The sequence below is a fragment of the Lynx canadensis genome, chromosome A1 (assembly GCF_007474595.2).
Source record: "Lynx canadensis isolate LIC74 chromosome A1, mLynCan4.pri.v2, whole genome shotgun sequence".
NCBI lineage: Eukaryota > Metazoa > Chordata > Mammalia > Carnivora > Felidae > Lynx > Lynx canadensis.
The window spans coordinates 79808087-79952265 of record NC_044303.2 but is presented as its reverse complement, the minus strand read 5'-3'; positions in this window follow the sequence as shown (position 1 = coordinate 79952265).

The window sequence follows — 144179 nt, the reverse complement described above, 5'->3', positions numbered from 1 at the left end:
ACCGTCTCCCTCCAGGCTGTATTTATTGAATGGAAAACCGAAGAAAGAAAATACGGAGGCAGAGGGTCCATGTGGCCGACCTAAAGAAGCGAGCTGTGGTCTCTGGTCTCTGAAGCAGCCAATGGCTCATGCATAGCCGGCTCTCCGGCACGGCCCCGGTGTTGGGTGGCTTCTTGCCTGGTGTCACGTTAGGCGCCCTAGCCTTCTTCAGGCAGAGGAAGTGCTTTTCCGCAGGAAATGCTTGTTTCTGGGAACCTTTCTGGGGTTTAGCGCACTATGAACGTTACCTCAAATACCCCCATTTCTTTGAGATGTACACTCCAAATATACGTGGATTTCTTAGGAGTCAGTAGAACATTCGAGCATCTCTGGAAACAATCCCAGAGAGCAAGCATTTGAGAAGCACGGGGTTGGGGACGTTTTGTCTCTGATGCTTCCTGACATTAACCAGCCATGTGGCCTTGACTGGTCACTTTGTGTCTCAGGCACTCAGGTGTCCTTCTCTACCTGCAACCGAAGGCATCAGACGGCGATTCCCAGGACGCCTGCCGGCTCAGCAATTCAGTGGCTCCACTATAAGGCAGAGATCGGTAACGAGTCCCTGGAGGAAAACATATAAAGCTGGAGACTGGTCCAGAGGACGGGTATTTGTGTTAGAAACAGGGAAGGAGGAAAGAACGGAGCTCCGATGGTCCTCATAGTAGGGGCCAGGGTGTCACAAGAGCTGCTCTGTCAGGAGCACCCCACGACAAACAGACGGTATTTGAAATCTGATGCTTTATCCTATAACAGGAACGACATAACATACCTAGCTTTGTGAAATGTAAAATAAAGTTTCCCCTAAGGGCATTTCAGAAAGCTGCCCCATGCTGATCTTTATGGCATCAAGTATCATCTGTCCCGTTACCTTAAAATTTTTTTTGTTAATGTTTATTTGTTTTTGAGAGAGAGAGAAAGACAGAGCTTGAGTGGGGGAGGGACAGAAAGAGAGGGAGACACAGAATCCAAAGCAGGCTCCAGGCTGTCAGCACAGAGCCTGATGCAGGGCTTGAACTCACAAAGTGAGCCAAAGTCAGATGCTCAACCGACTGAGCCACCCAGGCACCCTTGTCCCATTACCTTCTACTATGGTTCAACATTTTGTAGTTTCCTGCTGAAGAGAAGTAAGTTGTGAAGTGAGATAATGTGCTCCCATTCCCCCTCCTCTGGGATAGACCAATGGCTGGTTTTTGGAGTTAGTGTCCCATTTGAAAACATTATTGTAAATTGTTCATCAAGGCCGAATATTTGGGCAACCGTCACCAAGCGAATGCTTTGTGGATTTTTGTCCGTGAGTTCTCTTGTAATGAGATTCTTGGAAGATGTATAATCACAAGGAAATCTATTGATTCCTGATCTCTCAGCATTGCCAGTGGCCTCAGGGTATCTTATTCAATTGGCTTTTTTTTTTTTTTTAATGCCATCAGACGTGCTGTTTTTGCACACAGAGCTTGGAAGTGTCTTTTACTGGACAGCATTATCAGAAGCCGGGATTCTCTGGGTCTCCTTCTATCTTCTTTGCAATCCCCAGTCACCTGTGCTCCCACACGTTACCTGGACCAGGACATGGGTTCCCCCCTTTGCTGGAGGACCCAGGGCCCTGGGGTGCGGCCAGTGGGCTCCTCTCAGGAAAGTCACCTTCGGTCAGGTAGTGCAGACATAGAAGTGACAAGGAGCCACGTCGTCTTCGTCATGGGCTGCGTGTCGGAGGCGAGGGAGCTTCTTGCCTCCCGAGCGTGCTGCAGGAAAAATCAATTAGAGCTTGTAATAAAAAGCTACTTCCTTTTGTTTGCTTTTTGCAAAGCAAATTGAGTGTGCTAGCCATCATAAGTTTTAATTTAAACTTAAAATTAAGAATAGGGAACAAAGACCAAGCTAAAACTAATAAAAATACACCGTGGTCCTATAATATGGTCAGATAGCAGCAAAGGGGAAGTATAAAATATGAGAAAGGAAGGCAGGCAAAAACACAGGTGCACACATAGAGCAACGAGCAGAGGCATCCGAGCAGATGGACAAGCAGATACTTACCTGGACTCAGACACTCGGTCAGTGGAGTCCGTGATGGCATGTTACCCCACCTCCTGTCTTCTGGGATGCTGGCAGCAGGGACATTTAAAGTCAGGCTGCCTTTTCATGGTGGGAGAGACAGAGTCCCTGTTGGCATCTGCTCCTGGAAGACAGGTGCGGTGCTCACACAGAGGCCATGCCTGGCGTTAGTGGCCGGCTCTGCAGTCCCACCCCCTCGGGGGTGCTGGGTCAAGGCCAGCCTTCAGACCTTCCTGCAGCTCACCCTCAGGTTGGAGACCCAGTACCGAGTCACGTCAGAGACCCTCAGACCTGGCATCAGTGCCCACCGCTTCTGCGGCTGCCGTGGATGTTCTTTGGGAAGGAACGCCAACAACGTCTTTTCTGCAGGCTCAGATTCTTCCCTTTATGGCCCTTGTGGCAAACGGCTTTCCCCACGCACACCCCAGCCCCATTCGCCCTGAAATCCTGCGGCCATCTGTCTCACCTCCAGACAGCGACCCCCACCAGTCCCTCCTCGAGAGGGGCACATTCCTGGGGGCCAAGGAGCACCTGCTTGTGAGAGCCCGGGAGCACGGGGCTTGAATCTCCGCTGACATTTGTAAGCTGTTGGCCCTGGGCTGACTGCATGTGCTCCCGGCTTTACCATCTACGGAGCAGGATTATGCCGCCTGCCTTTGAGACAGTGACTGGGTGCCTGGCCTGGCGACCTTCTTCCTCAGCTCCACCCCTGCTGGCACCTCTTCCCTGCTCGACCCTGGTTGTGTGCATTTCTGGGGATCTAGCTGCAGCTCTTATCTAACCAGGGTGCATCTTTGGAAAGGGTCTCAAGGGGAATGAGACAGTGCCAGGGAAGAGCTGGAAAGCAGGCAATGCTCCCAGAAGGGGCCTCTCGTCCACTCAGGATCTGTCTTTGGCCAAACTCCAGGCTTGAACTGAATGGGGAAAGGGGTCTTAGGAAGGTAGACCTGGCTCTTTCTCACAGGTGTGGAGGGGGTGTGGTGAGGTCCAGAGGCAGCCATCTGGCCCAGCGATGATGCAGCTTGTGAGACTATGACAGGTCCTGAAGTCCTTTGGTTATAACCTACCCAAGACCCAGGCTCCTCACCTGTGTGGGTGGATGAGAATCCCACCCTTAAGGCTTTTGTAGGCAGTGAATGCATCACTGTGTGTCAAGTCTTTAGCATACTCTGTGTATGCACACACACACACACATACACACACACACACACACACACACACATGGTCATACACACAGAGTGTCATTTTCTATCCAAGTTGTACTTGTTAACAAAAATACAAAAGGAGAAAGTCCCGAAAATCAGATCTGCACCTCTGTGCCACAGGATGTTTAAAAAAGACAACATTCTTTAGGACGTGCACAATGAAACCATAATGTATTATCACAAAAACCCTATTTTATTAGGAAAATAAAACAGAAAATACTAGACTCCCTGAGCCTGGGCTAAATTGAATCAACGTTTTGCCCATTTCTCTGCGAGTGTGGGGAGTAGATTCCACAGCCTTCTGATTTCTGATTTGCGCTTCTTTCTTTGTGTTAGGAGGCGGGGACAGTCAGAGCTCGGGGCACAGAGCACTACCTGGTTTGTGGGCAGAACAGGAAATGACTGACACAAGTGGCTGGCAGGTCCCCAGACTCCATTCAGGGGATATTTGCCGGAGTGGGCGGGGCTTAATTCTTCTGAAGTTTCAATTCAGCTTCTGCCGTGGAAGCCTTATGAGCTATCAGAGCTATGTTTTTTGATTTTTATAAATAAAGTAATAGAAGCACTATGGTTCATTTTTCTAGCGTTCCGCTCATACCCACTGGCGACTGGAGTGGAGCGCGGCGGCTGTTGCAAAAGTGCAGGGCGCCAAGCAACAATGTGCCCTGGCTCCGCGTCTCCGGGAGCACTCGGTCATGTGCTCCATGAGTTCTCGGTCTCGGGGCTTGTGGTCACCTAGCCCGCTCTGCCTCTGCACTGGTGTTCTCGCTCCACCCGTGCGTCCGCGGTGTCTCTTAGCTGGCTGCTTTATGTGCAAAGCATGCCAAGTTCCCAGGCCAGGCTTCTCTAAGATGAATTACTGTTTCTTAAAGAGTCTACCATTCAGATGTGCGCCTATCTCCTTTGCAGCAGGAGAGGCAGGACCCCTGCCTGCTGGAGGTCCCCCTCTTCACTGGGCAGGGGCGAAGGTCCCAGGGAAGGGTCTGCAGATGGGGTTTTATGGAGGACCAGGGCTGAAGAGCAAGCCCAGAAGGTGGGGAGGGCCCCCAGGGAGGCTCCTCTCCCCATGACCTGGACAGCATCTGGGCATTTGGGGCTGCAACCCCGGACCCTGGATGTGGAGATGACTGGCATTTTCCAAAGGTTTGCTTGAATCCCTAGGGTGTATAGACAGCCAGGCCTATGGGATTCATTTCCTACCATCTTCGGAAACAAAAACAGTTCTGTGAGCTCATGCGAGAGACCAGGAGCCACGGAAGGAAGAATGGTGGATGGTCCCTGAACTAAATTGCTCTGTCAGATGGATGTGAATCCTACCTGAGTCCATGTAAAGATCAGGCACTGATCTCGAGGCTTTTTGGCACGGAGGGCTGTGACGTGCTTGGGTTGTTCTGCACCGTTTATTTTTCCCTGCGGTAGTTTCAGGGTTGGACTTGGCGTTTGGAATTGAGTTGTCAAGGGTGAGGACAAAGGCGGGTGCCATCATAATTGGCATGTGGGGTGAGAGGCAGGACAGAGGCTGGACTGGGTTTTCTGTTGGTATTTTAAGCAGTTTGCAGGGCCCCGTTATTACCTTTTCTCTTCATGCCCTTTTCATCTCTGAACGAGGATCTCTTAAAATTTAGTTCCTACTCAAGACTGAAGTCCAGAATGTTTTCAGACAATGTTTTTATCTGAGGATTCTAAAGATCCTAGAACTTTTGTACTTATCTTTAAGTGATCTGAGATTTATACTCCAATATAATAGGAAGCTTCAGATACCTTAAATTTCTGTTTATTTTCACAAAACTCTTTTTAATATTGGGTTTCTAAAAAACAACTAAATATGAACAATCAGGAAAAACGATGAATTTTATTTGAAATATCTGTTAGAAGTTTCCTTCTCCTCCACACCACTCTGTACAGTGTCCCCTTCTTGGGCACAATTCCTTGGGCTTTTCCTTCTTCTTTGTTGTAACTACCTTTATGGACTTTGAGTCTCATCCCATTTTTGGAAGCAAGGAGGGTACAGGGATGGTTCATCTTACTGGGCTAATATGGATCCTCAGAAGGTTAACTAACTTCTTGGGAGATGAGAGGGAGGTGGTTTACTTTCGGTGTCTTGTGCTTAGAATGGGCAAGCTTAGAATGTAAAGGACAGATCATTGATTTGAGCGGGAAGACCCCACCTGAGATTTCTAAAACTTGCTCTCAAGCTATGAACACCTCATGATGTTGTTAGTGCAGTAAAAGGGGAGTCTGTGTGTTTCTAAATATTACTTTAAATTTTTTAAATGTTTTTTTTTTAATTTATTTTTGAGACAGAGAGAGACAGAGCAAGAGCAGGGAGGGAGACACAGAATCCAAAGCAGGCTCTGGGCGCTGAGCTGTCAGCACAGAGCCCGACGCGGGGCTTGAACTCACCGACTATGAGATAATGACCTGAGCCGAAGTCGGATGCCTAACCAACTGAGCCACCCAGGCGCCCCTCTAAATAGGACTTTAATCGAAAGAGGCATCCAAAGTAGATTACAGGAAAGATTTTTAAACTAGTGATCTAAAAGACAACTACTGTGATTTGCAATTTCTTAGTCCAATTGACAAATATCAAATCAAATACAAGAATGCATTAGGGTAGCAGAAAGATTGTTAGCTGTCTTTATAGCATGAAGTGAAGCAAATAATTAGCAATGTGGGGTTGAGGAAGGGTTTGGAGAGAGGAGGCAACTTGGTAGAACAATAAAAATCACTCTTGTAAACACGCTTTACCTGTCAAAAGGTATGAAATCAAATATTTGAGAAATAGAAATCATGTTTCCATTCTTTTAAAGAATTTTTTTAATGTTTATTTATTTTTGAGAGACAGACAGAGAATGAGCAAAAGCAGGGGAGGGGCAGACAGAGAGGGAGACACAGAATCTGAAGCAGGCTCCAGGCTCCGAGCTGTCAGCACAGAGCCTGATGTGGGGCTCGAACTCACGAACCGCGAGATCATGACCTGAGCCGAAGTCAGACGCTCAACCCACTGAGCCCCCCAGGTGCCCCATGTTTCCATTCTTTTAAAATCCAGAAGAAACAAAGACAAGATCTTCAGGAAGCAGGGAATGTCGAGGGATTCCTGCAAGAGGGAAACCATTTGGGGCCAGGGGTGGGGATCTAGAGTAAAGGGACTCACTCACAGCAATGGGGGAGAATGTCACGGGCCTTCCCAGGAGATCCCAGAGAAGTTTCAAGGCAGGCATTGAATATCCAATAGCAGGAATGATTAGTTGAGAAATGCTTAGAGCAGCGGTCCTTGGGCGCCCTTCTCAGAACCTTCAGCTGGTGCTGGCACACTGCTCTCTGGAGGAAGCAGCCCCCGAGCCTGGAAAGGCCTGGAGACAGAGGCTGGTCCTTATAGTCAGCCCAGTCCCTGTGGAAGACAGAGAAGAGAGGAAAGTTTAAAAAGACAGCAGCTCCTTCCAAGACAGAAATACAGGGAACCATCATACTCCAGAGTCACCTGGGGCTCAGGACAGTGACTGAGGATTCCCTGGTAGCTCCCTCCCCACAGTCCATCAGCAGAGCTCATCTTCAGTGATGCACAGCGAGCCAGGCGCCCTGGGGGAGCCCTGTGAGAGGCAGAAACAATATAGCCACAAAAGCAACACACTCTGACTGCCTGCAGTAGATGGAACAGATCTTCCCACAACACAAGAAAACACCCCCAGGATGACCAGATATCCGAAGCGTTCAAGAGCTTGATGAAGGGGCGCCTGGGTGGCGCAGTCGGTTAAGCGTCCGACTTCAGCCAGGTCACGATCTCGCGGTCCGTGAGTTCGAGCCCCGCGTCGGGCTCTGGGCTGATGGCTCGGAGCCTGGAGCCTGTTTCCGATTCTGTGTCTCCCTCTCTCTCTGCCCCTCCCCCGTTCATGCTCTGTCTCTCTCTGTCCCAAAAATAAATAAACGTTGAAAAAAAATTAAAAAAAAAAAGAGCTTGATGAAAAGCAATTGTGACCCTCAAGCAAAACAGCCAACCCTTGAGGAAGCATGAACACTTCACGGAACAGAAAAGAATGTGACACTTTCTAATGTTTAGCGAGCAATGAGAGGATAATTCCTCCATAAAACATGAAGAGTTTGCTTTGAAAGAGGAGCTATAGGAGAGTAAAAAAGAGTTCTTATCAATTAGGATTGTTGAAATTAAAGGTGTCTGGATGGGCTAAATGGCAGAATGGATTTGGCTGAAGAGCCAGTGGTGATCTGGAAAAGAACGTTAAGAAGATTTCAGCTCATCAGACAGACCTGGGAAGCTAAGAGCCACGTTTTGAGGTGTGGGAAATAGATTCAGGACTTTCAGAGTGGAGAGTGGAGTTCATGGAAGGAAAGAGTAGATCAAGGAGAGAAAAGGGGAAAGGTGTCCTTGAGCTGAAAGAGATTTCAGTTTTCAGCTGGGAATAGCTAAGAAGAGTAACTTACAAACAATGAGCTGTCCTGGAAACACGACCTGTGGCTTGGACGAGCGAGCGTGAAGACACAAGCCCAGATGCTTACAGAGTGAGCCAAGCACACACACCAGTCACCTAGGGCATGACAAGGGTGATGTCAACACCAGAGGACTTGCTTCGAGGGGACACAGGAAGACAGCAGGACAGTGGCTTCCCAGTTTCCTCATTCATCCAACAATGATATTTATGATATTTATTTTTATTTACTCAGTGTTTTCTATGTGCCAAGTGCAGCTCTGGACACATAGCTCAGACGGGTAATGCACAGATGGACGAGTAAGATACATCGATTAGTAGATGACGTTAAAGCCTTCAGAGAGAGAAGAAGCAGGGACAGGGGCTGTGAGGTGTTGCCTGGGGAAAGAGCGCAGGTGAGGTGTACGGGCAAGGCCTCCCTCAGAAGCTGCTTTCGAGTGCAGATCCCAAAGACGTAAGAAGGTAGGCACGCACCTCCTGGAGTAAGAATCTTCATGGCGGAGACAACAGTTAGCATTGAGTCTGCCCATGGGGGACTGGTCTATCCAGCTTGGTGGCAAATGGTTTGAGCTGAGCATTCCATGCTGAGCTAATACCCAGCAAAGTGCTGGGCAACATAACACTATTTGGCACCTGCCAGCACTGGGGGAGCTTTTCGTCTTCACACGTGCAGGCAAACACTTACCCAGATGCACTTGAGCAGCACGGAACAGGAGTGCAGGAAAGAATGGGACCCGGGATTTAGGAGTAGTGACAACTGAAGCTGGCTCAGGAGGAGCGCAAGACAAACCCAGAAACAAAAACAAGAAACCAGCCAAACAAATAGGGACATAAATGAATTTAATGTCACTCCCCCAAATGTTCGATGGGTGGGCCATTCCCTGGCAATGATATACGATGTATGATGTTATACATGATGTCTGCAAGATGTCTGATGCGATGCAGGATATATGTATGATGAATGATGCGAGGTGTGGTGCATGTATGATGTGTGCATGGTGTGATGTATGATGTATCACACATGCATGCAACGTATGGTGTATGTATGATGTACAATGTGATGCAGGATGCATGCATGATGGATGCATACAATGCATGATGTATGTTGTGATGCATGATGTATGCATGATGTGATACATGACGTATGATGTGGTACATGTGTATTTATGTTATATATGATGCGTGCATGGTGTATGGTGTGATGTATGATGTGCCCATGTGATGTATGATGTATGTACACTGTATGCATGTGATACAAGATATGATGTATGATGTAGATGTCTGTGTGATATATGCATGGTGTATGATGTATGCATGAGATATATGATATATGTATGACGTGATGTATGATGTGTAGTCTGATGCATGAATTATACATGATGGATGATGCAATGCATGATTATGTCTGATGTGTGATGAATGATATCTGTGAGATTTATGCAAGGTGTGATGTATGACGTGTATTTGTGATGTATGATGTATGTATGACGTATGGTGTGATGCATGATGTATGCGTGATGTCTACATATGATGTATTCATCATGTATGGTGTGACGTGTTATGATTACACGTGATGTATGATGTGTGTATGATGTACGATGTGATGTATGATGACGTTTCTTGCTCAAGAGTCGGACTGCACATTCATTTCTGCGGTGGCGATGTTTCCATAATCCTAATGTTGTAAATGTGATTATAGCATTTTAGTTTAAGACAGTCCTTTAGATAAAGTATGGATGATTTGCCAAGGCTTACAGAGTAGAATATAGTTGTTGTACAGTAATATAAACCTAATTTAACATTAAAAGTGTGATTCAATAGACATTGCCTAAAGTGATATGGTTAAATGTGTAGTTTAAAAAATTGTAATAGAGAACACCAGAGGAATGAAAGATAAAAATGTACGCTTTTTAAATCATATTAATGCATTATTTTTATGATTAAATAAAAATGAATTAATATTTGAATGTTCTGTAGTGGGGCAGTAGAATTTTAAAAACCAGGCATTTCTAATTGTAAAAAGCCCTGATTAAAAAAGAAAACGAAATAAAATGCATTCAAAACCACTTCAACTTTGCAGTGTTTTGTGGAAGAGGGTTGCTGATGAATCTCAAAAGAGGTAAAAGAAAACAGAAAAAAATGAAATGTATAGTGGGACATTTTTTTACTTATTGGAAAAATATCATTAGGAAGCCCGGACTAATCTATTGCATCAGGAGATAATCATACCTTTTAAAGTTCTTTGGAATTACATTGTAAGTTACTTCAAAGTAATTTCTACAAAAACATGCCAATTCAAAATGAAATAAATGTGATGTTAAGAACAAAATATCACAAGACTTCAGAATGAAATTAGCATTTTATCGGATTGGTCCACATGCTGAAATGAGGACAATAAGGTAACTAATAGTTCTGATGAAACAGTAACTGCCAATCTGTGTGCGATACGCACAGAGAATATAAAATCTGTCTTAATTAGTGAGACATTCTTGGGTTTGTCAATGTTGAAGAGACCCCTGTGGCTGATTTACATCAGGTTATGAAGACCTGTTTGTTGCACATCCTGGTTGATATCAGTGAATCCTAGTTGATATCAATGCAATGTTGCACATCCTAGTTGACATCAATACAGGATCAACGCAGGGCGATGCACCGCTGGACCCCGGACCAAGGGTGGTGCCAGGGACACAAACGGAGATTCTGGCAGGGTTGTAGCACAGTGTGAGGAGGAAGGGCCAAGGCTCGACACACTCAACATCGTGTTCAGGTAGTGCCTGGAGCAAAACACGATTCAGGGATCAAAATGCTAAGTGCCTGGTGACATTTAATTGTGGGTGGCCGTGAAAATGCATGGTGGTTTGTAAAAGCAGAGTTATGACCTCTGAGGTTTCAAAATAAGGATATTTTTGCAATATCGCCACCCCTTCCCCCCAGACCCCAAGTCATCAGCTGGTTTGATGGCAGGAAATTCATGGCGACACCACTTAGGACACTATGGTTGTGCTTACGCTGCATTTACAACTGAGTTTTTCCAAAGTTTCCACTTGAAAACATTCTGTGCTCTAATAATTATTCCGGTCAACACAGAAGCACCATAGCAGTGGAAATGACATTCTTTTTTTAAGATTTTTTTTAACGTTTATTTATTTTTGAGACAGAGAGAGACAGAGCACGAGCAGGGGAGGGGCAGAGAGAGAGGGAGACAGAATCCGAAGCAGGCTCCAGGCTCTGAGCTGTCAGCACAGAGCCCGACGCGGGGCTCGAACTCATGGACCGCGAGATCACGACCTGAGCTGAAGTTGAATGTCCAACTGACTGAGCCACCCAGGTGCCCCTGGAAATGACATTCTAATAGCATGTTCCCATAGATGTATCTTGGAAACTTATTTTGTGGAACTTTAGGAATATGGCAGGTCATTGCATGATAATACCTTAAGAAACTTCTACCCTTGAACCTTGGGACAGGTAGTGTCCTTGACTGTTATCTGGGAGACAAAGAGTACTTTGCTTCTCTATGTGTCTATTTTTTACGTCTTCTGTCTTTTCAAGGAAATGAAAGACTGGACTTGAAAGACACTTCTCAGATAGAATAAGCAGATTTCAAAAACTTATTAAAAAGTGTTTATTTTAGGATAGGCAAGAATCTGGGTTGATGGCAAGACTCTCATATTTGCTATCTTGAGTGCATGATGATGATGATATTACTAGCCAGGATTGAGAATACAAAAATTAAAATGAATTTTTGAGCAAGGAGTAGCGAGGAAGTCCCATTTGGATATAAAAAGTTAAGCCCTGAAGGACATCAGGGCACATCTGTTGCTAAATGACCTGTTCAGGTTCAGCGTGGAGACCCAGGGAGAACAAGAGTTGAGCACCAAAACAGCAGTGCTGTACCAGCAGCTGAATCATGGTAGATGGAAGCATCTAGGGAAATAAATGCCCAGGAATGCGAGGGACTGCGTGCCATCCTCCAGAAACCATGAGGCCAGCATTGGCAAAAGGGCCCAAATAGAGAGGACAAGGAGTATAGTATGAAAGAGACTGAGGAGGAGGTAAGTAGGAGGCCTAGGAGTCAAGAAGTGGGGACGTGCTTGGAGAGGGGCGGCTGGTGTGAAAATACCACAGTAGGAGCAGGTGCATGAACGCAGGCTTTGGACCTCTGTATTGTGGGGGCCACGGGATTCCTCCCTGGCTTTTGTCAACTCTGAGGTTCTCTGGATAAACACTACTCCTAATCTGTCCTGTTAAAGATAGAGCGATAGTGGAATTAGATGTATGGGGTTTCCTCCCAAAGCCTTGATCACAGACAACTTGACGATTGCCTTAATATGAAGGAAAAGCACATGCTAATTTTAGAATGGGGATGGGGGAAGTTAGTAGAAATGTTATGGTGGCTGTAGTAGGCAGGATAATGGCCCCCCAAGATGTCCACACCCTGTCTTGGAACCTGCGCATATGTTACCTTGCTTGGCACATGGACTTTGTGGGTGTGATTAAGGTTAAGGACCTTGAGATGGGAGAACATTCTGCATTATCCAGGTGGGCGCAATGTAATTGCAGGATGCCTTAAGATCCGAGAGCCTTTCCCATTGCCAGAGAGCCAGGGAGATGTCGGGGTGACAAGGGCCTGGTTTGCCTACAGGCACCTGCTGTGAGATGGGGGAGGGGCTGCAAGCCAAGGAAGGGGGTGGTCTTGCAAAACCGGAAAAGGCAAGCAAGCAGATTCTCCACTGGAGCCTCCAGAAGGACCGAGGTCCTGCCTACGTGACTTGAGCCCAGGAAGACCCATTTTGTATGTCTGATCTCCATAATAGTAACATAATAAATTCATATTGTTTAACAAATTACCAACTCAAGGGTAATTTGTTACAACACAGTAGAAAACTACCAAGTGGCTTTTTAAACTCATAGTGCAACATTTGTATCCTTAGTTTATGTTTGAATACATATGTGGAGGAATTGTATATGTTTTTAAGCACACACAACTATTTGTATACAATAAAAAAAAAAGTATGGTCTCAGAGGTGGAAAAAAAAAAGAAATTGAAAATAGGAGGAGTCCTTATTTTTCTTAAACAACCCTAGCGCTTTGCTCCCAAGGAGAAAAACAAAAGCTGCCCTGATTTTGGGCCACCTGTGTCACACTATGATCATGTGACACTGAAGTATTCTGGTTCCTGAGCTAAAAATAAGTTGATGACACTCTGTTCCATTAACAAGTATGTGATCTTATCAGAGGACTGTGGGCTTTGATCTGGAGTTCATCGGCTTAAAATCTTTATAATTAGCGTTCCTTGGGAACTCGGGCCTGCCTTTCTTAGTCTTTATTTTTCTCCCCATCGAATGCTCAGTAAACCCTGCTTGTTATTTTGCACATATGGTTGTTGCTTCCCAAAAGGAAACATTTTTCCCCCCTCTAAAGTCTTAAATGCAGTCTTGTTTGTTCCTGTCTTACTGAAAACACTAACAATGCCCATCACCATCGGAAAGAACTAGCCCAGATTTTTTTCCTCAGTGGGGTCAGGTCGGCACTCTATTTTCCAGACAGCTCCAACTCACAAATGGGCCCTGTCCTATAGTTCACGCTCCAGTCTGTTGTGTGGAATTGGGAACAGATCTCCCCAGACAAAGAGGATTTGCTCCCTAGGCTGCTTTTTTGCGGAGTATCTGAACGGTCCCAACCTAAGTGCTAGGATCTGGGAGCAGAGGTCATTCCGCACAGAAAGGAGAAACAGGGGACCTCAGGCTTCCAGACTCCAGAACTGTGATATGTAAATTTCTCGTGTGTATATGGCACCCAACCTGGCGGGTTTTGTAGTAGAAAGCCAAACAGACTAAGACATCAACATCCCAAGGAGTTTTGTGGGATGGGCCTGTGCGGACTCCTCAAACATTTTGTTTGCAAGCCTGTGTGTTTGATAGGGGACCGTCTGTTCCAGAAGACTGTGCGTTACACTATCACCAGCTAAGTGTCCCCAGACTCCTGATCATGTGCTCACCTAATCACGGGCTGCCATGTTTTACACCATGTGGCTCTGTCAACTTGGCCACAGTGGACCGGACCGAGGATGGACAGCTGTCTCAAAGAGGCCCTCGGTGGACCACCTTATGAGCACGAGAGAGCAGCCTCACAAGGAAGTTCCAGTCTTGCACTGCCCCAGCTTGCTGGTCTTCCTAGGACAGCTCAAATGTGCATCTTCAGTCCCTGAATTAGTTGCTAAGAGGGTCCTTTGCATGCCCAGGAATGATCGGTTCAGACAGTAATCACCCTACACTGCTGGGCATGTGGCCGAATGGTGAGGTTTGTGAGGTGTGAAGGGCAGCACGGGGAGGGAGTCAGGGGGGCCAGTGCTGGAAGCGACACTGGGGCAAGTCGGGAAGGGCCACAGAGCCAAGTCTGGTGGGGCCCCTCAGACGTCCTCTTCTAAGGGATGGCCTCAAGCTAGATGAGTCTGCTCCTTGATTTAACCGGTATTTGTTGAAACCACCATATCTGGTGGACAGTGCCGAGATCAGGGGACCCTGCAAGGAGTGGCGAGTGTGGTCTGATGGCCAAGCGAGTAGCAGACTCAGCAACATGACTGGTGTCCTGGGAGGGGAAGCTGTTCGTTTCCAGCCAACGCGGATGAGCAGACGAGGGGGTCAGGCAAGGCTTTCTGGGAGATGACAGACACACCGAGCCCAGGAAGGGGAGGCGAGAGGAAGTCAAGTGGAAGAGGAGGGGCGGAGCAGGGTGGGGGCAAGTGCGGAGCCGAAGGGGGTGAGCCTGGCAAATGAGAAGGGCCCGAGTGACTCCCTAGTCTGTACCCACTGGTGGCACCCAAGTAGGGTCCGTGGACCAGCAGAGGCAGCACCCTGGGCACTTGCAGGAAGTGCACATTCTTATCCTTACCCGGGACTTCTCAGGCAGAAACTCTGGAGGCGGGGCCTGTGGCCTGCGTTTCAGCAAAGCTCCAAGGGCAAGATGTCTGCTCAGGTGTGAGCACCCCTGCTGCAGCCTCCCAGAGCCCGTGCTGCTCCCGCTGGAGACCCTGCTCTGGGGGAGCCCAGGACCCCCGTGGGGAGGTGCCCTCACGCTACACCCTCTGCACCAGGGTCTCTGCTACCCGGGAATCCAACTCCCAGCCACTCCCGGCACCCTCCCCACCATGGGGCCTCCAGTGCGGGACACTCATGGCTTCAGATTTGAGAACCTACAATTTTCCCACCATGTCTGAGACATCCTCTTGTCTGCACTTGGCTGGAGAACAGTGAAAACTCGTCTGTACGGGCATGTAGCTGTAGCGAAGGAGAAGGAGGGAGGTGTGGGCTATCTTTTCAAAGGTGCTGGCTCCTTGACACTCGGACTTCATACTGGGAAGAGACAATCCACAAGATAGGGCATGCGTGTATCCTGCGGTGAAGGGCACAGATCCTGGAATCAGACTGCCTGGCTTCGAACCCCAACTTCATTACTTATGCGCTGTGCAGTTAAGGGCAGGGCACTCGACCTCCTTGTGCCTCAGTTTCCTTATCTATAAAACGGAGATGATCCTTCCTACATGGGGGGTTATTGTGAGTAATGCACGAGTTAATAGACGTGAAGCCCTCTGAACGGGGCCGGGTGTAGGACACATACTCAAGGAGCATTGTCTCTTGTTTTCGGCTCTGTGGTATCTCTCTGTACATCACAGTGTTGTTATTGCCTCTTCCCCGAGCAGAATATTGGGACCGCACCCTTGCAGACTGCCTCTGTGAGGCTCTGTTACTCACGGACACAGGAACGCTTGTACTTTTCTGCTTTTTCCTGACTTCTCGAGGGAAGACATCCCCAATCACTGAGACTGATCAGTGGCCCTGAGGCAGGTGTCTTGGTGAGCTCATTCGCTCTAACGTACAATAGCTGTCAGTGACTTGGCCCTCCCAGGTAGGTAGTTATTTGGTGCTTATTTATAAAGCGAATGCCTCACTCCCTGGCTGCCATTTGGATCAGTTTTTGACCAATAGTCAAATAGCTTTAGGAGTCGCCGAACAAAGGATTACGGGTTCTTCCCCAGCAGGACCTCTCAGAACTTCTACGTACAGAGTTGGTGGGTGTAATAGGCAATGTTTCCCAAACTTGTCTAATCTCCTAGCACGTTTTGTCCCACGGGGCCACAGCTCAGAAACATGGCTCCTCCCCCACCCCCCCCCCCCCCCCCCCACCCAGGGGCAAGTGCAGGAAGCCCTGTGGGGAGGGGCTGCCCCAGCCATGCCAGTAACTGTTCGTGGTCCTGAACCGTTGCTGTGGGCCAGCGGCGGGCTGGCCCCTAGAAACCCGGGTCCTTGAAAGCCTCTGCAGACTCTTCCACGGATTCGGAACTACTGGAGGGTAAAGGTAGTTCGGGAAGAGAACGGAGAGATGAAGGGTTGAGAAAGAGCCAAGCAGAGTCCTGAGGGGCTGGCAAGAAAAGAGAAATAAAGGGAACCCTTTCACGACGGTTTTAGAATTTCAGTTCCTGGGAAAGCAATCACACACGCGCCACGCCAGAACTTTGAAGGACAAGAGGAGAGTGAGAAACTACTGTGCGAGGTGGTTTAGACACAACCGGTGCTGACGTGGACAGAGAAGCTTGCCCATGTCGGTGCCCCTGAGTTACGGCAAAGTGCTCATGGCTTTCATTAGTATTTGTTTTAATTTTTTAAAATGTTTATTTAGTTTTGAGAGAGAGAGAGAGAGAGAGAGAGAGAGAGAGAATGAGTGAGGAAGGGGCAGAGAGGGAGGGAGACACAGAATCCGAAGCAGGATCCAGGCTTTGAGCTGTCAGCACAGAGCCCGACGCGGGGCTTGAACCCATGAATCATGAAATCATGACTGAGCCAAAGTCAGATGCTTAACCAACTGAGCCACCCAGACACTGCTCACTAGTATTTTTTTAATGTTTAATTATTTTTAAGAGAGAGAAAGAGAGAAAGCACAGCAGGGGAGGGGCAGAGAGAGAGGGAGACACAGAATCTGAGGCAGGCTCCCGGCTCTGAACTGTCAGCACAGAGCCTGATGTGGGGCTCGAACCCACAAACTGTGAGATCATCCCCTGAGCTGAAGTCGGATGCTTAACTGATTGAGCCACCCAGGAGCCCCAGTATTTTTTAACGTTGTGAAAAATTTCTGTTTAATGTAGGTTGAAGCCTCTTTCTTTGCTGTAACATTTAAATAATGTCTTTCATGCTGTGGGGGATTGTGAGAGAATGCGCCCACCTCACCCCTCCTGGCCTTGAGGCCAGTGGATACTCCTGGTGATGCCCCACAGCTGCCCCTGGTGTCAGTGCATGTGTAGCCTTGATCCAGCCTGTTCCCTTGGTGTGGGGCACGTGATCGAGTCTGCTCTCCATCATCTGTGGCTTCCTAAGCAAATCAGTGTCAAATATCACAACGTCTACTCCTTACTTCACACTATGAGTCCTTCTAGGATAACTCTGCCAAAGGGAAACACATATTTTCATTTTTCCAAATCACTGGAGAAAAAATTAAGTCCAAAAATCCTTTGTAAGCCTATAATTAAAAACTAGCTCCTGAGAGATCTGTGGCTTTGAAAATAAATGTTACTTTTAATGTTCTACTGCTTGTGAGAGTGGTTCCTAGCTTGGGGCACGAGTGGGGTGGGCAAGTGGGCCATTTCGAGGCTCCTTTCCAGAACATTTGTTTCTCCCTTGGGACAGGATGGTGGGCATTGGAAGGAGCTCCACACTGAATATTCTCCGGGCTCTTCAACCTTCCGTGTAATGTGGCAAGCCAGATACCTCCAAAATGATCTTTTCTATTTTTAATGGCCTGAAATGTTTCATAATTGATTTCTTGCAAGGGGTGAGTTGGGTCCTGGGTGGACGTATTTCTCCTATATTCTATCCACTCCACTTTAAACTATTTTCTGGTATTGGAGTAGAAGAAATAAAACGGTGAGCAAGTGAGAACAGAAATTAAATAACGAACCCAAGTTTGGCGGTTTTGGATGGATGGCAGATGAAACTCTGGCCACAAGCAGGAGAAGGTAACAATCTGAAAGAGATTTCATGCCTCTTCTACTCCCGCAGAGGACCGCAGCCACTGCTTGAAACTTCTTACATGGTAAGTACAGTGTCATGGACTGGCTAGATTAGGGATGGACCTTTACGTCCAGGAGCAACGAGCTACCTTCTCACCACAGACATTGACACAGGTGCCCAAATTGTCTGAATACCCCCTGCACAAGCAAAATCGACTGCCATCTTACTTTGCTTTGGATTAGAAGGCTTGCATTTGGCAAAACAAAAGAAACGTGAAAAATGTGTTTTTTTTTTAAAGTTAATTTATTTTGAGAGAGAGAGAGAGAATAAGCATGAGAGAGTAAGCAAAGAGAGAGGGAGACAGAGGATCCCAAGCAGGCTCCACACTGTCAGCACAGAGCCTGATTCAGGGCTCGAAACCACGAACCATGAGATCATGATGTGAGCCGAAATCAAGAGTCAGATGCCTAACAAACTGAGCCAGTCAGTGCCCCCACCCCATACCTTTTTCAAGCCAAGTCATCTGTGTATATTCAGAGTGCTAGAATATGTCAGTATATAAAGGCTATCTTCACATTTAATGCAACTTTTCTAATTTTTCAGTCCGTTTCTTATTATACAAGTGATGTGTCCTATGGATAAAATTTCAAATGTTACTAAATGGCCCAAAGTAAAAAGCAAAATCCCCCCTTCCGCAACCCCTATGAACATTTTTTTGGGTGCATTCTTCCAGAAATTTTTACCTAAATGCTTCTTAAAATTTATTTATTTATTTATTTTTAAATTTTTTTTAATGTTTATTTATTTTTGAGACAGAGAGAGACAGAGCATGAACGGGGGAGGGGGAGAGAGAGAGGGAGACACAGAATCCGAAGCAGGATCCAGGCTCCGAGCTGTCAGCACAGAACCCGACAGGGGTCTCAAACCCACGAACCGTGAGATCATGACCTGAGCTGAAGTTGGACGCTCAACCGACTGAGCCACCCAGGCACTCCCCAAATGCTTTTATATTATGCATTCCCTTCTGCAATTTGCTCTCCCTATCTCCCCATTTAATATCACTTAGACTATTCTCATGTTTTTCTCTCTTTTATTTAAAGATTGCATGTCCTTCTTTGGGAGGATATTTTACTATAAATATGATGGACTTAACCTTGTTCCCAGTGGGTTCCCCAGTTCCAAGATGGCAGGAGGGATGCCATAGAACACAGGTCTGCATATGTGTTCAAGCAGGGGATACGTTTTTGCAGGTGGATTTGTGAGGACAATGGGGATGTGCATCTTTGGTTCTTGAATGCAGCTGTGAGATTGCCTTCCAGGGAGGCCACAGCTGGTCCTACTAAAGTATAAGGATGTTTATTCCCAGCCTTACTAAATCCTTAGTCACTGTGATGTTGAATATCTTTACATAATTTATTATCTATCTATATTTTTAGCTTTACCTATTTTTATGTAAGGTGGTTTATATTTCTTTTTGTTGACTTGTGAGGAGTATTTGTGTAGGAAAGAAATTAGGCCTTGATGTATTTTCTATGTTTTAAGTATTTTTCCTAAAATGATATTTTTAAATTTGAGTATGGTATTTTTAAAATGTTTGTTTTAAGAGAGAGAGAGTGCACACATGAGCGACTATGGAAGGGCAGAGAGAGAGAGAGGGAGAGAGAAAGAATCCCAAGCAGGCTCCGCACTGTCAGCGCAGAGCCCGACTCAGGGCTGGAACTCACCAACCATGAGATCATGACCTGAGCTGAAATCAAGAGTCAGACGCTCGACCGACTGAGCCACCCAGGTGCCCTTGTTTATGTTTTTTTTTTAAACATACATTAGTTTTAAGGGTGTGTGTGATCATATGTACTAATCTTTTCTTCATTTTCTTCCTGATTTCTGGCTTCTAGGAGAAAAAAAATACTTTTTAAAGTTTATTTTCAGAGAGAGAAAGAGAGTCAGAGAGAGAGAGAGAGAGTCAGAGAGCAAGCAGGGGAGGGGTGGAGACAGAGACAGAGACACAGAATCCAATGTAGGCTCCAGGCTCTGAGCTGTCAGCACAGAGCCTGATGCAGGGCTCGAACTCAAACCTTGAGATCATATGCTGAGCTGAAGTCAGAGGCTCAACCCACTGGGCCCCCAGATGCCCCAGGTTCTTGATTGCTACTTTAAAACTGCCCTCTCCTGAGGCCTTGGGGCTCCCCTGAAGACAGTCCCTGAAAGGGCCTTTCCAGGCAGTTGTGGGGTCTAAACACACCAGAGGAAGAGTGGCTCAGACTGGGGGAAAAGTGAAGCAGGATCCTGTTTTTACATGCATTTCTTTGACGGCTGGTGAGATGAAGCCTTTTTTACGTGTTAACGGCCTTTTTGTAGTTCTTGCCCCGAAACTTAAAACCAGTGCCTCTAAGGCTTGCGTTAAGGGACTCGTGTTTAGGCAGCTTCCTCTCCTAGGGCCCAGGGCGCACGGGCGAGGGCAGGAGAGGAGATGTGCGCACAGCAGAGCCATCCGGCCCCACCGGTCTGCACGGCAGCAGGAACCTCTTCGTCTGTGGGAGAGCTCTGGTGACACATGGCCCGTGTTCTTGCAGGGTTTTACTGAGGGACAAAAGCGATTGCACCCAAGCGATCGCACCCCTGGACGTGTTGCTGAGCTTGTAAAGCTTGCGTGGATGCGACACGAAAATGAAACGCAGTCAGAAAACACGGTCCATTTCCTCCTGTGGGAATGATGATGCTGTCGAATCGGTGGTGTCTACAGGATGTTTTCTGTTCCCACAGGCTCAAGACCCAGGTTCCTGTCCCTGACCCAAGTCATCATGCGCGTTCTCGGCCCCAGCTGATCTGAAGGAAGGGTCTTAAGACTCTCCTCTGGATTCTAGAGATTTCTCAGGGTGCGGCTGAAGGCCACCCCATGCCCATGAGGAGTCTTCGTAAATGGATTTTCCTCCTTGGATTCTCCTAATTTGCAGGCCTCACAATTTAAGTAAATGCTACTACTGCTTGAAAACTTATTTTGTCTCCTGGTGTTTCTTCGCAACGTGGTTCTAGGATTTATTTTATTAGATGCCACCCCTTTTTGTTACTTCTGTAGATTATAAGACTACTGTGACCGTTAACTGTAGCTGTCAATTGGCTAGGTTATAGAATCTAGAAATCAAACACTACTCCAGATATTGCTGTGAAGACATTTTGTAGATGCACTTAACATCTACAGCCAGTTTACTTTCAGGAAAAGAGAGCATCCTCCATACTGTGGGTGGGCCTCATCCAATCAGTTGAAGGCCTTGAGAGCCAAAACTGAGGTTTCCCCAGAAGAAGAAATTCTTCCATGAGACTGTAGCACTAATCCCTGCCTGAGTTTCCAGCCTGCTTGCCTGCCCTATGAATTTCAGGTTTGCTAGTCCCTACGATCAAGTGAGTAAGTTCCTTAAGATCTGTCTATCAATTACCTATCATCTGGTTATCTATCCGTCAATTATCTATCATCTATCTAGCTATCAATTATCTATCATCTAGCTATCAATTATCTATATCTATATCTATTATATACCTGTTATCTATCATCTATTACCTATCATCTATCAATTATCTATCTATCATCTATCTATCTATCTATCTATCATCTCTCTCTCTCTCTCTATCTGATCATCTCCTATTGCCTTGGTTTCTCTGGAGAACATAGCTAACACAGTTATGGGCAAGGGTCATCAGCTCCAGGGCACCTAAAGTCTTCCCAGTCCCCCAGTGCTTGGGGATGTCTTTCCATACTGACACTAAAACATGTCTCCTATTTCTTGCTCAAATCTTTGCTATCAACTAGCAGACTCCCTGCTCAGAGAAACTACTCTAACTCCACAGTTTCTCCCTATTTTATAGGTTCAGAGAACAAAATGCTGCCAGGACCTTAACCGTTCCTGAATCGAAATGAAAGTTGCCAGTGGAAGAGAAAAATGGCCTGCGTCTGCAGAAGGGGCAAGGTATCATCGTTCATAACCTGAACGGATCCCTTCAGTGGCCAATCCCAGTGACCCAGGGTCTGGACTTCCAGCCCAGAATTTCGGCAAGGAGAGGCAGCTGCAAGAGCCGGGTGTCTACACTGTGGCCTTCATTCTGCCTCCGGTCCCCTGGGGCACACGGTTGGCTGAGGTTCCAGCTTGGAGATCGGGTCACTGACATACACATTGCCACCCTCCAGCAAAGGTGAGTGGCCCTGCCGAAGTTTTGGTGGGACTGTGGTTTTCTCTCTAAGCCAAGGTTTTAATCTGAAGTCAGCCCCGTCACAACAGCGCACTGAGTAGATATTAACTGCCCCCTACTCGGAGGGCACTGGGCCGGGCCCTCAGAAGATGCGACATGAAGAAGGCACACAGGATTCTCGTGTTGGTGGAAACGGGAACAGAGTGCAGCTAGATTTGTTCGGAGTGTAGGCTGAGGAAGATTTGGTCATCGTGGTGAAACCGGTTAAGACAGACAGGAATGTAAAGTAAGATGGTGAGCCATAAGCAACTAAAATGTTGAACAAAATATGTAAAGCAACTGTTTTCAGACATGAGAGAATACTTTTGTATCATTTTAAGCCACCCTGTTTGTCATAATTTTTTATGGCAGCCCCAGGAAATGGATGCAAAGCCATACACATAGATAATTTGGAGGGATCACAGATCTAAATGTAAAAGCTGAACCTATACGGTTTCCATTAAAAAAAGAGAGCATTTTCCTGATGTTGAGGGTAGGCAATTATTTCCTAGATAGGGTACAAAAAGCACTAACCATAAAAGAAAATAATGAATAAATCAGACTCATGAAAATGAAAAACTTCCATTTATCAAAACACACTATTATGGAAATGATTAGGCGAGCCACATGTTAGGGGCAGATATTTGTCACAACACACTTGACAAAAGATTAGTATCCAGAATATATAAAGAATGTCTACAACTCAATAATAAAAAGACAAACAAACAAAAACTAATAAAAATGGGCGACAGGCTTGAACGCACAATTCATGAAGGGTGAATCTAGGAATGGCTGATACGCATAAGAAAAAGTGCTCAATACCATCAGCTAATCAGGTTGGAGACGTGAGAAAGACAAGCACCAGTATGAACTTGCTACAATGGCTAACAAAACAAAATCCCTGGAAACAGGAACTGTTGGTGAGAATGTAGAGCAGCAGGAATGCTAATGTTCCCGTGCCCACCCCTTCCCGGGTGGGATCCTTGTGGGGACTAGGAAGTGACTTGCTCCTAGTGGCAAGCTCAGCGTGTCATGAGGGAGAAGGCACTGGATGTCCGTTGAAGAGGTGATGTTGAAGCTCTGCCTTGCATTGTTGGCTCCCACCTGAGAGTCTTTTAGCCTCTCCTCATTATCATTTTAAGGTAAGTTGTTGTGACACAGCTTCATAGAGGGAGTTGACCCATGGTTCTTTGGGGAAGTCTGCATTGACTAGAGTACGTGTGGATTGGTTGGGACTGGAACTGGAGGGGAGCCAAAGGGAAATTGCACTCAGGCCCCATGAGGGACTGTGAAGGGGCTTTAGTAGGAGCAGATCACAGATTGAGAGGGATCTTGAGGCTACCAGCTCCATCCAAGTCAGGGGGCAGGGGCCAGACTGCACCAGGGGTGTGGAAACAGTTCCTATCTGCACCTGTCTGTTTCTAGGATACCTGTCTGGAGGCCCAATTTTTAATCTCGTAGTTGTGTGTACTTGTGTCTATGTGGTGGTTCGAAAGCTCGTATTTATTGACTCCGTGTGTATGTGAGATCTGGAAATCTCAAGACCACAAGTATAAAGCACTCCAACAATTTTTTTAAATTAAACTAGTTTGCCCAATTGCTGAGGAGAGCATGCAGAGTGGCCCCTCTGATACTGTGTGCACAGAGGTGCCACTGTTTACACATTGGTGATCTGTGTTCATTTATGAAACAGGGATGAGAGTAAGACGCAAATCTTATGTTGAAAGTAGGCTTGAAACGTCATTTGATATCTTGAAAATTACTAATGAGATTGTTTATGACGGATTGTTTATTGTTTATGACGGCCTTGGGAGAGGTAGGAGTGGAGCTGGGTAATTAAAATGTATTTGTCCAATTTGGCCAGCACAAGCACTTCCATCATTCACAAGTTTTTGGAGAGTAGCCACTTGGATAAAGTGTGTGGTTCTGGGTATCAGGCAGAGTCTAGGTTGTTGTCTTCTTATTAGAGGCTCCGGGACCTGCATTGAGCTGTGAACGGGTGCCTCTCAGACTTTCAATCCACATGGTACAAAAACACGTCAGTGTTGGAGCTTGCTCTGTTAGACCATGAGTTCTTGGAAGACTTGTTTGAGTAGCTCCTTTTGTGTGTGTGTGGGGTGGGGGGCGGTGGACAGGGCTCACTTGTTAGGGAGAAGAAGCTGTGCTCTTCCTTTTTTTATTTTGTAGACACCATGATATAAGACATTGCTCAAAAATATTCCTAGGTATATGCACATATTTTGAAAGAAGTTTAGAAATGATGTTTCTACTCAGATGTTTTTCTGCGCGGCGTGTGCTGTATGTTTTGTACAATAGGTCAGTGTGGGGTGACGTGGAGGCAGCTCGCTAAATGAGTGGTGTTTTCCAAGCATGAGTTTCTCTAAGCCAAGATTTTAACCAAATATGTAAAATAAGGTTCATTGTTCTTCCTTCTTTGTGCCTCCTCTTATTGACAAATACTTTCCATTTGGTCTTTGTCTCTATGTACACAGTGCTGTTGGAGAAGTTGGCCAAGTAATGACTAGAATCTGCGTAATCATTTAAAATACAGAGATCTGTTGGTATGTGATTAGTCAAAGTGAAGGGTAGCCCTGAGGAGCTGACACCAGCCTGCCTGTGAGTGAGTGACCAGCAGCAGTGCAGGAGGAAGATGGTCTTGTTCCTGGACGACGTTCCAACTGTGCCCAACCAATCCTGGACCTCCCTCCCCACGGGATGGATGCCGGACATTTCACTTGAAGGTTCAATTCTGGAATCGTACGGCTGTTCCTAGTCGGCAGTAGATGATCGATGAGTGTTCCTCGCATCCGGTAAATCCTGTGAAATCGCAAATGCCCAAGTGAGGGTCATTCTCTGCTTTTTCCTTTGAACGAACCAAAGTAAGTGTCGAACTGAGAAGTCAAAGCTCCCGCCCCTGTGGGTTCAGTGGAACCCCCAGCAGGGTGGGTTTGGGGCTGAGAGGGGATCTGATGCCTCTGGAGGAGGAGAGGCAGCCAAGGAAGGAGGTGTGCTCAACACAAGACGGAGAGATGTGAGGAAAATCCAGAGTGCTCAGTGTCCCCACCATGCTGTCAACCTCATGAGTCTCTAACACACTCCCAGGAAGTTTGCCCTAAATTCCCAGTGACTGTTTCCGAAACACGGCTAGCCTTCCTTTGGCCCCTGGTCTTCTCCTAGGGCACCTCCAGCAGTTCTGGGGCAGCAGGGGCGGGGAGTGAGGTTGGCTCCGTGCTCGAAAGACAGGTCTTCCGGGCTTCCTGCATCCGTGCAGCTGCCAGAGGTACATACTGGTTTCGATTATTTCTTGTGCTTCAATTTATTTACTCTTTAAAGAGTGCCACGAATAAAATGCATCCTACATTGGCGTAGAGTGATTCTGGAGTCATTCGTGGGTTTCTGGAAAGTAGCGGACAACCTGTGCATGTGACAAAGCCAGGTAAAGGTAACATAGTGGGGCTCCCCGTGAATATTGCAGGACAGGCCCTGGGGACAGTGCATAGGGCCACGACAGCTGAGATTCACGGGCCAGCTCTCTGGCTGCGTTGAGCTGGCTCTGCTCACATTCGGAGGACAGAATCTTGTGCAGTGTGCCAGCCCAGTAACGCCGTCCGGGAGGTGTTAGCACAGATGCCTACATCTGACACTCACATTCATGAAGTCACCCTCTCTTCAGGAAGGCTGAGGTCATGAATTCTCCCTGCAACCCTACTTCCGGAGTGGGGGGCAGGCTGTAACCCCGTCCGGACACTGAAGGACTGTCCTTGTGGCACAGGTCAGATATTCCACTTTTGTTTTCACTCTTTCCCTTGGGCCCGAGACCTAGAGAAACCAGGTGTGGTATCTGGTCGGAGTGACAAACAGGTCTCGTCTTTAATTACTGCGTATCACAGGAGCGGTTGAGGCCTGAGTGACAGTTACTCTGCTCAGGAGACAGGCACGCAGTCGCCTGGGCATGATTAGGCGCACGGTTGCCATCCAAATACGGAACTCGGTGCAGGTGTCAAATGTCACCTGCTTCCACCATCACATTAATTTGGCGAGTGATGAAGGATCCTGTCCTTTGTTTTTAGGAGGTACTTTGAATGTCCCGCCAACATGGGAGCGGTCCAGCGGAGACTTTCAAGTGAAACTGTTTTTGGTCAGATTTCATCTGACATGGATGTTCTCTTCGGCTTTTAAAGTAAGTTATTATTTATTCGTTACTGTCTTCACTTCATCGCTGACATGCGATGTTATGTTAGTTTCAGGGGCACAATACAGTGACTCGAGAGTTGTGTCCAGTAAGCTGCAGCTACCACCTGTCACCAGTGTTACAGTGTCATTGACTGTGTTCCCCATGACTTAGTAATTTTATAACTGGAAGCGTGTGGGGGCGCCTGGGTGGCTCAGTCCGTTGAGTGTCTGACTTCAGCTCAGGTCATTTTTGAGAGAGAGAGAGCGAGAGGGAACATGTAAGTGGCGGGGAGGGGCAGAGAGAGAGAGGGAGAGAGAATCCCAAGCAGGATCCACACTCAGCACAGAGCCCAACTCAGGGCTCGATCTCACAACCCTGAGATAATGACCTGAGCCAAAATCAAGAGTCAGATGCTAAACCAACTGAGCCACCCGGGCACCTCTATTCCAGAATGTTTCTGAGGGAGCTGAGCCAGGGGGACAAGAGGCTGGTCTCCTACTGAAGGGTTGGGACCCTTCAGGGGCCAACAGACCCAAGCACAGTGTTTGGGAGGCTCACAGAGCTGCCAACCGCGCCCTCCCGCCCCCTCCCCCCCCCCGCCACCCCATCACAGTGAGGTGGAGAAAAGAGAAAGCCGCTTGTCCTGTAAAAGGAGGACGGCTCACACTGAGGCTGTAGGGTGATCCCACCCTCTGGCCAGCAGCCCAGTGTGGTCTCCCATGGGCCAGTGTGGGGAACAGGGCAGGTCCCCACTCCTGTCTGCATGGAGAGGGGGGCGTCTGTGCAGAGAGTGGGGCTGGCGAGTGGCCCAGACTTCAGGTTCTTGGGGCCGCTACAGGCTCAGGCACACTAGCTCCCCCTTTGAGCTGACCCGCTGAGATCTGTTCCTGATGATCACCCTCCCTTTCTTCATGGGACAGACGTGAAGGACACAAGTACCCCAGAAGCACATTCAGCGAGAGAGTCTGGGGAGCTTCATTGGCCTGGTTGGCGAGGCGGAGGCTCAGGGCAGATGATTGAAAGTTTCTCAGGCCGGGAGGGGTTTAAAATCATGTGTTTCTCCCCCCTGGGACTTGGGAATGATGGCAGACGTCATCATCTCCACCTTGTGGCCCCATTGAGGTGGAAGGGAGCAGCCGTAGGTGCTCTGTGGATCCAGAGCAGGGGCCCCAGTGTTGGGGGCAGGGAGCGGGGGGCTGCTTGGCTCCGTTCTTTTCTCTGGGACTCGGGAAGGGGATAAGCAAGTGCCCAACTTGTGATTCGTCCTGTGGGTTCAGGGAGGTGTTTCAGCAAAAGCCACTCACCACTGTGCGGACACAGCAGCACTGGATGTGGTGGCCCAGACTCTGAGCGCGGAGAGGCCGTGATCGGGGGGCCGCAGCTGAGCCCCTCTCTGCACGGATTTCCGAGTCTTGATGGAGCCACCACCTTGCCTCTGTAAGACCGAACTAGAGGAACACGAATGTCCTGGAAACACTGGCTTTCCGTGTTTCCATAAACAAGAATATGAAGGAATAATCTCGGGCACCGGGGGCGCTCAGTTGGTTAAAACGTCTGACTTCGGCTCATGGTTCGTGAGTTCGAGCCCCGCGTCGGGCTCTGTGCTGACAGCTCGGAGCCCGGAGCCTGCTTCCGATTCTGTGTCTCCCTCTCTCTCGGCCCCTCCCCTGCTCGTGCTCTCTCTCTGTCTCTGCCAAAAATAAACATTAAAAAAAAATATTCTGATTCCCAGCACTGCTCACTGTATCATCCCACTGAGGCTTTCGTATGTTTCCGAAGTTTTTCTAACAGGTGCAGGTCATGGGAGCTGCACACACGCTTGTCTTCACATATATGAGCATTTGTATGTGTGTGTATGAAGTTACTGTTTCTGTAGAGTTAGACATTTTTTTAAAAATCCAACTTCTTGTGAGACTCTAGAATGGAACAAGATTTTGAACACGATTGGCTTTTCTTCTTTCCCCTCAAATTTGGCAATCAGCTGCAAGGCTGCAGAAGCTCTGTGGTTCCCTTAGCTGTACTTATTCTATTTGGGAATCTTACAGTTCTTTTGTGGAACAGAAGGTGGGCCAGCTTATTTTTTAACTCCACTTGAGAATTTAGATGGCACTTGACTCACCCAGTGACTCAAGAAAGGAGCATATTTAGGGGCTGATTATGGAGGTGTTATTTCCCTAATTTAAAATACAGTACAATGTCTTTGCCCACGGAGAGCCTCCACTTACCCTGAGTCATCAGGACTCCTGTGTCTAGACAGGAACGAATGCACTCACTTTTGAGCCAAGATGGTAGCAGAGACTTAACCCCAGGAAGTGTGTATACGTGTGTGCATTTGTGCACGCACGCACACGCATGTGTGCTAGGGAGGGATTTAGAGCTATTTTAGTTGAGAGAGAAATGTTATGTTGATTTCTACTAGGTGACCTATTTGGGTTTCCTGTTCCAATCACACCAGGTTGTTTCCTGCCAAACGGTCCTCCTTATTCAAGGCAAATATGTTTCAGGGAAGCAACTTGATTTTCTCATGGCACTTCAGTAAATTCTCCATTCCATTATTATTTATTTTTTATGTGCTTATTTTATGTATAATTCATAGTCAAATTGGCTAACATACAGTGTGTAAAGTGTGCTCTTGGTTTTGGGGGAGATTCTCGTGGTTCATCGCTTCCATGCAACACCCAGTGCTCATCCCAACAAGTGCCCTCCTCAATGCCCATCACGCATTCTCCCCTCTCCCCTGCCTCCCATCAACCCTCAGTTTGTTCTCTGTATTTAAGAGTCTCTTATGGTTTGCCTCCCTCCCTCCCTCCCTCCCTCCCTCTCTGTTTGAAACTATTGTCCCCCTTCCCTTCCCCCATGGTCTTCTGTTAAGTTTCTCAAGTTCCACATATGAGTGAAAACATGATATCTGTCCTTCTCTGACTTATGCTAATACCTTCCAATTCCATCCACGTTGCTGCAAATGACAGGATTTCATTATTTCTCATTGACAAGTAGTATTCCATTGTATACAGAAACCACTTCTTTATTCATTCATCAGTTGATGGACCTTTGGGCTCTTTTCATACTTTGGCTATTGTTGAAAGCACTGCTATAAACATTGGGGTACATGTGCCCCTATGCATCAGCACTCCTGTGTCTTTTGGGTGAATACCTCGTAGCACTATTGCTGGGTCATAGGGTAGTTCTGTTTTTAAATTTTGGAGGAAACTTCACACTGTTTTCCAGAGTGGCTGCACCAATTTGCATTCCCACCAACAGTGCGTGAGGGTTCCCTTTTCTCCACATCCTCACCAGCATCTGTTGTTTCCTGAGTTGTTAATTTTAGCCACCCTGGCCAGTGTGAGGTGGTATCTCAGTGTGGTTTTGATTTGTATTTCCCTGATGATGAGTGACATTGAGCATCTTTTCATGTGTCTGTTGGCCATCTGGATGTCTTCTTTGGAAAAGTGTCTATTCATGTTTTCTGCCCATTTCTTCACTGAATTATTTGTTTTTCGGGTGTTGAATTTGGTAAGTTCTTTATAGATTTTGGATACTAACCCTTTATCTTATATGTCATTTCCAAATATCTTCTCTCATTCTGTCGGTTGCTTTTAGTTTTGTTGATTGTTTCCTTTGCAATGCAGAAGCTTTTTATCTTGATGAGGTCCCAATAGTTCATTTTTGCTTTTATTTCTCTTGCCTTTGGAGATGTGTTGAACAAGAAATTGCTGTGGCTGAGGTCAAAGAGGTTGTTGCCTGTTTCCTCCCCTAGGATTTTGATGGTTCCCTCTCTCACATTCAGGTCCTTTATCCATTTTGAGTTTATTTTTGTGAATGGTGTAAGAAAGTGGTCTAGTTTCATTCTTCTGCATGTTGCTGTCCTGTTCTCCCAGCACAATTTGTTAAAGAGACTGTCTTTTTTCCATTGGATACTCTTTCTTGCTTTGCCAAAGGGTAGTTGGCCATACATTTTTAAGTCTATTACTATTTCCTGTAAATAAGACTATGGACATTTTTTTATGTCTGTCTGTTTAGGGATTTAGCCTGCTTTAGTTGAGTGTACTCATGATGATAAATGCGATTTATGAGGTCACCTGCCAATTTTATTTACATATTATTAAAAAAATTTTTTTAATGTCTATTTATTTTTGAGACAGAGAGAGAGAGCAAGCAGGGAGTGGCAGAGAGAGAGGGAGACACAGAATCCAAAGCACGCTCCAGGCTCCGAGCTGTGAACACAGAGCCCGATGTGGGGCTCAAACTCATGAACCGTGCGATCATGACCTGAGCTGAAGTCGGATGTCCAACCGACTGAGCCACCCAGGCGCCCCTACATATTATTTAGAAACATCCTTCTAAGTCAATGCTTGAAAAAGCCTCAAAATAGATATTTCAGGTGTCCTTACATAACAATTCTCATGTAATACTGCCCAGATCACTCTGAGCCAGACATTATGATTCCACTCAATTTTCTGAGTGGTCTGTGGGCCTGAACTTCTCTGGAGCTACGCAAGGCCAGGAGATAGCGGCCAAGCACAGAGTGTGTGGTCAGAGCCGTTGGAGGCCCTCACTTTCCAGGGGAGCCATGGAATCTCCTATGTGTGGATCAGTGGGCAGAAGTATCGGAAAGTGGTAGCATCTTGGTTTGGCGTGACCTAAATTCACAGCACTGCTTGGGTCAAAATTAACTGCAAATTCATTTTGTCTACTGCTCAACCTTGTAGAACTAAGCTACATCTCTCGGGTTGTCTGTGCAGAGTTGTGGCCTTCCTCGCTTCTTCTCTCTTCCTGTGCTCTTGGAAACACCTGCTTCGGTGGACGGGCCCTGGGCATTCGTCAAGGATTGCTCTGTGGATGCTGAGCTTTTGCATTTGGTAAACTTCCTGTCCCTCTGTCTTGCCTGTGTCCCACTGAGTGGATGCTGTAGAGTAATGCACATGTTTATCTTTCAAATCAGTACAATTTTGAGTGTGCTAGACCTGATGAAAACAGTTCTTTCTTCCTTCCTTCCTTCCTTCCTTCCTTCCTTCCTTCCTTCCTTTTTCTTTTCTTTCTTTCTTTCTTTCTTTCTTTCTTTCTTTCTTATATTCCTATTATTTTTTAATTTTTTAAAATATAATTTATTGTCTAGTTAGCTAACGTACAGTATATACAGTGTGCTCGTGGCTTCGGGAGTGGATTCCCGTGGTTCATCACTTACATGCAACACCCAGTGTTCATCCCAACAAGTGCCCTCCCCAATGCCCATCACCCATTTTCCCCTCTCCCCCACCAGTAAATTGTACTTTAAATGGAACTTAACAAATGAAGCAGGTAAGTGACCAATATGAATACCCCTTAAATAGAGTCAAAATTTTCTAATGGAACTGAGGTAAACAAAACCATTTATCCAGAGGCTTGGACTATACCAGATCTGTTGAACTTTATAAATCATAGTAAATATTTGTGCTCAATTTCATAAAAATAAACCTTGATGAGAGAAGGGTCTGAAGTGGAATTCTGCCACTTTTTATGCAATATTTGATTTAAATTCAATTCCTGGAAGCCTCAGATGAATGGGGTTCATGTATCAAAGCACTGAGTTTAATTTATTGTGGCCTTAAACACACAGCTAGCTTACATGTGGATGAATATATATATATCAAAAAAAAAATCTGTTCCCTTAAAAGGAGTCAAGGGATACCACATATCAATTTCTTGGCATGTTGTGAATATTAATATCCCCAAAGCAACGACGTCAAATTATTTGACTTGAACTCGCAAAACCAGAGTGTCTCACTGTTATAAACAAGGCTGTCTCATCTTTTAATCTGGAATACCAGCAAGATCTCAGACACTAGTTGTTTATTGTTCCTTTCCTCTCTTTTTCTTTAAGTTCTAAACAAGCCTCCCCCTTTTCTTTGATACAATATGGCACTTAGAAACCTAATTTCTCTTTACCTGTGTATAAAGGATAAAAATAAAGAATAAAGAAAGTCAATAATTGTTAAGAGAATATTTTTGGCTTTAGAATGTCCTTGGAGAGAGCAATAAATTGGCTTTGTATTTGTGTTTTATTTTGTTTAGCATCAAAATTCCTTTGCGATGATGGATGGTAGGTGAATACCCTGGAGATGGGTTGTCTAGGACTTCTCTTTGCTAACAATAGGGAGAATGGAGTCATTTCCAAAAATACTGAACACCGGTGACTTGGTCAAATGGCAGCTTTCTCCGACTAAGCCTGCTGTTGGGGGCGCCCTCTGATGCATCCCATGAGAAGCTGGGGTCTGGCAAAGCTCCTGGCAGGTGGGTTTTGGCTTTGAGGGGCTCACAGTCCTGTGGCCACACTGCTTCGATTTGCCAGAAGATGCTTTAAGTGTCCAACGAGAGAATCGCCATTTATTCCAGCACTGACAGTTGCCTCTTAAAGTGGTGAGTTGTATTCTACTGTTGCCATGGTTCCATTTGGGGTTCACAGAATTGATTATTGAAAGTTTCCACTTCAATTTATTTGTTTTCTGTCTTTTTTCAGGACAAGGGTATGAAATAGGTAGGTTTCTACCACAAGGAGAACTTTCCCTTTTGTCTATGACAACATCTGAGAGCAGACATGCATCTTTTAAAAAAGACGTAAAATGTACATGAAGTAATTAAAATTCTTCCTGACTGTCATTTCATTTTCACTTCTGTGGAAGGTTGTCATCCATAATTTTGAGATCTCGTTTTGGGAGTTGTATCTTTCAAACTCTGAATTTGCATCATCATAGCCATGCATTTTTAGTTTTGATGCAGATTCCCCCAAGGGACACACTTTTGCAATAGAATTTAATGGTCAGCAATGAATGAGCCATAGAGGAAACAGCAGGTTTATGGCTTTTTTTTTTTGGTGAAGGGAAAAAAATTAATGTTCTCCATCAAACCTCGCCTTTCTCCCTTCATTCTTCCCCTCCATCCACCCTGCCTCCCCTTGGGATCTCAACTGTGTGATTGGTTTGGTTTCCACACAAAGGAAGATTTATTACTTTAATGTCTTTGTGATTTAGTTGTGTGTAATCTTACTTGGGACACCAGGGAGTGTATTCCCCCCTCTTTCTGTATATGCTGTAAACCCCTTTGAAGCAAAAAAGAAATGCACACATGTAGGGGGGGAAAGCAGCCCTCACTCTCTTCTTCAGTCTTATCTTTCTGAGTTAAACATTTGGCATCAGCAACTAAATAAGATCAAACATTCAGAACGAGAGACATTGAATACCAAGAACATAGAAAACACAACAGTCGAAGCAACTCACGTCTTCTACATTCTTCTCCATGAACTCCGTGGCTTCCGTGTCTGAAAATGTTTACCAAGTGGAAACATACCTCCATAAAAGGACAATCCCACGTTTTCATTGCTTCCTGCCTTAGATGTCACACTGAAAAATGTAGTTGTAACCTTGAATGATAGTCTTTGATTTATTTGAGATTAAAAAAATACACAGAGAGGGGAAATTGTGGAGGCTGGAGCCGCTCAACCACCTTTCTGAAAGTGGTTTCTTTGGGAGGTCTTGCCCCTGTGTTGAGGAGTGACATATGAACTTGGACTGACAGCCACAGCTTTAGCACACATGGGACGTTTTTCAAAGTTATTGATGATCTGCCAAATATGCCAATAATTTTATGTAAATGGATAAGTTGGCTTTATCTTCCATTATTCCACTTGAGCGAATATTAGCCTGGCTTGGTACCTTGTACCTTGTACTTCATTGAAGCCAACCATCCCCATTGTCGGGTGGAACCCTCCTGTTACACCCCAAGTTTGCAGCTGATGAATCTGAGGCTCAAAATGAATAAACAACTTCTCAAGATTAAGGTTCCCAACATAAGTGCCAGACCATCAAATTCTTCAGATGTCAAGTCCTTCCTATTTGTCACTGGACTGGAACCCTTAAGTGGAGGCTTCTCAACACTGTTGTCCTACAAAAGACTTGGCTTCCAAGGAGATTATATAAAATGGTTTGAATTTCTTGGGACTTTCCTCTGATAAAGCAGATGTCAGTTGGGACTCATTAGGTGTACAAAGAACAGAGAAGCCAAATCCAGCTGGTTAAGCGTTGGAGGTGACTCTTATTCTGACTTCAGGAAGCTGAAAACGGAGAGGAGGGGAAGGTTTGGCACTGGTTGACTGAGAAGCTAGATGATGCCATTGAGATTCTGGACAAACTCGGCCTTTTAAGGTTGTGTTTCATCTGAAAGGTGGTTCCCCTGTTTTCTGGCAAAGACTTAGTACAACCTGCAGACAGAGCGGGGCTTCCATCATGTTGCTCCAAAGGACACTCCTGATAGTCACCCTGAGTGACTGCCTATCAAATGAGCAGACGTTGTGGCCAGAGAAGGAAAGGTGCTGACCTAGTCACTTTCGAACCTGGGGAAAAGTCAGCCTTCCCAGAGGCCCCGTGGGGCTGTGTGGAGCAGGAGTGGCTGATGGGATGAAAATCTGTGTAGTATCCTTAAGGAGAAACAGAAGCATGGGAAGAGGGCACAGGGGAGTAAACTGGTAACGACCCATCAAATGTTAAAATCCTACACACATTAAAGCCCGACTGTCCTAGTTTTCCCATTGAATCTTCAACACTAGAGTTTCAGTGTTTCCCACTTGGAAAAAAGGATGACAAGGGGGAAGTTGATCTGACTTTTGCTAATTCATGTTCCACCTGTTGGCGGACAGTGGCTGGTGGCTGTCATGCATGTTTAGAAGCGTTGGGAGTATTCCATCCAAATACTGATTTTGAAGTTTTCTGTGGAGCACATATTCTCTCTTCTCTTTCTCTTTAAGTGCTTTGGAAACAGGGGTCTTTTCATATTTTTGTGTCTCTCATAGTGTTTAGCAGAATGCCTTGCATACAAGTAGGTGCTAATAACTGCTTACTATACTAACAATACTTTAGGACCTATCCTATAATCCTCTCAAGTTAGGAAAGGGTCTTCCTTGAATGGTGTTTTCTAGTTTTTGACCAACACGATGAAAGGAAAGCTAACATTTCCTCTCTAAGAATTTACTTAATTCCGGGGTGCCTCCATGGCTCAGTCAGTTAAGCATCCAGCTGCGGCTCAGGTCATGATCTCGTGGTTCATGAATCCGAGCCCCGTGTTGGGCTCTGTGCTGACAGCTTGGAGCTTGGAACCTGCTTTGGATTCTGTGTCTCCTTTCCCCTGTTCACATGGTCTGTCTCTCAAAATAAATAAACATTGAAAAATAATTTAAAAAGAATTTACTTAATTCTAATTTGGCAAATTTTTGGTGGTATGCCGACAGTATAGCCTGAAGTATTTTAGGTGGTAGAGACATTTAAGATGCCAAGAAAATAGCCAAGAGCCAACTCTTGCTGTACAGAAGCTCACAGAGTTGTGACGGCCACAGGTAAGGAAAGAAACGTATAAAACAACACAGAAAGTGTCACAGTAGAGCTTTGTTCTTGGTTGTGGGGGCAGTGGTGAGGCAGCAGAGGGGGCCCCTTAAGTTCCAACATTGAAACTTGGCAGATATTTGATCTGATTTTATCTGCTTTTTACCCAAAATAGATTACTTGAGATGCCCCTTAACTCACCCTCCACTCCCTCCTAATTCCCTAAAAGAAGGTCCAAATGGAAGAGACTTGTAGGAACCGGAAGTCATGGGTGAAGCAGGTACATGTGGCTGCAGATCCTGGGTGTCGTATGGAAACAAAACTTAAATAAGCACAAATCTTAGCTGTGTTTTGGGGGGGTGGGGCAAGGGAGAGGTTAAAATCATATTTGCACACTCTGTCAATGGAACACGCACAGGTGTAACAACGCCTTGACACCACCTCTCCAGTGGGTGGGGGGGCGGGGAGGGAGGTGGGGGTGGAGCTTGGAGACAGGCAGGGGGGCTGGAAGTTGACGGGTCTCAGGGACTCACCTTTAAGTTCCCGTTTACCTTCACTGAGTGTGAAAATGTCCCTAGGATTTGCTGTTCTCAACATCCCTCTGGAGACCCAGCTTTTCCTCCAGGAACCAGACGTCCAGGAGTGAGGAACGTGCTGGGTGCTTTAAGATGATACCTGGCAACTGTTCGAATTTAGAAAGTACCTGCAATCTCCCAGCCGTCTCTTATGAGCATCCCCCTGGAATCCAGATGTTGAAGTCCTAATGCCCAATGTGACTGTATTTGGAGCCAGGTCTCTAAGGAGGTAATTAAATGAGGTCATAAGGATACAGCCCTGATCCGATAGGACTGGGGCCCCTGAAAGAGAGGAAGAAAAACCAGAGCTCCCTCTCAAAGCACACACACACAGAGGGAAGGCCACATGAGGAGGTACAGGAGACAGCCACCGTCTGGAGCCAAGAACGGTTCTCCCCACCAGCAACTTGGCCTTAGACTTCCAGCCTCCAGAACTGGGAGAAAGTAAGTTGCTGTTGTTTAAGCCACTGTGGGTGGTATTGTGTTACGACAGCCTAGCTAACTGGCACACCACCGGAACAGACCACCTTTACGCTCTCCAGCACGGAGGGAACAGCATGGAAACTTCCCACACTGGGCATTTTCTAGCAGCTTGGGGCTCTCTGTGGGAGATAATGCCTTCTGGAGCTTTAGTTGTTATACTCGTATTTCTAACAACTATTCTTACCATGTATTTGAGAGTGACAATGAGCCTAATATACGCTAAAGACTGTTAGGCTGCCACATTGTATTTGTGCCACCATTTGTCCACGTTGTCCAATGTTGCACTTAGCTGCAGCCGTGTGTGCTCATTACCATGGTCATGGTCAATGATGGTCAATTAGGTGACTCGCATCTGACCCACGGATGCTGGTTTCTGGATTCACAGATGAGTCAGAAACTCCAGAATTGGTAGGGCTGACAGTCCTTGGATAATGAAGATCACTAATGACATGTGTCTTTCTCCAACTTACTGCACAGGAGGGGTACATGACTGGCCCAGTTCCCAGTTTGACAACTTCTGAGAAAGTTTTGTCCTTTGCCCGTGATTCCCTTGAGCTTTTCACCCAGGGGTGGCACACCTGTCACTTACCGTAGCTCAGGAAGTTCTAGGAGATGTATTCTGTCCAGTTGCTGGCTTTCCTGCCCGTCATGGCTGGCATCCTCCTGGTCAAAGGGGTTGGCAAGTTTACACACAGTTGAGGGTTTACTTCCTCTCCCTTCCTGGAGAACATTTTCCATGTCAGGAAATGCTAGCACTGTGCTGTGGACAAATGGACACCTGGATGAACTCGTTCAGAGTGCTACAGAGGCTATTGATTCTGCTTAGATAATTTTATGAAAGTAGGCCTGGTAAATGGACATTAAAAGAAAATTCTTCTAGTTTCTGGGAGAGGGAGAGTGTCCTGAGCTAAAGCACCATTTTCTGGTTCCTGCATAAGTCCGGGGTCTGTTCCACTGTATGTGGTTACGGCCGTGGTGGGAAGCTGACCTCCTCAGCCCTACCTCCTACTGTTGTTTTTTTTTTTTTTCCTGTAATAGGAATTTCAGTGTTTTAGGATGCCGGAAACCACAGCCTTATTCATCTGGCAAACTCTGACCTTAAGACTCAAATAGTTAATGTAAAACAGGAACCCCAAAGGTGAGCGCCCAAGCTGATAAGTTATGTGATAGGTTATGATAGGCTATGTGATAGTGATAGGTTATGTGACCCACATATGAGAGTTAAAAACACGTTCTCCAGGGGGTAGCAGGAGAGTTACTGGGATCATAGTGATGGGCTCTGTGTCCAGACTGTGGTGATGGAGATGCCAATGTGCACGTGTGATGGAATTGTGTAGAAGTGAGAACACACACACGCACACGTAAAGTTGGGGAAATCTGAGTAATATGGTGGGTTGTACCAACGTTCTGCACAATGGTTTGAAAATATTACCACCGGGAACATTGGGTGAGGGGTATACAGTCGACTCTCTCCTTCTTGTTTCTTACAACTGTGTGTGAATTACAGTTCGTGTAGCTAAACAACCAAGTTAGCCTCACCTCCTGAATCTACTTTCCAAGTCTTTAAATGCTAGCCGGGCAATGGTGGACAATATCATCTGATAAAACAGTGGAAATAGTGCTCTTGACTATTTTAACTGTGGATAATGTTTTCCAGACTGTTCCACCGATAAGCACAGAAATTGATTAACACACTCTGGTGAGGCTCAAACATGGTGTCCCGTGGGAGCCCTGGGACAGGCAAACAAGGAGGTTTGAACATTTAGAGCTATTCCATTGAGACCATTTCATTTTTTCTCTAATCACAAACATCTGCTATTTATAGCAAATTGGGAAAATAGAATAAGGCACAAGGAAGGAAAACATATATAACCTCGAGATTGCGAGATAACCCTCATTGACATCTTGTTATAGTTCTACTGGTCTTTTGGTCTATTCAAATATATATTTACACATAATGAGTATTTCCCCACTTTTGAGGAAAGTCTCACAAACAACATTTCCAAGGCTTTATAAAGCACATTCTAAGTGTGGTTGTGCAAATCGGATATATATGCAACCGTATAGGTTCCCAGTGTTCAGCAATCTGTCTCTCAGCTTTTCTGATGTTACAGATAAAAATTGGTATTTGTCTCATCTTTAAGGTCCAGTGAGGTCATTTTCCTCTTTGTTTGCTAGTCATTTGTATTTCCTGTTTAAAAAAAAAAATTCAAAGTGTTTATTTTTGAGAGAGAGAGAGAGAGAGAGGAGAGAGAGAGAGAGAGAGAGAGAGAGAGAGAGAGAGAAATGACTGGGGGAGGGGCAGAGAGAGGGAGACACAGAATCCAAACAGACTCCAGGCTCTGAGCTGTCAGTGCAGAGCCTGATGCAGGGCTCGAACCCACAAGCCGTGAGATCATGACCTGAGCCAAAGTCGGACGCTTAACCGACTGAGCCCCCTAGGCCTCCCTGTACTTCCTGTTTTGTGACTCACTCGCTTGCACACTATGTGTTGGGACTGGGTCCAAATCATCTAACAGTAACATTACTTGTCAAGAGGATAAAGCCATTAAGGGCTTCCTTTGAGGAGAACTTGAGTCCTTTGTAGCTGCTTAAACATGTGAGGTACTCTGGGGGCACTCGTGAGTGTTTCTTACGCTCAATTCTCATTTGTAATAGATCCTTATACCATAATATTTCCATTTTAGATGAGAATACAGTGCGCAGGAGGGCAAAGTATGATTTGAAGGCCTAAATATTCAAGCGACGGGACCAGAAGGTGAATAATGTTGTTCAAACCCAGACTGGAAGCTCAGCCCACTGAGCCAGGTTAACCCGAGGGAAGATGCTAGAAAGAACAAGAGCCACCTTCTGGACCCTGGCCTCAGCTTCCTGAGTCCTGCTTGGTCCCCACCCTCTAGAGTCAGCCCACTCTACCCTCTCACTTCCTGCTCTGGGACTATGTTCCCTGAAATCGTGTTATCGCGAACACGTGGAGTTCTCGAGCACTATTCTTTTTTGGAGATTTTGCATGTTAATAGAGTGAAGCCCTTCCGACAAATTCTGGAATCACGTTTGGGCTTCCTGGGCTGCAGCCAGGAAACCGGGCAGGATTTGAGGCTGTCCTGCTGCTTTTGAGTCAACTCTTGAGTCCTGTCGCCTCTTAAAGTGATTTTCTAAAAAGAATGATTGGAACGAAGTCAGAAATGAGTCCTTGAGAACAAAAAAGTGATTTGATACCTTGGAGCTTCAGAATACATTCAAATACGTTTAGGATACATTGGTGCTGCTGTTGACCATATTGAATACCAGGAAGAATCATCTTTTTAACCAGATTTATCTATGCCCAAATCATGTCTCTACTTCTTGGACCAAAAAGAAATGAACCAAATGTTTACTTTTTCCATATAAATAGGACATTTGGAAAACTGGGGTTTTAACTCTGGCTTCATACAATTTTATGGTTCACTCATTATTGCCTTTAGACCCCAGCATCGAAAGTGGCCCAGATACTTTCCCCTGGCACACCCAGAGAGTACAACGATGAACTTCTTTCATTGGTTGGAAAGAATAGCAGAAAATATGTTATGTATTATCTCTAGGAAGAGGATGTTTCTATATACTTTGATTTTGCCCATGGAGTGAGTCGATGGGAAGAACCATGTCTTTTGCCTCCTGGTTTCTTCTAAGCGTCCTTCAAATCCACACTGAGGTGTCGCTTTGTCTACAGAGCCTTTCCAGACCCCTGCACGCCAAGGTCATGGCCTCTCTGGAGGCCACACCGCATCTGCACCATTTCCGTCGAATTCTCATGGTTACCTGATGAGGTGGCTGCAGTCCTGGTTCACCAATGAGCAAACGCAGCCTCCCACTTACAGGCTTCCTCCCTGGGGTCACACAGCTAGTCTGTGCTGAAGCCGCCCCTCCATGTGGGAATTTCTGCTATTATATTGTCAGCTAGATTGGCCCGATTGGGGGTGCTAGGCCAGGCCCTTCTTGATGATACTCTGCCAAAGTTCTGTGGGTGCCAAGATTCTGTTCCCTCTGAGAGAGGACCGGGGGCCCATGCAGCCCTTTGCTGTTCAGCGAGGCGGGCGGGACGCAGACCATCTTCCCCACTCCTTCTGGAAACAACTTGGAGCACAATGAGTCTGCCCAGGGCTCTCCCTGCTCTGCCGTATATGGCTGCCAGCTTTCCAGGGCAGCGCCATGATCCCCAGGGTCTTGCATGCAGGGCAGCGATTAGCAGAGGTGTTTACATGGCTGAAAATGTCTTAGGCTATAAATAGAAGCGATTTTCCCAGCATCCTGTGGCCCTGGGCTTGTTCTTTTCCTTTTCGTTTTCTTCCCCATTTGTCAGCTTTAATAAAGAAGAAAAGGAGCAAAGAGGGGAAAAAATAACCTAGCCACCAAACAAGTTCAGATTGACAGAAACAGTATTCACTTAAGATTCTCAGAAACATCTATGGCAAAGCTCCTGGCCCACAAAAGAGGGGACTGCCAAGGAAACACAAACTCTTTGAGAATGAAAGTGAGAAAGGGGTCTGGTAGTGCCAGGAGTGTCCCACATCCCCGAGGGGCCACCTCAGAGACTTCTCAGCTATTTCTGGTAGATTCTGGAACTAGCACTCAGCATACCTTCTTGGCTCCCTAGGTCAGCTTTATTCCTTGGAGTCTTGGGGTGTTAGTTGCAAATGCTGTCTTTGTGCAGCCGGGGATCTGGGGGCAGAAAATACTGTGGGGTTTTGCTCTCTCCCTGCTCATCCGTTTTCCCAGGTAGGGCATGGAGGCCATTCCCTAACTCGTGGTGGAACTCATTCCCGACGGGGAGTGATGCACCAGGGACCCAAGGGGACACGTGTCCTCACTGACGCGGGCAGAGCACTCTCATTATGGACAACTACTTCCTTACTTTTCCTAAATCCATGGGCAGGTATTAGGGTAAGAGCTCGTTGCACAGTCCTGCATGATGTCCTTTTTCCCGACAACAAACCAAAGAAGGAAGAAATAGATAAAATATTATTTTGTATGTGAAGAAATCAAGGCAAAAGGGATTGAGTTACTTACCTGAGGTGATAACACTAGTAAATGGTGTGGCCAGGTTTCAAATGTGGATAGTTTATAGGCCTTGCTTAACTGCCATACAGTGTTGCGTCTTCAGTCCTTGGGGCTGACCTTCTCCACAGGGACACTGGAAAAAGTCAGGAATAAGAAAGCTTCTGGTGAGATGTTGAGAGAAATTATAGAGGTTGGTCCTCAGCAGTTTCCAAAATGTAGAGCAAAATGAAAGCATCATCGCGTAGTAAGGTACCAAGGGCTGAGAATCCAGAAAGAAGAAACCTATACTGAGTACGGAGTCATTGTGGATAAACCTAAATGGCCTTCCATTCAGAGTCCTTCTCTCTACCACACTCAACAGCTAGAGGACTCTTGAGAGGTTAGGAAAACAAAAATAAATAAAAGAGAAAAGATATGAATTTGGTTCGCCAAGTTAACCATGTTGGTTGGGCTGAGGGACCTTTGTGGCTCAAGGTGTCTGGGGACAGGAGAAATGTCTTTATCTCAATTTCTCAAGGTGGGCATTGAGTTGCTCCACACGATGCCGTAGAAGGAGAGGGTTCTGTTTCCTCAGCACCAAATCTGGGCACAGCACTGTCTCCCCCGGTGCTCCCCAGGCCATAGTTCTTCAGTCTCCTTCAATCCCTCCATCCACTTATAGCCAAATCTATACACGATGCTTCATCAGAGGGTCTGTCCTTCCTAGGCTGCTGGGTGGGAGTGGTATGCAGATCACAAGCATTCTGGAATCTTCTACCATTTCTTCCTCCTTCCATTGCTGTGTTGGGGCCAGTGCAGCTTTCCTTAAGTGCCACATACTTCTGAATCCCGTGCCTGAGTGAAGGGTGAGGGTCTTTTGGGTGCGTCCCAACTGACCTTAAAACGCAGTTATTATTGACACTCCTCAGACCAGGAAGGCCCTAGGGGAGGAAGAGTCACCTTAAATTTATACCCATAACAGGGAAAAACAAACATAAGTTAGTTTCTCCTGCAGGTTTTTTTTTTTTTTTTTTTTGCCACAAATGTTTACACTACTTTCAAGTATTCCATCAACTCAGAATATATCAGATTAAGATATGGCCTTAAAACAACACTTGGCTCCAATTATAAATGTTTCTGCCTGTGTTTCTTCTTGCTCTGAGCACACAATGGTCTTCTAGCCTGCAGTCCTGCTTCCTGGAATCATCTTTCATTCTGTGGCTGGGAGAGTTTTCAAGTAATACAAATATATCCCCTTCCTTCCACTTAAAGTATTTCCATGTCTCCTCCTTGTCCATAGGATGAGACCCCAACTCCTTTGGCTGCTCTTTGGACCCTGGCTCTCTGGCCACTGCCTTGATCTGCATCTGACACTCTAGCTAGGGTGCCCACATGTAGTCCCCCACCATAATTTACAAAAGCCCTTCCTTTGTGTCTTTCCCTTGCTACGCAGAGAACAAATGTCTGCTCACCTGCCAAACCCAGCCACACATTCACTACCCCTGGAAGCTCCCTTACTTCCCCAGAGGGAATTTACTGCAGCTATTTTGTGGCCGTGCTGGAATTTGATCTAATTCTCATGGCATTTATTACACTTCATTGCAATAATATGTGTGCATCTCTGCTTCTATTTACTGAAAACTCCTGAGGGCAGAAGCTATTTGTTCATTCATATTTATTTGCCTGGTGCCTGGCCCAAGTCTGGAAACATCTCACTTCTCAATGAACTGTGTGTTGAGTGAACTGTGGGTCCCTGAATGGGAGGGCTGGAGGTAGAGTGACTATCCTTCCCAGAGCTGGACAAACAGAAAGAACAAGAGGGAAGAGACCATCGTCTTTGTTCCAAGACATCCTTTTAAAAGAAAGTTGCCTTTAATGTCTTCAATGAATAAAGTCACCTGGGAAGACCAATGTTTTCACCTCTGACTGTTTCTTAGTGGGAGACTGAAGTGGCAGTCAGAAAAGAAAACTGTCTTAGGCAGGCAGAAAACGAGTTGTTAGACATTGGGCGTGAGCTGTAGAGACATTATCCCACTCAACACTTGTTCCATAAAGATGATGGTCGCTTCTCACTATTATCATTATCATTAATGGGGTCACTGGTCTGAGGTGCTTGCTCACCACAATAGGTGCCACATTTATTAAATTCTATAAAGACAGGAATGAAAATGTGATGCAGGGTAAATCTGCAGATGAAGCTCTCAGAGGAAAGGCTCTCTGTCTATTGTGTGCAAAGTACTTTAGATAAATGCAAAGAAGGAGAGCACCAGGTTGTGTTACCGAGAAACCGAGAGGTGAGCACACTAATTTGCTTGGAACAAAAGATTGGGGTACATATATTAAGCTTGGGCTTAAATTCTACCCCAATTCAATGTCTACTGAAGGTGACATAACCAAAGTCCTAGTTTCAAAGATTTGGTATCGGGGCGCCTGGGTGGCGCAGTTGGTTAAGTGTCCGACTTCAGCCAGGTCACGATCTCGCGGTCTGGGAGTTCGAGCCCCGCGTCAGGCTCTGGGCTGATGGCTCAGAGCCTGGAGCCTGTTTCCGATTCTGTGTCTCCCTCTCTCTCTGCCCCTCCCCCGTTCATGTTCTGTCTCTCTCTGTCCCAAAAATAAATAAACGTTGAAAAAAAAATTAAAAAAAAAAAAAGATTTGGTATCAACCAGGAGGCCACCCTGAGATCAAGGACATTTTGGGGAGAGGGCATGGCGATCGTGTCGGCACCATCTCAGTCAGGAAGCAAAGGGGAAACAATGAGAAGGGCACCAGTCATGGCATCCATGAGCTTCTCTGAGAAGACACAACTCTCTTCTCCTCCAGCAGTGGTGCTGTGGACAAGGTGTTCCATCTTGTCCAGATTCTGCTTTCTGATCTGTAACATTATGGTATTGAGTGACAGTCTCAGCAGTCCCTGTGAATCTTCCAAATTCAGAAGTCTGTACTTTTGTGGTTCCAGAAATAGATGTTGAGGACAAGGTTGAAGGAAGAATCAATGGTGATTTGGAGATATTGAGCTTGAATGAATGAGGAGAGGGACATTGTCTCTGACAGAAGCAGGGAGTTTTGCAAGGGACTGATACATAATTACTCTAAAGCAATGAAGTTTTGGGAAATGCAGTTTTGTGGAAATAAAATTCTGAAATGACAGACACTATGCTGCTTTCCCTTTCCTTCTTAGAGGTGGATCCTTACCTGAATTTGAAAGGAAGGGAGGATTGGTTGGTGAACTGTTCAAGAAATGAAGGAAACCAGATGGCTTTACGTCTCTGCATTAGAAACTCATCTACCTGTGTTTTTCTCACTTTTTTTGTTGCCAGGGACTGCGTCCAGTGATGAGGGTGCTGTAGAAATAAAACTAAAGAAAATATTGATGAAGGGGGTCACTCCTGGGATAGGGGGAGGAGGTACATATTGTGGTAATTCTTATATGACATGGCAAGAGCCTGGTTGAGAAGGGGGAGGGAGAAAGGAGCAGATCCAAGAACCACAGATTATTGCCTCTGGGTCAAAAGCTGCTGGCTCATGTGGGGTCACTCAGTGTGTGGTTAACATTGGGCTTAGAGTAAGTGTTTAGTCCAAGCTGATGATGTTGAGATGTCATAGAACTTTCAGCCCCTTCTGTTGCACACCAGTGTAATGTCTGATGTTGAGAAAGTGCTTAGTGGCTAGTGTGATGAGTGCTGTATAAATAATGGAGTGGCACCAGACCAGGAGCTACCACACATGGAGCCCAATGTAACAACAATCCCCTGGTGTTCCCAGGTCTTGCTGGGCCCCATACATAATTGATGGAATACCTGAGCCCTTGGGTTTCTTTTGTTTGGGATGTTTGCCCAAATCACCTTACTTAGGCACTGTTGATAAAAGTAAGAGAGGGGCGCCTGGGTGGCGCAGTCGGTTAAGCGTCCGACTTCAGCCAGGTCACGATCTCGCGGTCCGTGAGTTCGAGCCCCGCGTCGGGCTCTGGGCTGATGGCTCAGAGCCTGGAGCCTGTTTCCGATGCTGTGTCTCCCTCTCTCTCTGCCCCTCCCCCGTTCATGCTCTGTCTCTCTCTGTCCCAAAAATAAATAAACGTTGAAAAAAAAATTTAAAGTAAGAGAAATAATGTAACTTGACTCTCTGAGTTGAGTTATGCAATAGGCATTTTGTCTCTGTATAATAGAAAGAATGCTTTATGCTTTCCCTAAACTTTGCTGCAAAACTTCCTTGACAATACTAGACTGAAATTCAGGGGAATGATCTCACCTTCTAGTCTGCAAGGATCCAAAAGAACTTTTGCTGACATTGGCTGATTACGCTGCCCTGCGTGTTGAGAAGGCAAGAGGAAAAGCCATACAGCTCTCTCAATTTATCTGAAGAAAGAAAGGTCCCAGTCTCGCTCGATGATGCAAACATTTCAAGATAGGAGTGTGAGGGGAGCAGAAACATTTGGAACCTCAGAAATGAGATACTGGAAAAGTGTGGTGATTCTCCTTATTATCTTTACATCTTCAGAGAAACGTTCCCACTTCCCCAAAGAAGGATCATAAGCATCATGTGACCCCCAGCAGCCCAGGGTTGGCCCAGAGGCATCCTGGGAGCCTTCTCTCTGTAGCAAGCATCTTGTGTTTCCAGCTGAGATGACTCTGGATTTACTTAGGACAAGTCACCAACTTCAGATGCCTACCACCCTGTTTTAGCCTGGTGTGTTCTCACCCAGGACAGAGATTTCCAGAAGCCACATACGTCCAATGGTCTTCATGTTTTCTCCTAATAATTCTTACAATAGAAATCCCAAGATTGATCTTATGTTTAAAAATAATAGAAAAGAGAGTACAAGTGATAAGTTCACAGAAGAAGAACTAAAATTTCAAGAAAACACCTGGAACCAAACCATGCTCGAATTCATCAACACAAAGAAACTGAAATGAAAGTAACAAGGAAGCCCATTGGTTTCTATGGAGTTGGGTTGGAGAAGAAGATATACAGTTGTGATCGTGGCGAATGCACACTCTCATCCATAGCTGGTCAGAGTTAATATTGATTAAAACCTTCTGAGAAGCAAAGTGATGATGAGAATCTAAAGTCTACAAAATTGCACAGCCTGAGATCTTGGTATTCCATTTGGAAGATTTCATACTTAGCAACTCTAAATGGATGGTATTATGAATAATACTATGGATAGCACCCTGTGTTCTGCTTTGAATAATACAAAGTCAAAGAAAGCAATGGCGCCCATCAAATAGAAGCATATATTTGTTGTATAACATGAAATTTGGAGGCAAGGAGCCAGGGCTAGACTGGTGGCCCCATGATGCCATGAAATCCAGTTTCCTCCCTGCTTTCCACCACTCCCTCCTAAGCAGGTGGCTTTCATGGTCCCAGGATGGCTGCCTATCTCCACTCATTGCATCTGCTTCCCAGGCAAGAAAACAGGAGCAGACAAAGCAAGTGCACAGAACCATGCGAATGATGGGAGCCACATGTGTTCTTCCACCAAAGGGCTGCCCCAGAAGTACCACTTAGCATCTTTTGTTCCCGCTGTAAGGACTGGACTTTGTCACAGGGGAGATGAAATAATTAGCTGGGGATATTCCCACATTGAACAAAATCAAAATCATGTTAGCAAGGAAGAAGAGAAAATAGATGTCAGGTAGGCAAGTTAGTCTCTTTGACAATAAGTACGGAAGATTGCACATAAATTTTATATGTACCATTTATCTAATGTATAGAAAATACATGAGATAAGAACCTAGATGATAGATTGATAGATGATAGCTAGCTAGCTAGATAGAGGAAGTAGAAGCAACCCAAAGACTCCAAAATTAAAAGTGTGGCCCAGAGAAATGGTAACAATCCATACAATGGAGCACTATACAATCAATAAACATCGGGCCAGAGAGGAACATTTCAAACTGGGTAAAACTTTACAAGGTATTATTAAGAGAAGACCCCTTGAAAGGTGTACAGACAGACAGTATTAGGACGGAAAACCTGAAGTGTGCATGTGAACACAGAGAAATAACGAAGATGTACCAGTGTTAATGGTGATTATAATGGTGGGGAGTGGAGTCTTAGGAGTATCAGATGATTATAAACATATCTTCATGTTTTTATGAGTTTTCCAAGCTTTGAGCATTGAACAGATACTACTTTTGTAACCTAAAACTAAAAAAAAGCTATGAAAAAAAAAAAGGGTTGAGTTTAACTTTTCCTGATGGAGTCCCAAGGAAATGAGTCGCTTCATGGAATTGGGCCAAAGTAATAGAAAGCTGGTCTCTGGATTTGGACAGTTAATGTCCAATGAGTTCGGGGCTTATTTGTGGAAAGCAATCATGTGGCCTCCTTCCAGATGCTCGCCAACACCCACATTTGCTTTCAGAACAGGTAAACAGATGGAAATGAAAGTGCTCTCGTTTGTTTTTCATTTAGTTTTACTTTCTTATCTCATTGAAGGCTTACCTTTATTAATTTTAAAAACACTTGGTTAAAATTAAAAAAATGTAGAACGCTACTATGCACTAATCCTAAATTTTATTGTTCCTTGCAAAATGAAGTTTTCTTTTTTTAACTTCTCATTTGAGATCTTTTCCTTTGCAAATGTAATCAGAACTTCAAAAAAGGTGCATTTCCTGCGGGGGGCGGGTGGGTAGTGCGGGGAAGGGGGGGCATCCTCTTTACTGAAATGAGTGAGCTCTCTCTCCCCTGTGCAGAGAACACAGCACAGAGTGTGCTGTAAGGGGATCTATATTTATGTCACGTACACATCTATATTTATATGACGCACCTCCTAATAAGGGCGTCCTATAGCTCCATGACCAGCTGGACCCCTTCCGTCTGAATCGTTTAAAGTGCTACTAACATCATGTTGAAAAGGGACTACCTTACACAGGGTCTAACAGGTGCTGCCTAGTCTGTGCTCATTCCTTGTCGAAACCAGCCCTCCCAGTGAGCAAATAGCCCTGAGACCCAAACAAAGAGGTCCCTTCTCTGTCCTGTGTGCCTGGGTTGCTTACCCCAGTAAATAGAACAGCAGAGTAGACCTGCCCTGTTTTCAGTGGGAAACCGTCATCTGTTTCATAGGTGAGGAAGCAAAGGGAAAAAGGTGAAGCTTTTCTACTAAGATGCCCGTAAACCATGTTGGGCTGATTTTCATGTTCACTTCATTTTCAATTACAGCATATATCTCCCCATTTCGTTCTCCATCACACTCGGGGGACACGAGAGGGTAAGTGACCATATGACATTCGGAAGGTGAAAGGTTTGGTTGAGGTGCCCAAATGAGACAACGCTTTGTATCCAGGCTGCCCTTTATTATCTGACAGAGGCATGAAGCAGGCAGAAAAATCTTATTTTAGGGGAGGCAGGGGATAGAACACTGACTTTGCAGTTTAAGATCTATTCATATTGGGGGGAACAATTGTGAGCACTTGTAGGATTTGGGGATATCCAGGCCGATAAAGGCTGCCTCCCCCAGCTTATGGAGCAGGGAGAAGCAGGGACAAATGAGGTGAGTCCACATTCCAGCAAGGGTGACGAAGCAGAGAAGGGGCCGGGGCAGACATGGGAGTGCAGGGAGTGAGTGCTGGCTGGGGCAGGATTGGGCAGAGACGGCGTCTGGCAGACAGTGACATTTAGGCAGAGAAGTTTACAACAGGATGCGGCCAGGCACGGAAAGATCTGGGCAGGAGCACCCCAGGCGGAGGGGAGAGCAAGGCAAAGGGTCTGCAGGGAGAAGGGGACCAACACGCTGGAAGGACTAAATGATGATGAGGTAATTTTTATGGTCCTTTGGCAATACGAGAAGATGAGATTTGGAGAAAATAATACAAAGGGCTCCTAAAACGTTGGCATGGAGGAAAGGATAGAGGAAGGGAAGATGATGAATACTGTTGTCACGGTCTTGCTTAGGGAAGATCCCAGGCCAGTGTTTCCTTGGTAGTGTCCAGAACAAAAGTGCATTGAGTGTTCTACACAATAGCTATTATGGCATAAGCATAATTTACAAGCTAGCTATTCAAATAGTTTATGCAGAACTTTTACACATATTATCTTACTAAATGAATTCAAACCCTCAGTCATTCATTCATCTAGTAAGCCAAAAAATATGAGTCTACTTTGGGTCAGATTCGCTGGGACCATGGGACAAGTTACCGTTTAGGTCTGTAGCATGACCACGCACTGGAGCTGTTTCTCCCCAGGTCATTGTCTCACAGATGAATGTTTATCTCAACTGGTTATGTCTTTCAACATTTACTCCTATTACTTTGCATTTTCCAAGCCTATCCTGCTGACAGTGGATGATCTTTGGTTGTGAATAAAAGCTGCCTTTTAATTTTTCTCAAGCCTTCTAGATTTATCTCGTTAATTTGTTGTGAAGATAAATGACATCATAGGTGGGGCCACCTGGGCTTATTTTGACACTCTTTAATCTTCCATGAGATTATGGTACTGAGTGAATGAAAACAGTGTTACTGTTTCCAAAAAAGTTTCCTATTCTCCATTGGAGAATGGAGGTTCTTATCATCCTGATGGAAAACAACACAGACTTAACTTGTTCTTCACCTAATCTCTTGAACATTGTTAAGTGGAGGCTTCAGATGGGCCCCATGATGGTGTCCTTTGGGGGCTACCCGCAGCCGGCTGTTGCTTCACCGGAAATCCAGAAACGCAACGTTCCTTCAGGCGCTATTCGTGTGTATGCGATTGTCATCTTAATTCAGCTCTCCTACACATCAAAGTAGAAAAGAAGAAATCCTGTTACTTGAATACTGTAATGAAAATGAGGATTAAATTTTATTTTAATCCTTTTCGAAAGGAGGGTGCAAGTACTCTTATCCACTGCCGAGCCCTACAGAGAGTTATTTATGGGACAGAAAAAACTCAAGAAGACACTTGGGAAAAAATGAGACAACGAGTTCTGACCAGGGGAGGGAGAATTGTAATGAGATTGGCTTTCTTCCCCTTTAAAATTCTCGGCTTTACACAGATGGAATGCTTTATGTTGTAAATAAAGCTACATTTAATCCCTTAAAAATGCATCCCTGAGCCATTATGATGGGGTCATATTTGTCACGGATTCTACTGAGATGTGTTCATTTTGCACCAAAAATATGAAACAGAGGATCTCATGGGCTTCAAACGTTGGAATTCATTATCTATACTAGGAAAGGAGGGCTGAGCCAAAGGGTTTCAGGTTGTGACTAACAACTCTGGAAGAGGAGGAGGAGTGGACATATGATAACTTGTCTTTGACTCACCCAATCACTTTACCACAGGAGGGGTTTCTGAGATCTCTTGTACTGTCATTGTTTAGTGGCTCATCTTATGGACCTATCATTCTCTTCAGCCTAGTCCTCCTTAGTTATTTTTTAATATTTATTTATTTTTGAGAGAGTGAGAGATAGACTGAGCATGAGTGGGGGAGGGACAGAGAGAGAGGGAGACACAGATTCCGAAGCAAGCTCCAGGCTGTGAGCTGTCAGCACAGAGCCCAAAGCGGGGCTTGAACTCACGAACTGTGAGATCGTGACCTGAGCTGAAATGAAGAGTCAGACGTTTAACTGACTGAGCCACCGAGGTGCCCTCCTGCTCCTCCTTACTTCTTATGGACCACCCACGACCAGAGACTTGGGACAGCCCAGGTACAGAATGAGTGCTGCTGGTGGCATGGGAGATATTTCACCTGCAGGGACAGTCAGAGCCTCTGGATGTGTTTCTCAGACATGCCTGAGAAAAACGTTGTCTATTGGTAGAGTGGCTTGCCAAGAGAGCGAGAGATGATGGTTCAGCCTGTGGTTTCTTGGAGAAGTCCGATGCCGCTCACTTCCGAGGATGACAACATTTTAACCCTAGTGGCTGTTGGTCCTACAAGACGCATCTTCTTCACCATCTAGATAAACCTGTTTGTTTGTCAACATGAAAACTCAACAGTCCCATGGCATTTTCAGATATTTGATTCTTGTGGCTTGCTTGGTGTTAACTGCCTCCTTATGGTTAGTGTCAGGGGGATGTCAGGGCCATGTCACATTCCTGAGTGTCCAGTCTTGACTGATTGAAGGTGGAAGCAAATCACCTTTATCAGAGGCAAATACATTCCTTCCAAATCACTTCCATCCCATATAGTTTTTTAAGCTGCCATTGCAACACACTTACATGGTTTTATTCCTATTACCAAGTTTTGTGACAATACCAGTGTCTCCTTTTAAAATCAATTAAACATTACCAGACATCTCATGAAGATTACCCTCCACACTACAGCCCCAACAGTCAAAGATTTTTTTCAGCCATATTTTGTTTCATTACCTCCCTCAGTGTATTGATATTTTATTACTTAGGAAAAAACCTGCTCCTTCAAATGACTTGTTTCCTGAACATGAAGAATGAAATCGGGACAGTCTGTCCTCATAATGTTTTCTGGACCAAAGCAATTCAGGATGAAGACAAGCTTTTGAAGAGAACAAACCACTTCAGTCAATTGCATTACCATTGATTTAAGCAAGGGTACTGGTGAGGAGAAAGACTACGGTAATTGAAATCTCAGAGCCCTTTGCAAACAGAGCAGTGTCGAGTGTGTAAAATAGCTTTCACTGAGAGTGGAGAGGGAGGAAGTGTCTATTTCTTCTTACTTCGGAGCTTGGACCAGACTGTCCTGTTCCCTGGTCCTAGTTGGGTTTCCAGTGAATTGGTTCCACAGCGCCCCCTACCGCCCTCCTGCTGCCCCGTTAAGCAATTTGGTTGTTGCTGTTGAAAACGTTCTTGAGTTATTTTAAAGGCACGTGTCCTCCTTTTGTTTTGGGAGTTGAGCACACTTCCTTTCACTCATACACAACCTGCTCCAAAGCTCCTAAAAATGCTTCTGTGAAGAGTGTGGTTGTTTGGATGCAGCGGTATCTTTTAAACGGTGCCTTAGAAGCAGGTGTTCTCCGTATCAGCGGTGAAGCTGGGGTCCCCATCCTTGAACTTGACATCTTCAGCCTCCGAGCAAAAGCTGAAAGGAGTATGTTGTTACTCTTCCGTTGATGGATGGACACAATAAATCAAGGTACTTTCAGCATTCTTAAGGGACAGGAGTAAAAGGGTTAGGAAAAAATGGAAATAAATGAGTGCTTTTCACAGGCAGGAGATTAATAGCTCTGGAAATACCAGAAATCACATCAGGAAACCTTTTCCAAATCCCTTAGTGACCCTGACCCTTTCTAATTGGCACCTCCTTTGGCAGTATGTCCTCTGACTGGTCCTTTGTGGCAGCCTATGCTTCCTGTGGCTTTAATTCCCACAGCTGAAGTAGGTAGTAGTCCCTTCTAGCACATGGGGGTGCGCAGAACCAAATTCCTGTAAGAATATGGGATTTACCGCTTAAAGGATATCCTCTTGCTTCCTAAGTGGTGAGGACTAGTGACTGCCACCAGGAAGGCTCCATCCACCAGCAGCAGGAAATGGTGGTTTCAGATTCTGTGACGTCCATCTCTGTGGGTGGAAAACCTCTTTCCAATATCCCTGCTCCCTAAGAAAGTGAAGATTGCCCTGTGGACCTCTCCTAACGATATGACCTTTACGGCTCAACCCCATTTATGTCCTCACATCATAAAAACTGCCAAATTTATCTTTAAAATGTCCCAAGATCATAAGACGATGTAGCTTCAAGGTTTTAAAATCCAAAAAGAACCTATCAGCTTTCTCTTGAATAATTCATAAGCTGATTTTCACAGCTCTGACTTTGTACTGACTGATACCGTGAGGCCATGTTTGAATTTATATCATCCACATTCTGAATGTGTTTGTTCTTTTCTTTCTTCATTAAGGTGATATGTCCATAGAATGATGACCTCTCATACAAAGTCACCAGGATGTCAGAAGAGTCAAGACCTCTCACAGGGACCGAGGCACATTCTCTTGATCTTAGGACAGTTAGCCACACGGTAGAACTTTAGTCTTACCACTCCCAAGCAACATTCCTAGCCTTCGAAGTCCTCAGAGGCCACTCTGGGACCGAGTTGACATACAAATAACAAAGTGGAGATAAAACACAGTAACTTAACAATGGAAATAACTGGGAAGTAGCTTTTTGATCTATGGCACTTAAGGAGCAAGCAAACTCTCATGAGGCCACGGAGAAATTCCCAATTAGACAATGTTGATGGATGGATTGTATGAGGTAGCATATATACCTTCTTGGGATTTCCAGAGATTTATCTCCTCATCTGAGGGCTGGGGCTAGCTACTTCTTCCTTTGTCAGCGATTATACATGACTAGACCCAGCACTAGATTTTCTGCTAACAAAGATTTCTATCAGTTCTTTATGAAGTTGAGCACAGACAATCCTGAGTGATAATGGGATTTTACTGCGGATCATTAACTGAGTGGCAAAACATCCTGATACAATACCCCCTCTAAGAATGTAGGAATGAAACGCATGTTAAAAATTCAAAATATTACCTGTGTTTCAGGCATAAAGGGAAGCAACAAATCAGTCTGACATTCCATGAGCAATGAGCCCTGGAATGAGAATATGCTTTGAAAACAGACTGCTTAGAAGAACAAAATGTTACAGTCTAATATAACCCCAGTAATTTTTCATTGAAACTTTCCACCCACTACTTCTGAAAGGAAAAAGTGCTCTCGTGTCCTGTGTCACCCCTTCTGTACTTACTCTTTCCTGAATCAGAGCTGGCATATTACCTGTTCAGTAGGATGCTCTGAGACTTCCTACCATACCTTCCTCATCCATTTTCCCTTCTATGAAGTGGTATTCCTTGTTCGTGACGAGGTAGAAAGTGCAGGCATTGTAACTCACCAGACTTGCTCATAAGAAATACAACAATAAAGAAATTAAATTATTTTTTTGTGTCCCTGCAAAGGCATTTTAATCATTAGCTAAAATAGCTCAATTCTCGGGGTGCCTGGGTGGCTCGGTCGGTTGGGCGACCGACTTCGGCTCAGGTCATGATCTCACGGTCCGTGGGTTCGAGCCCCGCGTCGGGCTCTGTGCTGACAGCTCAGAGCCTGGAGCCTGCTTCGGATTCTGTGTCTCCCTCTTTCTCTGCCCCTCCCCTGTTCATGTTCTGTCTCTCTCTGTCTCAAAAATAAAATTAAAAAAAAAAGTTAAAAAAATTAAAAAAAAATAGCTCAATTCTCAATCCCTCTACCACGTCTGACTGGGATGATTTCTTGACTAATTATTAGTATGATGGAATAATTTAAACTAATGTGATAAAAATTGATGTCTTCTGTTTTGAGCTGTTAGAATTTTATTGGAAATTTGGAATATGTCATTGAAAAGATTCCTAACAACCAGGCCACATTCATTGTATTTGGTCTACTATTTGGAAGGGCCCACGTTCCTGTGTCCCTGAACTCTTATAATGCTTCTTGAATAAAATGAGAAGGTATTGGGAGCCATATAGGATGTGACCTCCTTTTTTTCCCTTTAGAGAGAGTGAGCAAGGGAGAGGGGCAGAGGGAGAGAGTACACGGAGAGAGGGAGAGAGAATCCCAAGCAGGCTCCACACTCAGTGAAGGGTCTGACATGGGGCTTGATCTCATGGCCCTGGGATCATAACCTGAGCCAGAACCAAGTGTCAGACTGCTCAACCGACTAAGCCGCCCAGGCACCCCAAGATGTGGCCTCCTTGAATTCATAACGAGGAAACCAGAGAGTGCACCATGGACTCTCTAGAACACTGTCTCTGTGACAGTAGCCCTCCAGGATATTAACTTTGTCAAATTGTGTCTCATAAACTTGGCTAACTCATTCTGTGGGTGATGTGAAGCCCCTCTCTCTTGCCCTACTACCAATTCTCATCTGACTAGTAGAAGAGAAAAAACAACAACAGAAAAGTATCTGCAGCGATATGTGAAATTTGCTTGATTTTTTGTAGGGAATCAAAACTCATGATAAAATCAAATATTTGGATGATTTAAATATTTGGATTACTATTGTTTATTTACTCTTTTTCCTTGTGGACTATACAGGCAGGTCTTACTGAAAATATCAGTGAAGATAATCATCCTATGGAATGCAATCTGGAGAAATAGCAGATTGGCTCTCACTAATCCATCCATCCAGTTATTTTTGAAGCAAAAAATGGCAGAATTACCTTCAAATCAAGGCTCTGCCTCTAACTGACCATACCATAACTGACCAAGCTACTTTGCTTATCAGAATCTTAGTTAATTCATCCCTATGATAGTCTACTTTGTAAGGTAATGTGAAACACTGGGATTACCTAGAATTTAGCAGGTACTCAATAAATTGGACTTAATACAATACAGGTCAACAGAAATGGACCAAATGCTCATGGATACATTCCTCCAAAAATTTTGTTGTCATCTATTCTTCACATATATTTGCCTGATTTTCAAATTTTCTGATATATGACATTTCTTAGCACTATTAAATTCTAGAGTACATTTTAGAAAAGGCACAAACAAAATGAAGAGCTCTTATGAAAACCATCACAACCATTGATCTTACTAAAGACTCTATTCCCATTGGACTTCTTGTTTCTTCTCCCAAACTCTTGTGTAAACCTTGGAAAACTATTCAATGAGCAATCCAATAACTCTACAATTTCCAAATAGTTCTCGCTTTGTAGATTTAACACTTTCCACTCGTGGAAGCCATTTGTTTTCTCATTTGATCTCATTATTATAGATCCAGTTTGTGTGCAATCAGAGCCTTTATGGGTGAGCCTTATGATTATTTGGTCCATGTGTGCTAAAATTTTTAAATTCAAGAGGCATACTAATTATACATGGCTTAAGAGTAAAAATGCTAAAATTTTTAAATTCAAGAGGCATACTAATTATATATGGCTTAAGAGTAAAACGAGTGCCTGAATAAGAAGGCATTTACGACTTCTTGGAGCATAAGGGCACTCAACTCCCTTTTGGAGTGGATAGAGTTGGGCTACTAAGGTTCCTCAATCTACATGTCTTCTAGAGTCACTGATTGAAGTGAGACCTTGTGAGTCTTCAGTGAGTGGAGAAGAGGTTGAATGGGGTATCTATTCTGGCTTGTGAATACGAGGTTACATAATGGAAGCCAGAGATAGGAGCCCGAGGGCTCGGTGGTCAGCATGTAGCAGCGCTTTGGGGAAGGGCACGAGGCTGTGCCCCTCTATGTCAGAGACACAAAGAAATTGGTTTGCTCAAAAACAAGGAAAGGCATGTTATCCCCTTGGCGAGACCAGACATAATACTTAACACACAGTCTTTCTGGCAGAGAGACTACCTCCTTCAGGTGCTTCCAGCATGGAGCTGTTGAGTCATTACATGTTATGGAGCACATCCAGGATGATTACAATGGGAACCATTATGGCCAGGATCGGCTATGCTATTCTCATTTTAGGATCTATTCGTTATTCCATTATACAACCTCACTTACCTCAGATGCCTCACCTCTTTTTTAACTAAAGCTTGGTAAAATTTTCCTGGTAGTAAAAACTTCCTTGTGTTTCAAAGCAATTTAGTGCTATGGAAGTGGGGAAAATTTAGACTGTGGCGTATGGTGCCCCTGTGTAAACCCGAGATTTCTTACTGGCATTGAACGGATGGTAGCTTAAAATAATGTCTACTGTGCGCGCTAGTTGACAGTCTGTTTTGTACTCATTGGCGGATTTTAAGATGTTTTCTCCACGTGAGTATGTCGTGTGTAGGATTTATTTGTGCTAGCAAGTTACCCAATGGACTAGCATGTAATACCCAAATCCCGATCTCAAAGGATGTTCCCATGTTCTGGTTAAGATACCGTGCTTTATTATATCAATAGATCAACTCATAGGTCAAGCCAACCTGTTCGTGTTGTAGCATAAATCTGAATAGTTGGCTGATTTATTAGGGGAGTACAGATAACCACCCAAATGATTAAGCCAAAAATTCTGCTTTGAGGCATGACTGGATTGTTTGACCATATATATCAGCAGAAATCACAGGGAAGTTGTCCAAATCCGTGGACCAGGCCCGGATACTGCTTCCCCACCCCCAGCCCCCATGTTCCTCCCTACAGATGGGTTCCTCCCCCACCCCATCACATGCAGCCTCTCTCTGGCCTGGCCTTGTCCAGGCACCAGGACACAGAAGTCTAGGGAGCGAGCTCCAACTCTCTGGTGCAGACTCCATATTTGCTTGTTGTCCTGGGACGCCTCACCCTCCTAGCCCCAGCCTGGCTCTGAATTCAGGGCCAGCTGGACCCTGGTGCCCTGAGAACTCTTGGTGTGGTTCTGACAGCCAAGAGATGCGCACTGTGTGTCCAGCAGTGACTTTGGGCCACGTGTGTCGTGACCAGGATTGTATTTTGTTCCTGGCACGATTCCAAGTACCCGCTTTCCCTGGGACCACCCTATTTTCACACTTAAACCTCACAGTAGCCCGGTGAAGCGGCCCGTCATCATCCTTAGTATTCAGATGAAGCTCACGGGGATTTTGAAAAGTTGCTCCGGCTCATAGCTAAGAGCACAGGAGCCAGGACTTAAATCCAACGTGAGGTACAGCCTCCTTTGTCCCTGGTTGTGATGGCAGCTCTGGGACAGGGCTTTTTTCTGTTTCTCCATTACCATCCTCATTCCCAGGAGCAGGGTCCCAACTTTTCTTTGGCACGAGAGTTTACCGACAAGTGACTCTGTTGTCAACAACCTGCGTGGGTCTCCAACGTCACCTGCTCCTGGTCTGGGGTTGGAGAGTGGGGTCCCCAGACTTCTGGTGTCACCATTTGTTGCTTGTGGTCTGGAGACGTTACTTCACTGCCCTGTGCCTCAGTTTCTCCATGTGTAAAGTGGAGATGCTGGGTGCCTCAGGGCTGTCGGGAAGATGCAATAAGTATGATGGTGAAGCCTGCAGAATGACACCTGGCCCGTGGGCAGCCTCAGTCAGTGTCAGCACGAATTACGATGCCTCCTAGTGTCTGCGTTAGCCTTTGTCTTAGAAAACCCCACATGCGCTTCTGTGGCCCCAGCTGTGGGAGCCTCCTGCCTGCAGACACCCCTGGGGACCGTGCTTCTCCGAGAACCTAGAGATGGTCTTGGGTCCCGGGCCCTCCTAACTCCTGAAGCCGCCAAGGAGCTGGGTCTGCCTTGACTCAGTGGCAGTCTCCCTCTACGAGAAGTTGGCTGATGTGCCGAAACGCGTAACACAAGAGATGCTGTGATGGAAGGTGGGCCTAAAACGAGCTGGTGTGAAGACTGAGCTGCTCACCTCCTTACAGGGCACGAGCCAGAACTGCAGCAACTGCCCGCCCCCTCCCAGGGGGAGCCTTCAGCATTTTGTCCACCCCTGAGGCTGAGAAGCATGACTGCCATTGGTAAAAGCCACTCGATTGGTCCCAGAGATGATGAGGTCCCATAGATGTTTGGCTTATATATGGAGAGAGAAGGAGGGAGAAAGAGAGCGGGAGAGAGGGAGGGAGAGGGAGAGGGAGAGAGGTTTTGAGGAGTTGGTTCACATGAATGTGGGAGCTGGCAAGTCCAAAAGCTTCAGGGTGGGCCAGCAGCCCAGAAAGCCAGGGAAGAGCCACTGTCACAGCTCAGACCTGAAGGGCATCTGCTGCCAGTAGTCCCTCTTTGTCAAGAAAGGTCAGTATTTTTTTAAAGCCTTCAATTGATTAGATGAGGCCCACCTGCATTATGGAGGATAATCTACTTTACTTGAAGTCTACTGATTCACATGTTAATCTCATATAAAAAATACATTCACAGCAACATCCATCTTTGGTCAAATATCTGGGTACCACAGCCTAGCCAAGTTGACACATAGAATGGCCTTTGGAATGGACTGGATGCCACACACTCTTTCATTCTTCATCTGGGACCTCTGTGCCCTCATATTCCTGAGATGAGTCATTTTGGGCCAAAATCGCTTTGTCCAATCTGAAGTTGTCATGGTAATTAAGAAAGCATCCCCTTTGGGATGACCATGGGGCTTTTCAAATGGTCAGATGGCATGCTCATGAAAATGGCAGACTGATCTTTGTCGAATATTCTCCAGACATGGGATAGGTTCTTCTGTGGCTCTTATTTATTTTCTGTGACTCTGATTGACAGCAGAATCTCCCTCCCTCCCTCCCTCCCTCTCTCTCTCTCTCACACACACATACACATACTCTCTCTCTCTCGCACACACACACACACACACAGCCTTTGTGTTCAGAGAAACAGAAAGTTCTCATTGGAAAACTCTGTCCTGGATGGGAAATGGGTGGAATTTTTAAGTTAGACCCACGAAACCCCTCTTCTCCTTGGCAGATATATGTAAAGAAAGGACAATTTCTTGTTATTGATTCTCTGGTTGAGGAAACTCAGGAGACCGTGTTCTGTAGGGGACTGACATTCTGCGTTGTGCTGCACAGGCTTCTAATGACCTAATGAATTATTATGAGAGCAGAGAACACTTTGGTGGTTATGATATGCTTCTGAGTTTTTATGGATGCTGGAAGGAACAAAAATATGATGCCTTAACACTCCAATTTGTACATGCAGTACAAATTGTAATTGTTTGGGAAACGGCTCTTTTGTACTTTTATAGGAATGATATACATGGACAAACATTTTTTATGTCAAATAGGTAGTAAACTTGTACAGGGGCTGGGAGATCGGAGCGTGCAGGGAACTGGAGAGCCCGGACCTCCTTGTTATCATTGCTGAGCACATAGTTCTTGCCCACATGGGACTTGCGGCTATTTTGAAAGCATGTGGACGTGGGAGTCAGGCGATTTACTGCAAATGCAAACTGTGGCCCTAAAATCAAATGTTCTGTCATGCCTGGGAGAAAGGGGAATGTTAGTGGGTTTAAACTTTGCAGGATGACACCTGGGACTTGGGTGGGGGTGGGGGAGTGGTTCTCATGTGAAGTCTGGGTGTCCTTGTCCTCCAGGCGGGGGCCGGGGGCCATCTTGGTGCCGGTCTCCGGCACAGAACCCGCTGCCCGGTGGTCACCTCTGTGGCCTGCCCCACCCACGCTTTTCTCCAAAAGGGGCCTCTTCTTCCTCCACCTCTGTCTTTCGGTCCATACGCTCCCTGGCTTATAAGCCCTTTGCTTGTAAGACCTAAACAAAGCCCACATTCTCTCATCACTCCAGACCACCTTCTCTACTTTTTCTCTAAAACATACATGGCTTCTCTTCCCCAGAAGCCACCTCTTCCTTTCTGGCAAGCACTGGGGACCTTGCTGGTGAGCAGTATTGTTTTTGCTTGTGGACCCAACGGATCTGAAAGGCCCCAGGTTCCTCCCGTGGATGGCGGCTAAGAGGACATTCGCCACTCTCTTCTATATATATCCAGCAACAACCGCAGAGCCTGGGCCCGAGATCCCTTGAGCGCTTGTGTGATTTAATTTCCATGGAATGTTCTGCACAGGGACATACATCAATGTGTGTTTTCCTTGTCGTAGTTCATGGTACACACAGAGGTGGGCTCCTATGTGGGGAATTTGGAAGTAGACCATTTTACAACAACACTGAAACCCAGGTCATTTTGCTTCTCCCTGTACAGCTATCCTTTAATTATCTGGGTAATTTCAGTGGATGCCATGGGTTCTCTGCGTCCTCTCTTTAGGGGAAACAGACAGCGCTGAGATCTGGGACACTGGAGCCGAGCTTGTGGGGCATGACTGAGCCAGTGAGGGGATGGGGATGCCCCTGCCCAGCCCAGGTAACCCCCTTGCACTGGCCCCCGGAGCTTCCTGCCTCTGGATATGCTTACACTGCACTTTGAGGTTGGGACCCTCCGTCCGTCACCCACCGTGAGTTGGTCCAGCCGTTCTGGACCCCCCTCTTCTCCATCCACTGAGTGTTTACACCAGCTAAGTCATCTCAGGGCAGCCGAGTGTTGGGTCTGTGCTGACCATCTTGCCATTGTCCCTCCCTTCCCCACCATGTGCTAGGGCAGGGATCCTGTGGCAGAAATAAGCACCTGGCGGCTGGGAAGCCTGCCCTTCAGGGGATAACAGCAGAATGCAGTCAGGATCGTGCTTTTCAACAGAGTCCCCATCCATCTGTCTTTCTGATGAAAATGAAGGAACTTCATTGAACCTCGTGCTGGTGCCCCTGCATGGACTGTCCTGTGTCTGGATCCCGCCCCTGCCACCACTATGCCCCCTCCCCCTGCTTGGTGCCCCTCACCTTCTCCCCATGACCTGCCCTGCTGTGGGGTGACTCCCCACAGCCGTGGGGTCCTTCCCCATGCACGTCCCGCATGCAGGGTGCCCTGAGGCTGCACACTGGCCGGCGTGAAGAGGGAGCCACTGGGTGTTGCCCCCAGATGAGGGGTGTCCCAACCTCCCTGTGGTGAGCGGCCAGCTGGGCACCTGCTGGGGCCAGGCCTGGGCTCTCCGCTCTCTGACGTGTCTGTCTGGTTCTTAGAACCCCAGGGTGGCGGTGGGGGGAGCTCTCTTCTGCGAACCCTCTTGTACAACAGCTTTTCCCTGGGGCACCTGGGGGGCTCCGTCACTTAAGCCTGGGACCCTTGGTTCTGGCTCAGGTCATGATCTCATGGTTTGTGAGTTCTAGCCTCACTTTTGGCTCTGCGCTCACAGCATGCAGCTTGCTGGGGATTCTCTCTCTCTCCTCTCTCTCTTGCTCACTTGCACACTCTCCCTCTCTCAAAATAAATAAACTTAAAAATATTTTAAAAAACCCCATAATTCTACATAAGAAATAAAATAAAATAAAACAGCCTTTTCCTTGTGGGCCTTTCCAGCCAGTGGCCCCAGCTGCCTTCCTCCTCCGGGGACGACAGGGAAAGTATGTGCCCGCACCAGCGTGTGTCCCCGCTTCACACCGTTTCCAGACACGGAATGGCCCGGCCACTTGGGATGCCGTCCAATGGCCTCCTGTCAAATGACTCAGCTCCACTCTTTCCAAACCGGCGGGGACGTGCCAGGCCGACTCACCCTGCTCTCCTGTAGCACAGAAGCCGGGACGCTTGGGCGGGGCCGGCACCCCCTCCCTCGGGGGCACCCCTGCACCCGCTGGAGATACCCGAGTGAGGCCACAGCCCTGCGCCCCGGGCGGACTGTGCCTTTCCCATCAGAGCCGCCCTGAAGTCCACGGCCGCGAGGGCAGGGCGTCCTGCTGCATGCCCTCTGTGCTGTGTGTCCTCCGACCTCCGACAGACACCCAGTGATTCGCTCACGGCTTCCGGAGCTCGTGGGCAGGACTGTCCCCGGCTGGCTGACAAAGGGCAGACCAGCCTAACGAGCTGTGGGAAGTGACAGCACCAGTCCAGCCTGAGTCTCTTGTGACATCCTTTTATAGGTGCCATTGATTCCCCCTTCCCTAGTCCCCAGGAATTAGTATAAGGGCGCTCAAATATTTGCAAACTCTGCATCTCTGTTTCCTAGCAGATTTTGTGGGGGCATGCCAGATATTCATTTTCAAATATATTTGGGGGAGAGGAAGTGAACGAACATAATTAAAATTTGGGCTGCACTGAAGAAGTTCAGGACACGTATCAGGCTTTGCTCTAAAAAGTACCTTGAGTGGCGCCTGGGTGGCTCAGTCGGTTAAGCGTCCGACTTCAGCCCGGGTCATGATCTCGCGGTCCGTGAGTTCGAGTCCCGCGTCAGGCTCTGGGCTGATGGTTCAGAGCCTGGAGCCTGCTTCCGATTCTGTGTCTCCCCCTCTCTCTGCCCCTCCCGTGTTCATGCTCTGTCTGTCTCTCTCTGTCTCAAAAATAAATAAAAAATAAATAAATAAAAAGTACCTTGAGTTAGTGCCTGCTTGGTGCAGATCGCAGAGGCCCCCACTGTTTTAAGAAAAAGATCGAAGTTTGTCATTTCCCACAGACATCATGTGAGAAAGGAGGAGCAGGGGAGGGAGCGTATTTGCTTCCTGCCGTCACTTTTGAGTGCACCTGCTGTTTCCCACACAGCCAGGTGGAGCGCTCTCATCTGTAATTAAGCAGAAGCCGTTTTAGGAATTTGTGAGGCCAGACCAGGAGGCTCGGGCGCAAAATCTGTGTTGGCATTACGCGTCGAACGCGACTTCCTGGTAACAGGGTCATCGATAAGAGAAGATGGGGCGGGAGGGAGGTGCACCGGAGGTGATCTAATGGGCGATTTGTCAGGGAAAACCTCTCAGTGGGCCAGTGGACAAAAAGGGGCGCAGGGTCGGGAGGCCACTGAGGTGTGTGATGTGGCCAATTGCGTTACTCGGAGTGATGCCTCCAACAGTATCTTGGAGCCACTCAAGCCGAGTGGGCTGATCTTTGCTTGATAAACCCCGGGGCTAATTCTCCCACTGAGTGGATTTTCCTCCAAGTGAGAAAAGGTTGAGAAAACCTAGCGGGTTTTCCCCCAAGGGTGTTCGGGCACTCAGGAAAAAGGCTGTTGTTTCTAAAGAGGCAAAGTGCAGATTTAAATCTTGTCTCCACCTCCCCCGGCCCCATAAGATTCTCGGAGACCAACATATCTCTATGCTCTGTAAACTTACTCAATATCATGTCTTGGGCCACTAAACACGTTTTGTCTTGGGGATGCTGGACAGGAGCGTTTGTGCATAGAAGAGCATGTTGACGTTTGAGCCTGGTGGGATGAAGCGGGAGAACTTTTTCCAGCATTTTATTATGAAAGTTTTCAGGCATGTGGCAAAATTGACTTTCAGTCAGTATTTGTACGGACTTCTGCCATTGACATTAGACTATGTGGGCTTTGTCAATCCATCTAGCCCCTCCCTCCCTCCCTCTCTTTGCCTCATATCTGTCTATCATTATCTATCATAGTCATTCATTAATTCAACTTAAATTTTAAAAAAAAATTAATGTTTATTTTTGAGAGAGAGAGAGTTGGAGTGCCAGTGGTGGGGAGGGGCAGAGAGAGAGGGAAACACAGAATCCGAAGCAGGCTCCAGGCTCCGAGCTGTCAGCACAGAGCCTGACGCGGGGCTCGGACTCAGGAACCGTGAGATCGTGACCTAAGCTGAAGTCGGATGCTCAAGTGACTGAGCCACTCAGGCACCCCAATTCAACTTAAATTTTATTGTGCTTCCCCCTAAATACTTCTATGTCTTTATCAAGGCATAGAACTTTACCACTATTATTCCAGAAAGCTCCCTCACGCTTCTTTTAAGCTAACCCGAGCTTCGTTCACTCAAGACACAACTGCTACTCTCATTTTCTTTTCAAGCGCCAGAATTTGGTGGACACTAATCTGTCTCCTTGTAAGACTAGATGTCAAAGACCATGTTAAGTGTAGCCTAAAATACCATTCATAAATTGCCGAATCTACTGTCTACGTTTTAGGAAACGAGAGAAAAATAAACTTTGGCAAAGGATAGCAAGATCTCTGCCCACAGTAAAGGGATTTGACCTTCACCCATGCTCACCTGGGGTCCCAGAGTGTAATAGAATCTAAGTTTGCTGTGATTTTTAAAGTATGAACTTTTTAAAATAGCATACGTTATAAAGTTTTAATTTTCCTGCTGGAATCCAACAGACGTATACACTTTGTGAAGCCATTTTGTATTTACAATTAAAGCAACTTTCTCCAAGAGTACAAGGTTTGAGGGAAGGGGCTTTGCAGGAGACAGCGTCCCTTGGCTAATATAACCACCAGCCATCACACCGTTTTGTTTCCCAAATTGCCTGAAAATAGTATGTTTGACTAGCTCTGAGGTTAGTTAATAAAACTCCTTTTGACTTGAATCAAAACAGCCTGAACTCAGTGGCAGGGATCCTGGGGTGTGACCTAGGCAAGTAGGGACCAGCCACGCTGCGGTGACAGGTCGGGGCGGGATGCTGCTGGGTCACTGGGTGGGTTTGAGAAAGAAGAAGAAGGTTCAAGGGTTATTGTACTGTGCAGTACAGCTGTGGAGTGAGTGTATCCTGACACCTGACTCTCCATCCAAGAGAGAATCTGAAATTATTTAGTGCCCCAAGGCCTCCGTCAAGTTCCACTTAAACATCAGAGACCTGGGAGAAGTTGTTTTTCCGCAGCTTGTACATCAAGCATCAGTAACAGGTTCCAACGCTGTGCAACATGCATCTAACCAAGAGCCTCCTGTACCAGGACCTCATATGATGGTCTTTGTAGGAAACAGAACCACTGGCCTCCAGTCTTCGGGGGAATGACGTCCTGTGCTAAAAAGCAGTTAATCCATTTTAATTTTTTTACTTCATTTATTATTTCTGTTTTATAGACAAAGTAATAAACAAGTAAGTTATTGTGAAGAATTTCCAGTGTTTTTTTTTTTTTTTGTTGTTCTTGTTGTCTTCAGATCTGGACTGAGCTTTTCCCCGGTTCCTGTCAAGTTATTGTGTCCTTATTCGTGGACCCGGAACGCCTGCCCAGTCCCAAGGGCCCGGCGACCTGTGCTCACTCCTTCAGGACGACCTTCGCCGCATGGCTGTGCTGTTGGTGCCAGAGCCGGAGCTGGGGAACGCCGCCACGCACTCTCTCCCTGGACGTCCGCCCTTGACTTGGCCAGCCCGCCTGCCCTCTTGCAGGATGGCCATTCTCCCAGCAGATCTGTTTACTCCCATGTCTGTCTCCTTCGGCATCTCGAATTTGTTTTCACTCTCAGATATGCTTGCCTGCCCTGGACCGGAGGAACATCTCTCTGCAGAGCACCTGAAATCCAAAGAAGACCAGACAGTACTCCTCCCAAGCCCTCTCCTGGGAAGCTGCCAATGAGGCAAGGAACTCCCTCCCTCCAGACGCAAATAATGCCTCTCATCCTGTAATGTAGAAAAGCTTCCTTACATCCATGGTGTTCATTACTAATTTTCACCCCAAGTCTCATTTTGGCCTCTGAAGAAGGCAGGTATTTAATTAGGTAGGCTAGTAGAATTGTCAATATTAATGAACACCGAGAAACCCCCCTTTCGCGTGTGTTTACCGCGCGTGTATTCGCAGAGGCAGACAACACGAGAGAAAAGCAAGGTGAGCAACTGTGCCAGCATTGAACTAATCAATTCATCCAACAAATTTCTACTGAGTGTCTTCTACGCACCCAGGCTCAAACGGGCGCTAAAAATGAGTAGGAAATCATCCCACTGCTCACACTCACGGGACATAGGGAACTTTCTTAAGAAGTGGCCAAAGTGAGTGACAAAATAGATTGAAAACCCATACGCTGTGGAGTCGGGAAGGAGGGGCGCTCATTCCGTCTGGGAGGCCGGAGGGACGGCACAAAGGTGTGGGGGCCGATGGAGCCATACCTGGAAGAACAGGTGGAGGGGATGTGTGAGTAGGGAAGGATGTTGTTGAAGGGCAGTCCCTGAGAAGGAAGCAGAGGACGCCAGGAAGGGAAGTGAGGGTTTACAACACATCCTTGGAATCGTGATGGGGATCGTAGGTGGATGGTCTGGAATCAGAGGCCCTACATTCTGTCTGCAGTGTGTCGCTCAGGAGAGGGTTGTCCCCAGCAGCTCTGAGGTCTGCTTCCTGTGAGTGGGAGCCAACACATCACAGGGATGGGAGGGTGAAGGGAATAAGGGGCCAAAAGGTGAACGCACGTGGGCTGGCCCCACCGGGCCGGAGGCATGAGCTCACACGGTCCAGCGGGCTGTGGGGATTTGTGTAGCCTGAGCCCGGAGCCAAGTGCACACCTTCCGTGTTAAGCCCATGGGGAGTGGAGACGGGGGACCACGCAGCAGAGACACTGGCATTTTCTTAATTACTCGGGGGAGCTAACTTATGTTCTCCGTGTTAACTAGTTGACCCCCTCTGTGACATGGAAGCTGGTGAAGGCAGGGAGGAGACAGAGGGCAGGGAGGGCGTTCAGGCATCTCTTGCAATTATTCCTGCAAAGAAAGCCCCAAACCCTAAGTTAAAAATATTTCTGGGGCATCTGGGTGGCTTAGTTGGTTAAGCACCGACTTTGACTCAGATCATGATCTCATGGTTTGTGGGTTTAAGCCCCACGACAGCACAGAGCCTGCTTGGGGTTCTCTCTCTCCTCTCTCTCTGCCCACCCCCACTCGTGCTTTCTCTCTCTCTGAAAATAAATAAACAAATAAACTTAAAAAAATATTTCCATAAAAGTGATACATGTATGTAGTGTAGACATTTGACAATCAGAAAAGAGAAAAATCAGCCACGATTTTCAACCATCGACAGGTAGACAGTCTTAAACACCGTGGTGCGTGTTGTTGAAATCCTTTTGTATGAGTTACATTTTTTTGTTCTCCATAATTCTGCTTTTGCTAAATCCTGCTCACAGAATCCCCTAACACTGTGTCATGTATATGTTTCTACATTAATGTACATTCTCCTAAATCTTTTTTGAAAGATTAAATAGTTACTGTAAATCTGTAATGAACATTTTTGTGCCTTAAATGTTTCCCCATATTTCACAGCTATTCTGTGAATGGTTTCCAAGAGGTGAGGTTAACTGATCAAATTATATTTACCTTTAAGAAGTTTTGAGTAAATCTGTGTGCTGACTATCGATATAAGGGAATATTATATATTGATTGATAATAAGAAAATAATTATTATTATTTTATTTTATTAAAATTTTTTTAAATGTTTATTTATTTTTGAGAGAGAAAGATAGACTGTGAGTGGGGGTGGGGGGCAGAGAAAGAGGGAGACATAGAATCCGAAGCAGGCTCCAGGCTCTGAGCTGTCAGCACAGAGCCCGACACAGGGCTCGAACCCACGAACGGTGAGATCATGACCTGAGCCGAAGTCAGACACTTAACCAACTGAGCCAGACAGGTGCCCCTATTATTATTATTTTTAAATATTATTTTAAGAAAATGACACTACTTTCTGTTTTAAATTTTTTTTTTTTCAACGTTTATTTTTATTTTTGGGACAGCGAGAGACAGAGCATGAACGGGGGAGGGGCAGAGAGAGAGGGAAACACAGAATCGGAAACAGGCTCCAGGCTCTGAGCCATCAGCCCAGAGCCTGACGCGGGGCTCGAACTCACGGACCGCGAGATCATGACCTGGCTGAAGTCGGACGCTTAACCGACTGCGCCACCCAGGCGCCCCTACTTTCTGTTTTAATTTGCATTTCTGTGGGAACATTTTCTCATACCTTCTCTTGTATATTTCTGTCTATATAATTTGAGTAATAGTGAATATTGATGATTTGCCTAACAGCGTGTTATCAAGACAGAGTACTGGGCTCTCCCACTTCATACATTGTGCCTCAGACCTGCCCATTCGTATTTTCTCATTTTTCTCCTTCATTCATCCAGTGGTTTAAAAGCTACTATAAGGCTATCAGCCTTGAGTCCTGCATTAGCTTGCTGTGGCCTCTACTCTGCTGGGAGCACCGCTTTCTGGGACACCGGAGTGTGCGGATGATTTATGCAAGCACATGTGAGTGTGCGCAGGACAAGACGGTCTAGCCCAAATTGCTTTTGCAATGTTCACTCCTGTGTTTTTGTAAAGATTTTTCTTAATGTTTCATTTTATTTTTGAGAGACAGAGAGAGAGAGAGAGAGGGAAAACCCGCGTGTGAGTGGGGGAGGGGCAGAGAGAGAGGGAGACAGAGGATCCAAAGCAGGCTCCGTGCTGACAGCAGAGAGCCCGAGGCAGGGCTCGAACTTACAAACTCGTGTATGCTGAGATCATGACCTGAGTCGAAGTCGGACGCTTAACCGACTGAGCCAACCAGGTGCCCCTCCTGTGCTTTTTTAAAAAAACCCTTCCGGGGCGCCTGGGTGGCTCAGTTGGTTAAGCCTCCGACTTCAGCTCAGGTCACGATCTCGCGGTCCGTGAGTTCGAGCCCTGCGTCTGCTCTGGGCTGATGGCTCAGAGCCTGGAGCCTGCTTCCGATTCTGTGTCTCCCTCTCTCTCTGCCCCTCCCCCGTTCATGCTCTGTCTCTCTCTGTCTCAAAGATAAATAAACGTTAAAAAAAATAAAATAAAAATAAAAAAACCCCTCCCTTCTAAGTTACAGATCGGAAGAATGTGGATGTATTTTAAAACGATGGCTTCAAAAGCTCTGATCTGTAAGTATGGGAGAAAACAAATTCACATCAATTACTTGGCTTTAAGAACCGGCAGCATTGAAAACTAGCCAATGTTATCGCCCTGTGAGTGAGATCTCGGCGGGTGGTGGTGGTGGGGGGAGAAACTGGTGTCCCCTCAGCCCAGATGCTATCTCACCTTTGGTGAAAAAACCCACACAGTTCTGTCGCGCTTCCCTCCTTGGGCACAGTGGCAGCACCTGACGCAGCGAGACAGCGGGTGGCTGCAGGTGCAGCAGGGAAGGCCTCTGGTGGAGAAGGCCAGCCTGCAGGCTGGACGTCAGGTGTCGGCGGGGGTGAAGCCTGGGAGGCGGAGAGGCTGCTGGCGCTCAGGCGTGTCGTGTAATCAGGAATGGTGAAGCATGGGCTGCCAGCCTGAGGGGCCACTCCTGACCCTGACATTTCTCTGCTCTTGAACCGCAGCGCACGTACCTCTGGCACCGTGTAAAGCCCACGGTAGGCTCATGTTCACGGTGGCAAATAATTTCCAAATTAATTAACTTATTTTCTTTTTGTATAAACATCCATGCCCCAAGCTAATTGCTCATTTAATTAAAGCCTTCAGCCTTAGTCGGGAGTGCCTTGTAAGGAATCCACACGTACTCGAGAAGTATCGACAGCTTTCACTGTTCTGTGCCTGAAACCCAGACAAGACTGTCCAGTAAACAACTCAAGAGACAGCATTAGAGACAGCAGCTCAGTCAACAATACCTGTCAGTAGCTTTTTCTGAAGAGTCGGATTGACTCCGGAATGTTCTTTGCAGGGAGATGTCTTTAGGGCTTTTTAAGTCGTTACCATTTTTTTTTTCTTCCATTTTAGTCTTACAACCCCGCTTTCTGGCTTCTGCTTCTTTTCCAGGGAACATTTTCAGGAGTTTAATCTCCAGACAGTCATATAGTCTTTCAGAACTGAACAAGAGACTGGATAATGTGCGTCATGGTCTAATGAAGTCATGGATCCCCGGGGGTATTTAGAACCTCGCAGGGAGTGTGTGGGGACTCTCTGGCAGGACCAGTTTCAGGTGGTTGGGGGCGGGACGGGCTGAGGCGGTGGCTGTGCTGGGTGTGGTGGGCGGGGAGCTGTCACCGTGATCCAGGGATCTGTGGTGGATGAGCGTGACCTTCTCTAATGATTGCTTTTCTTCCTTCCAAGATATCCGTGTCAAAATTTGCAAGTGACTGAATACACAAAACAATCTGCATTAAAGGGAAATAAATCATGGTGTCACATAGTGCAAGAGTTTATGGGCGACGCTAACTTCATACCCGGCTGGATTAGGGGCTTGAATCATGGTGTCAGGATGCAGGTTGTCGCGCTGCCTGGCCCCGCTCTCCCCAGGCTCAGCTTCATTTTCAGAGGTCACGAGGTGGTGAGCAAATGTTGGTGCCAGCTCCACCAACATTCAATGCCACAGAGAAAAGAGGGTGCCCCTTGTCCCAGGAAAAGTCTCATTTGCTCTGTGTGGGTCCCAGCCATTGACAAAACAGGGCTATGGCCAGAGGAAGGCAGTGCACACCCATTGGGCAGGAACGAGTTATAAGCTACTTTACCCCAATGATCTGGGCTTGAGGTCAACTCTACTAGAAATTCCTTGGGTTGAGATCAAGAAAAGTGGGTTGCTATCCAGAAAAAAAATTAAAATATTATTATCAGAAGAAACGTGAGTGATTACAGAAGAGCAAGAGTGACATATTCATCTGGGGATAGGGATTGAGGATGAGACTATGTGTATAATATTCGTATATTGTACAATGTTTGTATGTTTATACAAATATTGTACGAAAGTAGTCAATTCAAACTCTTTTAAATAGTTTCTCCTGGAGTCTCCTTGCACTTAAAATGGCAGTGGGGGTTGGAGGCATATCTTAGAGAGCTGGACCTTCACTTCCTCTTTCCTATACCTGTGCTATATTTGGAACACGGTACCTGAGTTCTGTCTCCTCCTGGTTAGAAGACTGAGAAACTCAGAGACTCGGTCTGGTCTCCAAATTGCAAAATAAGGACTATTGTGTCCATCCTGCCAGCGTTACAGGGAATGTTTCGGCACCAAACAAGAATGCACAGTGCTTTATTAATAGCGCGTATGTTATGATTGAACCAAACAAAACAGAAGATCTTAAACCAAGATGTTCTAGACTCTTGATGGTCTTCTCTCAAGTATTTGCTGTAACATGATTTCTTTCTGTCCATAATTCACCAAACCTTTGTGTTTGGGTAAATTTCACAGAAGCAACACCAGTCAATGTCATGGGACTTAAATCTCATGGGTAGCACCTGAAATAGAACCAGAACATTGTTGACTACATTACAGAAGTCTGGTTCTGTCTTGAAGCTGCACTTTGGAGGGAATTTTATTTATTTTATTTTATTTTATTTTATTTTATTTTATTTTTATTTTTATTTTTAATTTTTTTTTTTAGAGAGAGAGAGTGTGATTGGGGGAGAGGGGCAAAGGGAGAGAGAGAGAGAGAGTGAGCAAATCCTAAATTTCGATGCAGGATCTGATCCCACGACCCTGGGATCATAATCTGAGCTGAAATCAAGAGTCGGACACGCAACTGACGGAGCCACCTAAGCACCCCTAGACAGCCTTTTAAATAGAATCCCATTCTCATCCATGGGATTTCCAGTGAAGCCCATCAGAGAAACCCTCTTGCCTGAGATAAATTTGATAGGTGGCTGGAAAGAGAGGGTGACGGACCAGTGCAACTGGGTCATGGAGCCTCTTGGAAGTTGGGCTTTTCGAAAATGGTGGGAACTCAGGAATACCTCTTAAAGGATAGGGTGAAATGATGAATGTGGTTTCAGGGAGAAAGTTCTGACTGATATTTTCTGTGTACAGGCAGTAGGGAGAGACTGGCCAACCTCATGGCCATGACCAGCTGACTGGATCTAGGAAGACAAGCTATGGGCAGCCTGAAGAAGAGGTGGGGCACTTGAAGGGAAGTCTGATGGTCTGAGTGGTCCTTTCCCCCTGATGCTCTTTGCTCACATTTTCTTTGTAAAAATGGGCATTCCTTTTCTGCCAATGTGGGTGGGGTGTTGGTGGACAGGTTGGGGACTGCTCTAGAGGACAAGAGCTCTCATCTCATGTGGCTTTGGGGCTTCAGCCTGTCCCCAGGCACCATCTTTTTCTTTTTCTTTCTTTCTTTTTTTTTTTTTTTTTTGAGCTGCCTCTTCAGCTCTTTCGGTGGGACAAGCTAAGATACCTGCAACCATCCGTGGGTGAACTCTCTGCATCTTCAAACACATCTCGTTACCAAGGAATAAGATAAAAATGTGCAGTGATGTCACCTACGGCCCCGTGTTTCACAAAGGGATCCTACAGTGTAACCGTCAGCCTCAGGTGGTTTTAAAATCCAGTGTTGGAAGCTGGGGAAAATCCAAGGTTTCTACCTCCACAGAAAAACTGAATAGCAGAGAACAGAGATACCAGCAAGTGGGGTTTTTAGTCATTTGAGTTTGAATTTGGACTGTTGATGGCCTCCCACATGGAGCTGAATTTTACCCATATTATGGGAATTACATTGAAATATGCAGAATGTGTCCTGTCTGGACAACCAAAGTCCCCAGTCATCTTCGAAAGCAATATTTATCTTGATCATTGAAAATGCTGAAACGGTCTAATCATGACTCTAGTCCACACCTAAATGCCTGAAGTGAAGGGATGCTGTAAGCAGCATGGCCGGTGTTGACTGCCAAGAGCAAATCTCAACCAGTGTTGGTTGAATGAGCGAAGAACAAGCGTCTTCACGCCACCGATTGCTGTTTGAGGAAGGACTTGAAATTTCTCTTTAAATGTGTTGAGAGCTTACTGGAGAAGAGGCGAATTAGGGCGCCGTGACTCAGCTTGTGTATGGAGAAAGGGGCGTGCTGTCAACAGTGGGAACTCCAGCACTTGGCAATGAGCCGGGGAATCTCAGGGTCATCTCACAGACCCCCGGCGCCTCGCTTCTTCTCACGCCCTTCCCGCAGACACACGGAAATGAGAACTGTTTGCAGGTGTGAGGCAGCCCAGGGCCACCTCGTGGGACCATGTGGGCTTCTAGTCCAACACCCAGCCCTGGCTCTCGGCGAAGCTCTATCGCTGTTGGCTGCTTGGCTTCTGGAGCCTCAGTTTCCCCATGTGGGAAATGGTGGTGCGGGGTGAAGCGGGAGAATGACAGAAAACACACGTGGCATTTAGGGAAAAATGATCGATTCCCTCCCACTCCGCTTTCAAAACAGTAGCTAGATGTCAAAAGCGGGAGTGCGGAGAGTCAGGAAACGCAAGCGTCTTTGTTCCCTGTGCTTACTTTTGGGTTCCTTTCTCATGGCCGCTGTCCATTGTTCATTCTTTTTGTTCATCCCGGCTGTCTGCGTATGTCTAGGTTGCTCATTATTCCTTTATGTTTGCTTTACTGGAGAGGTGATGGTTGGAAGTGCTCCTGGCAGACGTGGCTGGGGTGTCCTTACGGCCGAGAGATGCACACCTTTTGGGGTCTCTGTCAGACACCTGTGCATTTCAGGCAGCAGAGAAGCCGCCAGAAGGGGCTTGCTGGGGTGGATCTCCTCAGAGGGAACCGGAATTCACTGACTTCCCTTAGCAAGCCATTAGGCTTCTGGATGGTTCTTTATCATTGTGGAGCTCATAGCAAAGCTTCAAACAGGTGCTGGACTGCGAATGGTTGCAGGGAGGGGGAGAGCAAGTTCGTGTTTGTAGTTTTCCCGTTTCAGGGTTTTGGGAGCCCCAGCCGGGCAGGGCCTGGACCTCCAGCTACATTGCCTCAGTGAGTGGGGAACCATCCCCAGTGACTGGAGAGTCCGACCCCGGAGCAGCCAGTATAGCCTTCACCTTGGGAGCCGAGAGGGGGCAGAGGCAGGGAGAGGTCTATGGCTCAGTTCCCTTCCCCTCTGGGAGGGAAAGACCCCCCGCACCGCGTGTCAGATACGTGCAGAGTTCAAAGTTCAGTCCTGCAAAATTAATGTGGGCGTAGGGGGCGCCTTGGTGGGAGGAAGCTGCTCTGTCCGGGATTCGATCCCTCAGTTCCCAGGAGACTGGGACTTGTGTGGAAGCCGCAGCACGGGATCACTGGAGTGTCTCAGGGAAAAGGGGTAAAGAGACGCATAAGGTCGGAGGAATGGGACGAACTGAGAAATTGAATGACGGACATTTCTGGGTTCTCGTTGTTGTTGTGGTTTCATTTTGTTCTTGTTTTGTAAGCGAATTGTTTTCTTTTGGGTGAATTTTTTTTTTCCCAAGCAATACGTGTTTATGGTCTACAGGTTAAGAAATACAGATCAGCAGAAATGCCCACGCCTGGTTTTGATCCCAGTACCTGGAGAAACCACTGAAATGGTTCTTTTTCCCGGCTCTCTCTCCTCATCGACTTGAAGGCATTCACATGCACTGTGACCTGCTCTGCTCTCTGCTTTCCCAGCAAACAATGCACTTTCTTAAACTTTTTTTAATGTTTATTTATTTTTGAGGGAGAGAGAAAGAGGGGGAGAGAGACAGGGAGAGAGAGGGAGAGGGAAAACAAGCAGGGGAGGGGCAGAGAGAGAGAGGGAGACACAGAATAGGAAGCAGGCTCCAGGCTCCGAGCCGTCAGCCCAGAGCCCGACGCAGGGCTCGAACTCATGAACCGTGAGATCGTGACCTGGGCCAAAGTCAGAGACTTAACTGGCTGAGCCCCCCAGGGGCCCCCAAACAATACACTTTCAAAACGTTTTCATGTCTTTATGTGTATCTTACCACGGAATTTTCAATAGCTGTGGAGCAGTCCACGGTACAGGCATCCATAATTTAATTATGCCACAGCAGCTGGGCTTTCAGGCTTGCCCCGTTTTTCTCTATTATAACAGCGTTTGAATAAACATATTTAAAATTCTATGAACGTTAGTCTCTGTTCACCTCTTTAGGTAAAGTTCTGAGAGAAAGAGGAATTGCTGGGGTTGGAGTTTGCCCGTTTTTAAGATTTTAGCATATATTACCAAATCACTCTCTCGGTTGTTAGACCATCAGGCTTAATTTCTTTCAGAAAATTGCCTTTATAACTTTAACGTCTACAGAATAAGATCATTCATATGGGTCACAGAAATGACAGCAGCAGAAACAAATGTAAAAGAAAAAGAAAAAAGAAGAAAACCACCCTGAACTAAGCAGGCAGAGCTTATAGACTGGGTCCGAAGCCAAGGTGGGGGGGGGGGGGCAGGTCCTTATAGATGGGGGGTCTGAGGGTTGAGGGTGGTCTGTATAGACAGGGATCTGAGGGCCTCTGAATGGGTGGGGTCCATATGGAGGGGTGGGGGGGAGGCTGAGGGCTGAGGGGTGGTCCATATAGACGGGGGTCTGAGTGCCATGGGGTGGATGGGGTCTGTATAGACCGGGGTCTGTATAAAGGGGAGAGGGTTTGAGGACTGGGGGGGCGGTTCCAGACCTACCCTCGCCCCTCTCAGCTGGAGCTCTCAGGACCCCTATCTTCCCGTTAGTCTTTATTACACTGCGGGCATAGGATCACGTTGGTCTTTATTACACTGGGGACCCAGAGTCTTCTGGAAGGAGATCACAGGTTCCTGGATGGCACACCACTGCCATCTTTACCTTTCTTTTGCCAAAATAGTAGGGAATGCTTATACATGCTCACTGGACAGACAGACGCTTTGTCCTGGCCTCAGACTGCTCCCCAGAGTGGCGGCACCTGCCCAGGAGACCTGTCAGGTCTCTGAGAACTCCGGCCTCTCCGGGAGCCTTTGCAAGCAGGTGAGAGTTTCCGGCCAAAGGAGCGTGGCTGTTACCCCATCAAAGGAAACCCAAGCCTTTTTGTGTGGAAGCTCGGTTCATCTCAGTTCAGCCGAGGTGTTGAGAAAGCGAGAACAGATATCCTCTTCTCAGCTGAGTTCTGGGTTAATTTGTCATTTGACTGTATTTAGAGAAGCTGTTTTCTTTTTGGAGTCTACTTAGGGTATTTGGAGAACTGTGACAAATATTTCTTCCCATGTGTCCTGCCTGGTTGTCGATGTGCAAATATAAAGTGTGTTTCTTTCTAATGGTTATAAATACTTGAGAAAGAAATATGTGGAAGGAATAAACAGAATCTAGGCTCTTGCTTGCTTCCCTAAATTAGAATGTTTGCCTCTATGAACTGAGTGATATAAGCGATAAAACTCTGGGTAAGCATCAATATTTCTTAAATAACATATTATGGGTGGGCTCTTATAAGAATGTTATCTATGATAATTTGCGATGAAAAAAATATGGTAGTCTGTGCAGAATGAAGTTGATTTTAGACAATTGAATGCATAAAATATATTTTAAATCAGGTCTGTTGTAGACACAGCCCTTATTTAAGGAAATTGTCAGAATTTATTTTAAAAAACGGTGTGGCTACATGATTTTTGTGATTTTTTAAAACCATGTTGAAGTTTTGACAAGCTCTTGGCCTATTCCCACGATTCTCCATCTGGGCACTCGGAATGATTTCTTACCTCATTTAGCATTTGCTCTCAGACATCATTCCCTTACAGAGAGCGCTGTGGGTTAAAAGGGATAAAAAACACTTTGCATTTTTGCTGTCAGAAGCATTGTGAAAAAAAGTTCTCAGTCTCCCTAGGAGTGTAATTAAAGACTTCAATAACCTTAAAACACTTTTCTCCACTTTCTTCACGTATATTTGAGTTCTTTTTATGTGTCCTATATGGGACCCTGGTATATTCGAGCCAATAAAACCTTCTGGTTTATTGAACACCTTTTATTGAATGTTCACTGTGTGTCTGGTACTGTGGGAAGGGCTATGATACATGATTGTATTCAATCTTCATAAAACTCCTCTGAAGTATTTAGTCTTCAAAATTCTTTTTAATCAGAAGGGGCAACTGCGTCTCAAAAAAGTTGAGTATTCGAATAACTCTGTGATTTGGATTAACTTACATAAACTTTCTAAGTCATAGTTTCCTCCACTGAAACAAGGGCGGTGGTAGTATATCCTGAGAAAGACGACGTGACGTATGAGTGAGGTCAGGAGTGAGGAACACAGCCCAAAATAACCTGCAGATGTTCAGCGCAGGTAGATTTTCAGCGATTACTTGATGGAAGAAATTCCTGCCTTTGTTTCAAAGAACAACTCGTATGAATCTCAGCTCCTGCCGAACACATTGAACCCACGGAGAATGACTGGGAGGGAAGCGTCCACACTTGTTGCCTGCCCGTGGCCAGCCTGTGAGACACAGCGACAACAACAAGACCCAGCAGTCGCACAATCTGGTTTTGGGGGGGGGGGTGTGGTCCCAGCACAGGATGTGGTGATGCCACCCATGCTGGAAACACAAAGCACAATAGCATCACATCCAATGTGAATCATTTAGGGGTGACTTCAGCGCGAGGCAGAATAGTATCAAATGATTTTCAGGTCTTCCTCAAGTCTACCCTGATCGTCTTTTGATTAAGGATGATTTTGCATAGATGGCTGATCAGAGATTTCCATTTAGTGTCCTGTGGTCTTTTTCTATTGGATGAAGCATACTTCCTTCTGTGGACTGTCCTACCATTTAGATACACTGTCAAAAATTAGCAATTTGCCAAGCACTTCCTATTTGCGGGAACATGGGCACTAAATGTGGGTTTAGAGCCACCGAGAACTTCCACTACTTTTTAGCAAGGCATGAAGTGTTTTAACGATGTTAATATTTCAGCTCTGCAATTCTGTAGTTTGTGCTAAAAGAGAAAAGTAGTGACATGGTCTGAACATCCTGCCAGAGCTCAAGGCCTCCTCCCACGGATTTCATTCCAAGGTGTGGGAGTCTGAAATACAGTGGGGTGGGCCCCAAACAATGGGAACCTATGGGTGTTAAATATAAAAATGGCATCTGTTGGGAAGGCTGAAACAATAAGTAAGTCCACAATGCTTGGACCCGCAGACAATGGTGACCGAATTTAATCTTGAAATCCCATTAATTGGGGAAGGTGGGCAGAAACTGATTTCAGATTCCTCATGGATGGTCACCACTGGGGACATCTCCATTGTTTCCCACGTGTGAAGACCTCATCGTGCTCTCAGGCAGTGAGGCATCAAATCTGGGATTAACGTAACCAGATCTTCCACTGGGTTGCAGAATGTTTGAGGCTGATGGGTCGTTCTAGGGTTATCCAGCCCCGGAAATCTGCTTCAACTACAGTGGCACCATGAAGTGAACTCTGGAGGTGACATGCCATGAACTACTCTTTTTTTTTTAACATTTATTTATTTTTGAGAGAGAAAGAGGGAGAGAGAGAGTGGGGGAGGGGCAGAGTGAGAGAGGAAGACACAGAATCTGAAGCAGGCTCCAGGCTCCGAGCTGTCAGCTCAGAGCCCGACACAGGGCTCGAACCCACAAACCGTGAGATTGTGACCTGAGCCACAGTTGGACATGTAACTGACTGAACCACCCTGGCTCCCCAGTCATGAACTATTCTTGATGACATTAGAAAACAAGATACTCCTATCCCAGCCAGCTCATTCACTAAAATGTTCAGTAAATGCTTGATACTATTTGGGATAGGGACTGGACATTATTTCTTCACAGTGATGGGCCATACTTTTGTACCTGCTGAAAATCACAGTTCTAGAGGCTGGAGGTCTGAGATCAAGGTGTTGGCATGGTTGGGCCTCTTCCTCCCTTGCAAATGGCTGCCTTGTCACTGTATCCTCACAGGGTAGGAAGAGAGAGCAAGCTCTGTGGTGTCTCTTCTTGGGCACTAACCGCACCAAGAGGACCCACCCTTGGGCCCTCACTAAACCAAATTACCTCCCAAGGGCCCTCATCTCCAAAAGCCATCATGTTGGGCTAAGGGTTTTAGTATATGAATTTGCGGGACGCCATTCGGTCCATAGCAGTGGTTCATATGGGCCCAGCAGCATCTCTGCCCCAGGTAAGCAAATGCTCAGTTCTTACTTCTTCACCCTGATGCCAGTTCTCTCTCTCGAGTCCAGGTTAGTTGTTTGTCCTGTAACCCCAGTTCTCTGAATGTTTCAGGAGAAGTCTTGACTTTTAAGTTTGTTGCACTTTCTCTCCTGGGAGGGTGAAGGCAACACCTATCTCACCACATCTTCGAGTTGAAACCGAACTTCAGCCCCACATTTACCTTAAGCTTTTCTGATTATTTTAGTTTTAGGTATTCTCATTAAAAAAGCATTTTTAAAAATGTTTTATTTATTCTTGAGAGAGAGAGAGCATGAGCAGCGGAGGGGCAGAGAACAAGGGAGACATAATCCGAAGCAGGCTCCAGGCCCCGAGCTGTCAGCACAGAGCCAGATGCGGGGCTTGAACTCATGAACTGCGAGATCATGACCTGAGCCGAAGTTGGACACTCAACTGACTGAGCCACCCAGGCGACCCAGGGTGTTCCCGTTTTGCCCCACAGAAACTCAAATTTCCAATTCTCTACCTCCTTCCTCCAGCAAAGGCAAGTAAATTAAAAAAAAAAATTGAATTAAAAAGCAAAATGAAAAAGAAAGGAAACCAAACTTAAAAAAAATTTTTTTTTTAACATTTATTTATTTTTGAGAGACAGAGAGGCAGAGCATGAGCAGGGGAGGGGGAGAGAGAGAGAGATACAGAATCCGAAGGAGGCTCCAGGCTCTGAGCTGTTTGTTAGCACAGAGCCTGACACGGGGCCCAAATTCACAAACTGCAAGACCATGACCTGAGCCGAAGTCGGATGCTCAACCGACTGAGCCACCGAGGTGTCCCGAAAGGAAACCAAACTTTAACGGGCCTGGTATAAAGAAAAATAAGCTAGTCTCTACAATGTAATATAAATCACATTTTTTGCATAAAATTTCAAAAGAATTCTAAAGCTGACTGTCATCCTTGTTTGCATGAACGAGGAATACACCCTATCAAGACGTGGAAGAATGTGGATTATCTAAACTCGCTGTCACCCAGGAATTGCTAACGACTCGGTCAGTCCTTCCTTGAAGCGAAGTAATTTAATAATTAGTCCTTCCTTGAAGCGAAGTAATTTAATAACTTAGCAAATGTTTATTTTGAAATTCTGTACAAAATAATTTTATTCCCCGGCACATTACATGCTCGTACTAATGTTATCAGGGTAGGATGATAATTTTATACGGCTTCGTATCATAGAATATTCTGAGTTAGCCTCGGTTTTCACTGAACCCTATCTATTCCCGCACGCTCTCTTGGTGTTGCAGCAAGAGAAAAAGGGTCGGTAACCAGCCTGTCGGTGAAGAGCCACCATGCAGCTTCTTCTGCTTACGAGTGGATTCCTGCTGAGATCGATAGGAGGGGCCATAGAAGGTGCAAGGAAGCACCCGCTCCTTTATAGGAAGGAGGTGGCAGTTGTTCAGGTCATAATCAAAGGTCCTGAGGTGACAACAAGGCTTGTGTTCACCTGTTGCCATTGCTAGCATGAGCCCGTGGGACACGAAGGTAAAAAACTGTGCAGAAAATCATTTGTACTGTTGGGCCACACCAGTCAGATAAAACATGGCCACACAGGACCAATGCATCAGTTTGCTGGGCCACCAACGGCAAGTACCGGAGACTGAGAGGACTGAGAGGGGCTTAAGCAACAGGGATTTACCGGTCACAGTTCTGGTGGAGGAAGTCTGAGGTCCAGGCGTGGGCAGGATTGGGTCCTTCTGAGGTCTCTGTCCTGGGTTTATAGATGGCTGTCTCCTCTGTGTGTCTTCCCGTGGTCATCCCTCTGTGCATGTCCGTGTCCTAATCTCTTCTTACCAGGACACAATCATATTGGATTAAGGCTCACACTAACGACCTCATTTTACCTTAACTGACTTTTCATAGGCCCTACCTCCAAGTGCAGCCACAGTCTGAGGTGCTGGGGGTAAGGACATCAGCCCATGAATTTGTGGGGGGACACAGTTTGGTCCACAGCAGTCCCCAGATCACCCTTACATTGCTAACAGGCAGCAAATGTGCCCCCTGGGGGCACCATGAAATAGTCTGAGGTGACGAACACGACACAGGCTCACAGATGTGGCCCCAGGGGCCTCAGAGACGCTCAGGTCACTGATGAGAAGACAGAAGTGGACAGAGGAGAGGACCTGCAGGCAAGTTAGCAAAGGGCTGGGGTGGCCTTAGGGATCTCCCCTATTTCAGGGTTCCCACGTGCAGGATAAACTGGTAGGGAATCGCTCAAGGAAATTTTAAAGTTCTCCAGTTCTCTGGAGGGAGGATTTTTGTAGGTCTGAGAGCCGGAAGCTCCTAGGGGTTCTGCTGCTCAGGTGGGATTGAGGATCATTGCTTCCTCTAAAACAGGGGGCAGCAAATGTTCCTGGAAAAGGCCTAATAGGACATACTTTTGGCTTCATGAACCATATGGTCTCTATTACAACTACTCAGCTCTGGTGTGCAATTTGGAATTACAACCGCAGTTGTCAGTCAATAACCACCTAAAAAAATATGAATTATAAAAATGCAAAGGACGTGCAAAAGCTTGAGGAGAATGTAGGCACACAAGTCTAGGCCTCCACACACAGCAGTGATCAGATGCACACACGTCCACACCGTGGAGATTGCCAGCAGTGGGCACTGCTTCCTGCTGAGGGCCACAGGGAAGGAGCTGGTCCGGGCCTCTCTGCTTGGCTTCTAGATGGCCGTCTTCATGGCATCTTCCTTGTGGCTCAACCTGTGTTGACATTTCCTATCCTTATAAGGATCCGTCATATTGGACTAGGGCCTAATGACCTCATTTTAACTTGACCACCTCTGGAAACTCTCTCTCCAAATACGGTCACATTCTGAGGTCCTGGGAGTTCAGATTTCAACACTTGAATTTAAAGAGGACACAATTCAACCCCTAATGGTCGACAAGAGTAAAAGGCTAATAAACAAACAGAGGGTGGGAATCATCTGGGAAACCCTTGTGTGATCACAGGTGCGGGGTGCTTGTCGAGGGCTCACTAAGGTGGCCTTTGAAACCAGGAAGGGAAGTGTGTAACTGCCTCCTCTCTGTTTCTTAAAACTGCTTCTAGCCTGTCGGGAGTCACAGACATGCCACGTGCATTTGCGTAGGGGGGCAGATGTGGCCCCTCTTGCCACAGTTGATGTACGTTCCTGGACAGACTTGGTGTTGGATGAACGCTTACGTCTCCCCTCGGCCTGGTGCACGTGGGCTGTCTTACTGGGGGCTGTGGTAGAAACTGGTCAGCCAGAAACCCTACGTTGGCTCAAAGCTTATAGAGAGAGGGTAGGAAGAGTTGCACTGAAGCGAATGCATCATTCAGAGGCTCAGCACAGGCTCCAGGTCAGGTCCTGGTGCCAGCAGAGAGAGACTTGGCAGGAAAGCTTGGGGACAGACCCTGGGAATCTGCTGCAGTGCAATTGCTGAGGGCAGTGGAAGGGAAAATGGCGGACTTAGGGCTCAGAGATGATAGCATTCTGCTTCCTCAGAAAACTGGAGGACAGCAAGGAAGGAGAATGACCCCAAGGTTGGAGCCACAACAGTAGCAGCCCTGGGCAGGGCTGGGCACACCCCAAGGAATCCTTCGTGCATTCCACGTGTGCCAGTCCAGGTACATGAGGTGGCCTGACCGTGCTTCACGCCTACGTGGCTGCCCATGTTTTCTCCCGAGGTAGGTTCTGGAAGAAAAAGGGAGAGCGTGTGGAGCACGGAGCAGCAGAAGCACCCCACTGTTACCAGAGCGTGTCCAGGCCTGGTATGTCACTGTCCCACATCACCTGGCTTGCTCTGCACCCTCCAGAGCCGTGTTCTGTCCTGGGCATCTGGAGAGGACGGTGGTAACAGTGTTACTGTGGAGGGCGCATCGCAGGGGCTGCTGATATTTAGTCTACAGGTGCTTTTCTGGCCCAAGGGGCTCCCCTTGCAGAGGGATGTAGTGGGGGAAGAGCCCTGGAGGCAGAAAGGGTGGAAACTCCCCATTTAAGCTGAAACATCGGCATCTCGGGAGGAGGCGGTGCGTGCAGTATTTATATTTGGAAACCAAAACATGTACATACTGTTTTCATGATGCAAAAATAGAAAGCGACGGCAATAAAATCTTTGTTTTATGTCATGTGCATTGTGCAAGTATGGTACAATTTATCCTACATCCTATACATACCAAGAGCTTTCTCTTTTAAAGAAAAGGATGCTTTTATTCAACTATAGTGCTGACTCTCTTTTACTTTAATAAAAAAAAAAGGTGGGTGCACAAAATTGTAATATTTAACAAAGGGGAGCATGGGTTTTAAAAGTTGCAAAAACGCTCATGGAGAAGGAAGTTTTCAGTTTCCAATTCCAAGGTTCCCTTGTTGGCCCTGAGTTAGAAACGTTAATCAATGACTCAGATGGAAATATTTAATAACAATGACAAAAATGCAGAGCATTTCACGGGTTATAAGGCATACTTCCTCTACCTAAAGCAAACGCATTTAATTTATGAATAGCACAGAGCTCGGGGGAGGGGGGTGGTTTGAACCAGGACCTCTAAAGATCTCAATGTGTTGAAATGTAGGCAATGCTATAATTGGATAAAATTCAATCGTGATAAATGCATTTGCTAACAAAAATCCTGATTGCGTTTCAGGTATGGGGAAATCATGGCTTAACCAAAGCTTATGTAAAATAGAACTTAGAGGTTTAAGCAGGCTAAATACTAAGTATATTAATAATGCGCTGTGGTTGCCAACAGAGCTAATGTAACTTAAGCTGCATTAATAAAGATATTAATTCTAGACCAAGGAGAGACGCTCATCTTTAATCTTGACCAGACAGGTTGCTTCTAGAGAGGTAAGGCAGGACGTACAACATGGAATTGAAGAGTGTGGGTTCCAGAGTCCATTTGTCTGGGTTCAGATCCCATCTCTGCTATGACCTAGTTGTGTGAGGACCTTGAATAAGTCACGTAACCTCTCTCTTCCTCATTTTCCCATCTGTCATATGGAGGTTAAAATACCTACATTTTGAGATTGCTTTGAGGGTGAAGGAGGCCTGTCTGAGTCTGCTCTGGCTACCATGGCGATATACCACAAACTAGGGGCTCTGACAACAGAAACTAAAGTCCTGGAGGCTCGAAGTAGCAGATCAGGGTACTGGTCAATCTGGTTCTGGAAAGATCTCTCTTCCTGGTGTGTGGATGGCCACCTTCTCACTGCATCCTTACATGGCAGAGAGAGAGAGTGTGCATGTTGTGGCGTCTCCTCTCATAAGGACATGAATCCTCTTGAGTCAGGGCCCCACCTTTATGACCTCACTTAACCTTAATTACTTCCTAAAGGTCCCCTCTCCAACATCTCCAAATACAGCCCCACAGGGGATTAGGGCTTCAACATACAGATTTCAAGAAAACACAATCTAGTCCCATTTAGAATAGAATCTCACACAGGGTCAGTGCTCATTAAGTGATAGTTACAACCATCTAGATTTTGTAATTTGAGTCTGGGCGCTATTGTAATAAGACACAACTTTGGGGACATGTGATAGCTGTGTCGCTGTGGGATTTGTTCCAGTTGACCGTAAGTGTCAGAGCAGGGACACGGGGGAGTTCCAGAAAGACGTGCCCACACAATGTGGGGAACACCTCGGATTAGCTCTCTATAGCTGAGCATAGATGGATGCTTTTTTTTTTTAAGAGGACAATTTAGGGATAGGGATCAGAAGTCTTAAAAATGTGTATGCCTTTTTCACCCACCAAATTTATTTGAAGAGCTTCTTCAAAAGGAAACAGTCAAGTGCTTATGTACGTAGAAGGTATTACACCACTAATTGTGAGAGCAAAATATGAGAAGTGACTCAACTTTCCCCAAGTAGACGACTGAGTAAATAAATGAAGGCACTCTCCAGAGAAGAGAACGTTATGCGAGAATTTCAAATAGGTGTATGTTCCCAGATAAATTTTGAAAAGCAGGAAAAGTATTTATAATAATTGTATATTTAAATAATATACAATTTTTAATTGTATATTCACCCTGAGGTTATAAGCGGGAAAAACAGGACCAAGTAGAGCATGTTGAGAGTAATCTAATTTTCAGAATGTGAAAAAAGAGGAGGTGACAGCATGAGCGTATCAGCAGGGACTCGTACCTTAGGAAGGTGGCGCAAAGACATCTTCAAGATGCTGAAGGAGGTTGAGACAAGACAATGGGATTATGGGCGCTTTGTCTTTTCCTTTTCTATATATTCTATGTTTTCTATAATGAACAGCGACTACTTATGAAAAAGTAAATATATACCTTAAAAATAAAATGAAGTTTGGACGCCTGGGTGGCTCGGTCAGCTGGGCGTCCGACTTCGGCTCAGGTCATGATCTTACGGTTCGTGGGTTCCAGCCCCGAGTCGGGCTCTGTGCTGACAGCTCAGAGCCTGGAGCCTGCTTCGGATTCTGTGTCTCCCTCTCTCTCTGCCCGTCCCCGGCTCGCACTCTGTCTCTCTCTCTCAAAAATTAAAAAAAAAAAAAAAAAACATTAAAAAAATAATAAAATGAAGTTGGTGCTTGTGGATTCAAAGACCTGAGACGTTGAAAACAGTCCCATGATGACCTGATCTCAGGAGAGTATGATCCCAGTTTTGCAGTGGGAAATGGCAGGTGCAGTGACCATGCTGTGGGCCAGGTGAGCCCACCAGATCACCTGCGACGCTTGGAACCTCCAGCTCCTGCCAGCTTCCCATCTTACGAATGTCCTTGCCTTTCACATTACGATTTGTGGGCAGAGTATCTTCGGTCCATAGTCCGTATCCGCACCATTCGATCGAGTAGCTACCAGCCATGTACATTTAAATTAAATTTAAAAGGAAATAAAGCAAAAAAGTTAATTTCCCGGCTGCACTAGCCACATTTCAAGTGCTCGATAGCCATGCGCCACTGATGGCTACCATGTTGGACACTACAGAATTGTAGAACGTTTCCACCAAGGCGGAGGCTGTGTTGCATGTTGCTGCCTTCTGTGCACACAGGCAATGGGGATGCATTGAAAGAAAGTTGAAAGAACAGGACTCTTTGGCAGACTGACCAACCGACTAGACTTGGAGCTCAGTGAGGACAGGGACCCTGCTCATCTATCCCTGGCTCCCTTCAGTGATCGGTGAGAGTAGACATTGCATCAATATTTATTTATAAATGAATGAAAAACGTAAGTGAAGATCCAGCACAGAGTAGTAACTCCATTAATGTGGCCACCATTTGGTGGGTGTATTTATTTTTTATTTTTTTATTTTTTTGAGAGAGAGAGGGAGAGAGAGAAAACATGAGCAAGCAGGGGAGAGGTCAAGAGAGAGAGAGGGAGAGGAAGAATCCCAAGCAGGCTCCACACTGTCAGAGCAGAGCCCGATGCGGGGCTAGGTCTCACGAGCCATGTGATCATGACCTGAGCGGAAGTCAGGGGCCGGACACTCAACCGACTGAGCCACCCAGACACCCCTGGTGTGTGTATTTGAAGAAGGAACGACCCCTCCCCACCCACCTCCCCCCGCCCCAACATCCTTCTTTTCCCAGCGTGGATTAAGGTATCGATCATGAAGCTGTCTATAACATGCTCTAGCAAATATCTCCAGGATAAGGTTACTCACTAGACACAGACATTCATGATGTTGCTAAATGCTTCCTGCCATGAGCAATTTGTCAAGAACCCATCTACCAGGGAGCACGAGAAGTATTCTAATAGGGAAGTCAAATTGCCTAATCCCTTCCTGCCTTCCATGAATGATCAGTCCTGTCTGCTCGGTAAGGCGAGATGCGTGTGCGTGTCTACGAGGGGAATAATCACTGCCAATGGCTCGTCACGTCTTCAGAATCCTAACTCGGCAGCAGATATGTGTGCCGGCAGAAGACAGGCGCACGTGAGGAACTAAAATAAGACGCCTGGATGTCCCGGCTTCTGCCGGGGAGACGTGGGTTTCCTGGCACCACAGCAGCGGGCAGATTTAATTACTCCATTTTTTTCCTGCTCCTCTCTGCATTTGGCACATCTCTTGTTTTAGGTTTGAATGTCTCATTTGAATTCTGCTGGGGCTACTTGTGCTGTACAGATATGTCCCTGCCTCATCCTGTGTATCTGTCACCCCTTCCCACATCCATTTTAATTGTCCCATTTCTGCCACGCTTTTTTTGGCACTGGGGGGTCTTTGTAACAGGGCCCAGAGAATATTTTATTTCTCCTGATTAAATCTGTTAGATCTTTTTTTTTTTTTTTTTTCCTGGGCCTTATTTGGGTTCTTTTAATTTCCTCCTGTTTATTACTTTCCTTGTCAGTGACATTACTATTCCATGAGTTGCTATGGTGTGGGTGCATTTAATTACTTGCAAATGAACATACAGGAGGATAAAAGAGATAATTTAGAAAAGCAGTGCTGACTTTTCAAAAACATTGTCAGTCTTAGACCTTGGCTCCTGCCATGCTCAAGCAGTATTTCCATTTGGTTGCATTTTTTTGAGCAGCTTTGGGACATGGTGGGGTTGGGGATGGAGCTCATCAAAACCTCGAGGTGAAGGAAGCTGGCTGAATCATCCCTTCTCTTCCTGCCTAGTTACTGGCATTATTTCCATTGCTGCTTCGCCTGGCCATCTGGAGACGTGCTCTCCTGGCCTCATCACAACCCCCCCCCCCAAATTGAGCTGAATCCATTTCTCTGAGCTGTCATGCTTCCCTTTCTCCTCAGCAACATACCATAGTGTAAGCGTCCTAGTGCGTATTTTCTTCCAGGAGACAGGTGGCTTACCGTAGCTAAACTGGTCATCTCTTTCACTGGTACACGACAGGTACATATCCCAGGTAATGTAGAGCGGGTGCCTGTTTGGATGCTGTTCGTGGTCAGTAGCTTTGGCAGGGCTTAGAGGGAGGGCGTCAGTCCCACCCACCTCCCACAGGTGGGATGACTCTAGGATAACGGAGAATGAGAGCAGGGCACCGAACAGAAACAAGTCTGCCAAGCGCCTGAGATCACATAAATGCACTGATTTCTGAGACTTTCCGATGTCTCCTCCTTGGCCTCCTTCGCCCAGCCAACTCCAGCCTTGGGTGACCGCCACTGTGTACTCACGGAGTGAATGATGGCCGACCATGGCACAATTGAGCACATGGGCCGGCCATACTGGCCTTGTCTATTTCTTTTTCTTTTCTTTTCTTTTCTTTTCTTTTCTTTTCTTTTCTTTTCTTTTCTTTTCTTTTCTTCTTTTCATTTTTTTATTAAAAAATTTTCTTAATGTTTATTTATTTTTGAGACAGAGAGAGAGACAGAGCATGAGCAGGGGAGGGGCAGAGAGGGAGACACAGAATCTGCAGCAGGCTCCGGGCTCTGAGCTGTCAGCACAGAGCCCGAGGCGGGGCTCGAACTCACGAACCACGAGATCATGACCTGAGCCAAAGTCAGATGCTTAACTGACTGAGCTATCTGGGGCTCCCCTCTATTTCTTTAATAAGCTTTTCTCACTGTCCCTGATGCCTACTGGGTGTCCTTCCCTCTATGTTGAGCCCCCCATGCCCTCCTTCCTATCCTGGCTCTGGCTGGTGACCTGATCTGGCTTCATCTGATGCTTCACCAAGACATCAGACGCCATCACGTGAGAGAGAGCACCCTTCAACCCCATGATGATAAATCCCCCTACACTGACCCCCACTCTCTTTTTTTCTGCTTCTCTTCCTATCTTTACGTATGCTGTGGACTCCTCCCACCTCACCTATTCTAAGAAGTGCTGGAGTCTGGGGTGTGGTCCCTCTTTTGTGCTATGTTTTGTCTCCTTCTCTGAGAGGTCATTCCCATTAGTAGTCCTGCACATTCTGGGAGCTTCTGTCTTTAAGTAAATACATCCAGGGCTCCGCTTCTCCCCTCCTTAGACCTGCTCACCTGTCCCCACCCCTCACATTGTTCAGAAGACCCATCCACATATGCCACCAGCCTCGCACCTCAACCTGGACACCGATAGGGCTCCTCAGACCCAGGCCTGCTCACGTTGGTACCATGGAGGGCCTCCGCGTGGCCAACTCCAGAAGATGCTTGTGTGTGCTCTCTCTCCCCACCTGTCACAGTCACTCCGCATAAGCTGATCACACTCTCCTGGGACTTAATTTCTCTCAGAGCTGGAGCCTGTCTGTCTCTTGACCACCGTATCACTAGCAGCAAAAAGTTCCTGACTCAGGGGGCGCCTGGGTGGCTCAGTCGGTTAAGCGTTCGACTTCGGCTCAGGTCATGATCTCACAGTCCGTGGGTTCGAGCCCCACGTCGGGCTCTGTGCTGACAGCTCAGAGCCTGGAGCCTGCTTCAGATTCTGTGTCTCCCTCTCTCTCTGACCCTCCCCCGTTCATGCTCTGTCTCTCTCTGTCTCAAAAATAAATAAACATTAAAAAAAAAAAAGTGCCTGACTCAGGTGGCCCAAAAGTATTTGTTGAAGGAACAGGAGATACTCCGTGTGGCTTCACCTGCTCAAGGCTTACACTCTTAGGGTTTTCCTCTTGATTGGTAGCTCCCTGCCCCCATCTCCTTACCTGGACCCCCTTTCCCTCTGCCATGGCTTCAAACCCTGCACCCCCAGGTGCATAGGTTAAGCCCCGTCTCCCCCGAGACCAGGTCCTCTGTGTACAGCCTGGAGTGCACACCTGGATTCAGGTCGCACGCACACCTGCGCTTACTCAAAGTGGAACCCTTCACTCCACTTTCCCCTCTTCTCTTCGTTTCCATCCATGACCATACACCTGTCGTTCAGGAAAGAATTCTCCATTTTCTATGCTTCCTTTTCCATGTCCCTGTCACCCACCCCATCAGCCGGCCCTTCCGCGTCTCCCCGAGGTGATGTGACACCTCCAAGTACTTCTGTCCTGCCTCCTGTGTCTCCCACGCCACCCCAAGAGGCTTTGGAACAGCCTTCCCTGCTGGCTGGCCCCGTCCTACGCTCCCGTCCCCCCGCAGCCTCTAGTCAGACCCTGAAAGCTCACTGGGTCCTCTCCCTCCCCTGCCGAGGATACTCCATGACTGCCCAAGCTTCCCCTGGCCCCGCGTGAGCTGGCTCCTTCCCTCCTTCTCAGGACACCCGAGTCCTGCAGCCTTGCATCTGCTCGCAGGTGCTGTGTGCCCACTGGTCGCCTTCTGCCCCCGCCCCCCACCTCCCGTGGACCTGGGCGCTCCTAGGCTTCTCAGGCCACATCCTTCCCGTGGCCATTCTCCGTACCTTCTGAGCACTTACCACGGTTTCATCCAAACAAAATTTACTTACCGGTTTATTGACCATCTTGCTCACAATTACAAATTTCGTGAAGACAAAGACCACACTGGACTCACTCCTTCTGTAATCTCAGCGTCAGTCACCGTGCGGTGCGGAAAATGTGCCCCCGATTGTTTTTAAAGTAATGAACCGTGTTAGGATTCAGTCGCATTCACGGATTCACTTCCATTATGGCGTCAACATTTTGCCTTTTAATTTTTTTTGTCCGTCACTCGGTTCCCTCTCCGTAACTTCCAGAATATTAATGAAAAAAAGGAAAGGATGACGAACCTATGTCAATATCGGTCTTACAGTTTCTGATAGAAAGCATGTTTTATTATTTTCAGCCTCAAACATTTGTCTGACCCAGAAATGTGCCCCTGCAATTAATTTTGTTGTCATATGATTAATCACCCACACATAATACTTATTGATATTCATTTACAATATTAATGCTTCTTCATCAGTCACAAGACCACTCTAAAAGCTGGTCATGGATCTGCACTGCCAGATGCTCTGATTTCCTCGCAGCCTCTTGCCGTCTGGGGTGGGACACTGCCTGTTTGCCCGGACTTTGTTTGAAGAGTATGCCCTGTGGTTGTCTTGGTAATTCAAGGAACTGAGTGGATTTAAAAAGCATTACCTTCCTTTTTCATTTCTTTAAAAAAAAATTTATTTATTTATTTTTGAGGGAGAGAGAGCAAGCAGGGGAGGGGCAGAGAGAGAGGCAGAGAGAAAATCCCAAGCAGGCTCCACACTGTCAGTGCAGAGCAGATGTCGGCCTCGAACTCACGAACTGTGAGATCATGACCTGAGCCGAAATCAAGAGTCAGATGCTTAATTGACTGAGCCACCCAGGCGCCCCTTCTTTTTCATTTCTAATGCAAGTAAGAAGGAAAGAATAGTTCTAGTTGACCTTTGAAAAGCACAGTCCTCCATGGCTGCGATGGTTGGAAAGCTCTGGAGAGATCCGTGTAAATGAGGCCACCCTCATCTACCTGCACAGACTCCACACTGCTTTTATCCATATCAATGCTTAAATAGTCAAATTCCCTGGAGTCATGGAGTGAGTAGTAAATCAAAAAGGTAGAATAGATCATCCCTGCTGGTCAAGATAACAATTGCAAACCAACAGAACAACACAATCTAGACCTGTCCAGACAGAGAGGTTTTATCATGTGGCTGCCGTGGGTGGGTGAGGCCCCTACTGAGATCTGAAGGTGGCCTTGTGCTGGTGGACAAGACAAAGGAAGCAAGGGGTTTGTGGGACTTGAGGCTGGGGTCTGCAATGCCCACTTCGCAGATATGTGGGAAGTGATGTATTACCTTCTTCGAAATCACTGCTCCTCATCTGGAAAGTGGGGGGTTAAATATGACCCTCCTCAAAGGCCATTGGTAGGATTGAAGGTCACTGCTCAGGTAGAGGGTTAGATGCTCAGTTATTATTAGTATTATCATCAGTGTAAATTCTCTCTGAGACGGTAATACCACTCTCTCATTGACTGATTGTGCTTACAATTTTATACTCCAAATCCTCCCTTGAATTAAGATCTTATGACTGAAGCTGTTTACTTAAGAACCGCCCCCTAATTCTTGCTTAAACTCACCAATTTCTCAATGTCCTTTAGGGCAGTGGCTCTCAATCAGGGCTGACGTCACCCCTCCCTTCCAAGGGGCACTTCTAGCGATGTTGGGAGATGTTTCTATTTCGCGTCATCACACCGGAGGCAAGGTGCTCTGCACCCTGTAGGCTGAGTCCAGGGGTGCCCCCTAAATACCCTGGGGTGCCTGGGGCGGTCCCATGGCAGTAATGTATCTGACCCCATGTGCCGATGGTTCAAGTTCAGAAACACTGCTATGAGGCATTACGTGTCCGCAGAGCTTTTTCTGTTCATTTGTCCCTGTTGACAAGACTAAAAATGTAAGTGATTATCTTGGAAATTTATCATTTTGTAATCTGAAAAAAAAAAAAGATTGCATTTTGAGTATCTAAATTGCACAAACAGATGTAGGTTTTTTTCAAACTGTTTATTTTGGAGTTTTAAAACGTATTGATTTTAAAGTCACGTTCCAGGGAAAGCCATTCTTTTGATGACTTCATTGAGGAGCCCAAGTATGGACTTTAAGCCCAGGCCGCCGGGGACGTTAGCGGTGCAGGAACACGCTCACAGTCATTTCAGATATTAGCAATTAATTTTCTGAGTATCCAGAATGATTGCAAGTCAGAGGTTATAGAGAGGGGGCCTCACACATGACATAAACAGGAAGGGGGAAAAAAACCATGTATTTGATAGGGCGCCTGGGTGGCTCAGTCGGTTGAGCATCCGACTTCGGCTCAGGTCATGATCTCGCAGTTCGTGGGTTCGAGTCCCACGTCGGGCTCTGTGCAGACAGCTCACAGCCTGGAGCCTGCTTTGGGTTCTGTGTCTCCCTCTCTCTCTGACCCTCCCCTGTTCATGCTCTGTTTCTCTCTGTCTCAAAAATAAATGAACATTACAAATTAAAAAACAAACAAACATGTATTTGAGAGCAACTCAGGCAGAGATGGCATTTTCTAATTTTTTCCCCTTGCATGTGTTTTTCAAGTCCACAGCCGGTTTCTTGAGCTTTGTGGAAGCCTTGTTCCCAAGGTGTAAATACGGGGCTTGACCCAGATGCTCCCTGGCCCCCTTCTGCACTGACACCCTGGGGTCACATAATACTTCCCCACTCTGGAAATGGTGCAGATTTGTATAGGTGTCAGAGACTCTCTTCGTGCCTGATTTTTCCCCCTAAAACAAAGTGTTTTCCTCTCTCGACCGGCGATGTCTTTCCCCTTGATCTCTGCAAGGCTCTGCTGTCTTTAATATGTCCCAGGAATCAGATGTTTTAATGCACTTTCATTTCAAACCCGGAAGCTTTTATCTCTGATCAAACAAAGGCTGACATGCATGGAGCGTGCGTTTCCTCGGCGGGATGTCACCGTCGCAGGACGGCTTTTAGAAACTTACAGTCCCGTGATTTGCAATGTCAGACGTGTCAGCAAAGCCAGCATACGGCCCTCGGAGTTACGTTTTGACGGTTCCTCAAATATTCCGGTAAGCTGGATGAAATGACTTTCCGGAGCACAGGCCTCAGCGACTCGGTGACGAGGAGGCGGGTGGCTGCTTTGTTGAAATCTGCGTTGGTTCTTGCAGTCGGAGGACATCCAGTAAACGGTATGAGGACGTTTTACAGTCACCCTTGCGTCGGAAATTCTTCTTCTCGAGAAGCGAAATGGCACCAAAGCTCAGTGCGGGGACGTGCCGTGCCCCTGGCCCACTCTTCCCGCGGCTTCCTTGCCGAGCGCCATGAATTGGATCCCAGAATCAGTGGGGAAGGAAGCGAGATCACAAGTGCAGTGGATTTCTGTGTGTACGAGTGCGACACATGCTGTGTTCGGATGTGCAATGCGGCAAACCTCACCGTCTCATCCCTGCCTTCAGAATACTCCATGATGCCAGCCTGACATCGGCTCCTTCGACAACGGAACTTGGTCTTCGAGTCGTGTAGACACTTCCTAGTTCACATTCTACTTCTAAACGTTTCCTTATCCCCATGACATTTCTCTATGAGGAGCAGGTGGGCGGCCACTGCTGGCCCTCGAGTCTCCCAGCGGCCCCCCGGTGACCCTCCCTGGTACCCATCTCTGACGTGGAGCTGTCTGCACTGGGGTTGGCCCCCACCGAGTGTTGGATACCACCATGAAGGAGAACTTCTGCACGTGTCAGGAGCCCCTGTGTATGCCCTCGCCAACGTGCTGGCCCCAAGGACGAGCCCAGGAGTGGCCCACTTAGCACTCAGCCTAGACTAAAAGAGCACATCAGACTAACCGAATCCGTGTGACCAACCTGTTGTGTGTGACAACCTGGTGCCTCTGCTTCTTTCTGATTAAAGAGGCCGCGAGCCACATTACGGAATCGATTTGCAGCCAGACACCTCTTCATATTTTTGTCTAAATCCATATGGCGCGTCTCTGTTGTTAGTATTTTAAGCTGCAGTCGGCGATACCATTTTCGATATCCTTTTATGGAAGGTATTATTTATAGCCAAGGTGGTTTGGTGTTAAGGAGAAACAACTCAAGCGAGAAAATTAAAACAAACAAACAAAATGGCCCCAGGGGGTGGTTCGGGGTGTCTTATGTGAAGGAAGCCCCTCCGTGGCCCGGAGAACTTGGTCAGCGCAAGACAATCTGCTTGCTGAGGACGTTCACCAGGAACCCACACAGGTGAGGCTTTGGAAGGACCACACTGGGCAAGGTGAGGGTAGAGACCTGGATGCTGAGGAGAGAGGTTACCACGCACAAGACGTTAAATGCGCGTGCGTCCCACGCACAGAGACGGTGGCCAGAGATCCACCACTGCCCAGCCCTAGACAAGACAGCACCTCCCCTCATTCCCACAGGGCTCTCTACTGCACCAATTTGTTCTATCTTAACCCAGAACGAAAAGCTGGCTGTTGGGACCCTGTCTTGTGAGATCTTCACTGGCAAATGGTGGAAGGAAATATGGGTCAATTTCCTGGCCGTTTCAGACAATACCCTCCTCTTGCTGCTAAGTGATCTGGGCAACTTGGAGCAAAAGTGGTTTTGATTTTCTCTTCTGAATTATCTGGATAAGGGCCTCTACTCTGCTCTCCCGGCCCTTCAGGATTTGATGCAGAACAGAGATAACCTGAAAGCAACCACAGTTTCAAAAACCTCAGGGTAAAGGTGGCATGCAGGGTGTTTTACTCCACAACTTACATTTCTTTAAAGCTGGGAAGAGAGAGCCAGCCTCATTTCTGCCAGTCTTTAAGGGCTCTTGTCTCATAATTCTCTTCTCTCCTCCTTAGTCCCAGAGCGAGTGTGAGCCAGCAGCACTGCTGGGGTTCTCTTGTCTGTAGCACCCCCAGACCCTGAGACCCCGCTCAGCCTCCCTGTAGCTGGTTGGGTGTAAAGCACTCCATCATTCTCTCCGTTCGTCTCCTCTGGCTACTTTTGAACCATTAGGTGTGAATCATGAATGTGAAAGGACTGAGACATCCAGTCCCTTGGAACCAGCGTGGGGAGCACAGGAAAGGGGCAGGAGTCAGGAAGGTGGCCTGTGATCTGTCACCACTCCCGTGAGGCGTGGCCACTAGAACGATGGGGCCCTGGGTACACCAGGGGCTCCGGCCACTTCTCACCCTTGGGAAGTGTTTTATACTCTTGTTAGGCACCCACGCTTCTCACGCGGTTACTTAGCTCCCTGGCTCCCAAATCCACGTGCACAGTTCTTTACTCCTGAGGCATATCAGACTGTGAATGGGATTTCATGCAGGAAGTGACGTGCTTTGAAATTACATTCTGGGGACCTCAGTGGGATATCGTATGTGGGAATCAAAGTCAACGTTACAGCCTGTGCCCGTCTGCAGAATGTCGGCATGAGAGAGTTGTTTGGAGCACTGGAGGCAGGATGATAAAGGAGACTGCATACAATGTATTGATGGATGGTCCTTCTCTGCATTAAGAAAAAAAAAAAAATGTTTATTTATGTGAGCGGGGGAGAGGGACGGGGGAGAGAGAGAGAATCCCAAGCAGACTCTGCACTGTCAGCACAGAGCACGATGCGGGGCTCAGTCTCACAAGCTGAATCAAGAGTCGGATGTTTCACCAACTGAGCCACCCAGGCGCCCCAGTCCTTCTCTGCCTTGATCAGGGTTTACTAACAGTCTTAGACATTAAAAACCATTTTCTTACTTGTGCGTGGATGTAAGGAGTGGTTACCCTAAAGCCAGAAAAAATGTCTATATGCTCCCGAGTCCCTCACAGCAAGCTGACTTAGAACCCCAGCCGAGTTCCTCCCCCAGCGATAAGCACGGTGCCCACCTCTGTTGCAGCTTGCCCGACGGCTTGGGTGGATCACGGTGCGGAGAACTGCTCAGGCCGGGGTGGCCCTGGTGGACCAGGAAAGGGCAGAAGCCATAGCTTCAGGGATAGCTCTTCCTCTCCAGCAGACATCCGTCCCCCGCACAGCCTTGGACTCTGCACTTGGCGTGGGCTTGGTGAAGGGTCGGCGGAGGGAGGAGATCAGCCCGGGCTGCCTTTAGTCCTCCCAGAGCTGCTCTCTGCGGGCTTTGCTTCATCATGACAGGGTCGTTCGGGGTTTTGAGTGTTGGATTAATTTTCTGCCTAGAGAAGCTGGGCTGGGGCTGGGGACAGAGAAGAGGCTGACAGGGGGAACTTGGAGCCGCTCCTGGAAACCATGGTGGCACTGGTGTCCCCCCGGTGGGAAGAGGGGCACTCGGAGCCACGCTGTGGAGAGGATGTGATATGTTTGGTGGCTCTCTGAGTGCTCGTTACTGTTCATTCTTCAGCAGGAAATGAGGACTGATGTTCCTTGTGGTGCCAGGAAGCCTGGAAAAGCCAAGTGGAAACCCCTGGCCCCAACCCTCCCCCCCCCCCAGAAAGCATCACCCCATGTGAGGATATTTGTAGGAAAACTCCTGCAAGCGTCAGAGGGCATATGCTTTTATAACTTTCATACACATTGGCACATTGCCTTCCTCAGGGCTGTCTTCACTCACGTTGCCACCTGCGATGTACGAGAATAGTTGCTTCCCCCAGCGTACTGTAACGTCAGAGTTTTAAATCTTTGCTGATCTTCTAGTAAAAAAAAAAAAAAAAAACAACTGTGGTCTCGCAGTGTAAATTTAATTTACATTTTCCTTTTTGTGCACGGAAGTGAGTGTATTTTTTTTTAAATCATTTTAAGAACAAGACTTCTTTTCTAGAAACTCTCTGTTCATCTCTCTTTTCCATTTCTGTGTACTTGATCTTATTCATTTGTGGGAACTTTTTATATATTTATGAAATTAGCCCTTTGTGATCCAAATGGCAAATATTAAAAAAAATTTTTTTTGACGTTTGTTTATTTTTGAGAGAGAGAGAGCATGAACAGGACAGGGGCAGAGAGAGAGGGAGACACCGAATCCGAAGCAGGCTCCAGGCTCTGAGCTGTCCGCACAGAGCCCAATGCGGGGCTTGAACCCACAAGCCATGAGATCATGACCTGAGCCGAAGTCGGCCGCTTAACCGACTGAGCCACCCAGGTGCCCCTCCTTAAAGTCTGAGTCATGGCCAGACGGACCCTCCCACTCAGAAGTTACAGGAAAAATTCTTCCACTGTTTTATTCTAGTTATCTTTTGGTTGGTATTTTGCTTTTAGATCTCTTACTAATTTGCAATTCATCTTCGTTTATAGTTATGATTGTTAAAATTATGTATCATCTTGGGTATATGTATATACATACTACAGTACCCAGTTATTTAATCAAACACCAATCTAGGTGTTTCTGTGAAGGTACTTCCTACACGTGGTTAACATTTACCATCAGTTAACTTTAAGTAAAGGAGATTACACTCAATGTATGGGTGGGCCTCATCTAATCAGTTGAAGGCCTTAAAAGCAAACACCATGGCTTCCTAGAGAAAAAGGAATTCCACCTCAAAACTGCAGCCTGGAAACTTGCCTGAGTTTCCAGTTTCTGGACATGTACACATGGAGCATCTGGGCATGGCCTAAATGTGGGTCTCTGCTCCGAGCCTCACAACTCACAGACTGAAAGCAAAGTGTTGGCCGGGGCTGAATTCTCACTGGAGGCTTGGGGGCCTCTTCCAAGCTCCCCGGTTGTCTGCAGAATTCAGCTCCTCAGAACTAAGGCCAGAGGCCCTCTGCTCCTAGAGATGGCTCACATTCCTCGCCCAGCAGGACTCTCAGCAACCAGCTGGGAGAGCCCCTGGCCTGTGTGCTGCGAGATAGAGCCTAACAGACACAGGGGCATCACGAGCGACCTTCTGTCACCCTCGTCCTGCTCCTTGGTTAGCATCACGTCACTGGTTCTGCCCACACTCAGGGATGAACAGAAGGCAGGGTGGCTGGGGTCACCTTGAGGGGGGGTGTGTGTCCACTGCACTCCTTAAAATCCTTCATGATCGTGTGAAGGGAGGGCAATGCTTCCTCTCTCTTGTAATGAGGCTGCACGTGCAAATCGTAGGTTCCCGGATCCTTGTGCGGGAACGATTATATAATCGAAGTTTTTTCATTTCTATTTGATGTTGGTGTCAGAGTCCTCTAAATTTCGCTTCTAGTTGTGCTGTATCAACTTTGTCTCACCTTTGCTGCAAGCTAACTGGCAGATAGAGACTCGGTCTAGTTTACCTGATTCACATACAACCCGTGACACAGCACACGTGATGGTTAATCGTCCACGATAATGTCGATTCATGAGGGAGGTGGACGGCGAGTTGAGTTTCAACGATGGAGCATCCACTTCCCAAATCACTAACATTTCTTCTCCTCCATTCAAAAAAAAAAAACACAAAAAACAAAAAACCAGTGCCGTTTTGGAATTAAGCTCTGTGGTCCAAAGAGGAAAATGGGATTTGCGTATTAGATACGTCTGCAGGAAATGAAGGGAGGAGGGCCCAGGAGAGCCAGAGAAGGAAGATAAGCAGGACAAAGAGGAGAAGAGGGAGCTGAGAGGGACGGTCAGCGGTGGGCACGCGGCTTGTGACAGTCCTGGAGGCCTCCGTGTCTGCCTGAAAGCCAACGGGACAAGGGATGACCTGAGACGGTCAGAAGAGGTTAGAATTCGAAGTAGCAACAGCAATGTGGTCCGTCTGTAAATGAGGTGAGAGGGGGAGGGGGGAGGAAGAGTGGAGGGGAAGCAGAGAGGGAAGAGAGGAAGGGGGAAGGGAGAGGGAGGAGGGAGGAGGGAAGAGGGGAAGGGGGAAGGGAGGGGGGAGGAGGGAGGGAGGACAGAAGGGAGGGAGGAGGGAAGAGGGGAAGGAAGAGGGGAAGGGGAGAGGGAGGGGGGAGAAGGGAGGGAGGACAGAGGGGAGGAAGGAGGGAAGAGGGGAAGGAAGAGGGGAAGGGGGAAGGGAGGGAGGAGGAGGGAGGGAGGAGGGAAGAGGGGAAGGGGGAAGGGAGGGGGGAGGGGGGAGGAGGGAGGGAGGAGGGAAGAGGGGAAGGGGGAAGGGAGGGGGGAGGAGGGAGGGAGGACAGAAGGGAGGAAGGAAGAGGGGAAGGAAGAGGGGAAGGGGAGAGGGAGGAGGGAGAGAAGGAAGGGACACCCCCAGAGGTTGTAGGAAGTGGGCAGGACTTTGTGGCAGCTGGTAGGTTGTCCAAGCTTCTAGATTTTTCTTCCCCAATCTAGAAGATGGCCAAGGGGTTAGAGCACAGTGGGGAACTTGTCATGCTGAGTGAAAGTTTTCAGCCACCGCACGAGGCAGGCAGGGAACTGACCACCTGGGGTAAAGGGTTATTAAACACTATTTAAATATGGCTTTGGGGGTCCTGCAATTTTAGTATTTCACAATGAAAGCATTTTTGGGGGGACATCTGTGACATTACTGTGTGTGTTGGACTCTGTGGTCTCCACCAGGGAGCCTTCCCTGATGCCCCGGTCAGAGGCCTCTCATCGCTCTGAGCCTGCACACCGCTTTGTTCTCCAGTGACGCCTTCGAGTGTGCTAGGTGGCAGGAGTGTCCCAGGTCCCCGCCCCCCTCACTTCCCAGTGTCTTCCCAGCCCACCTTGCAGAGCACCCTCCACTGTCAGCTGACCACACGACTTCCTTGGCCACTGGGACTTCAGCAAACCTGACAAGCGGTTGGCGCTGCCCTCGCCCTGGCTCGGGGCCGTGGCCGTGAGAGCCTGTCTGAACCGGCCTCCCAGGGAACCAGGAGGGGGTCACCATCACCGTCCGTGGAGGCCGTCCTGGCCCAGCCCACACCCAGCTGATTCCCAGATGCGGGGGTGAGTACGGCCGGCCAAGGCCAGCAGAACCTTCTAGACTGGCACATGCCCCACATGAGTGGACCCACCAGAGAGCGGTCCAAAGAAGCCCAGACCAGCTGAACCTCAGGGAACAGTGAGCTAGGCATTTATTTTTGTATTTAATTGAGTTTCTGTGGTGGATAACTGGTCATCGATACACTGGGTACCTCTCTCAGGATGCCAGAGACTCATGAAGGGCCAGGCTGTACCCACCATGCAGGTGACAAATGTTGAGAAGCAAATGGGGTGAGTTAAGGCAAAACCTCGAAGTGAGGGACATACCCAGCTGGCCCACTGGAGCTGTTCGGGCCCATCAGACCCCTGGGACACGGTCTGAAACCCTGATTCATGGATGAGTTAATTGTCGACCACCAAACTCGCATTTGTAGGACTTAATAAAGCAAACACGGATGCTGAGCCGTCCAGGGTGGGGGTTGGAAGTTACCCAGTGAAGTCAATCCTCTCCTTAGTTACACGAATTCCAAGGGTTTTGGTGATTAATCTCAGTTTGATTAAAAGCTTTTTTCCAGGGCGCCTGGGTGGCTCAGTCAGTTGAGCATCCAACTTCAGCTCAGGTCACGGTCTTGCGGTTTGTGGGGTTCGAGCCCCGCGTCAGGCTCTATGCTGACAGCTCGGAGCCTGGAGCCTGCTTTGGATTCTGCGTCTCCCTCTCTCTCTCTGCCCCTCCCCTGCTCTCACTCACTCTCTCTCTCTCTCTCAAAAATAAATAAACATTAAAATTTTTTAAAAATAAAATTTAATTTAAAAAAAAGCTTATTTTCTCACAAAGCCAAGAGAAGGCACAGAAAGAAGAGAGAATTCTAAGAACACGAGGGCGGTCTTCACGGTACGCATGCGCACGTATTCCCGTTTGGCGTTACAGAAAGGCTCACGCGTTTGCCAAGGTTGCTGCGTTCCCTGTTTAAAAACCCCGAGAAAGGTGGTTTTAATAAAAGTTTTCTAATGTAATAGAACAAGCAGTAATAACATCCTGTTGGAAATCTCCGAGAAAGAAAAAAAAGTTCCTTCTTGAATGTTTTTTTCAAGAATTGTTTTCCACTAACTACAAGAGGCAAGATGAGTGTCGGGGAGCACTGCCTGGGGTGCTCCCCGGGATGTCACGGCCGTGCCTCTGTCTGCTGATTGATGACACTCCTGGGGGCTCAGGATGACTCTGTCATCCAATGTAAGGTCCAGAAAGCGAGGAGCAAAGAGAGGCCTTTGAATGCGGCCACAAAGGGACGTAGGTTTCCCATCTCCACCTCCAGTTCCGGCGGCGAACCTGTCCACGTCCAAGGCTGTGAGGCGGTCCCACTGCTGTCAGAAGCTGGACGCTCGTTCCCGCGTGAGGACAAGCAATCCTTTAAGTAAAAGCAGTTACATAAGGGTGAAGAAATTTAATGCTGATGTGTTTGCTCTAACAACGCAGCCCTGGCGGCCTGGCAGTTATGACCTCAGTAACACATCATAACGCTCCGGGCGTGTGGGGCTGTGCGTCACCCGAGCAATTCATCGGTACCTGTGTCTCGATGCTACTCAAGGGAGTCGACGCAGCAAAACTTTATTTATTTTTGTATGGGCTTTATGAATTCTGTGGGTCTTCCTTCACGCTGACCTGGATATGCTGTAATTGGATCTGTCTCGCAGACCTACTTTCCTAGGAAAACACTGCGTTTCAGTCGACCGGGTGTCCTAAAGGGAGTCAGGGTTTTAAAACAGGAGGCTCCCCTGCCAGGCACCCGGGCCTAACAACAGGAGGCTGTGTGTGCTTACGGAAGGGGGGCGGAAGGGGGGGGTGATGGCGGGGCGGGGGGGGGGGAGGACGTGGCCTCAGCTGACCCCACTGAGCACAGCCTTCTCTGGCTGGCAGAGGGGGACGGCCTCCCTCTGATGGTATCGGGCACCTGTTTGCTAGCCTGTGGAATGGTCACGAAGTAGGACAGGTCCCAGGGGCACATCACAGCGGGAGCCCCATCCTCCAGATCGGGTCTGTGTGGCCTCCACATCGGGCCAGAGCGGAGCGGTCTCCTCTAGCACCTGCATCAGGGCCCTCGGCCTCTCCTCGCGGCCTCCTGTCTGGTCAGCGTGTGGCCGGCCCCAGGGGGCTTGGTGGGCACAGAGCATACACGTGATTCTTTCAACAACTGTTATGAATAATTTTTACTGTTCTCATTAAAAAAAAAACAACCTGTTTTTTTAACGTTTATTCATTTTTGAAGGCAGAGACAGAGAGGTGAGCAGGGGAGGGGCCAGGAGAGGGGAGACACAGAATCCGAAGCAGGCTCCAGGCTCTGAGCTGTCAGCACAGAGCCCGATGCGGGACTCAAAACCCGTGAATGGTGAGATCATGACCCGAGCCGAAGTCGGACGCTTAACCAACTGAGCCCCCCAGGCACCCCTACTGTTCTCATTTTAAAGACAAGATGACAGAAGCTTGTAAAGGTGGCCCCTTGCCCGGGCTACAAAACGAGGAAGCACACGCTCCAGGTCTGCCTGGATCCACAGCTATGTGACGTGGACATGGGTGACCGCATGTGTCAGCTTGGCCAGGCTATTGTGCCCTGTTGTTGCGCAAACAGCAGTTTAGACGTTGCCGTGAGGATACTTCATAGATGTGGTTCACACCTACAATGGGTTGACCTTAAATAAAGCTGATCACCCTCAGTGATGTGGGCGGGCCTCATACAATCCTTAACAAGTCCTTAAGAGCAAACTCTGAGGTTTCCCAAAGAAGAAGGAATTCTGCTGCCTCTGTAGGTAGGTAGGTAGGTAGGTAGATAGATAGATACATAGATAGATAATATATGTCCTAATGTGGATATCTATCTATCATCTATGTATCTATCTAAACCTATTATTTATCTATCTCTATATAGTATCTATCTCTCTATCATCTTTCTTCTTTCCCTTCCTTCCTTCCTTCCTTCCCTTCTTCCCTTCCATCTATCTATCCATCCATCCATCCATCCTGTATGTCTCCTGTTTCTTTGGAGACCCTAGAAGGGACCTCCATTGCTACTTACTTCTCACCCTTAGCACACCCAGAGTTTTTAACATTGTGATGAGAGTATAAGAAAATAGCAGAGTACAAACCATATGAAGCTGAGGAGTGAAGTATCATGTGAGTATCATGACACTATCTGGTTAGTCCCCTCAACCCTGAAAAGTTAAATAGCATCGTGAGGCTGGCACTGATGTGTCACTCCCGACCAAGACCTTGTCCTGAGCCCTGTGCCTGTGACCATCAATAGTCTGGTTTATCCAGCCCTTCACACAGCTGGACCAGAGCTGAGTCTTTCTTTCCATTTGGATTCTGGTGTGATTGGACATTCTTCCAGTTGTCGCCTTGATTCTCTGCCATTGTATTCTCCAGAGAAACGAAATCAAAGGAGTCAGATGCGGATGCACACAAGTATAGATATGTAGATAGATAGATGTGGATATGTAGGTTGATAGATACAGGTTTATAGACAGAGAGACACAGATATGCAGAGATATAGGCATCCAAACAGACAGATATAGACAGACAGATAGATGTGGGTATAGATTTGTTATAAGGAATGGCTCCTTTCATTGTGAGTGTGGCCAGGGGGCTGCCAGCTTGGGCAGGGGCAGGGGTTGAGGCTGCAGTCTGGAGACAGACCCCTTCCGTCTCTGGGAAAACCTCCGTGTTTTGCTCTTAAGGCAAATGCTGGACGGGTTTCGCCCCGGGAGTAGGTGAGGCCCGCCCACATACCTGCTTGCCTTGAAGTCAGCTGGCTGTACTTGTGAGCCACTTCTACAAAGCAGCTGTCCAGCAACACCTCGTTAGTGTTTGATTAGATTATCGGGGACCCGAACCAGGCCAAGGTGACACATGGGACTGACCATCACAGCAACAGACTCAGGATCTCAGCCCGGGGCATTCTTGAGCCCCCTCCTGGGGAGAACTTTAGGAGCTGCTGCTTGTGGGCACTGAGGCCCTTACTAATGTTGCCATATTCAGCGGACTATCCCTAGGGTGACCGTCTGTTTATTGTCCAAAATGGAACACTTCTAGGAATTACAAGGATGCAGGTGCCTGGGAGGCTCAGTTGGTTGAGCATCTGACCCTTGGTTTTGGCTCAGGTCATGATCTCATGGTTCATGAGACTGAACCCCGCATTGGGCTGTGCACCCCCTCAAAATAAATAAACTTTAATGAGAGAGAGAGAGAGAGAGAGCTCGCATGAGCGGGGAAGGGGCAGAGAGACAGGGACAGAGAATCCCAGGCTGAGCGCAGAGCCTGATGCTGAACTCAGATCCAGGAACTGTGAGGTCATGATCTGAGCTGAAATCAAGAGTCAGATGCTTAACTGGACACTTAACCGACTGAGCCACCCAGGTGCCCCTAAATAAATAAACTTAAAAAAAGAACTAGAAGGATGCTCTTGATAACCCCACCAGACTTAGTTGAGGACACAGGGCCATGTTTTCCATGTGCCCCATGACCTAGCCCTGCGTAGCTCCTTCTCCAGAGAGTATCCTTACGGCTCCTGTACAGAAAGTCTTCAAAGAAGGATGTCGACATTTTGCAGTCCACTCCGCTTGTATTCCACGTCGTGTTTCCATCTGCTCAGCGCTGAACTCTGATGTTTTCTGGTCTATTCTACTTCATTAAAAAAAGGTTTCATTGTCCGCCAAGATGTGATCCTGATCCAGTAATGAATTGCAAATTGCAGCTTAAAAAATATTATTATAGTTAACTGTTTACTCCAGGTGACCACTCACTTGTTCCAAAGCCTATGACTCTAAGTACAGCAAAACCTTGGTTTGCAAGCATAATTTGTTCTGGAAACATACTTGTTTTTCTTTTTTTTTTAATGTTTATTTATTTTTGAAAAAGAGAGAGAGAGAGAGACAGAGTGTGAGTGGGAGAGGGAGGGGGAGAGAGAGAGAGGGAGACAGAGAATCCGAAGCAGGATCCGGGCTCTGAGCTGTCAGCACAGAGCCCGACACGGGGCTTGAACCCACGAACCGCGAGATCATTAACTGAGCCAAAGTTGGACACTCAACTGACTGAGTCACTCAAGTGCCCCTAAACATACTTGTAATACGAAGCACTTGTATATCAAAGCAAATTTCCCCATAAGAAATAATGGAAACTCAGATGATTCATTCCTCAATTCCAAAATATTCATATAAAAATGATAATACTGTAATATTATACAAAATAATAAAGAAAATAGAAAACATAAAGAAAAATAAACAAATTAACCTGTACTTCCCTTTGAAAACCTTCATGGCTAGAATGAGGGAGATGAGCGAGAGGAGGGTTATTTTGTAGGAGGACTTTCACGATCACTAATGGAATCACTGCTATCTATTGGCTCAAAGGAATCTTTTCCTTTTCTCTGCAACTTTAACAAGGAACTTATCCAATGACACTTGCTTTTGCCCCCTTTTGAAGATTTTGCAGACATGTGACATTGCATTGATGATCACCCACAATCCTGCAGCGAGGGGGAGAGAGAGGAGAGAGAAGAAAGAGAGAGAGAGAGAGAGAGAGAGAGAGAAAGGGAGGGGGAGAGAAAAGAACCATCAGCTCAATTGTGATCATATGACATTCCACGTCACGTACGAATCGTATTGTAAGACATCGCTCGTTTATCAAGTTAAAAATTATTAGAAATGTTTGCTTGTCTTGTGGAACCCTCACAAAACAAGTTACTCACAACCCAAGGTTTTACCGTATATCTTTCTTTCTTGTGTTTCCTCACTTTTATAAACAGAAACCCACTCTCACCTTTAGATCCCCTCCCTTCCCCCGCTGCCCAGGACAGGGCCGGTGGTCGGTCTTCCTCACGGCACAAATCTAAGGGATATCAAATCCGTGATCCTTATTTTTTAAGTAAGAAGGGCTTCAAGAGTGACATGATAATTGTAGAAAATTTGAAAAACGTAGACATGGCCTCGATTCTTCTCCTTTCATCTATACCCTTTGCTGCTGGCTTCTGTGTGGAAGAGAGGTGATCTGCCTACTCCCTAAAACTGGGTTTGCTTAGGCCAATGGGGTGTTAGAAGGTGTGACACCAGCAGAGCCCTAAAAGGGGTCTTTGTGGCTGTGCTTGGTCCCTGCATCTCTCATGTAGTCAGGAGGAGCCGCCCAGGACACTGCCAGCCCTAGGAGGAGAAGGGGGGTGTGGAGGGGAGCCCCAGGGCCACCTGCCACAGATGGCCCAGCCCTGGACCCAGGGAGCCCTGCTGAGGTCAGGGGAAACAGCTCCCCTGAACACCCCCTCACAGACCTTCAGTGGCTAAATTTAATGTCACTCAGTTTTGGGGAGGTTCCTTACACAGCATTATTCTGGCAATAGATGGTCGATTCACCAGAAAAGAACTTATATTACATTTTAAATGAGCATCCTGACAACCCTAATGTAAATGACTTGTGGGCCAAAGTTTGAGAAAGTCTAAATGACGATACACTTTAGAGAAGTAGCTTTCTGATCTCGCTTTCCTAAAAATGTTGGTTTCCTTTTTCTTTCTCTTTAACCTCAAAATGGATCGTGTATCTTTTTCGGATGCCTTTTCCGAGGAAGCTTCTTTGATGATTACATGGTTTTTAAGCTCTGGTAACGTGATGTGTTAGATCAAAATACCCTTCTGCTCCTTGAGTCATTGTACTTGATTGTGAATGGCCGTCACGTGATGATAGACTTGGTCTGGGCTTGCTAGTATTTTTTTTAGAATGTTAATAAGCCTTCCATTTTCATTTCTGGGCCACTTTTGTCAGGCTTGGGGATCCAGACTGCGTCGGTTAGTGAAATGAGCTGCGAAACTTCCTGGGATCTCCTCTGCTCTGGAGCGGTCTACCCAACCCCGTGACGGTCTGTTCCTTGACGGCTGGAAAGAACTTAGCCCAGAAAAGTCTGGCACCTTTTCTGGAAGTCATGCTTTGATAACCCTGCATTGTTTTTCTGTGATCGTTATACATGTAGATGGTATACCTAGTCTTCAATAGGTGTTGGAAAATTACCATTCCCTAAAATAATCACCCATTTCTGCAAGATTTTCATATTTGTTATCACAAGTTAACCATTTTCATTATGACAGGGTGAACCATGTTGTTCATTTAATTTTCTATCCAGCTGTCTTCCTGTCCCTGATTTTGTATGTCTATATTTTCTCATTTTTCTTTAAGAGATTGCCAGATGTTTGGCATTTTAATTAGTCTTTTTTCCCCTCAAAGTTATGAGCTCTTGGACATGTATATCAAATCTGGTTTATTCTACCTCTGCCATCAATTTTTTTTTAAAAATGACTTCCTTCCTCTGGCTTTGTTTGCCTTATATTAACTTCCTGGACTGAATGCTTTCATTTCTTCTTGTTTAATAATAAAAGCTTTTACGGATATAAATCTCTCTTTGAACACAGCTTAATTTTATTTCACTGTGGTCAGATTACTTGGCGTGCACGACTCCTGCCTCTTGAAATTCAGTGAGGTTTTATATGTGGTCTGATGCATAATCAATTTTTGTGAACACTTTGTGGATCCCAGAAAAGATGTTTTCTATAGGAAACAAAATCAGAAATATATATTTCATTTACCCTTATAATGACATCATCACTCAGGCACCCTCCAGACTTATTTTGTTTTCTCGTTCTTGATCTGTTAGAGTGGAGAAGTTTTCTGATAGTAAAAATATTTACTTGGTTGAGTAGAAATACATTCAAAATTTTATATACAGGCATTTCCTTCCATTTTCTTTCTCTATATTTATTCCCTCAGCCCCCTCACAAAGAATAAAATAAAATAAAACAAAAAAAATAGTAAAATAAATAAAATAAAATAAAATTAAAAAGTAAGATAAATAAAATAAAATAAAATAAAATAAAATAAAATAATGAAATCTACCATAGGTAGTCCCAGGATTTTCTGTATACCCACTCTCAATTTATTTATGTAAATCAAAGTTATACAGACATATATTTCTACCGTTCCACATTTATGCCGAAATCTTTTAAAACAACTTAGACACGTCATGATATTACACCCTAAATACTTTAAGACTCTTCTAAAAAATTAGGAAGTCTTCCTATGGAGCCAATGTGGCGTTCTCACACGTAAACGCTGGTGATTTTTATTTTATTATCTTCTAGCACTGAGCACATGTGCAAATTTTCCAAACAGTCCAAACCTGCCCTTCTGCCCTTCTGTCCCCACCAGCGTGTTTGCTCTACATCTGGTTATTTCATCTCCTAAGTCTGTTGTTTTTCCAGCTTTTTGGAGTTTTTCAAGTGTTCAGAAAAGCGAAAGGAAGCCCTGCTGATGATGGCAGACCCTCGGCGGGAAGGTGCGGGGGAACCAGGACATGCGGTCGCTACGTGGGGCACCCACACCCCGTGGTGGCAAGGATGGTGTCTTTCCCTCCTCCTCCTTCTCCGCAGTGACCTCGATCAGCGTTTCCAGGCTGGTCCAGCCGGTACCGTCTTGATGCTACCATGGTGCACGTGTGGCCGGGGTGGCCCTCAGCCTGGCTCCTGCATCCAGAGCATCCCTCGGTCAGTGCCTGGACGCCTCTGGCCCTCCGTGCGGCAAGATGCTGGAGGCTGTGTGGACGGTCGGCCCGGTGCTGGGAGCGGCAGGTCTGGGGGCCCTGGTCCCTCCAGCTGGGACTATGTCTCAGGAATGGAGCTCTGGGAGTCCGTGGTCATCGTTACCAGAAGCCAGTGCTTCTAGGCCCTTGCAGAGAACAGTTTCTGTGCTACTGGAACGACCTCACTTTCAGGGGGACAGACAGTTGCCCTGCGTAACCGCCTAGGCCTGCTTTTCAGGGATAAAGTTTTCTTTATTTCTTCCAGGGCAATTCTCTGCTTGGTCTTCTCTGGAAGTCCTCTTTCTAATTTTTTTTTTAAGTTTTTAAAGTTTATTTTGAGAGAGAGAGAGAGAGGAGAGGGGCAGAGAAGAGAAAGGGAGACAGAGAATCCCAAGCAGGCTCCACGCTGTCAGCACAGAGCCCGATGTGGGGCTCGAACTCATGAGCTGTGAGATCATGACCTGAGCTGAAATCAGGAGTTGGACACTTAACCAATCGTCTGAGGCACCCGGGAGCCGCTATTTTTAAAAATATGTTTGTGTAGGGCAATGGTCTTTCTGATTTCAAAGTCGTCCTCTGTTTTGAGGATGCTTTCTGTCATTTTTAATTTTGTGTTTGTGTTCTTCTCCCCTCTTCCTCCTGGAAGGGGACAACTCAGGGCTCACCAGTGGCACCGCAACGGCAGGCAAAGGGGTTTTTCCATTGGTTCTACTCTTCTTCTAGCTTGTGCTTTTATCTGGATTCCTTCAATGTAGTTCAATTTTCTGCTGACTCCTTAACTTGGATGTTTATTTCGTTTATTCTTAGTCTTTTATTCCTATTGACCTAGTTTTTGAGACTATGACTATTTCCTGCCTGGGCTGCACGTCATTGATATAACACATTTTTGTTAATTTTATTTACAGGCGATAAAATTCGTTTCTCGGGTGCAGTTCTAGGAGCTCTGAATGGTGGGGTCGTGTGTCCACCGCTATGGTCACCTGATCAGCCCTGCCACCCAAATTCCCTCTGTGCTGCTCCATAGCCTCTCCCAAGCCCTTCTCCCCCAACCCACCTGCTGCCAGCCAGTTCCCATCCTGTGGTTAGCCTTTTCTTTCTTTCCTTTCTCCTTTCTTCTTTCTTTCTTTTCTTTTCTTTTCTTTTTTTCTTTTCTTTTCTTTCTTTTTTCTTTTCTTTTCGTTTTTTCTCCTTCTCTTCCTTCCTTTACCTTTCTTTTCTTTCTTTCTTTCTTTTCTTTTCTTTTTTCTTTTCTTTTCTTTCTTTCTTTTCCCCTTCCTTTCCCACCTCCCTCCCCTACTTGTAACACCCAGTGCTCATCTCCACAAGTGTCCTCCCTGATGCCCCTTGCCCATTTAGCCCATTCCCCCACCCACAACCCCTCCAGCAACCCACCGTTTGTTCTCTGCATTTAGAAGTCTCTTACGTTTTGTCCCCCTCCCTGTTTTTATATTATTTTTGCTTCCCTTCCCTTGTGTTCATCTGTTTTGTCTCTTAAAGTCCTCATAGGAGTGAAGTCATGTGATATTTGTTTTTTTCTGACTGACTAATTTCACTTAGCATAGTACCCTTTAGTTCCATCCATGTTGTTGCAAATGGCAGGATTTCTTTTTTGATCACCAAGTAATCCTCCATTGTATATATATACCACATCTTCTTTATCCATTCATCCATCCGTGGACATTTGGGCTCTTTTCATACTTTGGCTATTGATAGTGCTGCTATAAACATTGGGGTGCATATGCCCCTTTGAAACAGCACACCTGTATCCTTTGGATAATTTCCTAGTAGTGCAATTGCTGGGTCATAGGGTAGTTCTATTTTAATTTTTTGAGGAACCTCCACACTGTTTTCCAGAGTGGCTGCACCAGCTTGCATTCCCGCCAACAATGCAAGAGATCCTCTTTCTCCACATCCTCGCTGACATCTGCTGTTGCCTGACTTGTTAATGTTAGCCATTCTGATAGGTGTGAGGTGGTATCTCATTATAGTTTTGATTTGTATTTCCCTGATGATGAGTGATGTTGTGCACCTTTTCGTGTGTCGTTGGCCATCTGGATGTCTTCTTTGGAGAAGTGTCTATTCATGTCTTTTGCCCATTTCTTCACTGGATTATTTGTTTTTTGGGTGTTGAGTTTGATAAGTTCTGTATAGATTTTATATACTAACCCTTTATCTGATATGTCATTTGCAAATATCTTCTCCAATTCCTTCAGTTGCCTTTTAGTCTTGCTGATTGTTTCCTTCACTGTGCAGAAGCTTTTTATTTTGATGAAGTCCCAATAGTTCATTTTTGCTTTGTTTCCCTTGCCTCCAGAGACATGTTGAGTAAGAAATTGCTGCGGCTGAGGTCAGAGGTTTTGCCTGCTTTCTGCTCGAGGATTTTGATGGCTTCCTGTCTTACATTGAGGTCTTTCATCCATTTTGAGTTTATTTTTGTGTATGGTGTAAGAAAGTGGTCCAGGTTCATTCTTCTGCATGTTGCTGTCCAGTTTTGCTAACACCGTTTGCTAAAGAGACTGTCTTTATTCAATTGGGTATTCTTTCCAGCTTTGTCAAAGATGAGTTGGCCATATGTTTGTGGGTCCATTTCTGGGTTCTCTCTTCTGTTCCATTGATCTAAGTGTCTGTTTTTGTGCCAGTACCATACTGTCTTGATGATTACAGCTTTGTAATACATCTTAAAGTCAAGGATTGTGATGCCTCCAGCTTTGGTTTTCTTTTTCAGGATTGCTTTGACTATTAGGAGTCTTTTCTGGTTCCATAGAAATTTTGGGATTGTTTGTTCTAGCTCTGTGAAGAATGTGGGTGTTATTTGATAGGGATTGGATTGAATATGTAGATTGCTTTGGGTAGTATCGACATTTAACAATAGTTGTTTTCCAATCCATGAGCATGGAATCTTTTCCATTTTTTTGTGTCTTCTTCAATTTCTTTCATAAGCTTTCTGTAGTTTTCAGTGTATAGATTTTTCACCTCTTTGGTTAGGTTTATTTCCTAGGTATTTAATGGGGTTTGGTGCAATTATAAATGGGATCAATTCCTTGATTTCTCTTTCTGTTGCTTTGTTATTGGTGTATAGGAATGAAACTGACTTCTGTGCATTGACTTTACTTCCTGAGACTTTGCTTAATTGATGGGTCAGTTCTAACAGTTTTTTGGTGGACTCTTTAGGGTTTTCCATATAGAATATCATGTCATCTGTGACGAGTGGAAGTTTGACTTCCTCCTGGCTGATTTGAATGCCTTTTATTCCTTTGTGTTGTCTGATTGCTGAGGCTAGACTTTCAGTGGCGAGAGTGGACATCCCTGTTGTGTAGGGGGAAAGCTCTCAGTTTTTCCCCATTGAGGATGATACTAGCAGTGGGTCTTTCTTATATGGCTTTTATGATCTTGAGGTATGATCCTTCTACTCCTGCTTTCTTGGGGGTTTTTATCAAGAAAGGATCCTGTATTTTGTCAAATGCTTTCTCTGCATCTTTTGAGAGGATCTGTGGTTCTTGTCCTTTCTTTTATGAATGTGCTGTATCATATTGATTGATTTGCAGATATTGAACTAGCCTTGTATCCCAGGTATAAATCTCATTGATCATGGTGAATAATTCTTTCAATGTATTGTGGATCTGGTTGGCTAGTATCTTGTTGAGAATTTTTGCCTCCATGTTCATTAGGGAAGTGGTCTGTAGTTCTCCTCTTTAGTGGGGTCTTTGCCTGGTTTTGGAATCAAGGTAATGCTGGCTTCATAGAAAGAGTTTGGAAGTTTTCCTTCCATTTCTATTTTTTGGAACAGCTTCAACAGAATAGTTTTAACTCTTCTTTAAATGTTGGGTAGAATTCCCCGGAAAGCCATCCAACCCTGGACTCTTGTTTTTGGGAGATTTTTGATTACTAATTCAATTTCTTATTGGTTATGGGTCTGTTCAAATTTTCTATTTCTTCTTGTTTCAGTTTTGGTGGTTTATATATTTCTAGGAATTTGTTCATTTCTTCCAGATTGCTCAATTTATTGGCATAAATAATTGCTCATAATATTCTTTTATTATTGTTTGTATTTCTGCAGTGTTGGTTGTGATTTCTCCTCTTTCATTCTTGATTTTATTTATTTGGGTCCTTTCCTTTTTATTTTGATCAAACTGGCTAGGGGTTTATCAATTTTGTTAATTCTTTCAAAGAACCAGCTCCTGATTTCATTAATCTGTTCTACTGTTTTTTTTTTGGTTTGATAGCATTGATTTCTGCTCTAATCTTTATTATTTCCTGTCTTCTGTTGGTTTTGGGTTTTATTTGCTGTTCTTTTTCCAGCTTTTTAAAGTGTAAGTTTAGGTTGTATATCTATTACCTTTTGTCCCTCTTTAGGAAAGTGTGGATTGTTGTATACTTCCCTCTTATGACCGTCTTTGCTGCATCCCAGAGGTTTTGAGCTGTGGTGTTATTTTCAATGGCTTCCATGTACTTTTTAACTTCCTCTTTAACTTCCTGGTTAACCCTATCATTCTATAGTATGATGTTCTTTAGTCTCCAAGCATTTTTTGTCTTTCCAAAGTTTTTCTTGTGGTTGATTTCAATTTTCACAGTGTTGTGGTCTGAAAATATGCACGGATGGGATCTCAATCTCGTCATACTTGTTGAAGGCCAATTTATGTCCCGGTATGTGATCTATTCTGGAGAATGTTCCATGTGCACTCGAGAAGAATGTGTATTCTGCTGCTTTGGGATGAAATGTTATGAATATATCTGTTAAGTCCATCCAGTCCAGTGTGTCATTCAAAGCCATTGTTTCCTTGTTGATTTTCTGCTTAGATGATCTGGCCATTACTGTAAGTGGGTGTTGAAGTCCTAGTATCATGATATTATTGTCAGTGAGTTTCTTTATGTTTGTGGTTAATTGATTTATATTTGGGTGTTCACATTGGGAGAATAAATGTTTACAATTGTCAGATTTTCTTGGTGGATAAACCTAATTACGATATGATGTCCTTCTTCGTCTCTTGTTACAGTGTTTATTTTAAAATCTAGATTGTCTGATATAAGTATGACTATTCTGGCTTTCTTTTGGTGACCATTAGCATGATAGATGGTTCTCCATCCCCTTTCAATCTGAAGGTGTCTTTAGGTCTAAAATGTATCTCTGTAAACAGTATATAGATGGATCTTGTTTTCTTATCCATTTTGTTACCCCATGTCTTTTGATTGGCGTATTTAGTCCATTGACATTTAGAGTGAGTACTGAAAGATACGAACTTATTGGCATTGTGTTGCCTATGGAGTTGGAGTTTCGGGTGGTGTTCTCTGGTTCTTTCTAGTCTTTGTTGCTTTTGCTTTTTGTTTTGTTTTGTCTTTTCTCCCCTCAGAGAGTCCCCCTTAAAATGTCTTGCAGGGCTGGTTTAGTGGTCACAAACTCCTTTAGTTTGGTTTGTCTGCAAAACATTTTATTTCTCCTATTTGAATGACAGCCTTGCTGGATAAAGAATTCTCGGCTGCATATTTTTCCATTTCAGCACATTGAATATATCCTGCCACTCTTTTCTGGTCTGCCACTCTTCTGTGGATGGGTCTGCTGTGAACCTCATCTGTCTTCCCTTGTGGGTTAAGGACTTTTTTCCCTTGCTGTTTCATAATTCTTTTCTTGTCTGTGTATTTTGTGAATTTGACTATGATATGCCTTGTTGATGTTTGGTTTTGTTGAATCTAATGGGGGTTCTCTGTGCTTCCTGGATTTTGTTGTCTGTGTCTTTCCCCAGGTTAGAAAAGTTTTCTGCTATTATTTGCTCACATAAACCTTCTACCACTTTTTCTCTCTCTTCATCTTCTGGGATCCCTATGATTCGGATGTTATTCCTTTTTAATGAGTCACTGAGTTCTCTAATTCTTATAATGTGCTGTCTTGTCTTAGTTTCCCTCTTTTTCTTTTACTTCTGCAGAAAAGGATTTTATGCTTTTTTCAACCACAGCTTCTTATTATCGTGATTCTAAATTCAGACATCTTGCTTATATCTGTGTTGCTTAAGTCCCTGGCTGTCATTTCTTCCTGTTCTTTCTTTTAAGGTAGATTCCTTCATTCCAACATTTTGGGGGAAGAAAAAGAATTAATAAAATTAAAAATAAAATGAAAAAAATTAAAAACAACAGAAAAAATCAAATGAAGGAAGCTAGATCCTAGATGTGTTTCGGTCTGGTTGTTGAAATAAGCTTGATAGAAAAGAGAAAAAAGGGAAAGAAAATAAAAGAAATAGAGTAAGAAAAGTTTTAAAAATTTAAAAATGCATACAATGAAATAGAATAAAATGAAATGAAGAAGGTAAAATAGCATAAAAATTTATAAAAAAAATACAGTAGAAAAAAATTAAAGAAAAATCTTTTTCATAAAAATGGAAAATAAAAACAAGTTTTCCTCTCTCTGTATCCAAGAATAAGAAAAGAAAAAGAAAAAAAGTGAATAGATGGACCAGTGAGCAAAATGAAATACAATTGGAATTACATCCAGTTTCCCCTAGAAGTCAAACTATGAAGCACTTTATGTCCATACAGTAAGCGGGCGGAGATACTTGTGGTCCTCTAGTGCTTGGTTGGCACAGTTGGATGGGGCTTGGTGTCACAGCTCCATTCTCCACTAGGTGGCGCTGCTTAGCTTACTGGGGCAGATTGGTATGGCACATGTCTACGTTTATGCACATGTGCGGGAGAGGCAAAAATGGTGTCACCCAGCTTCCAGTCTCTAGTATCAGAACTCTGTGCTCTCACTGACCAGCCATCAGGCCCCCTCCTTTGTCTCCATCTTCCGTCCACTCCCTGCTTCTGTACTGTCTGCGACCAGGCCATCAGCCAGACAGGTGGTACCTCCCTCCTGAATTTTATCTCAGACGGGGCTGTGTTTCCAAACGCCTTGCTTCTGAGGGCCCTGCAGCTTGGACCCACTCGGATCCTCTGAGGGAGGGTCTTGCCATGCAATGACCAGGTACAGGTCCACCCCCAGGAATGCTTGTGCAACCACGCTGCTGCAGATACCCAGAGACTGCAGCCAGGTACCAGCCCACCCCTGAAAAAGTGCATGTGATTGTGCAACGCAATGGTTCAGGGACTATGGTGAAACACAGCACACGTGTGGTGCCAGCCTTCACCGCACCCTAGCGTCCTTGTGCCAGCACCGGCAAATGTTGCTGTTCTCTGGGGTCCACTGGGACCTTTCCCCCCAGGGGAGGCCACACAGCCTCTACCAAATGTCCTCCCAGCAGGGGAGCTGCCTCTCCCTGTGTGGCCCAAGGACCCCTCAGACCTCACTGTCTGCTCCTGGGGATTCGCCTTTCCCATGAGAGTACCGCCAGGTATTGAGCTGCAGAGTTTCCGACTCTGTGCTTCCCCTGATTATAGAGTCTTAATGGTATTGAAGCCCTCTCCTTTCTCCCTTTCTTGTTCAGTACTTTGAGGGTGTTTCCAGTCTTTCTCTTTCTCTCCAACTACTTTCAGGGGGAGTGATTTTCCTAAATTCTCCCCACTGTCTCTGTCCTCTCTCCACAAGCAAAAACAGCTCCCTGCCCTCTTTGGCTTCTCTCTCCCCCAGTCCGCCTCTCCGCGCTGCGTACCTGCCGAGTTCTGTGGCTCAAGTTATGGAGATTGTCGTGTTAATCCTCAGATCAATTTTCTAGGTGTGCAAGGTGGTTTGGTGCTGCTCTAGCTGCCTTTCAGGGGTGAGAGAAACAGAGAACTTCCATGCGGCTCCACCATCTTGGCCCCTCCTCTGAGGTTCTTTACGTTTGATGCGGAGCATCTTCCTTGCACAGATGTAACATAGTTTGTGCAGCCACTGACCACACATATTGAGGAATATCTGGGTTGTTTCCAATGATTGCCAATTTATTTTATTTTTAATGTTTATTTATTTATGGAGAGAGAGGGAGAGAGTGGGGGAGGGGTAGAGAGAGAGGGTGAGAGAGAACCCCAAGCAGGTTCTAGTCCCTCATCCATTGGGCTTTGTGCTGGCAACATGAGGCCTGCTTGGGATTCTTTCTCTCCCTCTCTCTCTCTCTGCCTGTCCCCCACTCACACTTGCGTGCATACTCTATCTGTCTCTCTCTCTCGAAAAATAAGTAAACACTTAAAAAAATAAAAATAAAGCGTGATCCTAATTTTCCTAACATTTGAACATTTTCGAAGGATCTTTCTGTTCTTGCTTTATCGTTATGTTTGGCAAAGGAAATGACTTTTCCTGATTTAAATCCTTTTAATTTTGTTTAGGTTTGTTTTGTGGCCCAGAATATGGTTTGTTTGATGTGTATCTATGCACACTTGAACAAAAATATGCAGTTTGCTTGTTGACCGTGGAGTCTGGAATGTCCCTGAGGTAAGATTGTCAGGTGGGGGTTGTGGGTCTCTTTCATTTCCTCGCAGATTTTTGCTCCACTTGTTTGATCAGTCATTGTGAGAGGACCGCTGACATCATCATCATCACTTGTGGATTTGCCTATTTTTTCAGTTTTTGCTTCATTATCTTGGAACTTTGTTGTTAGATGCATACACATTTAGGATTATTATTTACTTTTGATTAATTGACTGTTTATAACAATGCAGTGTCTTTCCGTATTCTTAGTAATTTTCCTTTCTCTGAAGCCTACTGTTTTTGCTATTACTGTAGCCACTTTAGGTTTTTCAATTAGTATTTACTTGGCACACTGTTATACTGTCTGCTTACTTCTAATTTACCTGTATGATTATGTTTGAAGTAGATTTCTTATAGATAGCATATAATTATTTCTTAATAAAATTCAGTCTGTCAATTTCTTTTCATTAGTGCTATTTTAGGCCATTTCTATTTAATGTAATTATTGAAATAATTGGATTTAGGTTATTGTTCAAATGGTGCTGGCTTTGACATTTGGAAACCTCTTAAAATTGGCTTCTTCTTTTTTGTGTGTGACATAACTCCACCACTTTGGGGGCACCTCCTTCCTTTCTGGTACCACACGATGTTCCAGGCTCATCTTATATTTTCCCTGCCCCTACTTTGGAAGAGCTATTTTTCTAAAGAGCTCTAGTTATCACTGGAAGATGATGTTTAGGAACCAAGTTGTGTGCTGTGCTCATTGCTACTTTAGTATCATTCATTGTTTCTAGGACTCCTTCATGGACAGATCAAAAAATGTGTATAGGCATGCAAATGCGCACATACGTATCTTTACCTATTTCAATATCTATCTGTGTTTGTGTGCGTGTTCCTTAGTTCGTGCTTTTGGTTCCAATCCAACATGCTGGGGTTCATTTTAGGATTCCGCTTTCTTCATTTGTAACTTATTACTCTGATAATGAGAGTCTCAGCTGTCCATTCCCTAAAATATTTACTTAGTTTTTCAGTCTTGGAAACAAAAAAACCAATTTCAGAACTTCCATGACACATCCCAGTGAAAAACAACTTTACGAACTAGAGTACAATATTTGTATACCATCCTATTCGTCTTAATCTTAATGTCCCTAAATTTTTTATATATTTTCATAGCCAACACTCCGGTGTTTATCAGTCATCCATCTACTATGGATTTGCTCCACTGAGGTATGTTTTCCTGTTACTGCAGCCCAGTCATGTTATTGGGTGGAGAACTTATTTTTGGATAGTATGAAATACACTTTTGCTAGAAATAATGAACTAACATGGTACAAGTTCCAGAAGGCAGTGCTCCAGTGGCCCATCCAAAGTCGGCACCTTCCTCGGCCAGCTTCACTTCCACAAGGAAAGTGCTAGCCAAAAGCCATTTTTTGTCTAACTGGAAGCAATTGAACAAATATAAGTATAGTGGGAGGGAAAGGATCAAAATGATCCCAGACACCTTAGAAAGACGCTTTGTGTGATGGGAACGTCCCTCCCCAGTAAGCGTGCATGGCAGGGGGGGAGTGGAAATTGCTTAATTTCCTTGTGAGGGATCAAGTTATTGTAACTCTGTCCTCATTTCACTTTTGATTCTTAGAAATTACACCTCTGGTCTGGCAGACCTTGAGATTTCTGTGCCCCATTTCTTTTGAAATAGTTTGTTTGTTTGCATTTAAGAGAATTTGAAGAGAAATTTGAGGGAAGTTTCTTCTAAAAACTAGCTTTGGTCATAACAGTCATGGAGCCACCATCATACTCTGATGCTAGAAAGTTTCTGTTCAGTTTCTAATGTGTGACCTTCCGGAGACTCTCGACTACATACAGCCCTACATTTTCAAACTCTTTTTGGAAGAGGAAAACTATTTTGCTACTGTATTTTTGGGACTTTTGGAGCTATGCCATTTGGTGTGAATGGTGTCAGTCTACATTGTTGAAGTCATCTACCAGTTATTACTGGTTTTGTCAGATTTCAGTGACTAATTAAATATTTAAGAATGAGGGCTTTTAACATTCATATCAGCACTTAATATTGAAAACTGGATGGTTTTTTGCTTTAGAGGGGTTTTCTATGAAATTAGAATGTATTTCTCCCCTATGCACAGGTAATGGGTAATTTCATCATCTCAATATCTCTGCACCATCTATGTACGTGTGTAACTGAAAGACACATGAGTGTGACTTTTCATTGGCTACTCTGTCTTAAGACAAAACCAGAACTCAGTGCAGACGAGTAACGTATAGGCCTGTGGAATCACTACCTTCTCCACCTGAAACTAATACAACGTTGTCCATCGTCAAACATTTTTAAAAGTCGATATCTATATGGAATGGGATTTAAGTAAACACCAATGCAAATTGGATGAATTTCATAATTATTCTTAATGATTGTTATAATGTATGATTTATGCTAACCTGAAATTTATTTGCAACCTTGAGAAGAATATATTTTTCTAATGTGTCATTTTAATATGTCCTCAGACCATGTTATTCTGTAAATCTTCAAAGTTGAAAGAATTCTACCAGGAACACCTGTATGCCCAACCCCTAGATTCAACCATTAACATTTCAATGCCTGTCTTATCCCACCTCTATCGATCTATCTATCCATCAATATTTATTCTTTTTAATGGAGTCAGACTTTATCTTGAATGACCCTTGGACTTCGGGTAGACCTCATACTAATATCCCTTGGATAATATTTGTCTTCAGCTTCCGACAGTTTTAATCTGCCTCTGTTTACCTTGTTGGAGCTGTTGGCACCAGTTGAAAAGTGACTTTACCATGTGTGTCTTAGTTTTCTGTCTCTTCTCTTGTCAGAGAGGCCTCCCTGGAGGCACCTCGCAGGCAGTGTCCTGCCTCTCCGCGTCCCTTTGCTTTGTTTTATTTCAGCACTTAGCATCGCATGGTATTGTTATGTAACTCTGTGCACCCAGACTGGAACACACAAAAGGAAATTTTCATTTTCATTTACACCCGACGAGTGCTCAGATCTGTGCTGGCTGCAGAGTGTTCAAATCTGTAAACGTGAAGGGCTGTTCCTCTGACCTCTGGTCTCTGCTCTGAACCACTGTTCTGTAACAATGAAGTTTTAAAACATGCTTCTGTCCCAGTGTTAAGGTGTCAGCATCTACTGCAGAAGAAACCTCACAATTATTAATCACTAAGCATCCATTCCCTTCTCCGAAAGGTGATTTATAGTGCTTCTATCGAATTGCTGAAGGGCATAGGACTGTCTGCAAAATCTCCCTGACAGAGGCTTCTCCAGCCTAGCAACCCAAGCTAAATCTTTTCTCACTTTGTATTTTATTAATTGGCTTTCCAGTGCAATTTCTCTTTGTGCTTCAGAGATTGTTTCATTACAAATTAACTCTCAAGTCATTTGCATGTGTATGTTTGTTCTTTCCCTGAACATAGCCTTTGCCTACATAAGGTGGCCCATTATACCCCCAAGCTTCTTTTTCCTTGTGAATTAAATAGCAGGAAAATACTAATAAAAGGGAAAATCTTACTCAACTAATTTAAGGGTCATCATCCTTCAGGGGAGGAGCAAGCATCTTTCCTGTCCCACTCACAGAATATAGGTACACAAGGAGGTGGTCACACACGGCAGTTCCTGGCAATGGCTGCAGGGGGAGGCAATCCTTCCTTCTTTCTTTTAAGTAGGCTTCATGCCCAGTGTCGAGCCCAACACAGGGTTTAAACTCATGACCCTGAGATCAAGACCGGAGCTGAGATCAAGAGTTGGACACTTAACCGACTGAGCCACCTGGGTACCCCCCTGGGAATCTAAAAAAGAAATGTTCTCTGGCTATGACAGTAGAGCTATAGGGTCATACCTCATTCTCTGCTGAAGTATGATGGATCAGTCAGAGTAGGACATGGAGTTTGACCCAGAAGATGTTCAATTTCTTACTTTTTACCATATAATATTCTAAAGCAGCAGGTTTAACATTTTTTTTTTTCCAACCATGAAAGAAGCTTGAAAAGCTGCAGGATCTACTCTCTTTTAAGACGATAGCTAAAGATTCTATTTAAAAGTCCTAATTGTTGGGAAAATTATGATTTCTGGTGTCCAGTGAATATTGACTTTTTAAAACAAAAGTGGTACATCACTTTAAAAAATGGACCCAGTGGGATCTAAGTATCCTAGTACTCTGGTTACTCCATCCTCCATTTAAAAGGCATATGAACAAGTTCTTTTACGATAGAATGATTTCTACTGTTCTCTTTATTTGCAGTTTCCCACAGATTTTATGTTCTTGTAATATATTTTACTGTCCAACCTATATAATTCTTCTCAAAAACCGTATATAAAGTCTTGGGGCACCTGGGTGGCTCAGTCAGTTAAGTGTCCGTCTCTTGATTTTGGCTCAGATCATGATCTCACGGTTCCTGGGATTGAGACCTGCATCAGGCTGTGCACTGACAGTGTGGAGCCTGCTTGGGATTCTCTCTCTTCCTTTCCCTCTGCCTCTCCTCTGCTCACATGCTCTCTCTCTCTCTCTCAAAATAAATAAATAAACTTAAAAAAACCCTGTATATGAAATCTTATAAAACTCTACTCATTTCTAATGACCAGAGTGCTCTACGTTTTCTTCTGAATTGAGTCATGGCAATTATTAACTGAAGAAATTGATCAAAACAACAAACATATTATAAAATTGTATGTATCGTGATTAAACATAAGAAAGTAAGGTTTTATAGGAAATGTATCTGTTGATGTGGATGGGGCTTTTGTGCCAATTAGCGTACATGACCACAGATGACTCCTCTTTATGAAAAGAATGAGACAAGGTTTATCATTTCAATTCCTGATTTTTTTAAAAAAATTTTGATGTTTTTATTTATTTTTGAGACAGAGAGAAAGCACAAATTGGGGAGGGACAGAGACAGAGGGAGACAGGAACCAAAGCGGGCTCTGCGCTGTCAGCAGAGAGCCTGATGTGGGGCTCGAACTCATGAGCAGTGAGATCATGACCTAAGCTGAAGTCAGGCGCTTAGCTGACTAAGCCTGCCAGGCTAAAAAAATTTATTTTTATAGTTTTAAGTACTAAAATATCTTTTTCAAATAAATTAGTGCTTGGAATTGGAAGGAGTTTCGTTATAGCAATGCCATTCGATTATTTAGACTTCTTTACGGTTGTATGCAAAAATATTACCTAGAGATCTGTCATTACTCTTTTGCTTTGGGGCGTTCATTTTTTAAAAACTCAAAATACCAGAAGATTTTAGTGGGGCTCCTGGGTGGCTCAGTTGGTTAAGCATCTGACTTTTTTTTTATTAAAATTTTTTTTAATGTTTATTTATTTTTGAGAGGGAGAGACAGAGTATGAGTGGGGTGGAGGGGGAAGCAGAGAGAGAAAGGGAGAGGCAGAATCTGAAACAGGCTCCAGTCTCCGAGCTGTCAGCAGAGAGCCTGATGTGGGACCAGCAAGATCATGACGTAGGTCAAAGTCGGACGCCCAACCGACTGAGCGCCCCACATCTGACTTTTGATTTTGGCTTAGGTCATGATCTCACAGTTGGGAGTTCGAGACCCATGCCAGGCTGCACGCTGACAGCACGGTGCCTGCTTGGGATTCTCTCTCTCCCTCTCTCTCTGCCCCTCCCTTCTTTTGCACATTCCCTCTCTCTCAAAATAAATAAATAAACTTAAAAAATACCAGAAGGTTTTAAGGATAGAGAAATATTGTTAATTTCAATACACCTTTACCACTGCAGGATGTTTTTCATAAAATGGGATTATTTTGTCATACATTTAAAAAATATTTTCATCAGAACCTTGGAGTAGCAGACACAAGCTGAGGTGTGGGTGAATGAAGTTATCCCTGCATTCCTTGTTACCAAAACTGAATAAAAGGCAGAGGGCGTGTTTGACGGCAGATTAACATTGGCAAACCCAGTTTTCAACAGATTGTGGCTCCTCTTGTCACGGGCAGAGGGAGCATTCTTAGCCCACCATGGGCTGACTTCAGTATTTCTTATCCCCGTTTTTGTTGGGTCCTCTGGGTAGGCTCCCACACGCGAGCAAAAATCAGACAAAACTCTAGGAGATGGAAGATATTATGCCATTTAAACCAAAGTTGTTATTATCACATTCAGCTCTACAAGAGATCAAAATTCAGATGCCTCACCATGGCCCCCAAATACCCTGCCTCTAAGTTTATGTTGTGTTCTTAGGTGAAATGAGATGTATCAGACAGGCGACTGCAATAAGGTAGCGGAAGCTGCTGTTTTCCTTCTCTTCCCTTGGTTTGGTAGGAGGAAGGCTTTATGCCCTGTGAAAATGTACTTGCCTGGGGTACAGAAAGGGAGAAAGGAGAAACCTTCTGGGAAGGATAAGATGGTCAGTTGTGAAACAGAGTGGAGAAGAAACGGGGCATTGGCAGGTGCAAGTTTGGGGAAAGAGCACCCACAGAAAAGGGTGTCTGGAGACTTAAAACAAGTTGTGCCCCAAGCACCTTGGAAATCACTTGTGGAAATGCATATGGCAGCATGCAGACCACTGTTTTATTATTTTTATTTTTTTCTTCTTTTTAAAAATTTATTCTCAAGTTAGCTAACATACAGTGTAGTCTTGGCTTCAGGAGTAGATTCCATGACTCATTGCTTATATACAACACCCAGTGCTCATCCCAACAAGTGCCCTCCTCAATGCCCATCACCCATTTTCCCCACCCCCCAACCCTCCACCCCATCAACCCTCAGTTTGTTCTCTGTATTTAAGAGTCTCTTATGGTTTGCCTCCCTCTCTGTTTTTATCTTATTTTTCCTTCCCTTACCCTATGGTCATCTGTTAAATTTCTCAAATTCCACATATGAGTGAAATCATATATCTGCCTTTCTCTGACTGACTTATTTTGCATAGCATAATACCTCCCAGTTCCATCCATGTTGTTGCAAATGGCCAGATTTCATTCTTTTTGGTCACCAGGTAGTATTCCATTGTGTATATATAAACCACATTTTCTTTATCCATTCATCAGTTGATGGACATTTGGGCTCTTTCCATAATTTGGCTATTGTTGATAGTGCTGCTATAAACATTGGGGTGCATGTGCCTCTTTGAATAAGCACTCCTGTATCCTTGGGAAAATGCCTAGTAGTGCAATTGCTGGGTTGTAGGGTAATTCTATTTTTAATTTTTTGAGGAAACTCCACACTGTTTTCCAGAGAGGCTGCAACACTTTGCATTCCCATCAACAGTTCAAGAGAGTTCCCTTTCTCTACATCCTCACCAACATGTGTTGTTTCCCGAGTTGTTAATTTTAGCTACTCTGACTGGTGTGAGGAGGTATCTCAATGTGGTTTTGATTTGTATTTCCCTGATGACGAGTGACTTTGAGCATTTTCATGTGTTGGTTGGCCATCTGGATGTCTTCTTTGGAAAAGTCTTTTCATGACTTCTGCCCATTTCTTGACTGAGTGATTTGCTTTTCAGGTGTTGAGTTTGGTAAGTTCTTTATAGATTTTGGATACTAACCATTTATCGATATGTCATTTGCAAATCTCTTCTCCCATCCTGTCGGTTGCCTTTTAGTTTTGCTGATTGTTTCCTTCCCTGTGCAGAAACTTTTTATCTTGATGAGGTCTCAATAGTTCATTTTTGCTTTTTTTTCCCTTGCCTTTGAAGACTTGTCAAGTAAGAAGTTGCTGTGGCCAAGGTCAAAGAGGTTGTTGCCTGTTTTCTCCTGTAAGATTTTGATGGTTTCCTGTCTCACATTTAGGTCTTTCATCCATTTTGTGTGTGTGTATGTGTGTGTGTGTGTGTGTTTGGTGTAAGACAGTAGTCCAGTTTCATTCTTCTCCCAGCACCATTTGTTAAAGAAACTGTCTTTTTTTCCATTGGATTCTCTTTGTCAAGATTAGTTGACCACACACTTGTGTGTCCATGTCTGGGTTCTCTATTCTATTCCATTGTTCTATGTGTCTGTTTTTGTGCCAATACCATACTGTCTTGATGACGACAGCTTTGTAATACAGCTTGAAGTCTGGGATTGTGATGCCTCCTGCTTTGGTTCTATTTTTCAACATTACTTTGGCTATTCGGGGTCTTTTGTGGTTCCAGACAAATTTTAGGATTGTTTGTTCCAGCTCTGTGAAGAATGCTTGTGCAATTTTGATTGGGATTGCATTGAATGTGTAGATTGCTCTGGGTAGTATCAACATTTAAAAATATTTGTTCTTCTAATCCACAAGCATGGGATATTTTTCCATTTCTTTGTGTCTTCAATTTTTTTCATAAGCTTTCTATAGTTTTCAGCATAAAGCTCTTTTACCTTTTTGGTTAGGTTTATTCCTAGGTATTTTATGGGGTTTGGTGCAATTGTAAATGGGACTGATTCCTTGATATCTCTTTCTGTTGCTTCATTATTGGTGCATAGAAATGCACTTATTTCTGTACATTGATTTTACATCCTGCGACTTTGCTGAATTCATATATCAGTTCTAGCAGACTTTTGGTAGAGTCTGTCGGGTTTTTCAGGTAGAGTATCCTGTCACCTGCTAACAGTGAAAGTTTAAATTCTCCTTTGCCAATTTTCATGCCTTTTATTTTCATTTTGTTGTCTGACTGCTGTGGCTAGGACTTCCAATACTATGTTGAATACCAGTGGTGAGAGTGGACATCCCTGTTGTGTTCCTGACCTTAGGGGGAAAGCTCTCAGTTTTTCCCCATTGAGGATGATATTAGCAGTGGGTCTTTCATATATGGCTTTTATGATCTTGAGGTATGATCCTTCTATCCCTACTTTCTTGCAGGTTTTATTAAGAAAGGATGCTGTATTTTCATTAATAGAAGAAAGGATAAGAACCATATGATCCTGTCAATAGACGCAAAAAGCAGTTGACAGACCACTATTTTAAAGGACTAGATGAGCTCGAATGAGAAAGGAAGCAAAATGAACATTTACTGAATAGACATTATGAGCACTGCAGGGAGAGCAATTTGCAACTGTTATCACAGAGTTGAAGATTATTTGTCAGCAGGAGTCAAAACAGAGAAGGAGCCAAATAACACAAGTGTTCCAAAAACATTTAAAATACAGATCTTTTAAAAAGTCAAAAATGGCTGTAATAAATCACGGAAAGTTTATTTGCTATCGCCCGTGGCCCATGGGGAGGTGGACACCATGGGATGAAGCATGGTTTACGAGCCAAGTGATCTGGGTGGGAGGCAAGGGTCTTCATGCAACACTGTGGTGATGCCGGGGGTTTTGTCAACACTGCTTGACTTTCTATGATTTTCTTTCCTCTTTTTTGATGAATACCAACCACATGAATGTTCTGGTTGCAATGCTTCAGGTTTGGGTCATATACTTATTCATTAGTCCATGTGACTGGAGGGCAAACCAAGAGACCACATTTGGGTGTTGGGGCTGGGTCATATCCTTTTCCAAACATAGTGCTCATTCAAACATACAAACTTCAGAAACAGCAATCACACGGAATGGGCCACATCCCAGACCCTCTCAGTAAATGCCTTTTATTGGGTTTTTGTTCTCAACAGAGATTGTTATTCACATTGAACAAACACACACTGGGAAAAAGTCCTAAGCCTTGGCAAGGAAGGTCTTAGAGCCAGTATGTAAGCTGGAGATCCCACTCCTGTCTGTGGGGCCAAAGCCTGGCTTCTTTTTTCCATTATGCTTCAGGGAGCAAACATGGGGGCGGGGAATCATGAGCACAGCATCCCTAACTCAGATATTTCCGAGTCAGCGGAATCCATTTTTGGCCTTTGTAGGAAATATTTGAGCCCCAAGGACGTTGTGGAGTTGGAGGCTGCTCAGAGATTCAACTCTGGGGTGTCCATACAGATCGGATGTTGTTCTGGGTTGACCTCATCGCTGGCATCACCAGAAACACTTTCAGAACTCTTTCCGAGGTGATCCGGGAAATAGAGAACCCTGTAAATGAAGGGAATTTGTAGGGATGGACTCGATTGTGGCAAATTTAAAAGGCACATTCGCTTTTCCATTTCACTGAGAGAATTCTCATTGAACTAACAGTAGTGATTTTTTCTCCCCTAAGCGGTTTGGTTCACTGATGCTCTTAGATTACGGTGCCACAAATTACTGCTTCACGGTCTCCAATTCTATCTTCAGTCAGTTTTCCTGGTACCTGAGTGAGACTGGTCAGCCTCTAATTCCTGGCATATCCCTTCACTGTCCTTTGCAAAATGGAAATGTAGTAGGTTCCATGTTACCCCCTTTCCAACTGTCCTTCTGAGAGGCTCTCATGTGAAGACTTGAGATCGTCGAGTTCGGGCTATTGAGAGTCAGTTAAAGCTAACTTCCAAAATGAGTGGACAGAACGCACAGCCAGTGGATCTGTGGTCTAGGTGTGAACAGAATAAGAGGACGTCAGTGTCCGGCCCTGACCTTCCTCTGGCCCCATGCGACAAGAGCTGGCTCTTCCTACCTCCTTTCAGCTGCCGGGGAACCATCTAGTGGCCCAAACCCTGGTTAGCTTATGGCGAGGACACCAGGCGTCTTACCCAGTTAAATTTTCTCAGCGCTTCCATATAATATTCCGGTTACTGAAAACAATTGAGTTAAAATGAAAACATTGTCCACTGAGGTCTTGGCTGGACAAAAGCCCATGTCTTTCCATTCATGGGCACAAATCAAGCTTCTGACGAGGAGCATGCAGCACCTGACTGTGGCATGCGTGGTGAGGGTGCTGAGACTGTCCCTTTGCCAAAAATGCTTCCTTCATTCACTCCAGACTGTTCCCTGGACTCCATTCCCGTGGTCTGTACCGGACTTATTACAGTGCGACTTTAACAGGAAGGCTAATGCCTTACTTAACCTGCAGTGGTTCACGCTGTTTCTGGATTTAGCTGGTGCCATCAGTTGAGGTCGTGGTGCCGGGGCTGGACCGTGTGTGGTGGGGACAGCACTTGCCAGGATGGTGCAGAAAGGCCTGGAAATGGCAGGGGAGGGGACAGGGCAAAAGGGCATGCAAACCGGAACCCACCTGTTAAAGGTGTTCAAATCCAGTATCTGAAAGCCTGTGGTAAAGTCGGGATGTTCTCACTGAACTCCCCAGAGGGGTACATTGCCAGACACACAAAGGCACGTCTGAAGCACCTGGGACCCGTCCTCCAAAGGCCCCTTCATTGTGGTGTCTGTTTCGGCTACGGGGAGCCCAGCAGCAAGCCATCGTCTTCCTGAAGATGCTCCCCGGAGAACCGTTATTTGGACCAGCTAATTCCCTGACTACACCCATGAAGCACACCGTGTACCAGCCCTGATGCCAAATGCAAAGGAAAGAGTCTCTTTTTGCTCCTTTCTTAAATCAACCTGAAGGGCGAGAAGCAGACTCCGAACTCATTTAATTGCTTTTTGTCACATCATGTCAGCAAAAATTCTGGCAAAATGCGGAAGTCACGTGCCTGCGATCTCAGTCCACCTAAATGTGATGAACTTGGATAAAACAGCTCAATGTAACTTAATGCCTTAAAAAGTAGGGTGACATCTGCTCATTCATTGTGCACTCTTCCACGTAAAATCTAAAGCTGGGTGATGGCCCTTGGAAAGTGAGTGAGAGATCGTTTTGTCCCTGCCGGCTTGGCACTGGCTTTGGAAAGGAGGTCGAGACAGTGAACTCAGGCAGCGTGGCCCTCGGATGTGATTGTGGGGGGCAGTTGCTGTCAATCACCCACCCAGAGAAGGTGGCACCAGTGTCTCAGGCCCTCGGGGCCGGCCGGGACCCCTTCTGCAGTGCGGGCATGTCCCCAACGGCAGGTGGTATCATAGTCTCTGGAGGAACATTACTGAGAGAGAGGTTGGCTGGTTCAGGGTTTAGCCCAAGTGACGTTGGCGTTTCGTGTGCTTTCTCCACTTTGAGCTCACTGTCCTTGTCAACTAGGTATTTGTGCCAGGGACAATTGTCTCTCGCCATCTAACTCTGGTGCTTACTATACATGACTTTCCTTTCCTTGGCCCGGACTAGCTGGCAGAACAACAAAGCGGTGGCCCATCCAATTCTGTTTCTCTTCCCACCACGTGTCATGCTCTCTGTGGAGCAGACATATTACTGCAAGTGTAGGCAAATAATTTCTTGTGAGATTGGCTTATAGTTTAAGTACCAGCAAGAACTCACATTTTCAGTGGTTGAGGCTCTGAAATTCATATTTGCCTTTGGCTCCATGTGTTTTGAGATAAGAAGTTGTAATAGAGTTATTTCTCTGACTTTGGTGTATAAGGTACAGCACTTTCCTCTTATGTATTATGCAAACATGATATTAGTTACAAGCCCAAACTTGGGATGTTTGAGGGAATGAGAGAAGACTCTGATTAGCGTAACTCCCAAATTTCCTCTTGGAATGTTCTAGAGAACATCATCGATGCCCTAACTCAGCAATACAAATACTGCCCGATGGAGGACCCATTGTCACTATGAACTACGTAATGAGCAAAACCTGAGGCATCTCAGTGGGAGGGAAGCTGACCCTGAAAGTGTCCTGAGCAACTGTGTGTGTGTGGCGGCCGTGTGGTAGGCGGGAACCTCTCTGGTTTCTATGCCAGCTGCCGCCAGTGGGCCCCTGTAAAGCTGGACCCAGCCACGTGGATATTCCCAATCCATATCAGGAATGCAAATTCTATTCCTCCTGGAGTTATGTAAAGACCACATTTTTAAATCATAAAACCAAATGCACCAGTGCCTTTTGAATAATCGGGTTGGTTTAGAATGCATTATGAATGGCTGAAGCCATCATTTGGGCATCACCACAAATGTTACGATATGGTATTCATGGAGACTGGCCCCTTTGCTGGGACTCAGCCCAGCTTCCTGGGTGTCACAGGCTTGAAGCTACATTGACATGCGGGTTTCTGATTGCTTCAGCTTATAAATATGCTGATGACCGCCCTCAAGTGACCATGAACACATATCTAAAAAGATTTACAGGCATATAAGAATAAAATGAATGGCACCGTCAGCACTAGAGGAATGCGTTAAAATTGAGGTTAGGACACGGTGTCCACAGGCAGCCGGGGAGACAGAGACACTGCTGAGTGGGGTTTGTGACGAGCCTGAGTGGAAAGGGTGCACCTGGGGCAGACCCAGGTGCTGGGCACCCCTGGGGAAAACATCTTCTGCCAGCTGTGATGCCCGAGTCAGCCACAGAAGTGAGAAAAACACAGCTTTGTGGATTAGGTGTGAGGTTAACTCCTGGTGGGGCGAGGTCACCCAGCTCCCCCGGATGTTCCAGCCAGAGCCTCCTTCTCGGCGTGCCCGGTAGAGCTGGGCCAAGACCACCCACTGGATGTCCCCAAGGGGAGAGCTGGCCTTGAAGGGACCAGACACTCAGGGGAGGAGACTCTTGGCTGTTGGCCACCCCTCGGTTCTCCTCCATGTGCATTGCTGTTGGGAATGGAGACATTTCTTCTCTGTGGCCTTTTGTCATGCTTGCATTGGCCACTGTGTAGTCAAATACCTTTTCCAGAAGGGCCACAAAGAGTCTTGGAATTCTCACCGAACAGACCTGTTGAAACCCACAAAAACTACTACTAATTGTTGTCAGTGGACAGAACACAGAGTGAAATAGATCATACAATGTGATTTTAACTTATTTGTACAGTTTTTACACAGAACTATTTCCCTTAGGGGCACCTGGGTGGCTCAGTCGGTTGAGTGTCTAATTCTTGATTTTGGCTCAGGTCATGATCTTGTGGTTCATGGGTTCAAGCTCCACATGGGGCTCTGTACGGACAGTGTGGGGCCTGCTTGGGATTCTCTCTCCCCTCTCTCTCTGCTCCTCCCCTGCTCACTATCTCTCTCTCAGAACAAATAAATAAGCATTTAAAGAAAAGAACTACTTCCCTTAAAATTGGTCTGAGAAACAGAAATTAGACGAAACCAAGAAGATTGCAAGCCTTTAAGAGGAAGGCTGGTGTCTAAGCACCCAGGCGGCTGCATCCGTAAAACCACTGAGCATCTTTGTTGGCACGTGGGTCCAGCTGGAGCTGGCAGGTGCGGGAGTGTGGCACCGGGCGTCACCAGGAGACTCTCCTGGAGCTGAGCAGGGACAGTGTTCTCAGAACGGCACTTGTCCTTCAGGAGCCCTGGCCTGCCATCGAGGGGCCCACCCTGGGTGCCCCCTTCACGGGTTTCCTGGCTTCCCCATTTCTTAGCATTTCTGAGTCTGTAAGTGTCTGCTCCATTCTCCTGTGGCGCTGCTACAGCTTCTAGAAGGTGCTTCTCCTTCTTACCCCCTGGAGTGCCCTCCCCATGGCAGCTTGCCATGACCTATCATGCCCCAACCCCACCTTATGGAATCTTCTGGCTTTAGGTCCTGGGGCTAGTTGCTTTATTCTCTTATTTCTACAACCAAACTCTTGAGGGAGGAGTCTGACTGGCCCAGTTTATGCCTGGCAGCTGCTCTGGTGGCTGGTCGGCCACGGACTGGGTTCCAAGGCTTCCACATGCTCCCATGGGCGTGCTGTCAGTGGGGAAGGGGACATCCACACGGCAGGCATGATGCTGGTGTGTCCAGCTGGATGGGGCCATGGGGCAGGGTACAGGGGACAGAGGAAAGAGAGAGCAGGGTTTCTGCAGGAGGCCGCTCCCAGGAGGTGAGCACACAGAAGGCACTTCGAAGTGAGGTGAGAAGAGCGAAACCATGAAGGGCAGACAGAGTTGTGTCACCGGGAGACACTGCTGGTTTGAACGACCGCCTGATCGAATCAAGTTGGAGACGTCACTGCTTGAGCTCAGTTTCAAAGATGACAGACCTCAGCCCAGCATGTGGCAGAGGGGCAGCGGCCCAGGACTCTGTTTAGCTGGAGGTCCTGCCTTTTCCACTGTGAGAAGGTGGGCAGGTGTGTGGCTTGAAGCTCCATAAACATGTTTGAAAAGTTCAACCAGCTCAGTCTTGGCTCAGAAATGACCATTTCTGTACCGTCCTTACCTTTCCCAGTATTGCGTCCCACACCCCCACATACCAAGTCACTGAAATGCCCTTGAATGCAATCCCCTTCCTGTGTTTGTACCCTCTGAGCGAGGCACCAAAAAACACAGGCCGACAAAAGCCTGAAAAGAAAATACTTTAATAGTATCCACATTTAAGTGATTGAGAGTCAGTCCCTTCTTTCCAAAATCTGCCAAATATTTTGGAATGAGTTCAAATTTTATTGAAGGAAGGCCCTTGGGGTTTTCTCTTTAGGGGGTGATGTCTTTGGGGGCAGACACTGTGTCTTCAGCATTTTGGCATCTCTAGTATTTACGAGGACTTCATCCGGGCACGCATGTGATGAATACTGAACAGGGAAGTCCACGGTCTGGTTCCGGCTGCTCTGTGTGGTGTGTGACATACTGGTACCTTTCTGGGGAGACAGCACTAGCTTGCCCTGTGCCGAGACCCGGGATACGCCTGTGGCGGAGGTTTGGGACCCAGTGTGTCCTGTCCCTGCTATCGCTAGAGTCAATCTCCAACTCCAGATTTGGAGACCAACATTTGGACTGTGAGTGCAACTGCTGTTTCTGGAGCTGGCTGATTTCACCATGATGTTGTAACAGCAGGACATTTGAATGTGGACTCAGGACTCCTGAGGTCATCCCAAGCAGCAAAAAGATGGGGCTCAGATGGTCCGAGAATAGGAGAGTTCAGGGTCTTTGGAGAAATGGTCTATCAGTTATCATGCCAATCATGGCTATTTTTTATATGCTCACAAATACTCTTATTAGCTGAGTGTCAGAAATCTGGCCATGTTTATGGGTTGCACATGAGGAAGCATTAAAGTTAAAAGCAAGTCACAGGGGTGGGGGGCTGGCAGCTAATTTGGGGTTCTGGTGGCACAGTGGGGTCAGAAGCCTGCAGACCTGCCTTGGGGGTACCTCCTGCTGATGTTCCAGGGGTCCTTCTCTGTGTCCACGTTTTCCTCTGAGTTTGAAGAGGGCTGCTTTGACCCCAAGCTGGAGAATTAGCCACCCCACCCCAATGACAATGATGTTCGAGTACAACAACAGACCAGCCCACTGCCCCCAGGTGGGTCACCCTGAAGCCTGTGATTTGCCCCCATTTTCCCAGAGTTTCCAGCGGGGCCAGGGCTCAGCTGCCCAGAGCGGGGAAGGATGTAATATCAACACACCTTTCTTGGTTCCGTCCCTTGCCTCCGTCCCCTCCTGGTGCCCCATTCCCTCTGCCCCATCAGAGCCGGAGTGTCACCCAAATGCCCCCATCCACTCGGGGAACCCACACTGAGTGTGGTCAAAGAAACAACCTGCTCATCGAGCATCCAACCGAAAAGCAGGAGCAGGAGGGTGGCCAACACAGGCTGCAGGCAGGGCGCCATGAAAACCCAGCTGAGGCCGTTAGTGTGCAGACCGGCTTTCCCGGACTGAGAGGTAAACCCTCTCATTTTGGACAAGTGATAGCTGGTGCTCTGACTGGCCTCTCCTCTCTGCTGGGAACTATTGCCCAAACTGGCTCATCTGGTCCAGACTGCAAGTGCATGAGTGGGAAACAAGGAAGGAAAGGGGTCGTGGGCTGTCTTGTCTCAGACTTTCTGGGGGAAGCATTCTCTGATCCCTAAGGCAAAGTTGGTGGCTTCTTTCCGTAAGTGTCCCTAGAGTCCTGCTCATGCCAGATGCTGGCTTCCTAGGGCGGCTGTGACAAAATCCTCCAGATTTGGTGGTTTGTTGTCTCCCTGTAGAGGGTGGAAGTCCCAGGTCAAGGTGTCTGTCGGTGGTCCCCTCTGAGGTCCAAGAAGAACAGGATGGCCGGGCCTCTCTCCCTGGCTGCCTTCCCCATCTTTTCACGTTGTCTTCTTTTTGTGTCTCTTTTCTAAGAACGCAGTCATGTTGGATGAGGACCTGTCCTAATGACCTCATCAACTTGATTTCCTATATAAAGATTCTGTCTCCCAGTGAGGTCCTGGTGGTTAGGATTTTAACATGGGAGCTCGCAGTGAGCACGGTGTAGCCCCAAACTCTCCACTTTGAACACTTCACACTAGCACTGTTCTTTGCTTTTCTCTCTCAGTGCACAGTGAGCTCCTCAAGCTGTCAGAGGTTTGGTCTTTGTGCCTTCAGCACAGCAGTGGGAGTTTTCCATGCACTCAGAAAACGTGTGGAAGAGAAGGAATCAATAAGAAGTAGCTGTTTAACACATATGTTGAACAAATGAACTGTCAGTAAATTCATACTAAGGTGCACATGACTTATATCAGACCCTTTCTGAAAGCAGGTTTCTGTTTGCGTGAGGAGTTGGTGTTCAGGAGAGAACAGGGACGAAGTTGGTGGAAAGCAGCAAAGGTGGATCCTCGGAGAGAAAGGGATGTCCTGGGACAATAAATACCAATTTTGAGTTTATTTTGGTGGTTTGGGGGGGAGGGGGAGCTGGCCCTGTATTTGGGACTTTTGAGTTTAAATCTTAACCTCCTAACAAAAGCAATAAAATGACATCTTAGCTTCGAACTGGAGGTATACGTGATTTGGTATAAGCGATTTAGACACTCCTGGCCAGGGCAAGTTGGACATATCATTTCCTTCTTCCTGACTCACATAAGATATTCTCTAAACCCTAGGCAGTTAATGGCCCAGCACAGATTTCTGGGTGACACTGCTGTCCCCATGATCTTTTCAGCTGGCTTGTCATGACTCATCTTGCTCGCTATGCAATAGCCATACTGGGCCGTCGTACTCGCACACAGTGCAGATTCCCTGTGTAGGCAAGAGGGGACGACAATCTGAGGGGAGATCATTCATGCCGGAGTCCAGCACCCACATGCTAATGACACAGGAGCACACACAAATCGTGCACACGTTTCTCGCATCTTTCCGAGCCTCCTTCTGCTTTGGTGTGACCCCTGGGGACAGTCCTCCTGGAGATCATTCACCTGGAAGAGCTGATTTAATGCCTTCTCATGCTTTAACCTTGTAGTATCTAATGCAAAATGTGTTTGCTAGGATTTCATAAATAAGAGTCTTGATTTCCACAAGGGTATTATTATTTGGTGAGTAGTCTTACACTGACACACACACGCACACACCCATACACACACACAAAAGCTCTATTTTGCAAGACATCATAGACATTAGAATGCAAACAGCAGCTATGTTCATACTAGTTGTCACTTTCAAGTTGAGCACTTTGGAAGGAACGCCATCTTTATGCCATCCTTAAGAATTGTCCTTTGAAATTCATGACCCTGCGTCTTTGGTAGAGCAAAGCAACACAGGTCAGTACCACATACGTCTGACAGAAGCTGTACCAACAGGTAGAGAAATCATGCTGATTTAAAAAATACCACTCTGACCTATGTTGTTGGATCTCAGGCAAGTTGTCCCCAAATATTTCTTAAGTATTTCTAAGGTCACTGTTGGGAGAGTCAGCATTGCAGTTCGATAGAGGGAGGCTCATGTCCGTGTGTTCATGGGCTGGCACACTGAAAACACCCAGGAAGTGTTTGGGGATGAAAAGGCAAAGCCGCAGACTCGCTCGTACGAGGTCTTAGCTTTAGGGGGCTGTTCAGCAACACCTTGAAACACCAAGTTAAACTAACAAAGACTCCCCACCTTTTTAAAACATTTTTTCATATTTATTTTTGAGAGAGAGAGAGAGCACGAGCAGGAGAGGGCAGAGAGAGAAGGAAACACAGAATCCAAAGCAGGCTCCAGACTCTAAGCCGTCAGCACAGAGCCCAACGTGGGGCTTGAACTGATGAGCTGTGAGATCTTGACCTAAGCTGAAGTCGGACGCTCAACCGAGTCATCCAGGCGGCCCCAAAGATTCCCCTTGTGAAGTCACTGGGAAGCTGAGTATGTAGAAGGAATAACCAAAATCCAACCAGCTGGCATTGTTCCCCACCCCCAGCTTCTTTCTGGCTTCAGCCAGTTAGCAAATATTCACTGAGCACCTCCTGTGTGTGAGACCCCATAGCAGGCATGGGCAGGAAAACACAGACGTGGAAACACACGCTGACCACCACCAGTTAAAACCACCTTGTAAACCAACACCCTTTGTACCTGGAGTACACAGAGATCTCTGCACTGCGTTCTTCTCTTTCTGGGCCTCAGCCAAGAGCAGGGCTATGAATATGACAGAGCACTCAAGGAGAAAAGTGGACTTTCGTCATGCCATGGTCTGAGGTCTCGGCTGCTCACTACACACTGAGTATGCAGTGGGTAGGGGCGCAGTGGACTCTACTCAGAAATCTGGTATTTTAAACAGTCTCATTAGCTCTGAATCACATTTAAGGATTAAGGGGAAAGTTTTATTATGAATCAACTCTCACATCTGTGAGTGTATCTGCAATTACTGTACTTCCTTCGCACATTTGTTTTATCACTTACAGACTTATCTGGAAGCTGAACATCTCGTGAGTAAGAAGACAATAGACTGAAGAGAACTGCCTCGTAAGTGGAGTTACCATCTCAGGCACTGCCTGGTCTGCAGACAGAGCCAACCGGGCCTAGACAGGTGACGTATTTTGCTTAGTTTAGGTTCACACAGTGCCGACTCAAACCCAGGAATCTAGCTCCAGAGTCTTAAGCTTTTAATCACTACTTTACGTTGCCTTGTTTTTTAGGCGACTCTCATGGTTTCCGAAAAACTTCTGCAATTTGCTAGTCCAACGCAAGAGTGAGTCTAAGGATTAGGGACTGGAGACGCTCCAAGCAAATTAGTTACCTTCCAAATTGGGAGGAAAACCCGCATCCAAAAGGGCATTAAGGAGCACGAACAAATTTTGCTTGTAAGCTCCGCGCAGGAAGTGACGGACCAATCTGGTTATCATCTGAGCTACAGAGCTGAGCCCTGTTCTGCCAGAGATAGGATTGCGAGTGGCACATGGAGGGAAGGCCCGATAATTCCCAGGGAACGGACTGAAGATTTCCACCCAAGCAGAACAGAAAACGCCTAAGGTTTCGAAAACTGGAGCCAGGGAGGAAGATAAGGTGGAAAGCGGCCAAAGATCAAAGAAGAGTCCAGAGCAGCCGGTCCAGCCCTGCCAGCGAAGCCAGCCGCCAATCTGCAGCGTGGCACTTGGGGGAACTGGAGGCCAGCGTCCAGGGGTGTGCGCTCTGGAGCTGGCTTTCCGAACAGCTACATGCTGCTCCTTGGAGAAGAGCATTTGGGCGCTCATGAGACACCTGTCATCAGGCTCACCTTTGAATATCTGTGATGGCCGCGGGGGGACCGGGACCCCTTCTAACTCAGAGGAGAAGCCCCTTGGCACTTTCTTCAACCTAGCTTCCACTTTCTCCTCCACCCACATCTGGCCATACCTCGCTTTCAAATATGTATTTAATTTCTGTGAGTTATTCTGTTGCAGGTGACCTATTTTAGGCGGGACTCAATCTTATTGAAGAGGACGCAGTTTTAGCCAGTTGAGCCTAGGCGAGCAGGAATGGTTAGGGGAAGTTCCTAAGTCAGGGTACTTCAAGCTTGGCCCTGATGGGTAAGCTGGGATTGGCCGAGAATCTGGGTCGAGCCTGGCCCGGTGACCCAGAACATGCAGGTGTCAGATGGGGACTCAAGCCCTTATTGACCAGTCAGCATGTTTGCCCCATGTTGGGGTGCATTCACCGATCCCCAGTGGGGAGATGGGACTGGAGGTCAGGGCTCAGCTGGGCAAGCCCTGGGGGTGCCCAGACCAGAGCAGTGGCACATGCTGACATCCTGGATAGTTCTGGTGGGACTGAAGAACTGTATCCGGGTTAGTTCCGCTGGATGAGTCCAACTTGTTTCAATAAGGAGAACCTGCCTGTGCATCAGAAGCTGGGATGTGGTGCCACATGGGGTCAGAGACTTAGAAACAGAGAAACTGAATGCCCTTGGTTTGGGTTAGCAGTGACCAGGAGGTGGTCTGTGAGAACGTCCCATTTCCTTGGCCAGGATTGTTTTTTTTAAACCCCTGGCACACATTTCTGCTGACATCCCAGAGTCCTTAAGTTCATGCCATGGATGCCCTTGACCTTGGGATGGTGAGTATAGATGCTCTTGCAGATCACGCTTTTAAATGCATTACATAAGAGGGGCGCCTGGGTGGTTCAGTCGGTTAAGCCTCTGACTTTGGCTCAGGTCATAATCTCTGGGTCCGTGAGTTCAAGCTCCACGTTGGGCTCTGTGCCGACAGCTTGGAGCCTGGAGCCTGGAGTCTGCTTTGGATTCTGTGTCTCTCTCTCGGCCCCTCCCCTGCTCGTGCTCTATGTCTCTCAGAAAATAAATAAATATTAAAAAAAAATTTTTTAATGTGTTATATAAGATGTACAGGATTGTAAGCTCCTTTGTATTAAAATCAGTTCTATCCCCACACCCCCCGGATGCCAGGTTAAAATCCCAAAAGGGTCACAGTGAGAGAGAGAGGCAGGTGTTCTCACCCCCGGGAGCCGATGGTGTTATCTCTGGGTCACACGTGAGGAAGGGAAGCGGGTCACTTGCTGACAACTGGAGGGAGACCTAGGTGTGAGGGATTCCAGCCAGGACCTAAGGAGGGCTTTTCTGATTCCACAGAGCTCATTCCTCCTTCTACCCCGTGCCTCCAGTGACGGGCGAGCTAGGCTGGCAAGGGACCCAGGGTCAGGGTGATCTGTGGATCTGCCGTCCCACAACAGGGACCCGGCTCCTGGTGCGCCTGCACCGCTCTGAGCCTCGGCACCACCGATGTTCTGGGCAGGCGCTGAGCAGCGGGGGCCCCCTCTGTGCACTGGGGGTTGTAGGGAGCATCTTGCTCTTGTCCCACTCGCCCTCAGGGGCACCTGCCTCAATTGTGACAGATGAGAGTGTCTCCAAGATGCTGGAGCCTCTTTGTGGCCAGTGTCTGGAGGAGACACCCCCTCTGGCCAGGCCAGGTAGTGACTAGAAGGCCCTTCCACGTAAGCCCAGTCAGCCCCCCCGGGGACCACACAACGTCACCTGTCAGAAGTCCTTATCTCCAGGACTTCAGCTGCTCAGGGTAGCCGGGGAGGCTTGGGGCCCGCGTCTCTGCCTGCACCCCCAAACCCCCAAAGGTTAACCTCCGTTGAGCCAAGGCCAGTGAATATTGAGCTTGTGGTTAACTATGATCCCCAGGAGCATGATCCCCTGTGTGCTTAGAACTCACATCTCTCCTGCTGGTCTCACAGGTCACCTGGTGCAGGAGCCCGTGCGTATGCTCAGAAGAAGGCACCTGTTTACCGTGTTTTTTTTTATCATCAAGACACAGCACCTGCTACTACCTGGCCCATCAGAGGGTCCAGTCAGTGTTTGCTGAACACTCAGTCAGTGGGTTGATTGTATTCTCCAGGTAATTTCATTCTTGTGGTTGGGTCCACCCCTCTACCTTGAACTATTCTTTGAAAAACGATCTTTGGATTTTGGGAGAATTTAGATTTACAGAAAAGTTGCGAAGACAGTATGGAGAGTTGGCCCCACATCCCTGACCCAGTTGCCTCCCTGAGCCTCGTCGAGGGCCCTGGTGCACCGGTCTGGCTAAGAGTGGCCATGGTGTTAGTGTTCGCTAAGCTCCTGGTTCTCAGTTTTCCTATTTCCTTACTCCACTTCTGTTCCAGGATCTCATCCAGGCTATCCCTCCGCGTTTCATTGTCGTGTCTGCCTAACCTCCACTGCTCAGTGACAGTTTTTCAATCTTTCCATGTTTCTCATGACCTTGACAGTCGGGGAAAGTTCTAGCCGAGCCTCCCCTAGAATTGCCCCAATCTGTGATCGCGTGACGCTTTTTGTCGTGATCGGACTGGTGGTTAGGAGATGAAAATGTCCCTTAGAAGACATGCAATTCATTTTGCCTTTTGTGTCTTCGTGTTTTTTGCAGGTGATGTTGGAGACTTCTTCCTACGTGTTCTCTAAGTTGTGACTCAAGTGGAGACATTTGCTTCCACTGGTCCCCTCCTTCCCAAGGCCAGTCTGCAGTCTTGGCCACTCCCATCTGCCTCCAGGGCCAGAAGGGTTCAGGTCCATGGTTGTGGCCTAGAACACCTGCCAGAGTCTCCCTCCCCCACCCCCCAGGGGCCGGGCTGTCCCCGCAGGTCCCCTCTTACCGACAGCTCCGGGCTCCAGGACTGCCTGCTCCAGGGAACGTGGCAGAAGATGTGCTGCCTTCCACATCTGGCCTTGGAAGGTTCAGGGCATTACTTCCGCCATACTCCACTCATGGAAGAGTCCTAGCTACCGGCTTCAGGGGAAGTCATCTGGTTCTACCTGCTGCTGGGGGAATGGCGCAGTCACGTTGTGGAATGACATGGGACAGGAGATGCTGTGGTAGTCAGTTTGGGAACTTGCCACAATCCACCACAGGTAGTGCTCCTTTAGGGTCGGGACTTTGTGGCTGTGAGAGGGTCCTGCCAAGGCCACTGTGAGAGCCTCCTGCTGGGGTGCTCCCTCCCTCCCTCTCCCTTCCTCTCTCTCTCTCTTCTTCCCCTCCTTCCCTCCTCCTTCCTCCTCTCTCCCTCCTTCTTTCCTTCCTTCCTCCCTCCTCCTCCTCTCCTTTCTTCCTCTCTTCTCCCTCCCTTCCTTCAAGACACAGTGCCTGCTACCCTCCCTCCCTCCCTTCCTCCCTCCTTTCCTCCCTCCCTTCCCTCCTTTCCTTCCTCTTCCTTACTTACGGAAGGTACTGTGACTTGCTTTCTCTATATCTCGCTCTCTCTCTTGTCTCTCTTTCTTCTGTTAGAGAACTCCTTTGTTGTGGTTTTCTTTCTTTATTGATTCAGTTTTTCCAAAGGAAAAAAAATTCATTTGAAAATTCATCCTATGGCATTACAAGACTACTAATTCAAAGTTTCTGTTTCATAGGACTCTAAAGGAATCATGCCAGGCCCTGGTGAGATTTACGAGAAAGTTTTTGAAAACAAGAGAGAGCAAAGCAAAACCAAAGTCCTCAAATGCATGTAACAATTCAGTGTCCGTGCTCAAAGAAACCACTATAAACAGCTTTTCATTTCAAAGGAAAATTGCAGGAATGCTCATGTAAAACTCAGAACAAACGTTTTCATCTCAGGGAGAGAAGATACAGGACCTATTATCCATTTAGAAAAGAAACTGCAGATAAGCCTTTTCTGTCATGCAATTATAGGGCTCCCTTCCCCAACAGTAATTCAAATTCTTCCAGGCCTCAAAGATACCCTGTCCCTCTCCCCTCCCCATCTCCGCACTGCAGGATATTCTAGGTACAATTTTCCCACAAATGAGGCAGGTTTTAGGGCTTTACCAGTGTTTCCCACGACAGGGTTTCACCTTCTGATTCTCAGTTCACAAGGGGCAAGAATCATCCTTCATAATCACCTGCATGTGTTCTTTGGAGGCTTCCTAGACCCTCCCACCAAGAAGTTTGCCTCCTTCCAGGAAAATGGCTGCTGTGATGGCTACTGAATGCCCCCACGACCCCCTCCAGTGCCCACTTGGGGGACCATGACCTGGAGGCCCCTAGGAGTTGAGAACTGATTTCTTAGCCCATGCCTTTGTCTCACCACATCCAATCAGAGCCCAGAAACAACATGTCTCCAAAGAGGGAGTCACACATGTGATGTCATGGCTCACACTTCCAGCCCATCCCCTGTCACATCCCGTGTGAAGTCTGGAGTGTTCAGTCTTTTTTTTTTTTTTTTTTTTTTTTTTTTTTTTTTTTTTTTTTTTTTTTTTTTATTTTTGAGACAGAGAGAGACAGAGCATGAGCAGGGGGGAGGGCAGAGAGAGAGGGAGACACAGAATCCGAAGCAGGCTCCAGGCTGTGAGCTGTTAGCACAGAGCCCGACACGGGGCTCGAACTCACGGGCTGTGAGATCATGACCTGAGTTGAAGTCGGACGCTCGACCGACTGAGCCACCCAAACCCCTGGAGGGTTCAGTCTTAATGTTTATATAAAAATACATGCATTTCTCTCTTTGGACCCATCTCTCTATCTTCTTGAATGAAATGCCACGTTTATTTCTGTTTCTTTAATTCTTAATAATGAGGATGAGTTGTGTGCCTCTGAATACAACTTTAGCTACACCTCCCTAATTTCCCTCCTGTGTGGTCTCAATGTTTTGCTTTTAAAATAATCTGCGGCTCTCGATATTATTATCCTTTTGGCCTAAGTGCTATTTATTAGAATTTTATTTCCAAGTTCTGTGCTTTAATACAGCGAAGAAAATATGAAAAAGAAACACAAAGCATAATGAAGCCATGGCCCGCCCTTTTCAACACTCAGAATGAAACATGGTTACCATTGCTCAGTATTTCTCCAGTGTCTTCAATAACCGTTGCACGTGGTAGACATGTACATTCTTCATAAGAGAAGGGGAAAGAAAGAAATACGACAGGCAAAGCTACATTCTCTTTCGATGGCAAAACACATGTCCCCTTCCTACCTCCCAGCCCCAGGGCTCACTAGCATGAGTGTAGCAATGTATTATTTCACTCATTTATATACTTTTATATTTCTAAAATTTTTTTAATGTTTTTATTTATTTTTGAGACAGAGAGAGACCAGGGCATGAGCAGGGGAGGGGCCAGAGAGAGAGAGAGAGACAGAATCCAAAGCAGGCTCCAGGCTGCGGGCTGTCAGCACAGAACCCGACGTGGGGCTCGAACTCATGAACCATGAAACCGTGACCTGAGCCGAAGTTGGACGCTTTGACCGACCTGAGCCACCCAGGCACCCCTATATTTTTATATTTCTTTATAGAAGTCCATCAACTTCAGCACCGTAATTATCGGTTTCCCTACTGAAGCCCGTGTCCCCTGCTGCCCCATTGCTGTGCAGGACCTCTCACACCTTCTCCCGTTGCAACCGTGGGCCGTGTTTCCTCGAGCCACACGAGCCAGGTGGGCCATGTGCACGGAAGTGAAATGCCACCTGCAGGTTGTGCCCAGTTCTGGCTCCCAAACTGGAGAGCAAAGCTGCCCATGGCCCCTGCAAAGTCTCTGCTGCAATTTACCTTCCAGGCTGGGGTTTCAAACATAATCTTTCATTAATAGTATCTGGGTTGCAAATGCACAGGACGTGTGGCTTCTGTTGTAGAGCCCGACAATAATACGTACCATTCCATTACATTCTTCTGGGGTTTCTAACAGACTTCACATTTGTGGTATGCTGTTTTTGATGCCTTGAGTTCGTAGCCCTCTCCTTTTCAGTCTGGGTTTTCCCCTTTATCAGTATATTAGATAACCTCAGCCCGTGTGATATGTCTCTTGTACATCCTCAAATCATGTTTGTTACACCAATGCTCTGTTTTTTTTTGGGTGTATTTGCTGAATTTTTTGCCATGATCGGTTTCTCCAACCCTCGATACTATACAATATGTTACATACTCTATTGTCTCCCAATGTGTCCACTTGGGAGGAAAGAAAGGAAAGTTAAGGGCAAGTTTGATTATCTGTCCCTTGTAAGATACCGTGTTTATGGCCTGCATGCTGGTGGGAATTTTTTCTGCGATTGTGGTAAGGCTCCGAAATTTTCCCGATGTTTCCTTCATTGCGTTTTTCTTCAAGTGTGTATTTCAGTGTGTTTCCAAATCACATCTGTCGTGTTTTTCACTCCCCACTCTACATAAGCTTGCATTGTTATTTCTTTACAATACTGCCTTTTTTCTCCTGCATTCTGGAGTTTTTCGAGCTCGTCCTGCCTTCCTGATTCATTTTCTACCAGTGTCAGTTCTACTGTTCTTCCGTGGGCCAATTTGCTTGTTTATTGCATTTTTTTTGAATTATTCTAATTTCAGTTTTTTCATCCACTTCCTTTTTATTGACTTTTCCTCTGGCTTCCTGGAGACCTTTCTCACACCCCACATGATTCGTTAAACCACTTAGCAAGTGGTCCTTCTAGGCGTTATGTTAAGTCAATGTTCAGGGGCTTTTCCTGCCTCGACACTTGAGGGGGTCAGCACCATGTCCTGCTGGGTCATCCCACGTTTTTCTGTTTGGTGTATGTGTGCATATACTC